Source organism: Melanerpes formicivorus, unplaced genomic scaffold (assembly GCF_026170545.1).
Source record: "Melanerpes formicivorus ecotype bairdi unplaced genomic scaffold, bMelFor1.0.p_v2 SCAF_100, whole genome shotgun sequence".
Taxonomy (NCBI): Eukaryota; Metazoa; Chordata; class Aves; order Piciformes; family Picidae; genus Melanerpes; species Melanerpes formicivorus.
In genome coordinates this window covers 504873-607739 of record NW_027142452.1, presented here as the reverse complement: position 1 = coordinate 607739, position 102867 = coordinate 504873, and the positions used below count along the sequence as shown (strand labels likewise).

The window sequence follows — 102867 nt, the reverse complement described above, 5'->3', positions numbered from 1 at the left end:
AAGGGGAATTAAAAGGAAAAAGGGGGGGAGGAAAAGGGGAATTAAAAAGGAAAAGGGGGGAGGAAAAGGGGAATTAAAAGGAAAAGGGGGGAGGAAAAGGGGAATTAAAAGGAAAAGGGGGGAGGAAAAGGGGAATTGAAAGGAAAAGGGGGAGGAAAAGGGGAATTGAAAGGAAAAGGGGGGAGGAAAAGGGGAATTGAAAGGAAAAGGGGGGAGGAAAAGGGGAATTGAAAGGAAAAGGGGGAGGAAAAGGGGAATTGAAAGGAAAAGGGGGAGGAAAAGGGGAATTAAAAGGAAAAGGGGGAGGAAAAGGGGAATTAAAAGGAAAAGGGGGAGGAAAAGGGGAATTAAAAGGAAAAGGGAGAGAAAGAGGAATTAAAAGGAAAAGGGGGAGAAAGAAGAGAATTAAAAGGAAAAGGGGGGGAGGGAAACCCCACAACAACCAACCAAAAATTCACTCCCCCAGGAAGTTTTCCTTCTCCAACAAACAGAAATGAACTGTGGAGCCTCCAAATCGCTTCTCACCTCGCTTGGGGGTAGTGGGGGGGAAGGATGCAGCCAACACCAAATTACCAACACCTTGGAAAAGTTGAATTGTTGCCCCTTTTTTTCCCCCTCCCTTTAATTTTTTTGTTCCCTTTCCTTTTCAGCCCAAAATGTAATTAAAAGGGGGGGGGGGGAGAGGGGAATAAAGATACAATAAAGAAAGAAATGAAACCAATGCCTTTACCTTTGCTTTTTAGGCACCGAGTGTTCAATCTCTAGCTGCTTGCCATGAAGCTCCACTTTGCCTAAAACCAAAAACGACCAAAAGCAAACCAAACCAAAACAAAAACACAACAAAAAAAACACACAAAAACAACAAAATGTAGCTGGGTTGCTTAATGAGTAAATTAATTCATTCATTAACGCTAAAATAAACAGAAATAGCTGGGCGGGGTGGTCAGAAAACTGTGGACAACATCACGTGAGGAGCAGCCAATTTCAGCCCAATCCCGACCAAACTCCATGCAAATCCATTTCCCCCCCGATCATCCTTTCTTTTTTTGCTCTGCTTTTTTGGGGTTCTTTGGGGGTTTTTGGGTTTGTTGTTTGGGGTTCCCCCACCCCCCGAGTGCGTTTTTAATTCAAAGTCTTCGGGGGCTGCCTTCAACTGGGAAAAAGCTGTTGGGAGGGGGAGTGGTTGAGTTGTGTAGCTTGCCCTGGTGGACAATGTTCCTCGGGAAGATTTCGTGCCCTAGTTCATCCTTGCTCTTGAGAGCAAGAAAATAAGGAATAATATTTGGACACCCCCTTTCTTTCCCCCCCCCTTCCCGCTTTTTTTCCCCCCTTTTACCCTTTCTTTTTCCCCCCCCCCCTTTTTCCCTCCTTTTTTTCTTTCCCCCTTTTTTCCTCCTCCTTTTTTCCCCCTCCGTTTTTCCCCATTTTTCCCCCCTCCATTTTTTTCCCCACTTTCTTTTTTCCCCCCTCCTTTCCTCCCCTTTTCCCCTTTTTTTCTCTCCTTTTTTCCCCCCTTTTCCCTTTTCTCCTCTCCTTTTCCCCCCTTTTCCCCCTTTTTTTTCTCCCTTTTCCCCTTTTTTCCTCTCCTTTTTCCCCTCTTTTCCCCTTTTTTTCCTCTCCTTTTTCCCCTCTTTTCCCCTTTTTTTCTTTCCTTTTTCCCCCCCTTTCCCCTTTTTTTGCTCTTCTTTTTTCCCCCTTTCTTTTTTCCCCTCCTTTTTCTCCCCTCCTTTCCCCCCCGTTTTTTTCTCCTCCTTTTTCCCCCCCTTTCTTTTCTCCTCCTTTTTTTCCCCCCCTTTCTTTTTTTTCCCCTTTCCCCCCTTCCTTCCCCCCCCCCCCCCCCCCTTTCATTTCTTGCCTTAACCTTAATCTAATTCTGCCTCCTTTAAACCCCTACGAAAAGTCCTGGCGATGGTGGGGGGGCGGGGGAGGTGGCGGGGTAGAGATCTTCTTCCTCCTCTCCTCCCCCCCACCCCGCCTTCCCCACCCCCCCAACCCATAAAAAAAAGGCTCAGAAAATTCTAACTCCACGGCAGAAATGGATTTCTCTTGGAAAAGAAAAAAAATGGAGTGGGTTTCCTCGCTTGCTGGGTTAGGAGGATGAGGATGATGATTGATTTTATTTATGGAGGGAGGAGGAAGAAAGGAAGAGCCCAAGCTGGGAGAGGAGGGAAAGGGGTGGGGTGGGGGGAGCCAAAAAAAAACGGGGGAAAAAAAAGCGAAATTCAACTAATTTCCCAATTCTCAGCTTGCCGGGGAGCTGAGCTTTTTTTTCTCCCCCCCTTTCCCCTCCCTCTCCCTGCGAGCAGCATGGCGACCTTCGCGCTACTCCCCACATCACATGCCCCAGGAAACCCAGTTTCAAATCAAAATGGCCAAAGTCCCAACCCACCCACCCAGGTCCCACGCCGGGACCCCCACCTCGAACCCCCCCCCCCCCACACACACACACACCGGGCCAAGCGTTCCGGGGGCTGCGAGAGGCGGTAGGGGATATCCCACTTTTTAGCGCTCCCCCCCACACACACCCTGCGCCCCCCTTTCCCCCCCACCCCCGGGATGTTCTGTGCTTTTTGTGTGCGTGTGTGGGTGCGTGAGGAGGAAGAAGAGGGGGGTCCAAGCCAAGGCGCTTGATGCGAACCCCGACGGGGCGCGACGGGGAGCGCGCTGAGCTTTATTTTTTAGGGGGGTGGGGGGGTAGCTTCATGGCGGGGTCCGGAGCTTTGGGGGGGGGTGGGGGAGAGGAGGATGAAGAAGGGGAGAGGAAGATGAAGGAGAAGAGGGAAAGGAAGAGAGGGCTGAGTTTTTGTGGGGGGTGTGCAGGAGGGTTAAGCCCCGAACGGGGAGTCTGGAGCTTTGTGGGGAGGGGGAGAGGAAGATGAAGGAAGGAAGAGGAAAGGGAGATAGAAATGAGTTTTGTAGGGGGTGTGTGTAAAGAAGGTTAAGATTCATGGGGGGGAGTCCGGAGCTTTGTGGGGAGGGGGAAAGGATGATGAAGGCGAGGAGGATGAAGGAGAGGAAGGAAAAGGAGATAGCATTGAGTTTTTTAGGGGGCGTGTAGGGGGGTAAGCTCTAAAGGGGGGCCGGGGGGGGGGGTCCGGAGCTTTGTAGGGAGGGGGAGAAGAGGATGAAGGAGGGGAGAGGAGGATGAAAGAGGGGAGGGGAAGGGGAGATAACGGCTCTTACCCGAAAAAGTTTCGATGGCTTTCATGGCCCACTGCTCGTCGGGGCAATCCACAAAGGCATAGCCGGACTTGACCAGGAACTGCCCGCTGAAGGAGATCTTGTGATCGTTGAAGACTTTCTCCAAGTCGGCCGGAGTCACGTTCTCGTTTAGGTTCCCGATGTAAAGCTTGTTCATGGTGGCGGTGACGGGGGGCGGCGGCGGCGGCGGCGACGGCAGCAGCGGGCGGGAGGCGGCGGCGGCGGCGGCAGGGACACGCCGGGGCTCGGAGCACGGCGGTGGCTGCGGCTGCTGCTGTTGCTGCTGCTGCTCCTCCCGGGGGGGCTCCACCGTGTAGCCCTCACCCTGCCGCCCCCACAGCCAGGCTTGGGGAGGGGGTTAAGTGTTGGGGGGGCAGGGGGGTTGTCTTCTTTCTTTAAACCCTTTCCTTTCCTTGTTTTTTTTCCCCCTCCCGTTGTTTGTTCGGTTGTTTGTTTTTTTTTCGGGGATTTTCTTCTTTTTGCAGCGTTTTTGCGCTTTGGGGAGGGGGGGCGGCGGCTGCTGGAGGTGGGGGGGGGGGAAAGGGGAAAGGGAAAAGGGGGTGGGGGGGGGAGGGGGGATCCTTAAGGGAAGGGGTGGCTCCGGTGAGGGTGGTGGTGGGTGGTGGCGGGTAGGGCGGTGGTGCTGGTTTGTTGGGGGCGGGGGGGGGGGGGGGGGCGCCCCCAAGTCGTCGGAGTGGCACTGGAGTGTCACCGGACGGCTGTGGGCAGCCGGGCACCGCCTCTAAATAAAACCGACCTGGAAAAATGAGTGAAAATGTTTGCGGGAGGAAGCCACGTGGTGATGCGGGAGGGCCCGGCCCCCCGGGGGGGAGGGGCCGGCGAGAGGAGGGGAGTGGGGGAGGGTGTGTATGGTGGGCGGCGGGGGGAGGGGGGGGCGAGGAGGAGGAGGAGGAGGAGGAGGGGGTGGCTGCCACTTATTTATTTATTTTAATTTAAATACTACGTTATTTACCTCCACGCACCACCCCCCACCCCCCCACCCCCCGCCCGCCCCTCCAGCCGAGCTGCGTCCCACCCCCGCCTCGGCCCGTGTGGGTGTGTGTCGTGTGTGAGTCGTGTCGTGTCCCCCGTCCCCCCCCCGCCCCCCAGTTTTAATCCTTCACACACACCCACCACCATCACACACCCACCCCTCCTCCGCCCATCCCCGTCCCGTCGGAGGCACTTTCCCATCTGCTGCAGCCCCTCCGCCCCCGCCGCGCCCCTCCCCCCACCGCTTCCCTCCCCCCCCACCGCTTCCCCCCACCCCCTTTTTTTCTCCCGGTGCCTCAATGGGAATTTTTCTCCTTTTTTGTTTTTTTTTTTCTTCTCCCCGGGTGTAAAAAACTTCAGCATCAAAGGGGCCGGGAGGTCCCCTGGCGCCAGGGGATTGGGGATGGATGGATGGATGGATGGATGGATAAGGGATTGGGGGACGACGACACCTACCCACCCACCCCCACCCCCCTCGTCGAGTTGACCCAGCGCGACGGGGTGGTTGGGGGAGTTCTGCCCCCCCTCGGAGGGGGTATTGTCCCCGGCATTGTTTTAAGCCCTTGATGTGCAGCCCCGACGAAGCCTTCGGGGAAGGGCGTGGGGAGGTGGTGGAATTGGGAGAGAGGGGGTGGGGGAGGTGTTTCTCCCATCACAGAAGGGCCCCATGGTGGAGGAGGGTCCTTCCCCGATGGGGCTGGGCTGGGAAAGGGACCTGGGGCTTGGCGGGGGGAGGGGAGGTGTGGGGGGGGGATGTGGACGCCCCGTCGGCAAAGCAGCATATGGATAGCCTCCCCCCCTTTCCCCTTCCCCGCCTGCCTTTTCTGGAGACTTTTATTTTTAGGCACAAGATGGGTTGAAAATAGCAGCGAACATCTCCCCCCTGCCCCCCCCGCCACCTAAATATCCGCCCCCATTTACCCACCCCCCTCCGCCATCCCCTTCCTGCCTCCCCGACGGAGCGAGCGGGGGGAAAGCTCCGGTGAACCGGGGGCTCAGGCCGGGATGCTGCCGATCGGGAAGGGGCGGGGGCGACTGCGGTGTCGTGTGCCCCCCCCCCCGGCCCTCATCACCCTCCTCTTCCTCCTCCTCGCTCACCCCCATCCCTCCTGCAAGTAGAGGCACGAACCGACCCCTCCGCGCCTGCGATCGAACGGAACGGGAAAAGCCTCTCCCGCTTGTGTCTGTTCCCCCCCCCCGCCCCCCGGCTACAACCCCGTGGGAAAGGAGAAAAAAAAAACTAGCAAAAATAACAAAAATTCCCAAAGTGAGGAATTTTTTGGGCTCGAAGCTTTCCGGGCGCGGCTTTCCCGGCCAGTTCCGCGCACCCTCAGCGGATGCGCAGCCAGTTCCGCGTCGCCCCCCACCCCCTCCCCCCGCCTTTCCCTTCCCTTTCCCTTCCCTTCCCTCCTGCCCTGCCTTTTCCATCCCCCCTTTTCCCCACCCCGACTTCTTTTGGGCGGGGGGGAGGTGAGGTAGCGGTCGGTGTGACCCCCCCCGCTCCACACACACACAACCCACACCCTCCACCCCCAAAGAAGGGGCTGGCAAAATCGGTTGCGCCCTCCGGTTGCCACTGTGCCGTGGTTCGGGGTGGGGGGGGGAAGGGAGTGGGGGGCGGGAGGGGGAAGGGAAGTCAATTTTTTCTGTTTATTATTATTAATTCACTATTTCGGGATTCCGAATTGATTTATTTGGTTGTTTGTTTATTTATTTATCCCATCCCCCCCCCCCCCCATTTATTTATTTATTTATCTTCTCTCTCTCTCTCTCCCTGCTGAGGAAGAGCCACGTGGAGAATTTGTTAGTAAATAAATTTGCCGTTAGCCCGGAGGTGGGGGCTGGGGGAGTTGTGCGTGAACTTTTAAGGCGGGACATCTGCTCTGGGCTACAGCCTCCTACAAGAGAAAAGGGAGGGAAGGAAGGGGGGGGGAGGGGGGGGGGAAGGGAATAAAAAGGAAAGAAAGTCAAAAAGAAGGGGGGGGAAAAAAAATCATTAAAATTAATTCTAAAAATATCGGGAAATTAGGATTTGAAGGGAAAAAAAAGACGAAATAATACTAATAATGATGATGATAATGATGATAATGATGATAATAATGATGCTAATAATAATAATGATGATCATAACGATGATAATAATAATAGTAATAAATAATAAATGGTAATAAATGGTAATAAATGATAAAGGATAATAAATACTAACAACAAAAGCCTTGAGCCTTCCCTCCTGGATCCAATCCTCTTCGGTTATCCCAGCACCTATTTTTCTTTTGGCTTTCAAACGCTGCCGAGATGCTGCTCACCAGGGGGGAAAAAAAGTTTTGGTTGCCCGTCGTGGACGATTTGGGTTCTCCTGGAGATCCCAAACGCGATTACCCAGAGGAGTTTGGGTTGGGGTTGGTTGGGGCTTGGGTTTTTCTTTCCTCCCCCCAGCCAGGAGCGTTGCTGCATCCACGTGGGAATTCCTTGGCGTGTCCAGGGTGAAATCCAAGCTCCAAATTCACAGGTGAAGAGGCGGGGGGGGAGGGAAGGGTGGAATCAAATCGGGAAACCGACATCCTGCAGCTGGGAAAAAAGAAGGCACTTGGAGGCTTTCCTGGGTGAAACCTTGAGCGGTCACCTTCCTCGCACTGCAAAGTGCTTCCCCCCCCACCCCCCACCCCCCCAAAATAAAACCCCAGCTCAAAGAAACGATCAACTATCTGCTGCAGATCTGTTTCTCATCTTGAGCAGAAGACTTTTGTTGTTGCTTTTATTGGTTTGCCCCCGGTGCCTTCCCCGTGTAACAGAATCCGGGGCAATAATGAAATGAAGGAAACCAACCCAAAACGGGGAGGGGGCCGGGGGGGGGGGGGGGGGGGGGACACGACGACAAGGGGGGTGCGGGTGGGGGTGGTAAAATGCAAACAAAGAGGGAAGTCTTCAATTTAGATCTGAAACAAGAAAGGCGATCAGTCAACCTCCTTCCCCTCCTGCAGCATTCCAGATGCAAGGTATTTAGGGAATGCAAACAGCAGGGACTGAATCATTGATCTGCAGGGGGGTAAAAGCCGCCCTCGCCCCTATTCAGGGCTTAGGGGAGTGAAAACTGCTCCCCCCAAAACCCCGACTGCAGCACCCCCCTCCCCGAGCCAGGGTCAAACCAGCTCTGCCCACCCGCCCTCACCCCCCACCCCCCTTTCCTCCGAAGGAAACGGCTCTCCCCTGATTTAAATGGAACTGCGAAATCCAGTGGGATTTCAGGAGCTAGGGAAGGGGCTGAGCAACAGTTTGCACCCGGGGGGTGGGGAGGGGAGAGGGCTGGCACTTGGAAAAGTTTCTTTGGCCTTTGTGCTCTCTCTTCCCACCCCCCCACCCCCACTCCCCTTCTTCACCTCCCCCCTACACTCTCTCCCATCCCCCCCACCCCCACCCCCCCGGGCAGGATTTTCTTTTAACTGGGGCTCTAGGTTTCCAGAGCCCTCCAAGGAAGCTGATTTTTGTTCCGTGTGAGTTTCCCAACAATTTCACCTTATTCTTTGGGTTCGGTGCTTTTCCTTGGTGGGGTGTCGGTTGGGGTGTTTTTTTTCACGGCCCCACTCCCCCCACCGGCATCAAGCTGCTTCTGATTTAAGCCATAAACCAATCTGATTTGGGCAAAAGTTGTGTGTGTGTGTTGGGAGGGCGGGGGGTTGGTTTCGTTGGAGAGGGTTTTGTTGTGTTTTTTGTTTGTTTGGATGAGGTTTCTCCCCCCAGAAAAAAATCATTTAAATCTCTGTCTCAGGCAGAAATTAGTTTAATTGGGGGGGTGGGGTGTATAATTTCTCTACAGGTTCAGCTCTTCCTTTTTGTCGTGGTGGGGTCGTTGCCATTTTGGCGGCCGGGGAGGAGGTGAATTTTCTTCAGGGAGGAGGTTGAAACTGGATGGGGGGGGATGGGAGGGGAAAGGAAAAAAAATCTTCCTGAAACAGGGGGGAAAAAAAGGGGGAGGGGGGAGAAGAGGACGGCTTGATCCAAAAAGTTGGAAGGAGTGCAGCTTGCTTGGATGGTGACCTGAGGCAGGAAAAAAAAGGATCTAAAATAGAAACTCCTTTTTTTTTTAGCAACAGATTAGCAGGAAAGGGGAACAAAATATTTTCTGCTCTTTTCCTGCCAGTGAGCATTGAAATCTTGCTTTAATTTGGGTGGGTTTTTTTTCGGGGGAGGGGGGGAAGGAGGTCTGGTTGGCTTGGGAGAGGCTTTTGGGGGTTTCTTTGCTTGATTTTGAGAGGCTTTGGGTTATTTATTTCTTAATTTGGTTATTTTTGTTTAGTGGGGTTTGGGTTTTTTTTGGTTGGTTGGTTTGGGGTTTATTTAGTTTGGTTTGGGGGAGGCTTTTTTTTTGTTGTTGTTGTTTTTAGCTTGGTTTGGGGGAGGCTTTTTTGGGGGTGGTTTGGTTGAGGGTTTTTTGGGGGGTGGTTTGGTTTGGGGGTTGGTTTTTTCAACGTGCTTTTCTTTAACCTCTGGTGACACCACTGACAGTTCAGAGGGCAGCACTTAAAAAGCACTTTAAAAACTCGGGGAGATTTCTCCTTTTTAACACAAACCTTCATCTTTTCAAAGTTGAAACACATTTATTCCTTGCTGGCTAATTCAGATGGACTTAGGACCCCCCCCTCCCCCCCCCCCCCCCCCCCCCGAAACTTGGGAGAGAATAAAGATCTCTTCATTGGTTTTTCCAGAGCTTAAAACCATTTTGTTAATGACTGCCTGAGAAAGATGCACTTAGGACCCTCAGAAACTTGGGGGAAGCTTTAAAAATCTTCATTTTTTCCATGCTTAACACCATTTATTAATCATTGCCTAATAAATCTGTGCTTAGAACCCTCCAAAACTTAGGGGGAAATGAAAATATCTTCATTTTGTTCAATGCCTAACACCATTTATTAATCATTTCCTAATAAATTTATGCTTAGAACCCTCCAAGACTTAGGGGGAAATGAAAAGATCTTCATTTTTTCAATGCTCAACACCATTTATTAATCATTTCCTAATAAATTTGTGCTTAGAACCCCCCAAAACTTAGGGGAAAATGAAAATATCTTCATTTTTTCAATGCTTAACACCATTTATTAATCATTTCCTAATAAATTTATGCTTAGAACCCCCCAAAACTTAGGGGAAAAGTGAAAAGCTCTTAATTTTTTTTCAACGTTTAAAAACATTTATTAATTATTGCCTAATAAATCTGTGCTTGGAAACCCCAAAAGCTTAGGGGGGAAATAACCAAAACAAAAACCCTTAGTTTTTATTTCAAAGTTGAAAAACATTTGTTAATGGCTGGCTAAAGAAAAAGATCTGCACTTAAAAACCCCCAGAAACTTGCCCCCCCCCCAAAAAAATGTTAAAATCTTCCTTTTGTTGAAGTTTATTAATTCTTGTCTAACAAATCTGTGCTTAGAACCCACCCAAAACTTAGGGGAGAATAAAAATAGCTTCATTTTTTCAGGGTTTAAAATCATTTCATTAAGTTTTGTCTAACAAATCTCCACTTGGAAACCTCCAAAACTTAGGGGAAAATAAAACATCTTCATTTTTTCAGGGTTTAAAATCATTTTATTGAGTCTTGTCTAACAAGTCTGCACTTGGAAACCCCCAAAACTCAGGGGGAAATAAAAATATCTCCATTTTTTCAGGACTTAAAATCATTTTATTGAGTCTTGTCTAACAAATCTCCACTTGAAAACCTCCAAAACTTAGGGGAAAATAAAATATCTTCATTTTTTCAGGACTTAAAATCATTTTATTGAGCCTTGTCTAACAAATCTCCACTTGGAAACCTCCAAAACTTAGGGAAAAATAAAACATCTTTATTTTTTTCGGGGTTTAAAATCATTTTATCAGTTCTGGTCTAACAAATCTGCACTCAGGACCCCCCAAACTCAGGGGGAAATAAAAATATCTTCATTTTTTTCAGGGCTTAAAATCATTTTATTGAGTCTCAGCTAACAAAGCTGCACTTGGAACCCCCAAAACTCAGGGGGGAAAGAAAAACATCTTCATTTTTTCAGGGCTTAAAATAATTTCATTCATTCTTGTCTAACAAATCTGCACTCAGGACCCCCCAAACTTAGGGGAAAATAAAAATATCTCCATTTTTTCAGGGTTTAAAATAATTTCATTAAGTTTTGTCTAACAAATCTCCACTTGGAAACCTCCAAAACTTAGGGGAAAATACAACATCTTCATTTTTTCAGGGTTTAAAATCATGTCATTAAGTCTTAGCTAACAAATCTCCACTTGGAAACCTCCAAAACTTAGGGAAAAATAAAACATCTTCATTTTTTTCGGGGTTTAAAATCATTTTATCAGTTCTGGTCTAATAAATCTGCACTCAGGACCCCCCAAAATGTGAGAAGAAAGAAAAATATCTTCATTTTTTCAGGGCTTAAAATCATTTTATTGAGTCTTAGCTAACAAAGCTGCACTTGGAACCCCCAAAACTCAGGGGGAAAAGAAAAATAGCTTCATTTTTTCAGGGTTTAAAATCATTTCATTAAGTTTTGTCTAACAAATCTCCACTTGAAAACCTCCAAAACTTAGGGGAAAATAAAACATCTTCACTTTTTCAGGGTTTAAAATCATTTCATTAAGTCTTGTCTAACAAATCTGCACTTGGAAACCCCCAAAACTCAGGGGGAAATAAAACTATCTTCATTTTTTCAGGGCTTAAAATCATTTCATTCAGTATTGTCTAACAAATCTCCACTTGGAAACCTCCAAACTCAGGGGGAAATAAAAATATCTTCATTTTTTCAGGGCTTAAAATCATTTTGTTGAGTCTTAGTTAACAAAGCTGCACTTGGAACCCCCAAAACTCTGGGGGGAAAGAAAAACATCTTCATTCTTTCAGTGCTTAAAATAATTTCATTCATTCTTGTCTAACAAATCTGCACTCAGGACCCCCCAAACTTAGGGGAAAATAAAAACATCTTCGTTTTTTCAGGGTTTAAAATAATTTCATTAAGTTTTGTCTAACAAATCTCCACTTGGAAACCTCCAAAACTTAGGGAAAAATAAAACATCTTTATTTTTTTCGGGGTTTAAAATCATTTTATCAGTTCTGGTCTAATAAATCTGCACTCAGGACCCCCCAAAATGTAGGGAGAAAGAAAAATATCTTCATTTTTTCAGGGTTTAAAATCATTTTATTGAGTCTTAGCTAACAAAGCTGCACTTGGAAACCCCAAAACTCAGGGGGGAAAGAAAAATATCTTCATTTTTTCAGTGCTTAAAATAATTTCATTCATTCTTGTCTAACAAATCTGCACTCAGGACCCCCCAAACTTAGGGGAAAATAAAAATATCTTCATTTTTTCAGGGTTTAAAATCATTTTATCAGTTCTGGTCTAATAAATCTGCACTTGGAACCCCCAAAACTCAGGGAAAAATAAAACATCTTCATTTTTTTGCAGGGTTTAAAATCATTTCATCAAGTCTTGTCTAACAAACCTGCACTTGGAAACCCCCAAAACTCAGGGGGAAATAAAACTATCTTCATTTTTTCAGGGCTTAAAATCATTTCATTAAGTCTTGTCTAACAAATCTGCACTTGGAAACCTCCAAAACTTAGGGAAAAATAAAACATCTTAATTTTTTTCAGGGTTTAAAATCATTTCATTAAGTCTTGTCTAACAAATCTCCACTTGGAAACCCCAAAACTCAGGGGGAAATAAAAATATCTTCATTTTTTCAGGGCTTAAAATCATTTTATTGAGTCTTAGCTAACAAAGCTGCACTTGGAAACCCCAAACTCAAGGGGAAATAAAAATATCTTCATTTTGTCAGGGTTTAAAAATCATTTCATTAATTCCTGTCTAATAAATCTGCACTGGGGGGAAGAAATCAAACCAACCTTCACTTTTGTCAATGGTTACAACCATTTGTTAATGACTAATAAATAGGAGGTTGAAAGCTTTCAGGAAAACAAAGGTCACAAAGGGAAGGGGGGGAGGGAAACAAAAATCAATCAGAATTTTGTTTCCTCTTTCCTCCTTCCTTTCTTTCCTCCTTCCTTTCTTTCCTCCTTCCATTTCTCTCCTCCTTCCATTTCTTTCCTCCTTCCATTTCTTTCCTCCTTCCATTTCTTTCCTCCTTCCATTTCTTTCCTCCTTCCTTTCTTCCCTTCCTCCTTCCCTTCCTTCCGTCCAATCAAATCTCAAGCAGCAGAATTAACCTGAAGATGGAGTGAGCCTCTCCTTCTTAGCCAGGTGAGAACTAAAGCAAACGAGGGTTGGAGTTGGGGAGTATTTCCTTTTACTTAAGTGCAAGCCCAGTTTAAATCCCTCTTCTTTTTTGTTGTTCAGTTTTGATTCTTTCTTTCTTTCTTCCTTATTCTGTGGCAAACATTCACAGCTTGGCAGATTCAGCTCCTACGGAAGAGGATCCAGCTGATTAAAGCTGCCCTTGGTCAATTTGTCCAGAACCAAACTTGCTGGGAGGTGAAGAGTTTGCTTGAAAACCAAAAGCCGAGGTTTGAAGTGGCTCATTAGCTCTGCGTCCCCCATCCTGGCATTTAAACCTTGCTTCGTTGGAGCCCGGGAGCAAAGGAGCATCCCCAAAGCCCCAAGGAGAGGGCTACAGGATGGGCAGTGCCCCCTCCGCTCCCTGGAGGGCGAGAGCTTCACCATCAGCTGAAGATAGAAATGGTTAAAGGCTGCAACTTGTTGGAGCGTTTGCCTCTTCCCTAAACGTTTTTAGGGCTTCACTTCAAAACAAAGCAAACGCTGCAAGAAACTCTGGCTTCAAAAATCAGCTCCCATCCTGAACAATCCTTTAGTTCTGGTCCTCAAAGCAAGCTGCAGCCTCTTGAAAAACAAACCCCAACAGGAGGAGGGAGAAAACAAAATCATCACAACCAAACAACTGTTTGCTTCCCCTCTACATCTGCAGCTCCGCAGTTTCTGGGCTCCCACCGGGTCGTGGTGCTCAGTTCTGCTCGGGGCTTTGGGGCTGGGTTGCACTTCCCAGGTCTCCTCGCAGCAACAACCTGAATTCTTTGGGGGGTGGGGGTGGGTGGGTTGTGAACACACAGAGAAACGTTCAAATTCCCACCAAACAAAGCTGCTTTGCCTTGGGTTGGTTTCTTATCTCCTGCAGTGGGGATGGTTCAGTTTGGGGGGAGGGGGGTGGGGGGTGTCTGTCTTTTCCTTTGGGTAAGTGGCAAACTTTGAGCTGGGAGGAAAGGGAAAGGGTTGTGGAACGACCCCCCCCCCCCCCCCCCGAATGCTGCTGTTCGGATAGTCCCTTTGATTTGCAGTCTCCCACCCCACCCCCCAAATGAATGTGCCACCACTTCTTCCCAGCAGACCTTTCTGACCTGTCAGTTCAGTTTTTCTGCCTCCAAAATCACCCTCAGCAGCTGGACAGATAGCTGGGAGCAGCCATTTCCCCCGGGGACGGCTGGAGCAGCAGGGGGAAGGGGGTGGGGGGGTGGGGAAGTGGGGGAGAAAAAAAGAGTTCTTCTGCTCTTGGTACAATGACAAACTAAACCAACAGAGCTGGGAGAGCATCGTGGGGGATGCATCCTGCCGTTGCTGAACTCCCCCTGACCTTATTTCAAGTAGGAGCTGCTCTGTTGAAACACCCCCACCACCCACCCACCCCCCCCCCTGCAAACGTTTGCAGCCCTTCTAAAGCCCAGATTAAGTGTTTTCCTTTCAGGAACTGGAGGTATTTGTCCCAGATTCCGACCCCCCCAGTCTGAAATAAACACATTTTATATCAGATTTATGCTCCAGGAGGACAAATTTGGGGGGGAGGGGGAAGCAGGGGAGGGGGCCCCTCTTAATTCCAAGGCATCACTTCAATCCCCCCAAAGAACAGCACTCTCTGCTTCCCATCCCTCTGCTTCTTCAACTCCTCCTAGCAGGAGGCAACCAAGGAAATAAAAAAGGCTCAGCCACTCATCCCTAACTCTTTCTGCCCCCCCAACAACTGTATCCTCTTTTTGTGGTTGTTGTTGGGGGGGTCACTTTAACACCAACCAAGAAAAAGGGGTGGGAAATACATCAAGAGGTCATTTCCCAATCAAACCCTTGACCCCCATACCCCACCACCCGTGCTGGGGCAGCCAGCACTGCTGGGCTGCTGGAAAGGTGATGCTAGGAGAGCAAAGAGGGCAGGAGAGAGAAACAATTCCACGTTACTGAGCCAGCCACTTGGGCAGGCTCCTTGCCGTGGTCTGGGCTTGTCTACTTCTCTTGTCCTGCTGGTGCATAACTTGGGATTTAGCAGGGCTGATTATTTCCTCTCCTTTCCTGCAGCTCCACTGCTCTAATCTCCCCAGCTGCTTTAGGCTTTGCTCTGTCTTTTCTTCTTTTGGCTCCAAGAGAGGGATAAAAGATGGGTTTGGGTTTGTTTCTGCATCAGGATAGCTGTGAACAGAATCAGCATCACCCAGGTTGGAAAAGACCTCAGAGATTATCAAGTCCAACCTAGTAGCTAATACCTGACACCTCCTGACAACTAAACCGTGGCTCCAATTGCCACATCCAAGCCTCTCCTGAGCACCTCCAGGGTCGGGGACTCCACCACCTCCCTGGGCAGCACATCCCAAGGGCTAATTACTCCTTCTGTGAAGAACTTTCATAGAATCATAGAATCAATAAGGTTGGAAGAGACCTCAGAGATCAGCAAGTCCAACCTGGCACCCAACACCTCCTGACTACTAAACCATGGCTCCAAGTGCCACATCCAAGCCCCCCTTGAACCCCTCCAGGGATGGGGACTCCACCACCTCCCTGGGCAGCACATCCCAGTAGCCAATTACTCCTACTGTGAAGAACTTTCTCCTCCCCTCCAGCCTAAACCTCCCCTGGCACAGCTTGAGACTGTGTCCTCTTCTTCTGGTGCTGCTTGCCTGGGAGAAGAGACCAACCCCCAGCTGGCTCCAACCTCCCTTCAGGGAGTTGCAGAGAGCAAGAAGGTCTCCCCTGAGCCTCCTCTTCTCCAGGCTAAACACCTCCAGCTCCCTCAGCCTCTCCTCACAGGGCTCCTTCTTACAGGGTCAGGCACAGGTAGTTTTAATGCTAGAGAAAGTCCAGATCACCTCTCCAGCCTCTGGAAGCAGCTACAGTGATCACTACCCAGAGGTAAAAGTGGCACTTCTGAGGGGGGTTTTAATATATATATATATACATATGCAGCTAAGTGCTCCAAATAAATCTTCCCAGCTTGGATGATGCAGGTGCTGTTGTCAGCTTTTTGTCCTGGGGGGACACAACCAGCACTGAAGACCAAAGAAAGGAGCAGAGCATGCAGCAAGAAGTCCACACTCTGCTTGGTTTGAGGTTCCCCTTTTAAGCTGTTGGGGATTTTGGGGGGCTTCCCCCCCCCCCCCCCCCCCATCCCAAAGAAGTCACAATGAGGAAAGCCCTGAGAGAGCCACCCCAGGGAGCTGGGTTCAGCAAGAGCAACTTCTGGAGCCATGAAAGGCCTGAGGGTTTATTTGCAGTTGAAAAGGAAAAAAAGGGGAATATTTGCCTTGTAAAACCATTTAAAACCCAACTGAAAACCCATTTATAAGACCTGCTGTTGTGCCAGTGTGGGAAACCAAACTTGGTCCATTCCTGCAAGCACTGCAGGGGGAGGCAGGTGGAAGCTCAGAAGAGGGGATGAAGCAGTTCTCATCACTCCAAAGATGTCCCCTCCAGCTCCTCCCTCCTGCCCCCAGTGCAGCTGGAGGGGAGCACTGGGCAGGGGTCTGCACAAGGGGTGGGATCAGGAGCCAGGCAAACCCTCACTGCCTTCAGCTGGAGCCAAAGCTGCTCTCACCACGTTTTGGCAGGTCTGAGCCCTCTGGCAGAGCCCTGGCACCCAGTTTGGGGTGGGTGGTTTCCCCTCCTGACAGCAGCAGCCCTTGCTGGTACTGAGGATGCTGGACAGTAGCTGGGGATGTGAGTGGGCAGGGGGATCCCAGGCAGCCTTGGGAAGGGAGAGGAAAGCTAGACACGGGCTGTGAGGCCAAGGTTTGGGGGAAAGAACCTCTTATTTAGGACTTGTGCTGTGCAAAGGTGCAAGAGGATGGATGAGGGTAAAGCACATAGGAGTGAGCTCTTCTGCAAGACCTTGATGGTGGTTTAGGGAGAGAAACGAGCTCCCAAGCAAAGCTTGGAGCCTCTGACAGCAGCAAAGCTGAGTTCAGAACAGAATGGGTCCTGAACCAGGATCAGAGTTTGAATGATGCTTCCAATGCCTGTGATTTCCCTCCTGGCTGTGGCCTGAGGAGCAGAGCAAATGGCAGCACTGATGGATCACGGCTGGATACCATCAGGAAGCTCAGCTCAGACTAAAGCTTGCCCACAGGCTGGAGCAGAAAGTGCTCTTTTTCACCTGGGACCTGCAACACCTGAAATCCTTCTCTGGCAGAGCAGAGCTGCCCTGAGTGGTGCCACACAAAACCAGCAAGCCAAGAGTGCTGCTCCAGAGGGAGAGGGGAAATCTCCCTCCCTGGGAACAGGAGAGAGGCTTCAACTCTGCCACTGAAGGAGAGATGTTAGAGCTGAACGCTAAGAAAAGGAAGTTTGCAGCACTTCCATTCCTGAAAAGCTTAGGGAATGGATCAGCCTCATCCACCCCAGAGGGATCCAAGTGGAGCTGAGGCTGTCTGGGAGCAGGGGAGGGAGGGAGTGACCTCCTAAGGTTTCTTCAAGCCTTACTTTCCATGATTACAGAGACACCTAATACTTGGAATGCTTTGCAGCCAAAGTTGCCCTTGAGACGTTTCAGTGTCTCAAAGCAGAGCAGAAGGACCATTTCAGTAGCACAGCTGTGAGCTTCCCAACACATTCCCAGATTCCTGAAACACCAAATCCTTGAGTCAGGTCTGCTGTGGAGAAGAGCAGAGCTGAGCTGAGCTGAGCACTGTGTAGATGGAGCAGGGCAGTCCCAGCTCTCCAACTTGCAGGGAGACAAATGCAGGGTGGAACCTGAGCTGAAGTTGTTTCTGTCTCAAGCTGGGACCCAGCTGAAGCTTGTGAAGCTGCTTGTGTGAGCAGTGAAGGCAGCAGACCACAGATAACACCACAGGGCTGGTGCTGCTGTGGCTGTGATGGGCTGAAGCTGAAGAAGAGAGAGGTTTGCATCCCTAATGGGACCTTCTGTCACCCTGGAATAAGATCATCACAGAATTGTCAGGGTTGGAAGGGATCCCAAAGATCAGCCAGTTCCAACCCCACCCCTGGCATGGGTAGGGTCACCCTCCACTAGATCAGGTTGCCCAGAACCACATCCAGCCTGACCTCCAGGGATGAGACTTCCACCACCTCCCTGGGCATCCTGTGCCAGTGTCTCCCCACCCTCACGGTGTGGGCACAAGGCCCTTCTCAAGGTCAGCTCTTCACCCACCACCACCTCTGCACTTCCCTGACCTGAACTGGCAGGAAGAGCTTCAACATTTTCAATGAATCATAGAATTACTTCCATTGGAAAAAGCCCTCTAGGACCATCCAGCCCAACAGCCACAGACTTCAGGTGTCAGTCACCCCAACAGGATGAAAGGTGACCATGCCACCTGCCACCCCCCCAGGAACAAGGGACAGGATAAGAGGAAATAGCTTCCAGCTGCACCAGGGGAGGCTGAGATTGGACATCAGAAGGAATTTGTTCACTGCAAGGCTCTCACAGCCTGGCACAGGCTGCCCAGGGAGGTGGCTGAATCCCCATCCCTGGAGGTGTCTCAAAAAGGCAGAGGTGTGGTGCTGGGGGCTGTGGTTTGGCAGACAGTTGCACTCAAGGACCTTGAGGAGCCTTTTCCAACCAAACCCAATTCCATGAGCCTGCAACCTCTGCACTCCCAAAAGCTTCCTTTTGCCTGAGAAACTCTGAGGCATTTCCAAATGCTGCTGCTGCTGCCCTCCAGGCTGCCTCCCCAGCAGCTGCCCTGGAATAACCAAACCTGCTGAGCCCAGGGGTCAGCATTTAATGGTGCTGGGTAGTTATTTTCACTCTATTACCTCCCTATCCCTACCAGAGGCACCGAATGAGAGGCAAACAAATAGGTTGCACTTTGCAGCAACAAGATATCCCAGTTGGCCAGGAGTGAAGGGCCCAGAATACATATCATAAAGGCAGCAGGATAAGCTGCTCCCTTTCTCTTTATTGATCAGCAGCTGTGCTGGGAGTGCCAATTGGTGACTTGTAACTGCTGTTGCCCTTCATTTATGGCAGCAGGCACCCAGCTCCTGCATGGGTGGAAAAAAGCTTCTGGAGCTCCTGGCACGCTCGGGTTCTGCTAGCCAAAGGGCTAAGCCATGTGCTAAGTAGTTCCTGTGAAAGTAATAATTGCTCCCTAATAGCACTCAACTCTTAATCTGCGCTAATAAAGGCCTCCTGAGCCTTTATCTTAATGGGAAATAGGTGCTGGGGAGGTTGGTTGTGCCAGGGAATGGTGGTGGTTTACAGGCTGCCCAGAGAGGTGCTGCTGGAGTCTCCTTCTCTGGAGAGACTCCAAACCCCCCTGGGCACTGTGCTCCTGGGCAAGCTGCTGTGGGTGCCCTGCTGGAGCAGGGGGTTTGGGCTGGGCTGTCTCCAGAGGTCCCTTCTGACCCTTACCGTGCTGGGATTCTGTATAACCATCCTACCAGCTCTGCCAGCACGAGAGAAGGCTGGATGTGGTCCCTTCTCCATGTTCTTCAGAGCTCCTTCCTTCCTTCCACATCCTGCAGAGCTCCTTCCACATCCTCCAGAGCCCCTTCTCCATCTCCATCTTCTCCTTCTTTCCACATCCTCCAGAGCTCCTTCTTCATCTTTTCCAGAGCTCCTTCTCTCCTTCCACGTTCTCCAGGGCTCCTTCTCTCCTTCCACATTCTCCAGATCTCCTTCTCCATGTTATTCAAGGCTCCTTCCTTCCTTCCACGTCCTCCAGAGCTCCTTCTCCATCTTCTCCAGGGCTCCTTCTCTCCTTCCACATCCTCCAGAGCTCCTTCTCCATCTTCTCCAGGGCTCCTTCTCTCCTTCCACATCCTCCAGAGCTCCTTCTCCATCTTCTCCAGGGCTCCTTCCTTCCTTCCACATCCTCCAGAGCTCCTTCCACATCCTCCAGAGCTCCTTCTCCATCTTCTCCAGGGCTCCTTCCTTCCTTCCACATCCTCCAGAGCTCCTTCCACATCCTCCAGAGCTCCTTCTCCATCTTCTCCAGGGCTCCTTCCTTCCTTCCACATCCTCCAGAGCTCCTTCTCCATCTTCTCCAGGGCTCCTTCCTTCCTTCCACATCCTCCAGAGCTCCTTCTCCATCTTCTCCAGGGCTCCTTCCTTCCTTCCACATCCTCCAGAGCTCCTTCTCCATGTTATCCAGGGCTCCTTCCTTCCTTCCACATCCCCCAGAGCTCCTTCTCCATCTTCTCCAGGGCTCCTTCTCTCCTTCCACATTCTCCAGAGCTCCTTCTCCATGTTATCCAAGGCTCCTTCCTTCCTTCCACATTCTCCAGAGCTCCTTCTCCATGTTATCCAAGGCTCCTTCCTTCCTTCCACATTCTCCAGGGCTCCTTTTTTTCCCCCCTTTCATGTTCTCCAGGGCTCCTCTTCATGTTCTCCAGGATTCTGGGGCAGGATTGGTTGGAACCAGCCTGTGTCTGCCTGGGTGTCCCAGCAGCACGTCTCAAACTGAGCAGAAAACCTCCACTTTTCAGAGAGGGATTGCAAAATGGGATGGCTCTGCCTGGAGACACACAGCTCAGCACCACACTGCATGTGTCCAGGGCAGGATGCACCTCATGAGGGCATGGTGGCAGCACAGGGAATCCCCCTCCCATGCCAGAGCCACCAACACTTCACTTCTGGCTGTTACTATTACTACTGTTATCACTATTGCAACCCCACTCCAAGGCTGCTCCTTGCTCAGCCCTGTCAACCAGAAGCCTCACTTCTTGCCCACCCAAATCCCTGATGCAGCTGAGCCAGCACAAACCTGGGAGGGTTCCCTCATCCCTCCTCCACCCAGGTGTGCTGGGTTGCTGTTCCCAGCAGCTCAGCTGAACTCCACACACACACACCTCAAGCCTGCTAGACCTGAGGGGAAGGTTGTAACTTGGATAACCTCCTGTAAAAGCTCAGGCTGCTTGGAGGAACCAGGCTGCAGACAGGACTGTGCTCAACAAGCTGGCACAGCCATGGGTGCTGATTCCCTCTGGGAGTGACATGAGCTGAGCTGAGCTGATCTTGGAGGTTAGGTTGGTACAAGCTTAATCCTGCTCTGCTCTTTCAACAGACCAAAGGAATACTGAAAGCTGGGTGTGAGGGGGAGAGCCCAGAGCAGTGAGCACACAGCTGCTAGCAGCCCTGAAATCACAGAATGGGTTGGGTTGGAAGGGACCTGAAAGATCATCTAGCTCCAACCCACTCACCGTGGGCAGGGGCATCTTCCACTGGACCAGGCCACTCGAGATCTCATCCAACCTGGCCTTGGGCACCTCCAGGGAGGAGGCAGCCTGATCCAGGGTCTCTAGGGGATTTAGATACTCAGTTAATGGTTCCAGCTCTCCTAGAGAGACTCCACAGGGAAGCAGGGCAGGCAGCACAGAGAAGATCTCAGCAGGAACACAGTCACAGCAGAGCCAACAGGAGGTGGATTCACCCCTTGCACTCTGATGGCACAATTAACATCTGCAGAACATCTGCTCCCCTGGATCCAGCTGTGCAAGGGCAGCTTGAGGTGGTGGCCTCACTGACCCATGTCTCCAGCAGCTGTAGAGCCACAGGCAGACACTCCATCACTCACTCAGGACAGAGGGAGTAAAAAAAGCCCAAATGGGTGCTGAGGTCCCAGCTGCTCCTCCTCACCCTTCAGAGACAGCTGCTGGGCCACCACCCTCCACCTCATTAACCAATGCTGCCTCACCAGCTCCTACAAATCTCCTCTCTGCCACTCTTTTAGCCTCAGTTTTTCCCCCCTCTTGGAGTGCATATCTTGGGAGGGAAAGTTGCTGTCTGGTGGTTAGGGTTGGCACAAGGGGTTGCAAACCCCAGCTGGCAAATACCACGCTGGGTTCTGCCCCTCCCCAGGCAAACAAGGAAGGCTCTAAGGAGACCTCATTGTGGCCTCCCAGCATCTGAAGGGGGCTCCAAGAAAGCTGGGGAGGGACTTCTGAGGCTGTCAGGGAGGGATAGGACTGGGGGGGATGGAGCAGAACTAGAAGTGGGGATTCAGATTGGCTGTGAGGAAGAAGTTGTTCCCCAGGAGGGTGGTGAGAGCCTGGCACAGGCTGCCCAGGGAGGTGGTGGAAGCCTCCTGCCTGGAGGTGTTTGCAGCCAGGCTGGATGTGGCTGTGAGCAACCTGCTGTGGTGTGAGGTGTCCCTGCCCGTGGCAGGGGGGTTGTTGGAGCTGGCTGAGCCTTGAGCTCCCTTCCAACCCTGACAGTTCCATGATTCTATGTCTTGGGGTGAAAAATGCTGCCCTCAGTCTTTAGGTTTGGCACAAGGAGTTGCAGACCACAGCTGGCAAACACCACCCTGGGTTCTGCACCTCCCCAGGCAAACAAGGAGGAGCTGCTTGGGATGCTCAGACTTGGTGGGTGACAAAAATACCAACGATGGGAGCTGCTGATTTTAGCCAAGTTGTTCCTCCTGTGAGGAAGGGAAAGAGCAGATTGGATCTCCTTAAGATAGCACTTTGCACTTGGCAAAAGAAAACAAAGAAAAGATGGAAATGAAGGAAATCTTTAACTTTGGGCTGCATTTCTTTTAACTCTGGAAGGAGATGGAACATGGAGCTAAGGTTTAGCCCAACACCATAGGATTGTTAGGGTTGGAAGGGACCCCAAGGCTCAGCCAGTTCCTAACCCCCCTGCCATGGGCAGGGACCCCAAGGCTCAGCCAGTTCCCAACCCCCCTGCCATGGGCAGGGACCCCAAGGCTCAGCCAGTTCCCAACCCCCCTGCCATGGGCAGAGACCCCAAGGCTCAGCCAGTTCCCAACCCCCCTGCCATGGGCAGAGACCCCAAGGCTCAGCCAGTTCCAAGCCCCCTGCCGTGGGCAGGGACCCCAAGGCTCAGCCAGTTCCCAACCCCCCTGCCATGGGCAGGGACCCCAAGGCTTAGCCAGTTCCAAGCCCCCTGCCATGGGCAGGGACCCCAAGGCTCAGCCAGCTCCAACCCCCCTGCCATGGGCAGGGACACCTCACACCACAGCAGGTTGCTCACAGCCACCTCCAGCCTGGCCTCAAAACCTCCAGGGATGAGGATGAGGCTTCCACCACCTCCCTGGGCAACCTGTTCCAACCATGTGTGTGCCCTGCCCACAACCCCCTGCTCCTTCCTGATTTTTGTGGTGGTGTTTAATTGCCATTAATGTAAACAGATCTTAAAAGGTTCTTTCCCTCCTCTGGGGGTCAATGGACCTAATGAAGCAGCTCTAAGTGGCTCTGAATTGCTTTGATTAGGTGCTTGATTTCCTGTTTACCTCAGGGAAGTGGGCTTGGTCCTTCCCAGCTCAGGTGGATAAAAAGCCCTCAAGGGTCTCCTCAGCTCCAGAAAGAGCTGGAATCCTCTGGGCAGCTTCAGGGAAGGAGAAAGGTAAGAAACTCTCTGTTCACCTCTCTTTATACCTGTTTTTATCCTCATTTTCCCCCCCTGAGATCACAGAATCTTAAGGCTTGGAAGGGACCTCTGGGGATCCTCTACCACGTTTGAGGGTCAGGCAGCAGCCAGAGCAGGAACAGCCTGAAACTTTGGCTGAATTTTCCCCCAAAGTGACTTCCCCCCCCCCCCCCCCCCCCCCCCCCAGTAGCTTTGTCAGAAAAGACCTGCAGCAGGGCAAGTGTCAGGTTGGGAAGAGGAAGGCAGAAGCAGAGTGGGGTTTGGTGCATGGCAAATATCAGGTTGGGCTCTGCACCTACGCAGGGAAATGAGGAGGAATTGGTTCTGAGTTGCTTTTTGGGACCTCCCAGCTGTAGATTAAAAGGGGATAATGCTTTTGGCTGTTCCTCTTCTCCAAAGCAGGGCTGCAGAGGGGTTTGGGAAAACCTTCACACTGAAAATGAAACAAAATAAAGCTCCCCCCAGCTGCTCCTGCTGTTGTGAAGAAGTCAAATCCTAGGATCTAAGCGGTGTAGGTGTCACAAACCTCCAGCAAGCTCCTTGCTAGGCAGGGGGCTAGCAGGGTGTGACTGCTCCAGTGCAGTGGCCACGCAGGCAAAGGGATCCTGTGTCACTCACAGGTGGTTTTAAACCACGTTCTGAAAGCGTGGGCTGCTTGTTGCCTCCTCTCTGGGTAAGTCCTGCAGAGGAGGAGCAGTGGCTCTGCTCAGAGAGAGGGCAAGGGGCAATGGGTGCAAGCTTGGAGCAGAGGAGGTTCCACAGGGACAGAAGGAAAGAGTTTCACTGTGAGGGTGCCAGAGCCCTGGAGCAGGCTGCCCAGAGAGGTTGTGGGGTCTCCTTCTCTGGAGACTTTCCAAACCCCTCTGGTTGTGTCCCTGTGTGAGCTGCCCTGGCTGATGCTGCTCTGGCAGAAGGGTTGGACTCAGAGATCTCTGGAGGTGCCTTCCAACCCCTAACACTCTGTGATTCTGTGACTGTCCTCTCTTAAAATTGAGCCATTTCCCCTTCCAGCATCACAAAGAATTACCTTCAGTGGGACTAAATTATGACCCAAAGTGGGACTAAATTATGACTCCCTTCAGCTATTTTCAGAGCCCTCCTCAGAACCCACAATTTTGGAGATGAAATGGGGGGGGGGGGGGGGGGAAACCCCAAACAAATAAGAGGGAAAACTCCTGTAATGTAAACCTGATTTTTTTCCCCCTCCTTCCACATTTAAAATGCTCTTCAGGGGGGGTTGCTCTTCAGGATCCACTTCTGCTCTTCACACACTCTGTAATTCTTTGTCCTGTTATGGAGTGGGTTGGGTTGCAAGGGACCTTCAAGACCATCCAGTTCCAACCCCTCTGCCGTGGGCAGGGACCCTTCCCACCAGCCCAGGTTGCTCTTTTTATTCGGGTCCTTGCTTTAGCTCAAAGCATTTTAAGCAGCATTCAGAACACTGCTTTTCAGGGCTTTCCCCAGCATTTGGTCTGGGTGAGGTGATTTAACACATTCAGTGGGTGCCTGCCTTAATGGGAAGGGCTGAAAAATGCTTGCAAAAGATGCCACGCGTTTCCAGAGTAAAACAAACGACGGGATGCAAACGACAGCCAAAAAGGGGGAGATTGAGTCTTGCTCTCTCCCAAACAACAATTGGGCTGCTTTAAATGCAGGAATAACTGCTTAGGGGATTAAAGATCCGTCCACAGATCAATCAGTTGGTGAAGGATGTGGTCCCTGAGTCCTGCTCTGGACCTTTTCGTTTTGGTCCTGTACTATTCCTGCTGCGAACAGCAGCTCTCCGTTGAAATGGAGTTCCCAGGACCAGCTGAGGGTGAGGAACAACGAAACAGATCTGTGAGGCACGATTAAACCCGGGTTAGGACAGGGTTTGGAGAGCTGGAATAGTAATTAAAAGGGCTCAAATGTCCGAGGGCTGCTGAGCTGAGCTGTGGATGTGAGGACGAGGAACAGCTTGAAGCTCATAAATCTTGGAATTCGATCCTGTCACTGCCCGTGGGATATTTGTCAGAACAGATATTCACCGAGTGTGGCTCCAATCCCTTACAGGAGGGATCCATCCCGACAGCAAACGCCCCCCCTCCCCAGAAAGTAGCTCAGGCTCCGAAATCCTGCAAACCCCAGGGGGTGTGGGATAGCAGGACGCCGAATTCCCTGCTCCGACCCACGTCCGTCCCCCCCGTTCCCCCACCCCCCACCCCGCTCAACGTCCTCCAGATTGAATCGACCCTTAAAGCACAATGAGGTACCCACAGGGTCAGCTTGTAAACAGGGAGGAAGACAAAGCCCGTGCCTCCAGGAATGCACAACCCACAAAGAATTTGATGGCTACAATAAAAGTATAAGGAAACAACATTAAAAGCCACCGCGGCGGGAAGGCAGCGCTGGGCATTGAAAAAGCAATTTAACGGCGGAGGGCAGGAGAGGGCTTTGTGGGATGGAGAAGGCTGCTCGGAGCACAAGGGCTAGAGGGACGTTTACAAGCACGGGCACGTGCCCGGCCACCAGAGACCCCTCTGGGTCCCCTCTCCTCTCACTCGTCTCCCATCTGCCCCAGGGGTTGCCCTCTGCTTCTGAGCAGAGAAACCAGCCACCACGATGATGTCTTTCAAAGTCCTCTCCCTGCTGCTGGCTTCTCTGGGCTTCGTTTTGATGGAAGAGAACGTCTCAGGGTAAGTGTTTTGGAAAGCTCGCTGTGTTTTGAGCCTCTTCCAGCTCCCCACTGGAGGCAAATGGACGCTTTCCATTGGCATCTTGGTGAGGAGGTGAGAACAAGAGTCCTGAGGTAGATTGCAGGTAACAGGCAGCCGAGTTTACAGAGATGAGCAAGTGATAAGAGAGAGATCAAACTAAAGCCCTGAGTCTTTGAGCCAGAGCCAGGAACTCCCAGGTTTCCCTTACAAACTTCATGCCTCTGGGTTAGGAGGAACAAGCTGGAAGTCAACCAGAAGAGAAGGAAGCTGGCTGAAAACTAGAGGTGAGAGGTAATCATCTCACTTGCATAAGGCTAGAAGGTAGCTGGTACTGGGATGCTTCTGAAGACAGGACCAGGCACAGGATACAGAGTTTCCCCTTCTTCCCCTGACTCCTGCTACAGAATTTCCAGCTGCCACCCGAGATGATCCAAAAGAATCCTCAGTAGAGCAGGAGGAGTTGCTTCAATCCCAGAGAGTCATGCCAAAAAAAGAATCAGCCCTGGAATCCCCTCCTAATTTAGGAAGCCACCAACTGTCTGCCCTGTCAGACCTGTACTGATCTCAATGTCTGTCCTTGCCTTCTGCCACCCACCCCTGGGCTTCTCAACGGCTTCCTTGTCCCCAGGGGTGCAGCTCACTGGAGGAGGTAGCCTGAGCACGCTTGGAGCCTTAGCTTGGAGTCAAAGCCCAGGTGAACCAGAGCACACTGACTCCGGACAATCAGCAAACACCCAGAGCTCCTCTCCTCCCGGGTTGTCAGATCTGGGTTTCAGTTGCATTGGACAGCAAAATTCGTCCACGTTAGTCCCTTCTCTGGCCATCTCCTCCCCTTACAGCGCAGGAATGGGGTCACCTGTACCACGAGAGATCAGAAGTGCCCACCAAACCTTGCTGCCCATGCGGTCCACCACGTGCGAGCTGAGCCATACCCTCCGCGATGCCTTCCGCTGGGCTGCGCAGGTCTCACTGTCCCTCTGCTCTTACACCCCAGGGTAAGCGTAAGGACTCCCAGCGCCAGACCAGTGCAGAGACGCTACTCCGAGGCCACCCTGGCGAGCGATTACAGCCGCGCGATGGACAATATGCTGAAGAAGAACTTCGTGGAGTGGTTGCTAACCAGGCGGGAGAAGAAAAGCGAGTAAGTGCCGCGGACTTGCAACGATCCAAGCTCAGAGCTGTCGTCAGCCAGCTGATGGCTGCAGAAGAACGCGGAGCCGAGGATATTTTTCTTGGCTCGCAGCAGCGATCCTCGAGGGAGTTTGGTTTCTTTTTCTCTTTACCTTTTTCTTTCGTTTCCCTAAGTCTCAGAAATGTTTCTGCTCGCACACCGCCAACTCTTCCTCTCCCTGCCCGAAGAGCTCCGCGGCTGCTGCCGGAGGGGCTGGGAGGGAGCTGAGGTTCGGCGGCACAGCGGAGTTTTGGCGCCCTCTTGTGGCGTCTCCGGGTACTACCCTCCCGTTTCGCCCTTCCAGCAACATCATCGAGCCGTACAAGAGGGAAGCTGAGCCCCAAGCATCGGCTGCCAACGGTCAAAGTTTGGACCTGGGCACGCAGGAAGCCAAAGAGTTCTTCGCCTGGCTGTTGAAAGCCAAGAAAAATCAGAGGTGAGTTGGGGGAGTAGGAAGTGTGGTGGCAGGGAGGGGTGAGGTCCCCAAGTGTTGATCACTTGGTGAGGTTGGAGGAGATCTTTGGGATCATCAGGTTCTGAAGGACTGTGTTGGGGCAGGTGTGGATGGGAAGGGCTGTCATGTAGGGAAAAAAAATGAGAGGATTTTGATTTACAAAGGAAATTTCACTTTGTGCTACTCTGTTTCACGAGTGAGGGAAAGAACAAGGATTAAAAAATAGCCCAAAACAAACCCTCCCTGATTCTGGAATTGCTCACAAACCATAAATTAAAACCACCTGGATGATTGCTGAACAAAAAAGATGAGCCCAAATGCCAGCACACAGCCTCATCAACCCCCAACACTTTGGTATGGTTGAAGCTGAAGTTCATCCCCTCCCAACATCCCCTTGGCAGAGCAATCAAAACCAACTCCTTTGACCTAGTAAGAACCAAACCCTCCCAAAAGAAAACTCTCAGTCCAAAAAAAAAGAAGAGAAAATCGATGTAGTTCTGCAAAACATTTTGATTTGATCAAATTAACCCACCCAGGGGAGGAAGAAAATCCCCCCCCTGGCTCACACTCTGAGCTTGGCCACTTCATTTTTAAATCAGAGTCACAGAATGGGTTGAGTTGGAAGGGACCTTTAAAGCTCACCCAATCCACCACCCCCCCCTGCAGTCAGCAGGGACATCCCCCAAACTCAGCAGGGACATCCCCCAACCACAGCAGGTTGCTCACAGCCCCAGAGACCCTGACTTGCAGTGGTTCCAGGGATGGGGCAGCTCCCACCCCTCTGACCAACCTGGGCCAGGCTCTCATCACCCTCAGCACAGCAAATTTCTTCCTTCTCTCTGCTCTCATTCTCCCTCTTTCAGTCTCAAACCATCACCCCTCGACCTGTCACAGCAGGCCTTGCTCCAATGTCTACCTAAGCCTTCTGATTTGACCTCTCTAATTCCTGAAAGGCCACCAGAGCTTCTCCCTGGAGCCTCCTCTTCTCCAGGCTGAACAACCCAAACTCCCTTAGCCTGGCCTCACAAGACAGGATCTGCTCCAGCAGGTCCAGGTCCATGTCCATGTCTTGGGGGGGTCCAGAAGTGGCCACAGTACTCCAGGTGAGGTCTCACCAGAGCAGAGCAGCACAGGAGAATCCCCTCCCTTAAAGAAACAAAACTGATTCTTCCCTCCTAGTGCTGCTGCAAGCTCCTGCTGTGAGAAGCTGGTCAGCTACATGTGCAGCCAGGCAGGGGAGATGCTGCCTGGCCCAGGAGGAATTTCCTGGTTGCTCTCTGGGGTAATGGGCACAAACTTGAGCACAGGAAATTGCATCTAAGCATCAGGAGGAATTTTTGGGGTTGCTGTGAGGGTGGTAGAGCACTGGAGCAGGCTGTCCAGAGAGGTCTCTGTACAACCTGTGCTGGATTCTATGGTCCTGCTCTGGCAGGGGCAGGGGGTTGGACTTGATGATCTTCACAGGTCCCTTCCAACCCCTAACATCCTCTGATCTCCATTTCTGGAGTCATTCAAAACCCACTTGGCCACCATCCTGTGCAACCTGCTCTGGATCAACCTGCTCTAGCAGGAGGCTTGGACTTAGATGATCTCCAGAGGTTCCTTCCAACCCTTTGATTCTGATGTCTCTGAGCATCCCTGGTAAAGGATAGAGATATTTTTTTTGGGGGGGGAGGTTGGTTTTGGTTCTGTGGGCTTCTTTGAAGGTGGAGTCCCCATCCCTGGAGGTGTTCAAGAAGGGCTTGGACGTGGCACTTGGTGCCATGGTTTAGTCATGAGGTCTGTGGTGACAGGTTGGGCTTGATGACCTTGGAGGTCTCTTCCAGCCTTGGTGATTCTGTGATCTTAAAATCATCCTGATCATGGTGATGATGTCAGTAAGAGCTTGCTGGGCCCAGGTACCTCTGGGGCAAGGTAACCAAAGCCCAGCTGGAGCTGCAGCCTCATTTCCAGAGCCATCTGGCCCTGAACACACTGAGTGCATCTCAACCCTGCAAAGGCTTTCTGCTGTGTCAGCACATCCCCAGCCTGTCAATAGCTTGCTTCACCTCCCTCCCCCCCCCTTCCCCCCACTCCCAATCTGAGCTTATGGCACAAAATGTTCAAAGTGCAAATGAAACACAAGGGCAGGGGAAGAAAAGAGAGGAAAATCTGCTTCCAGGCATTTAAAACAACCCAGCAACAAAGGAGGAAGGGAGGGAGGGAGGGAGATGGTTCTTCTACCATCAAACCTAACAGGTTGTTGCTGTTTGGTCTTAAAATGATGGAAAGAAAGGGGGGAAAGATTAAAGAGAGGGAAGGAACTTACCCCCCACACAGCCTCCACCTTTCAGGCACCATCTCAGCATCAAAACCCCAAGAGAAAATGGAATTCCTAACTCCAGGGAGTCCTGGGACACTCAGCCAGAGCAGGGGTCTGGGGGGGGGGCATTTGTTGGCTTTGCCAGCCCTTGGATGAAAATTGCTTTGGAAAGCAAAAGGCTATGGGGGATGACCCTGGCCAGGGGGAAATGAGCTGAGCTGCGGTTCACAGAGGTGTCTTGGGCCAAGCACTCAGAGAATCAGACACCCAGAATTGCCCTTCATGCTGAAAAGACCAAATCAAAGGGAGGGAGGGCTTTGAGGGATCTCCAGGGGTCAGGCAGTCTGACCTCTGCTCCAAAGCAGGATCAGCGTTGCCCTAAACTGTTCCTGACAGATGTTTGTCTAACCTGTTCTGGAGGGGGTGGGGGTGGAGGGGAGATGGGGGGGGAAGGGAAACCTTTGATGCTGGAGATGAAGCAGCTCAATCAGCCTCTGGTTTTTTTAAAGATGTTTTATTATTCCCCCCTCCCCCCCCCTTAATTGCTTAAAAAAAAATAGATGGGGCTTGCAGGGGAAAGTCCTTGGGAACAAAGAGTTCCCTTTGTGAGGCTGGGGGGTGGCTGGATGCTGCTTCAGCCACACTCAGCCTTTGTTTTGATGCCTGCTTGGGTCTAAGAGGATGGTGGGGTGAAAGGGAGGGAGGGGAGGGAGCCTGACAGACATGGTCACTGCTGGGCACTCCAGAGGTGCCCAAGGCCAAGGTACTGTTGTGTCCAAGGTGCTCACCATGCCCAAGAGGTTAAAGGGGTTTGTGGGTTTAGCAGAGTCAAGGGTGTTAGAAATTCTTTCCAGTGGGGGTGGGGAAACGCTGGCACAGGTTGCCCAGGGGAGGTTGTGGCTGCCCCCTCCCTGGAGGTGTTCAAGGGCAGGCTGGATGAGGCCCTGAGGCCACCTGGGTTGGTGGGAGGTGTCCCTGGCCACGGCAGGGGGGGTTGGAATTGATCATTTGTGGATTCATAGAATGGTTTGGGTTGGAAAGGACCTTGAAGGTCATCTGGTTCCAAAGTCTCTTCCAACCCAAAGCATTCTATGAATCTATGAGCAATGTCCCTGTGAACTTTTGAGGGGATGGGGATACCAGGCTGGATCAAAGCTGGGGAGGGGTCTCCCTGTGAGGGGAGGCTGAGGGAGCTGGGGTTGCTTAGCCTGGAGAAGAGGAGGCTCAGGGGAGACCTTCTTGCTCTCTATAACTCCCTGAAGGGAGGTTGGAGCCAGGTGGGGGTTGGTCTCTTCTCCCAGGCACCCAGCACCAGAACAAGAGGACACAGTCTCAAACTGTGCCAGGGGAGGTTTAGGCTGGGGGTGAGGAAGAAATTCTTCCCAGCAAGAGAGATTGGCCCTGGGGATGTGCTGCCCAGGGGGGTGGTGGAGTCCCCATCCCTGGAGATGTTTAGGAAGAGCCTGGATGGGGTGCTTGGTGCCAGGGTTTAGTTGATTAGATGGTGTTGGATGATAGCTTGGACTCAATCTCAAAGGTCTACTCTGCCCTGCCCTGCCCTACCCTACTCTCTCCTCTCCATTTCCTGGCATGTTTCTTGCAGCTTTACTTGTCCAGAGGGTTTGAAGGATGTTTTGAACCAGGAGTTCCTGGCCTGGCTGATGTTGACTGATCTCTGCAGACCAACGTGAGTGGCTCTTCTACCTCTTCCTCTTGTCACAAGCATCCCTTACAGCTCCCTCCCCAGCCCTTGGCCCCAGAGGTACTTTCTGCAGTGCCCAATCCCCAAATGAAGGATTTCCTTAGATGATCCCTGGCTGCTGGCCTGGCACAGCCCAGCTGGGTTTGGTTGGAGGGCTCAGAGCTTGGCTCCAGTTTGGTTCCACCAAAGTACCTTCAGACCATCCATACAACAGGGATGGGCAAAAGACGTTTCAAACACTTAGTGTGCAGAGAAGGGAGGTTGGTGAATCCCTTTCCTCCCCCATGAGCATCAAACCACTTCCACTTTTATTTCCTCTGTGCATTGTATGCTGCTCTGAGAGGCATCCAGAAAGCAAGAGAAGAGACTGGGATGCCAAAGGTGCAGGGGAGGGTCCTGAGGGGACTTGAGGGGGGGGGGGGGTGTGGGGTGTGAAAAGCTCATCCTGTGCTCAGCTGATGAAGATGAAGGCTGAAACAAAGTCACCATCTATTAGACACAAAAACAGGGGGGCAAGCAAAGAGCTGTTTATGCTAATGGCCAAAGTTGGCACCAGAACAAAAAGGGATGGACTGGCCCTGAATAAATCTAGGTTGGAAATAAGAGGCAGCTCTGTGCTGCAGACAATTCCACGCAGCTCAGTCAGACAATGTGAGCCCAGCAGCCAGGCAGCAGAGAGAGAAAACAAACAACTGCTGAGCTCACACCACAGCCTCCTCCTGCAGGGGAAAACATTGATCTGCATCTCCCCCTCCCCAGCAGTTGCTGGTTTAGCTCCAGACTTGTAGGTGCACCCCACCAGATCCCAGCTTTGCTACCTGTCTCATAGTTTCATAGTTTCATTCAGGGTTGGAAGGGACCACAAGGATCATCTAGTTCCAACCCCCCTGCCATGGGCAGGGACACCCCACACTAGATCAGGCTGGACAGAGCCTCATCCAGCCTGGCCTTAAACACCCCCAGGGACGGGGCCTCGACCACCTCCCTGGACAACCCATTCCAGGGTTTCACCACTCTCATGGGGAAGAACTTCCTCCTCACATCTAGCCTGAATCTCCCCACCTCCAGCTTCATTCCATTCCCCCTAGTTCTATCACTGCCTGAGATCCTGAGCAGTCCTTCCCCAGCCTTCCTGTAGCCCCCTTCAGATACTGGAAGGCCACAATGAGGTCACCTGGGAGCCTTCTCTTCTCCAGCCTGAACAGCCCCAACTCCTTCAGTCTGTCCTCCTAAGAGAGGTGCTCCAGCCCTCTGATCATCCTCCTGGCCCTTCTCTGGACACCTTCCAGCTCCTCCACATCCCTCTTGTAATAGGGGCTCCAGAACTGGACACAGTACTCCAGGTGGGGTCTCACCAGGGCTGAGTAGAGGGGGAGGATCACCTCCCTCGACCTGCTGGCCACACTTCTCCTGCTGCAGCCCAGGATCTGATTGGCTTTGCAGGCTGCAAGTGCACACTGAGAGTTCCTGGTGAGCTTTTTGTCCACCAGCACCCCCAAGTCTCTCTCCTCAGGGCTGCTTTCCAGCCAGTCCCTGCCCAGCCTGGATTTGTGCCTGGGATTGCCTCGACCCAGCTGCAGGACCCTGCCCTTGCTCTTATTGAACTTCATGAGGTTGGCCTGTGCCCACCTCTCCAGCCTGTCCAGGTCCCTCTGGATGGCCTCCCTTCCCTCCAGCTGTCTGCTGCACCACACAGCTTGGTGTCATCAGCAAACCTGCTGAGGGTGCACTCAATGCCACTGTCCATGTCACTGACAAAGATGTTGAACAAGACAGGTCCCAGGGCTGATCCCTGAGGGACTCTGCTTGTCCCTGGCCTCCACTGGGACATGGAGCCATTGCCAGCCACTCTTGCTAGCCAGTCTTGCTAGCAAAATGGGTTAGGAGGGTGGGGAGGGCCATCAGCCCTGCCCCTCGTCCTTCCACAGGAGCCAAATGCAAATAGGTTAAGTGCAGCACCAAAGGAATTTTTTCTGGGGGGGTTTCAATCCTTTTTCTGCTTTGTCAGGGCTGCATAACTGCAGGACCTCCCCCAGGAGCTCCATCTCCATCCTACCAGGACAGAAGAAAAGGAGGGAAAGGTCTAACACAGAGTTCTGTGCCTGTTGTCTGTTTCACTTAATGCAAGCAATAAAGAGTTTGTTCTGAAGCTGACATAAGGTTCAGATGAGAATTTATTTGGGGACAAGCTATAAAGTATTGCTCAAGTGCTGAAAACCACCCAAGGAGTCCTCCCAAATGAGGCTTCTAAGGGTCCACAACACAGCTTGTGAGTGCCAGTGAGCTGCAGCTGATGGAGCCATGGGACAGAACCATCCTGACCCCCCAGGTTTCCAGGTGCCTGAGCCCTGCCACGGGGTGATGATTGGAAAATCGGTGCTGGCAGCAGCTGTGGGTGGTGAAGCTCAGCCTGGGCTGAGGGAAATGAAGCCAGCCAGGAGCCAGCTGAGCTACCAAAGGATTACTAAGGACCTGTCCTCCCTCCTGCCCTCCCTAAACCACGGCTCCGCTGCACCCTGTGGAGGGCACCAGATGGGAGCCAGCCCCATAGTGAAGTCCTGACCTCCGTGTGGGGGGGGTGTGTGTGGGGGGGTGTTCACCCCTACCCAAAGCAGGGCTCTTCTCACCCCTGGGGAGACTCAAACCTCCTCCAGTGACAGCTACACTCAGCCCAGGGTAGGTGGGAACTTATCTCCACCTAGAGGCAGCGATCCCCAAGCCAAGTTGGGGCTCCCCTCACCCCTGGGGAAGCTAAAACCCCTTCTGGTAACAGCTACCCCAACCTCGGGGATGTAACGGTGCCGCACAGGGGACCCACCCCCCGCCAGGCAAGGACTCACCCCCATTTAGGGGTGGGCTACCCCTACCCAAACTGGGACTCCCCCTCACCCCCTCGGGGGGGAGCCACCCTAAACAGGACCTCACCTTCCCCTGGGGGGGTCAAGCCACCCCAGAAGGACTGAACACACACACACACACCCCCCAAGTGAGAGGTCTAGCCCTCACCTCGGTGGGGGCGACACCCCCCTGCGGAGAACACCCACCCCCTACGCAGCGCTTCCGCCCCCGCGGGGGTGGTCCCAAGCCCCTGCAGGGTCCCTCCTGCCCCCCATGCACACAGAGAGACCCTCCCGAGGGACCTGAGCCCCTCAGCCTGTCCCCCAGCCCCGGGGGGGGGGGGTATCCTCGCTCCCCGGGAGGGTATCCCCGCGCGCCGGGGGCTATCCCCGCTCGCCGGGGGGGGTGTCCCGCTCCCCGGGGGGGTGTCCCCGCTGCCCGGGGGGTATCCCCGCTGCCCGGGGGCGGTGTCCCCGCTCCCCGGGGGAGTATCCCCGCTCCCCGGGGGGGTATCCCCGCTGCCCGGGGGAGGTGTCCCCGCTCCCCGGGGGGGTATCCCCGCGCGCCGGGGGCGTGTCCCCGCTGCCCGGGGCGGGGGGGAGCAGCCACGTGCCGCCTGCGTCACGCCGCGCGTCGCGGGCTGATGACGTCAGAGGGAGCGCGGCGGGCAGCGGGGCCGGGATGCACCGGCGGGGGGTGGGCGCGGGCGCCATCGCCAAAAAGAAGCTCGCGGAGGTGAGGAGGGGTCCGGGATCCTGCCGGGGGGGGGAGGGCAGGCCCCGGGCAGGGGGAGCGCCAGGGTCGTGAGCCGTGAGGCCGGCCCGGGGCGGGGGTGTCAGGCCCGTGGGAGCGGAACCGGCGCTTACCGGGCTCGTCAGGGAGGTTCCGAGCCCAAGTGCGGGTTGCCAGACCCGGTGTGGTGGGTGTAAGGCCCCGGGGGAGGGGTGCCAGACCCAGCAGGGGAGGTGTCAGGGCTGTGGGAGGGGAACCGGCACCCACTGGGCCCTTGTGGGAAGTGCCGGGCCCGTGGGGGGGGACCAGGACCCACCAAGGCCAGGAGAGTGGTGTCAGACCCTGCCGGTCTCGGGCAAGGAGCTGCCAGGCTCCATCGGTACCGGGTGAGCAGGGCCAGGCCCTCTGGTGGGACATGCCAGGCTCGGTGTGGAGCCATCCCAGCCAGAGCCTGCCCTGGGCTCCCTGGCAGCCTCTCTAGGGCGCCAGGCTGGATGTCCTCTTGGTTCATCCATCTCCCTCCTCCAGCGCTGGCTTCTGGTCCATCTCTCCTTCAGCACTGTCTCCATCATCCTGTTCCCTTCCTGCAGGCAAAGTACAAGGAGCGAGGGACGGTCCTGGCTGAAGACCAGCTGGCCCAGGTGGGAACAACCATGGCTGTGAGCTTGGATTTCTCCTCTGCTCCAGTGTCTGGAGCGTTGGCCATGAGCAGTGTGGATGATGATGGCACCCAACAGGCTGCTTTTGCAGTGGAGAGCTCTGATGTTTGCCACAGGCCTCCTCTTCCTCCCTTCTCAGGATCTCAGCAACATCTCCTTCCTGTTCCTGCCACACATGCACCACAGAGTAACTGCTGGGCCCCCTCTGGGCTCAGGACAGCCCTTTCCCTTGGCTTATCTCCACTGTGGGCTGATAGTGGCTTGAATTCAGTGTCAGAAGCATGGAGAGCTCTGACTTGGTGGCCAAGAAGGCCAACATCATCCTGGCCTGTATGAGGAACGTTGTGGCCAGCAGGCCCAGGGCAGTGATTGTCCCCCCTGTGCTCAACACTGGTGAGGCCACACCCTGAGTTCAGTTTTGGAGTCCTTACTCCAAGGACATTGAGAGGCTGGAGTGGGTCCAGAGAAGGGTGACAAAGCTGGGGAAGGGTCTGGAGAGCAGGGCTGGTGAGGAGCAGCTGAGGGAACTGGGAGTGTTGAGCCTGGAGAAAAGGAGGCTGAGGGGAGACCTCATTGTTCTCTACAACTCTCTGAAGGGAGGCTGGAGTGAAGTGAGGCTTGGTCTCTTTTCACTAGTCACAGTTGATGAGAGAAGAGGAAATGTCCTCACATTGCACCAGGGGAGGTCTGGGCATGAGCAGAGATTTCTTCACTGAAAGGGTTCTCAAACGTTGGAGCAGGCTGCCCGGGGAGGTGGTTGAATCCCCATCCCTGGAGGTGTTTCGAAGAGGCAGAGCTGTGGTGTTGAGGGCCAGGGTTTAGCAGCAGCCTTGGCAGAGCTGGAGGGTGGTTTGCCTGGATGATCCTGAAGCTCTTTTCCATCCAAACCAGTGCTGTGTTTCTGTGATCTCACTGAGTGACCTTTTGTTTCCTTCCTTTAAAGACCCCAAGCAGCACATGGCAGAGCTGAGTGCTTGAGGGCTCTGCTCCCTTAGTGCCTGCTGGGGCCTGTTTATGGGGGGGGGGGGGGGAAAAGGAAGAATTCACTCACTCTTAAGCCTCTGTTAACACTTCTCTGCCATTCTCTTCCAGATGTCCAAGCAGCTGGACATGTTTAAGACCAACTTAGAAGAGTTTGCCAGCAAGCACAAGCAGGAGATCCGTAAAAACCCCAAGTTCCGGGTCCAGTTCCAGGACATGTGTGCCACCATTGGAGTGGATCCCTTGGCATGTGAGGAGCAGGCCCTGGCCTTCACCACTCCTTAGATCCCTCTCACTCTTCACCCTGTGCACAGCTGGGGAGGAAGCTGCTGGAGGTTGTCCTCGAGGGAAAGCTGGCGGTGCTGTGACTCCTGGAGCCTGTGAATCGCTGTGACGGACCTTGGGGTGTTGTGTACTCAGAAGGGAGAGGGGGAGGAAACAGTGATGAAAACGGGGGCTGCGTCCCAGGGGGCTGCATCCCAGGGGGCTGCGTCCCAGGGGGCTGCGTCCCAGGGGGCTGCATCCCAGGGGGCTGCATCTCGGGAGACTCTGTCCCTGGGGGCTGCATCTCTGGAGACTCCGTCTCCTGGGGGCTCCGTCTCCTGGGGGCTGCGTCCCTGGGGGCTGCGTCTCAGGAGACTCTGTCCCTGGGGGCTGCATCCCTGGGGACTCTGTCCCTGGGGGCTGCATCTCTGGGGACTCTGTCCCTGGGGGCTGCATCTCTGGGGACTCTGTCCCTGGGGGCTGCATCTCTGGAGACACTGTCCCTGGGGGCTGCATCTCTGGAGACTCTGTCCCTGGGGGCTGCCTCCCTGGAGACTCTGTCCCTGGGGGCTGCCTCCCTGGAGACTCTGTCCCTGGGGGCTGCCTCCCTGGAGACTCTGTCCCTGGGGGCTGCCTCCCTGGGGACTCTGTCCCTGGGGGCTGCATCCCTGGGGACTCTGTCCCTGGGGGCTGCCTCCCTGGGGACTCTGTCCCTGGGGGCTGCCTCCCTGGGGACTCTGTCCCTGGGGGCTGCATCCCTGGGGACTCTGTCCCTGGGGGCTGCATCCCTGGGGACTCTGTCCCTGGGGGCTGCATCCCTGGGGACTCTGTCCCTGGGGGCTGCATCCCTGGGGACTCTGTCCCTGGGGGCTGCATCCCTGGGGACTCTGTCCCTGGGGGCTGCATCCCTGGGGACTCTGTCCCTGGGGGCTGCATCCCTGGGGACTCTGGCCCTGGGGGCTGCATCCCTGGGGACTCTGGCCCTGGGGGCTGCATCCCTGGGGACTCTGGCCCTGGGGGCTGCATCCCTGGGGACTCTGGCCCTGGGGGCTGCATCCCTGGGGACTCTGGCCCTGGGGGCTGCATCCCTGGGGACTCTGGCCCTGGGGGCTGCATCCCTGGGGGCTGCGTCTCTGGGGACTCTGTCCCTGGGGACTCCGTCTCCTGGGGGCTGCGTCCTGGGGTCTCCATCTCTGGAGGCTTTCAGTGCCCCCCTGGACACCACGTTGCTCTGTGATCCTGCTCTGGCAGGGGGGCTGCACTGGCTGATCTTCAGAGGTCCCTTCCAACCCCTACCGTTCTGTGGCTCCAGCCATCAGCCGTTAAACCACGTCCCCAGGCGCCACGGCCACAGCCCTGCCTGCTCCTCACGCCTGCAGGCAGCAGTGCAGTGGCTTCAGAAGTGCCCTGTGCTCCTGCCTGCGCCCATAGCTCCCAGCTTGGCTGTGTAGGATGCTCTCTGCCTCAGGATGCCCAGGGTGGAGGGCTCAGCATTCCCAGGAAGACCAAACCATGCTGGTCCTGTTGGGTGAAATGGCCCTGGCTGGGGGCAGCTGGCTCAGAGGGGGAGGGCAGGCATGTGAGAGGGTCCTCACAGGGAGGTTTGGGAGCAGCCTTCTTGCCACCAGCAGCTGTTAAGAGTATTTTTTGCCAGTGCTTCAACCTCTTTCCCCTTTGTCCCTTCACAGCTGGGAAAGGATTCTGGTCAGAGATGCTGGGAGTTGGAGACTTCTACTATGAACTGGGTGTGCAGATCATTGAGGTTTGCTTGGCTCTGAAACACAGGAACGGAGGTGAGGATCCCACTGCTGTCTGGGTACTCCTACAACTACCTGAAGGGAGGTTGGAGCCAGGTCAGGGGTTGGTCTCTTCTCCCAGGCAACCAGCACCAGAACAAGAGGACACAGTCTCAAGCTGTGCCAGGGGAGGTTTAGGCTGGAGGGGAGGAGAAAGTTCTTCCCAGAGAGAGTTGTTAGCCATTGGGATGTGCTGCCCAGGGAGGTGGTGGAGTCCCCATCCCTGGAGGTGTTCAAGAGGGGCTTGGATGTGGCACTTGGGGCCATGGTTTAGTTGTCAGGAGGTCTTGGGTGCCAGGTTGGACTTGCTGATCTCTGAGGTCTTTTCCAACCTCATTGATTCCATGATTCCATGATCCAGAGGCCTTTTCCCTGTGGCAGATGAGTCAGGGTGGCTCAGGGGAGGGGGCTTGACTGGACTCCCCGAGTCAGTCAGGTGGCAGTTTTGTCTCCATGGTCCCTCAAAAAGCTTTGGTTTGTTTCTCTGATGTTCCAGCCACACCACTGGTAACTGTGCTGTGAACTGTTAATCAACTCAGTGACTTAGTGATTCCCACAGAAGATCAGCCCTGGGTGAGGCTACAAACCCATGACTTAGGATGGTGGGGAAGGAGCAGGGATCAGAGCCTTGAAGGAACATGAAGCTGCCAAGTGTCTGCTTTGAGGCAGCTGGAGGGTTGCCTCTGAAGGACCACAGCCACGCTCCAAAGAATTGGAATGCCACTCTTAAGTCCCTAATTAAAAGATAGATGTTCCTCACTCCACAAGGGCAACCTGACACCAGGAGTGGGCTCCAGCAGAGCCAGCTGAAACTCGAGGCTGATCCATCTGTGGGAGAAGGCAACAGCTGACTGACCTGGGAAGGGACTGGGAGCTTATCTCACCCAGGGCTGGATGCTGGGAACAATGAACAGGCAGGGCAGAGGCAGTGGCAAGCACACAAAGGACCTTTGACTGCTGGAGTGAGGCTGGAGCTGTGCATTAATGCTTCCCTCCCCCCTTGTGTTGCCTCCTAGGTCTGATAATGCTGGAAGAACTTCACCAGCAAGTGCTGAAGGGAAGGGGGAAGTTTGCACAGGATGTCAGCCAGTGAGTGTCTGAGTGGTGCTGGGAAGGGCAATCACACAGCATGTGGGGAAGAAAAGAGGGTGACTGATCTCAGGGGGTGCTCTTTGCTGGGTTTAACTTGCAGCAGCAGAGCCAGTGAGCCACAAAGAGCAATCCCACCCCTTCTGGAAGGCCTGAGGCATAAAGGGCCTCTTGCCTTGAGCTGGAGGCAATGAAGCTCCTGCAAATTCTCTGCTCTTACTGCCTCAGTCTGCTGAAGCTGCTGTGCTGTCCTGAGCTGTAAGGCAGGGCCTGATGGATGTCATTACAGAAGAGTTTAGGACACAGCTCACAATCACTAATTGGGGCTGAAGCTTCAAGTGTAGCACTTGCAGCTCAGCTGCTACAAGTGCCTCAAGAGGCTGGGGCCAGGCTCTGCTCAGTGGTGCCCAGTAACAGCACAAGGGGCAAAGGGCACAAACTGGAACCCAGGAGGTTCCATCTGAACAGGAGGAGGAACTTGTCTGGTGTGAAGCTGCTGGAGGCCTGGAGCAGGCTGAGCCCAGAGAGGTTGTGGAGCCTCTTTCTGTGGAGAGCTTCCAATTTCCCCCCTGGCTATTGTGCTCCTGGGCAAGCTGCTGTGGGTGCCCTGCTTTAGCAGGGGGGTTGGGCTGGCTGAGCTCCAGAGGTCCCTTCCAACCCCTCCCATGCTGGGATTCTGGGAAGTGTGTCTCTAATGCAAGGCTGCACTGCTGCAAGGCAGGCACAGAGACAAACTCATTCTAAACTGCTTTATAAAACCATCTCTCAGCTCTTGGGTTACCTGAGGCTGCAGCAAGCTCCCAGGAGCTGTCACTGCTCACAGCTGCTGCACAGCAAACCTTCCTCATGTCCAGGATGTAAGGAGCAGCTTGAGAGGCTCTGACTTTAAAGCCTTACATTGACTTCTGCTTCTCAGGGACGACCTCCTTCGTGCAATCAAGAAACTGAAGGTCCTGGGGAGTGGCTTTGGGATTATCCCTGTTGGAGGAACATATCTGATCCAGTCAGTGCCAGCTGAACTGAACATGGACCACACTGTTGTCTTGCAGCTGGCAGAGGTACTGAGCCAGGAGGTTTTAGAAGACAGCCACCTTGAAAGAACTTCATTGCTTCCATGATGAGGAGCTGTGATTAGACCAGGCCTGTGGGCAAAGCTCTCCACACTCTTCTGAACACTCAGGGCTGGTGAGGAGCAGCTGAGGGAGCTGGGGGTGTTCAGCCTAAAGAGAAAAGGAGGCTGAGGGGAGGCCTTCTGGCTCTCTCCAGCTCCCTGAAGGGAGGTTGGAGGCAGGTGGGGGTTGGTCTCATCTCCCAGGGAGCAAGTGATGGGAGAAGAAATGGCCTCAGGTTGCACCAGGGGAGGTTTAGGCTGGACAGCAGAAGAAACTTCTTCACTGGAAGGGTTCTCAAACCATGGAACAGGCTGCCCAGGGAGGTGGTTGAATCCCCATCCCTGGAGGTGTTTAAAAGAGGCAGAGCTGAGGTGCTGAGGGCCATGCTTTGGCAGCAGCCTTGGCAGAGCTAGAGAATGGTTGGACTGGGTGATCTTAAAGGGCTGCTTGTCTTCCCACCCAAATGATGCTATGATTCCAAGCTATGGATTTAAGCCTTGACTCATGCCAGTGTGGTGTTTTTCCTTCTCATTGCAGAAAAAGGGCTATGTAACAGTCAGTGAGATCAGGACCAGCCTGAAGTGGGAGACAGAGCGTGCAAAGCAAGTGCTGGTAGGTACAAAGGTCTCAGGGGCACAGCAGAGTTGAGAGACAGCAGGCACATTGCTGGGGCTGTGTTACCACAGCATGCCATGCCCAGGGGAGCCTACACCAGCTGGTAAACTGAAGGCAGGCAGAGTGCACACTGTGTGGAGATGGAATGAGGCTCCCAGAGGCTGCAGAGATTCCTGTGGCTTCACTGCGCTCCCTCAGAACTTGTAGTGATAGGACAAGAGGGAATGGATTGAAGCTTGAGGAGGGCAGACTGAGAGTGGAGATTAGGAAGAAATTCTTTCCAGTGAGGGGGATGAGACACTGGAACAGTTTGCCCAGGGGAGGTTGTGGCTGCCCCCTCCCTGGAAGTGTTCCAAGGCCAGGCTGGATGAGGCCTTGAGCAGCCTGGGCTGGTGGGAGGTGTCCCTGGCAGGGGGGGTTGGAACTGGATGAACTTTAAGGTCCCTTCCAACTCCAACCAGTCTCTGACTCTAAGAAAACTTGAAGCTTGTTAGCTCAGGCCCTCCCTAAACACAGAGGGTGGGCATGGCTGGATGGCTGAAGTATATTCTTTCCCAATCAAATTGAGTGAAAAATGATTGTAACCCCCTCCCTTAGCCTCAAATCAGTGTGGGGACAGGAGTGGTGGGAATGGCTTCTCAGCCACCTCAGTTTCACTCACAGTTTCCACTCTTGTTTGGACTAGGAACACTTGCTGAAGGAAGGGATGGCCTGGCTGGACACACAGGCAGCAGGAGAACCTCAGTACTGGCTGCCTGCTCTCTTCACAGAGCTGTACTCTCAGGAAATCACTCCAGAGGAAGCCAAAGAGGCAATACCTTGACTGCTACATCATGTTCTGTGCCTCTCTAGAATTCTTTTGGGGAGGTTATTTGCATATCACCTGAAACCCAGGGGCAGGGGGCTTGAAATAAAAGGTTTTGTAAGTAAGAAGTAAGTGAAAGTTTTTGCAAAGGAAGAGGAAAGCTGGGAAGGGACTTTTGCCAAGGGCTTGGTGTGAGAGGATGAGGGGCAAGGGCTTTGAGCTGGAAGAGGGCAGACTGAGACTGGAGATTAGGAAGAAATCCTTTCCAGTGAGGGTGGGGAGACACTGGCACAGGTTGCCCAGGGGAGGTTATGGGTGTCCCCTCCCTGGAGGTGTTCAAGGCCAGGCTGGATGAGGCCTTGAGCAACCTGGGGCTGGTGGGAGGTGTCCCTGCCCATGGCAGGGGGTTGGGACTGGATGATCTTTGAGGTCCCTTCCAACCCAACCCATTCTGTGAGTCTCTGAGCATGTTGCCATCTTCAGTGAAGAGAGAGGCCCAAGGCAATGTGCTGCAAGTCCTCTTCTCCTTAAAATTCCTCCTGTGCTGCTTTTTCAACTAAAGCCCAGCAACCTCTCCAGCCAGGGGTCCTGACAGGCAGTTGTTGAACTTCATCCTCTGCCTGGGGATAATGAACTGGTGGTGGGGTTGTAGCTTACTGGGATTCATTCTTTTGGTTTTCAAGATAGCGGAAGTGGGGGAAATTCTTCCTAGAATTACTTCCTCATGGTCAGTGCTGTTAAGCTAAGCCCTGTGTTTCAGAGCCCCACCTCCTCTGTTGAGGATTTGCTCTTTAGTTGATGTTTTTCACCTTTTTCTACCACCTAAACATCACCCTTGGGTTGTTTGTTATTTGGTGGGAGGTGTCCCTGCCCATGGCAGGGGGTTGGGACTGGATGATCTTGAAGGTCCCTTCCAACCCAAACCCTTCTGTGAATCTCTGAGGTGTCCAGCTTGAGGAGGTCCACAGGACCAACTCCTCATAGAATCAACCAGGTTGGAAAAGACCTCAGAGATCACCAAGTCCAACCTCTCCCCCTCTGCTGTGCCACTGACCACCTAACTGGTTTGTCCCAGCAAAAGGAAAACTCTCTGAAGCTGCTGTTTCCAACTGCAAACTGTGACTCTGCCTAAAGAATCATTTCAACTCCACCATCACCTAGAAAGGTTGGACCAGATGGGTCCTGGTGGGGGATGGGAGGGGAAGGGTGGGGGGGAAATGGGGTCCCTTCCAACCTGGCATCTTGTGACTCCTGAAACCAGCAGCAATGAACACACTAAGTGTTCTTCAAGTTAGTACTGAATAGAGTTAACCAGGTTGGAAAAGACCTCAGGGATCATTGAGTCCAACCTATCACCCAGCACCATCTGATCAACCAAGCTGTGTGGTGCAGCAGACACACTGGAGGGAAGGGATCCATCCAGAGGGACCTTGACAGGCTGGAGGGGTGGGCACAAGCCAACCTCATGAAGTTCAATAAGAGCAAGGGCAGGGTCCTGCAGCTGGGTCGAGGCAATCCCAGGCACAAATCCAGGCTGGGCAGTGACTGGCTGGAAAGCAGCCCTGAGGAGAGAGACTTGGGGGTGCTGGTGGACAAAAAGCTCAACAGGAGCTCTCAGTGTGCACTTGCAGCCTGCAAAGCCAACCAGATCCTGGGCTGCAGCAGCAGAAGTGTGGCCAGCAGGGCAAGGGAGGTGATCCTCCCCCTCTGCTCAGCTCTGGGGAGACCCCACCTGGAGTCCTGCCTCCAGTTCTGGAGCCCCTATTGCAAGAGGGATGTGGAGGTGCTGGAACATGTCCAGAGCAGGGCCACAAGGATGATCAGAGGGCTGGAGCACCTCTCCTATGAGGACAGACTGAAGGAGTTGGGGCTGTTCAGTCTGCAGAAGAGAAGGCTCCCAGGTGACCTCATTGTGGCCTTCCAGTATCTGAAGGGGGCTACAGGAAGGCTGGGGAGGGACTGCTCAGGATCTCAGGGAGTGATAGGACTAGGGGGAATGGAATGAAGCTGGAGGTGGGGAGATTCAGGCTGGATGTGAGGAGGAAGTTCTTCACCATGAGAGTGGTGAAGTCCTGGAATGGGTTGTCCAGGGAGGTGGTCGAGGCCCTGTCCCTGGGGGTGTTTAAGCCCAGGCTGGATGAGGCTCTGTCCAGCCTGATCTAGCGTGGGGTGTCCCTGCCCATGGCGGGGGGGTTGGAACTAGATGATCCTTGTGGTCCCTTCCAACCCTGAATGATACTATGATACTATGAACTAAACCCTGGCACCAAGTGCCTCAGCCAGGCTCCTCTTAAAACACCTCCAGGGCTGGGGACTCCACCACCTCCCTGGGCAGCACATCCCCAGGGCCAATCTCTCTGGCTGGGAAGAATTTCTTCCTCGCATCCAGCCTAAACCTCCCCTGGCACAGCTTGAGACTGTGTCCTCTTGTTCTGGTGCTGGATGCCTGGGAGAAGAGACCAACCCCCTCCTGGCTACAACCTCCCTGCAGGGAGTTGTAGAGAGCAAGAAGGTCTCCCCTGAGCCTCCTCTTCTGCAGGCTAAGCAACCCCAGCTCCCTCAGCCTCTCCTCCCAGGGCTGTGCTCCAGACCCCTCCCCAGCTCTGTCACCCCTGTCTCTCTGTCAAGGGAGTTGGGGGTGGTGGTGGTGTTGTTCCACTAAGGAGTTAACCACAGGCTGGATTCTGCCAAAACAAACTTTATTGCACCAAAAAAAAGAAAAGAAAAGAAGAAGAAAAAAACCAACCAAAAAAAAAAGGAACAAGAAAAGGGGGAGAAAAAAAAAAACCCTCTTCTGTACAATAAGTATTTAAACAAAGTATCTTAGAGTGACTCTTGTGCATATATATATATATATATATATATCTCATTTGCTTGCTTGGTTGGTTCTCTCTCAACTCAGTCAGGTCTAAGAATCTGTTGCTAAAACATCTCTCTCTCTCTCTCTGTGCCTAGAGCAGTCAGCTGAGGATTGTCACTTTGAAAGGGGAGACATTCAGACAGGGGGGGAGGGGAAGGAGGTGATGTCATTTGAGAGCCGGGAAAGGAGGAACAGCTCTGGTGCAGCCACATGCGAAGTGCTGGGAGTAGTGTCCACGATAAGGCATTTTCCTGTCGCGTTGTTCTCGGTGGAGGGAGGGGGGAGAGGAGGGAGGGAGGAGAGGAGGGAGGGAGGGAGGAGAGGAGGGGAGGGAGGGAGGAGAGGAGGGAGGGTGGGAAGAGAGGAGGGAGGGAGGGAGGAGGGAGGGAGGAGAGGAGGGAGGGAGGGAGGAGAGGAGGGAGGAGAGGAGGGAGGGAGGGGAACGCCACATGCATCACAAACAAGACTGCAGAACCACCAGCTCTGCCTTGGGAAGGCAGCAGAGCCACGCAGCTCTACCCCACAGTGCTACTGGAAGGGGAGAGGGAGGGGGAAGGAACCAACCCAAAACAACACAGAAACCAACCAACCAACACCAACGGGATGTTTTCACGATGGGATGGAAAGGGGGGGGGGGGGGCAGGTGAGCACACAGCTCAACGACTTCCCTCCCACACACACACACACACACTGCCTCCCCCAGACCTCCTTCGGAGGTGAACACTGCTTTGTTTGCTCTCATCTGCTGCGGCTGAGTCCTGGGGAAGTTCAGCTTTCCCTGGAGGGCAAGACAGGGTTGAAGTCAAAGCCTAAATCAAAGCCAAGGGCAGAGCCAGGGGAGTTTGCTTGCTGAAGGGGAAAACCAAAGGTCCCCACGCCGTTCAATGGCACCTGAAATTCAGCACCGTTTCCACCTTTCAGCTGCAGAGAGCTGCTGAAGCTGCAGGCTCCTCGAGTTCTGCAAGAGCTGATCGTCCTCGGAGAGGCTGAAAAGAATCGAGGGACGCACGGAGGGCATTGCCTTCCCGTGCAGGGCACAGCAGGGGGCTCCTGCCCCTGCTCTCAGAACAAAGAGAACCACTGGGAGCTCTCTCACCGCCATCAAGGAGCCTGCAACTGGGTTAAGCAGGTGGGAAGATGTCGAAAAGGCAACTGGGAGAGGGGTCCAGGGTGGATGTGCAACTTCGTGCTGAGCTTTCTCATCCAAGCTCCTATCCAACAGAATCATTGCAAAAAAGAAAGGAGGAGAAGCTTTTTATCCACAATAAAACTTCTTCTACTGCTCCAAGCAATCACCACCAGGCTCAGGGACCTGGCCCTGTCACCTCCACCCCAAGTTACACCAAACACATCCTGGAGACAATGGCACTGGCAGCCAGCAGGCCCCTCACCTCTGCTCAACAGTTTCACCAGTCCAAACCAAAGCTCTGAACTGTTCAACTTTCCTCCTGCTCCTGGCTCAGCCAAGTTTGGCAAAGGAATTTTGTTCACTCCCAAGATGTTCACCTCTGGAGAGCTTCACCCAGAAAGAGCCTTACAGCTAGGAGCTGCTCCTTCCTCTCTAGGGGTTCAGTTTGCTGGAGCAAGGTCGAGGTGGGGAGTGAGGAGGGAGGAAGGAGGAAGGAAAAATCACAAACTGTTACACTGAGTGAAAAAAAAACCCACCCAAAAAAGAGGTGGAAAGCAAGAAGTACTTCGGGGACCAAAGCAGCTCTGCTGAGAGCAGCCAGGACAAAGCACTGCCAGGATGCTAAATTCACATCAACCCTGGAAAAACAAAGCTAATACACAAGGCAGAGTGAATTTAGCTGCTTCCCCCATCTCTGACTGATGATTCTCTGGTCCCTCCCTTCCCCACAACACCAAGATGAACAAACCTGCAGTCAACTGAGAGCTTTTCCTGCCCTCTTCACTTCTTTCATCTGCCCCTTTGCACCCCAAAGTCTCAGCAGCCAAAGTCCCCCAGGGCTCGAGGAAAGCTTTCAAGCGAGGAGCCCAGATTCCACCACTGCCCTTTTCTCTTTGGTCTGTCTAGAAGAAAGCCATCAGGGTAGATGGGCTCCACAGAGAGGCTCCATCTCTCCCACCCCACACTGGGGCACACACACACACCATATACACACCCCCTCCACACACACACCAGGTTCTGTCACACCCTGGGACTCATCAAAGCTCTCCCACAGCTCCACGTTCAGCGCAGGCCCCAGGGAAGGGCTCCCACTGACTTGGGAACAGAAAAGCTGTCAAGAGGATTCTCAGGCTGGATCTCATTCTTTAATCAAATGGAGGGGAGGGGAAGGGATGGGAGGGGAGGGAGGGGGGAAGAATAACCAACAAAAAAAGGTAAAACCCAACAAAACAAACCAAACCCAAACCCCCCCAAATCAAAAGGAAACAAACCAAAGGGACAACAACCAGCGTTGGTGTTTCCAGAACATAACCTGATGCCACATGCTCCAGCTTGTCTAGCATAGGAAGTACCTTTTGAAGAGTAGCCTGTCACAAGCTTGGCTTTTTGTCTAGCAGGAAGTCTTCTCATTCAGCATTATCCACCAGAGCAGCACAAGGAGCCAGAAGAGAACCCTGCCAGTTTCCTCCACTCTGGCACTGGGTTGGTTGTTGAGTCTGTCAGGGGTACTCCAGAGCGTGAAGACAGAAGATTCCCCCCACGGCTTGGCCTCTCCCACTTGTGAATGTGGCTTCTAAGCTTTAGAGCAACCTTGAGTGTCTGTCTCTGTCTCAGAGGAGCTGCTCTCAGAGTCTATTTCTGTGTTCTCCTGCTGGTGTTTCTCTTGCACCTTCTGCCGAATGCCTTGCAAGCGCACTAATAGGGACTGGTAGTCGAAGTGGCCTCGCTTCTCACCAAAGGGATCCTGCAAGCAAACCAGGGAGAGGTGCTCAGCTCCCACTGAGAGTCAATCAGGTTGGAAAAGACCTCAGAGATCATCAAGTCCAACCTGTCACCCAGCACCTCACTACTGCTAATCCATGGCACCAAGTCTCACAGTATCACCAAGGCTGGAAGAGACCTCAAAGATCATCGAGTCCAAGCTGGCACCACAGACCCCATGGCCACGGCACCAAGTGCCACAGCCCATCCCTCTTTGAACACCTCTAGGGATGGGGACTCCACCACCTCCCTGGGCAGCACATCCCAATGGCTAACAACTCTCTCTGGGAAGAACTTTCTCCTCACCTCCAGCCTAAACTTTCCCTGGCGCAGCGTCAGACTGTGTCCTCTTGTTCTGGTGCTGCTTGCCTGGCAGAAGAGACCAACCCCCACCTGGCTCCAACCTCCCTGCAGGGAGTTGGAGAGAGCAAGAAGGTCTCCCCTGAGCCTCCTCTTCTGCAGGCTAAGCAACCCCAGCTCCCTCAGCCTCTCCTCCCAGGGCTGTGCTCCAGACCCCTCCCCAGCCTCGTTGCCCTTCTCTGGACACCTTCAAGTCTCTCAATGTCCTTCTTGAATTGAGAGGCCCAGAACTGGACACAGGACTCAAGGTGTGGCCTAACCAGTGCTGAGCACAGGGCAGGATGACTTACCTGCTCCTGCTGGCCACACTGCTCCTGGTGCAGGCCAGGATGCCCTTGGCCTTCTTGGCCACCTGGGCACACTGCTGGCTCCTGTTCAGCTGCTGTCCACCACTACCCCAAGGTCCCTCTCTGCCTGGCTGCTCTCAGCCACTCTGCCCCCAGCCTGTAGCACTGCCTGGGGTTGCTGTGGCCAAAGTGCAGCCCCTGGCACTTGGACTTGTTGAATGCCATCCTGTTGGCCTCTGCCCAGAAGCCTCTCAAGAGCTCCTTCTCCCTCCTGGCAAGAGGCACAAAGGCAAAAGCTGCATAGCAATTGGGCAACAAATGGGCAAAGACTTCAGGGTTAATTCCCACCTCATGGTGGAGAGGGCTCTTAGCTTCCTTCCCCCTGTGGGGGCAGAGGGTGAAGACTGAGGAGAATTTCTCTTTGGAGGCTCTGGCAAACCCAAGCCAACTTCAAAAGCAGATGAAAGGCCAAGCAGACCTGGGGTTGGGTTTCTTCCTGCCAGCCTTGAGGAAGTAAAACTATTGGCCAAGAGCTGATCTCAGGACTACAGCTGGGAAGCAGGAGAAAGATTACAAGTGGAAAGTCTGCAAAACCCAGAGGCCAAAGACTTGAGCACAGAGTTTGTCCCACTGAAACTGTCACTATCATCACTTTAAATCAAGACTTAAATCAAACCTTTTACACCAGCTGAGATGCACCCAAGCCAGAGGCAGAAAGAGTGGAGGTTATTTAGTATTTGCTGCTTTTAGCTCCCATCCCAGGTTGAAGACACATTGCCAGGGCTCTGTGAGGTGGTGGTGGAGTTTACACTGCCCTGGCTGGTTTCAGCACCCAAAAGAGGCTTTCCAGTACCTGAGAGGGGGCTACAAGAAAGCTGGGAAGGGATTTTTTTTCACCAGGGCTTGTAGTGATAGGATGAGAGGGAAGAGATTGAAGCTTGAGGAAGGCAGATTGAGGCTGGAGATTAGGAAGGAATTCTTTCCAGTGAGGGTGGGGAGACACTGGCACAGGTTGCCCAGGGAGGCTGTGGATGTCCCCTCCCTGGAGGTGCTCAAGGCCAGGCTGGATGAGGCCTTGACCAAGCTGGGCTGGTGGGAGATGTCCCTGCCCATGGCAGGGGAGTTGGAACTGGAGGATCTTTAATCTCCCTTCCACCCCCAAAACTCTTCTGTGAGTCTCTGAATCTTTGGCAGAAGCCCCCATGTGGCCCTGGAGTTAACAAGGCAGCACACCTGGCAAGCACTCAACTGACACTGAGCCTGGAGTGACCTCACTGGAAACAGAGGGTGATGAGAACAACCCCAGCAGCTCTCCAGCACGCTGTGCTCATGCCTCCTGCACTAGGTACAAGTGAGCAGAGACCCAAGCAGAGCAAGCCCCTGCCCCTGGGAGCTGAGCACACCCCAGGGACCTTCACAAACCCTGCAGAAAGCAACTGAGCCCTGGCTCCCTGGAGGAGAAAGAGGAGAGTGGGCCACAACTGCCCCTCCTCTAATGCCAGCAAACTTCACTAGAGAGCCCTCAGTCCTGCCCTCCCTGCAGCTGGAAGTCAGGCACAGACCTTCCTTATGGGAATTTCTCTCTCCAGCTGTGGGAATGCCAGCAGTTTATGAATGACACAGGCAGGAGAGAAAGGCCTCAGAGACACAAGGATCATTAAATCAACCACCTCCAGCTTTTCTTAGCAGTGGAATTTCTCAATGAGTCAGACAAGAGGTGGCTGAGGTGGGAGGAAGAAACATCTGTTCCCATGCAAACAGCTTGGCAATCTATTCTTTCAAGTCTGCTCTCCCCCAGAAACAAGCTCCTGGATGTGTCTGCTGTATTGTCACTGCTCCTTCAATCCCTGCCTCCCCCAGGAACCTTTGACTCAGCTCCTTCCAACCTCATGTGACACAGCAAGGAGCCAGGCAGTGACTGTGCCCCTGTGCTGAAGCCACACATGGAATCCTGGGTTCAGGTTTGGACCCTTCGCTCCAAGGACATTCAGCAGGTCCAGAGAAGGGCAATGAAGCTGGTGAGGGGTCTGGAGAACAGGGATGCTGAGGAGCAGTTGAGAGAACTGGGGGTGGTCAGCCTGGAGGAGGCTGAGGGGAGACTTCACTGCTCTCTACAGCTCCCTGGAAGGAGGTAGGAGTGAGGTGGGGGCTGTGCCCTTCTCCCTAGGTGATAGGACAAGAGGAAATGTCTTGAAACTGTGCCAGGGGAGGCTTAGGTTGAGAGATTAGGAACATTTTTTTTCCTGCAAGAGTGGTCAGGGATTGGCACAGGCTGCCCAGGGAGGTGGTGGAGTCCCCACCCCTGGAGGTGGCCATGGCACTTGGTGGCCATGGAGGCATTAAGTTGATGGCTGGATTTAACCTTAGAGGTCTTTGCCAACCCAATCCACTCTCTGAATCCATGAATCCAGGTCCACTTCATGTACCTCTGGGTGCTGCACACTGTCCCTAAGCACATGCCCTCCTCTAGACAAGAAGGTTCTCTGCCACCCACCTGCATGGTCTGTCCTTGTAGATAAAGTCTCTCTTTACACACCCCCTCATAGAAGTCGTAGTATTCCATGAAGGATTTCTCCATCACACCCCTGCACACAAGGAGAGAGCCAACAGTCACCACCAAATGAGTGCCACAAGTCTCACACCACCCAGGGTCACCTCCTCCCACTGAACAGCTTGCCCAGGGAGGCTGTGGATGCTCTCTCCCTGAAGGTGTTCAAGGCCAGGCTGGATGAGGCCTGGAGCAACCTTGGGCTGGTGGGAGGTGTCCCTGCCCATGGCAGGGGGGCTGGAACTGGCTGATCTTCAAGTTGCTTTCCAAACCAAACCATTCAGTGCATCTATGAACTCCAGTTTAAGGACACCCACAGAGGGTGACCTAAACAGCTAACAGGGGACAGCAAGGGAAGACACAGAGCAAAATGAGCTCCAGCATCACTGCAGCTGAAGAACTCCTGCACACTGCTTCCACAACAGCTGGGGCCCCTCCCTCCAAGAACTTGGGGTTCCCCCCCCCCACCCAGAGGACAAGGAGCATTTATTCTGAGGCACCAGCTGGAGGATGCAGCCATTGTGCACATCCACACAGCCTCTGCCAGGGCACAGCTCCTGGGCACCACGCAGATGCACAGCCACCCACGTCAGGGGACACAAAGCGACCCTTGGCTGCTCCAGGAGCTCAGGAGCAGCAGGCAGAGAAGATTCTCCTCCCTCCACACCCCTTCTTTTTTATGCTCCCCACTTCCTGATGCTTCCCCCCCTGCCCCCCCATGCCTGTTTTCCATACCTCAAAGGCTCAGGACAGGGACACTTCCCTTCCAGCATGTCGCACACCGCTACTCGGATGGTCTCGTGCCGAATGCACTCGTTGTAGTTCTTGCTGTCCCCAGGGTGCCTCTCCTGGAAAGAGAATTTGGGCCACTGAGTCCCCATGACTGCAGTGGCTCCTCACCTCTTCCTCCTGGGCCTGATGAATTTCACTGCTGCATGAAGGCACCGTGGCTTTGGCTGGCTCTGGGTACACCGAGCTGCTTTATGCTGCCGCTGAGGAGGTTTCACATCTCCAGAGCTTTGGGCTCACACAGGTCAGCAGCTCCAGGGCAGCTCACAAGCCTGCCTCTCTCTGAGATGCTGAAGGCCATGAAAAGCTGAGCTGAGTTTGGCTCCTGGGTGACAACACAGCCCAGGGAAATTATTTCATTTCTGTCTTGGGTGACTCCTGAAGAGCCATTCCGCCTGCCCTGCCTTGCATGCAGGGGTGACAGGGATGGGGCCTCACAATGCCTTGAGGTCTTTAAGCTTGAGGAGGGGAGAGTTAGGCTGGAAATGAGCAAGAAATCCCTTCCAGTGAGAGTGGGGAGACACAGAAATAGGTTGAACAGGAAGGCTGGGGATGTCCCCTCCCTGGAGGTGTTCAAGGCCAGGCTGGATGAGGCCTTGAGGAACCTGATGTGTAAGGGTGTAAGGGAGGTGTCCCTGCCCATGGCAGGGGGTTGGAACTGGATGATCTTTAAGGTCCTTTCCAACCCAAACCATTCTGTGACCTTACACACACCTGAACTCAGCTCAGAGCTGGCTTCTGACTCCCTCTCAAGCTCTGACTAGAGGCAGAGCAAGCTGGAAGAGAGTCAAGTGACACAACCTACTTTTGTCCCCACTCCCACAATGAGGAGCAGCTGAGGGAACTGGGGCTGTTTAGTCTGGAGAAAAAGAGGTTGAGGGGAGACCTCATTGCTCTCTACAACTCCCTGAAAGGAGGCTGGAGTGAGGTGGGGCTTGGTCTCTTCTCACTGGTAACAAGTGACAGGAGGAAGTGGCCTCGAGGTGCACCAGGGGAGGCTTAGGTTGGACATCAGAATAAATGTCTTCACTGAAATGGTTCCCAAAGACTGGAACAGGCTGCCCAGGGAAGTGGTTGAATCCCCATCCCTGAAGGTGTTTAGAAGAGGCAGAGATGTGGTGCTGAGGGCCATGGTTTAGCAGCAGCCTTGGCAGAGTCCCAGACTGGTTGGCCTGGATGATCCTGGAAAGCCTTTTCCAACCACAACCAATTCCGTGGGCTATGCCAGGAGGAGCAAGAGACAAAGAGCTGCAGAAGCAGAGCTGAGCCATGCCAAGGTCTCACCTGCTCAAAGCCAGGTTCATTGTGATAGGGGTTCTCAGTCATCAGGGACTGGATGGAGATGAGGACTGAAGAGATACTCTGTGCTGGGCTCCATGCAGGCCCGGTCCAGGTGCTGAGGCATCGAAACAGAAAAGCATCAAATAAACACCACAGGACTGCTTGAGTGAGCACCATCCCTCCAACCACCAAAGCTCAGGAAGCCTGGGAAAGCACAACTCCACCTCACAGAAACCAGACAGGAAGAGAAACAGCTGCTGCAGATACAAAAAGCACTGGACACCGAGGAAGTTCTCAAGGTCAAAGTCATCTATTCTCTATTCTCTCCACCGAAGGAGTGCTTGAGTAACACAAAAGAGGCTGGGAAACAACACAGAGCACCACACATCAGCTGAGGGGGAAAATCAGGCTGCTGAGTGTTTGCAGGCAACTTTAAAGCTGTGGTTGTCTCCTCACACTGCAGGCCTGGAGCTACACAAGCTGCCAGGACTACCAGAAGTCAAGCCCCAACAGCTCTCAGGAGCTGAAAGCTGGTTTTCAGATTGCTGCTGCTGCTGCAGCCACTCAGCACAAGGACTGCCCCTGAAAGCACCAAGGGATGCTCTGCCACAGTAGTGAAACACTGGAACAGGCTGCCCAGGGGGGTGGTTGAAGCCCCCATCCCTGGAGGCATTCAAGATCCGACTGGAAGTGGCTCTGGGCAGCCTGATCTAGTTGGGAGGTGTCCCTGCTGAGTGCAAGGGGGGGTTGGACAAGATGCCCTTGGAGGGTCCCTTCCAACCTGATGCAACCTGTGTGAACAAGCTGCCCACTTCATACACACAGAGCAACAAACCCCAAACAACCCTTGCACAGAACCAGCAAGAAGCAAGGGGGAAAAAGAAGCTGTTTGTGCTGCTTGCCCTTAATATCCCAGCTGCAGATACAGCCCTGCCTCCCTGTGAGCTGAGCACGGATGTGCTGACCCACATATGCTCCTGCTAAACCCTTCCCCTGGCAGCTCCCTCTGTCTTCCCCACCTCTGCTAAGGCTGAGGCTCTTTCTTCCCTCTTCAATAATTCAGCTGCCCTGATGGGGCTGCAACTGCAGGAGCAAGAAGGCAGCTGGTGTGGGAGCTGCTGGGCACTCAGACCCCTGAGACACGGAGGTGCCCTGCACACCTCAGCGCTCTGCAGGCATCAGCATCCAGCTCACTGGACCAGGAAGGCTCTGGTGCCAAGGAAGATGCTTCCCAGCACACTGAGTCACTCTGCCAGGCCTAAACCAGCACCTAGCAGCTGATGAGCATCAGCAACTTGGAGCAGCATTGGTGTAAGCAGCACAGGCAGAGTGCTGCTGGGATCAGCTGCTTGGAGCAGCATTGGTGTAAGCAGCACAGGCAGAGTGCTGCTGGGATCAGTGCTTGGAGCAGCATTGGTGTAAGCAGCACAGGCACAGTGCTGCTGGGATCAGCTGCTTGCAGCAGCATTGGTGTAAGCAGCACAGGCAGAGTGCTGCTGGGATCAACTCCTTGCAGCAGCATTGGTGTAAGCAGCACAGGCAGAGTGCTGCTGGGATCAGCTGCTTGGAGCAGCATTGGTGTAAGCAGCACAGGCAGAGTGCTGCTGGGATCAGCTGCTTGCAGCAGCATTGGTGTGAGCAGCACAGGCAGAGTGCTGCTGGGATCAGCTGTTTAGAGCAGCATTGGTGTGAGCAGCACAGGCAGAGTGCTGCTGGGATCAGCTGCTTGCAGCAGCATTGGTGTGAGCAGCACAGGCAGAGTGCTGCTGGGATCAGCTGTTTAGAGCAGCATTGGTGTGAGCAGCACAGGCAGAGTGCTGCTGGGATCAGCTGTTTAGAGCAGCATTGGTGTGAGCAGCACAGGCAGAGTGCTGCTGGGATCAGCTGCTTGCAGCAGCATTGGTGTAAGCAGCACAGGCACAGAGCTGCTGGGATCAGCTGCTTGCAGCAGCATTGGTGTAAGCAGCACAGGCAGAGTGCTGCTGGGATCAGCTGCTTGGAGCAGCATTGGTGTAAGCAGCACAGGCAGAGTGCTGCTGGGATCAGCTGCTTGCAGCAGCATTGGTGTAAGCAGCACAGGCAGAGTGCTGCTGGGATCAGCTGCTTGCAGCAGCATTGGTGTAAGCAGCACAGGCACAGTGCTGCTGGGATCAGCTGCTTGCAGCAGCATTGGTGTAAGCAGCACAGGCACAGTGCTGCTGGGATCAGCTGCTTGCAGCAGCATTGGTGTAAGCAGCACAGGCAGAGTGCTGCTGGGATCAGCTGCTTGCAGCAGCATTGGTGTAAGCAGCACAGGCACAGAGCTGCTGGGATCAGCTGCTTGGAGCAGCATTGGTGTAAGCAGCACAGGCACAGAGCTGCTGGGATCAGCTGCTTGGAGCAGCATTGGTGTAAGCAGCACAGGCAGAGTGCTGCTGGGATCAGCTGCTTGGAGCAGCATTGGTGTAAGCAGCACAGGCACAGTGCTGCTGGGATCAGCTGCTTGGAGCAGCATTGGTGTAAGCAGCACAGGCAGAGTGCTGCTGGGATCAGCTGCTGGAGCAGCATTGGTGTAAGCAGCACAGGCAGAGTGCTGCTGGGATCAGCTGCTGGAGCAGCATTGGTGTAAGCAGCACAGGCACAGTGCTGCTGGGATCAGCTGCTTGGAGCAGCATTGGTGGAAGCAGCACAGGCACAGTGCTGCTGGGATCAACTCCTTGGAGCAGCATTGGTGTAAGCAGCACAGGCACAGTGCTGCTGGGATCAGCTGCTTGGAGCAGCATTGGTGTAAGCAGCACAGGCAGAGTGCTGCTGGGATCAGCTGCTTGGAGCAGCATTGGGGTAAGCAGCACAGGCAGAGTGCTGCTGGGATCAGCTGCTTGGAGCAGCATTGGTGGAAGCAGCACAGGCAGAGTGCTGCTGGGATCAGCTGCTTGGAGCAGCATTGGTGTAAGCAGCACAGGCACAGTGCTGCTGGGATCAGCTGCTTGGAGCAGCACTGGTGTAAGCAGCACAGGCAGAGTGCTGCTGGGATCAGCTGCTTGGAGCAGCATTGGTGTAAGCAGCACAGGCACAGTGCTGCTGCTATCAACTCCTTGGAGCAGCATTGGTGTAAGCAGCACAGGCACAGCACCCCTGAAACCACCCCACCACATCAGTGCTCAGACTCCTGCTTGCTTGAACAACTTCATGGAACAATTCAAGCTGCCCCTGCCCCTTCCTCACCTGCCTGCTGCTGTTCCTACCCCTCTGCAGCAGAAGGAACCACCTAGTAACACCCCCATGGCCCCAGCCTAGAGGCCCAGCCAAAGCCTTTCTTTCCTGGCAGCTGAAACTCTCACAGCTGGGGCTGTCCCACCACGGCCAGGGTACCATGAGAGCTGTTCAGCCAAGCAGGACTTCCCCATGTTGGCCTCAAGCAGGAGGAGAAGCAACATTTGGAGCAGGGGAGCCTGTTTGAACAGGCAGCACAGGAGCAGCACTTGTAAATCATTACACCCACTGCTCAGTCCCACTTCATACACGGAGGTGGAAGCCCAGAGCAGCCAAATGGCTCTCTCAAGGAAGTTCTTAGTGGCTTTTAATTTTGATGTATTTCTTTTGCAAGCTCCACACAGAGAGAGGAAATTAAAACCACAAAAGCCTACATTGAAATAACATTTAAGGATCAGGCTGCAAAGCACAACAGCAGAAGCAGCAAAGTGCTTGGTCACAGGCTTTGGAAGGGGAAGTAGGAGACAAATGGCAGCAGGAGAAGAGTGTGCCAGGGGAGGGTTAGACTGGCTATCAGCAACAATTTCTTCCCTGCAAGAGTGGTCAGGCTTTGGAAGAGGTTGCCCAGGGAGGTGGTGGAGTCCCCATGTGTGAAGGTGTTCAAAAAATGTGTGGCCATGGCAGCTGGGGCCATGGTTTAGTGGCCATGGGGGTGCTGGGCTGCTGGTTGGACTGGATGATCTTGGAGGACTTTTCCAACTGAAACCATTGTGTGATAGTGGCAGCACCTACTGAGCTCTGTGCTTCCTCCTGCTCTGCTCTCAGGGGCTTCCAAAGACAAGTTTGTGCTACACAGAATGTTAAGGGGTTGGAAAGGACCTCCAGAGGTCATCCAGGCTGACCCAAGCAGGATCACCTAGAGCAGGTCACACAGAAACACATCCAGGTGGCTTGTGAATGTCTCCAGAGTGGAAGACTCCAAAACCTCTCTGTGCAGCCTGCTCCAGGGCTCCAGCAGCCTCACCATACAGAAGAGCCTCCTGATGTTGAGGTGGAACCTCCTGGGTTCTACTCCCTGCTCTCTTCTCAGCTGCTCCCAACCTGTGCTCCCCCTGCTCTCTTCTCAGCTGCTCCCAACCTCTGCTCCCCCTGCCCGCTTCTCAGCTGCTTCCAACCTCTGCTCCCCCTGCTCTCTTCTCAGCTGCTCCAAACCTCTGCTCCCCCTGCTCTCTTCTCAGCTGCTCCCAACCTCTGCTCCCCCTGCTCCCAACCTCTGCTCCCCCTGCTCCCAACCTCTGCTCCCCCTGCTCCCAACCTCTGCTCCCCCTGCCCTCTTCTCAGCTGCTCCCAACCTGCGCTCCCCCTGCTCTCTTCTCAGCTGCTTCCAACCTGTGCTCCCCTTGCTCTCTTCTCAGCTGCTCCCAACCTGTGCTCCCCCTGCTCTTAGCTGCTTCCAACCTGTGCTTCCCCTGCTCTCTTCTCAGCTGCTCCCAACCTGTGCTCCCCCTGCTCTCTTCTCAGCTGCCTCTAAAGACAAACCAGACTCAACTTCAGCAGAGGAATTTGTTCTGCTTTATGACCCTGACTCCACACACAACTTCCCAGAAGCATCAAGGTGCATCCCAGCATATCTGAGGGGCTGGGGTGGGGGGGACACGATGAGGGCACTGAGAAGGATGCAGGAGGCAGCACACAGCCTGCAGCCACCTGCTTGATCTTTTGTTGCCTTCCCCCATCAAAAGAGCCAAGGCCTCCTGCTTACCCTAGGATACTCAGGCAGACTTTCCCATTGCGGTAGAAGTTGGGGTTAAACCTCACTGTGTTATTTCCCGTTGTCATCAGTTTGACCCGGGGTGGGTGGATGGGATAATCTGGAGGACAGCGAAACAGGAACAAGAAGAAACCCCCTTCATAAGGCGTGTCAAATGGGCCTGTGATCAATGCATGAATCTGCAAAACAAAAGCCCATCCTGCGCACCACTTCGAGACTCCGCGGCACCCCCTCCCCCCTGCCCCCTGCCCCCAGTCCTCCACAGAGCCAGCCCCGAGGCAAGGAAACCTCCACCCAGGCAGCAGCCAGCGGCAGCGTCCTCCCCAAGCGTGCACACACACACACACACACCATGTGCGGGTCATGCTCAACCCTCCCCATCCTCCTCCTCCTCCTCCCTTCTTCAGGCAGAGCTGCTGCTGCACATTTCTCTCCCCCCTGAACGCTGCTTTTTTTTTTTCGCCCCTCTCAATATTTCTTCTTCCCTTCCCCATTCCTCTCCCTCCCTTCCCCACACCTCCCTCTCCCTGCCTCCCTTCCCCACACCTCCCTCTCCCTGCCTCCCTTCCCCACACCTCCCTCTCCCTGCCTCCCTTCCCCACACCTCCCTCTCCCTGCCTCCCTTCCCCACACCTCCCTCTCCCTGCCTCCCTTCCCCACACCTCCCTCTCCCTGCCTCCCTTCCCCACACCTCCCTCTCCCTGCCTCCCTTCCCCACACCTCCCTCTCCCTGCCTCCCTTCCCCACACCTCCCTCTCCCTGCCTCCCTTCCCCACACCTCCCTCTCCCTGCCTCCCTTCCCCACACCTCCCTCTCCCTGCCTCCCTTCCCCACACCTCCCTCTCCCTGCCTCCCTTCCCCACACCTCCCTCTCCCTGCCTCCCTTCCCCACACCTCCCTCTCCCTGCCTCCCTTCCCCACACCTCCCTCTCCCTGCCTCCCTTCCCCACACCTCCCTCTCCCTGCCTCCCTTCCCCACACCTCCCTCTCCCTGCCTCCCTTCCCCACACCTCCCTCTCCCTGCCTCCCTTCCCCACACCTCCCTCTCCCTGCCTCCCTTCCCCACACCTCCCTCTCCCTGCCTCCCTTCCCCACACCTCCCTCTCCCTGCCTCCCTTCCCCACACCTCCCTCTCCCTGCCTCCCTTCCCCACATCTCCCTCTCCCTGCCTCCCTTCCCCACATCTCCCTCCCTTCCCCATATTTCTCCCCTTTCCCTTCCCCACACCTCCCTCCCCTCCCCATACTTCTCCCTTCCCCACACTTCTCCCTCCTCCCCTCCCCCCTCCCCTCCCCTCACTTCTCCCCTCCCCATACTTCTCCCCCCTCCCCTCCCCATACTTCTCCCCCCTCCCCTCCCCATACTTCTCCCCCCCATACTTCTCCCCCCCATACTTCTCCCCCCCCATACTTCTCCCCCCCATACTTCTCCCCCCAATACTTCTCCCCCCCGATACTTCTCCCCCCCATACTTCTCCCCATTTCTCCCCCCTCCCCTCCCCATACTTCTCCCCCCCCATACTTCTCCCCCCAATACTTCTCCCCCCCGATACTTCTCCCCCCCATACTTCTCCCCATTTCTCCCCCCTCCCCTCCCCATACTTCTCCCCCCCCATACTTCTCCCCCCCATACTTCTCCCCCCCATACTTCTCCCCCCCATACTTCTCCCCCCCCATACTTCTCCCCATTTCTCCCCCCTCCCCTCCCCATACTTCTCCCCCCCGATACTTCTCCCCCCCGATACTTCTCCCCCCCATACTTCTCCCCCCCCATACTTCTCCCCCCCATACTTCTCCCCCCCATACTTCTCCCCCCCATACTTCTCCCCCCCATACTTCTCCCCCCCATACTTCTCCCCCCCCATACTTCTCCCCCCCATACTTCTCCCCCCCATACTTCTCCCCCCCATACTTCTCCCCCCCATACTTCTCCCCCCCATACTTCTCCCCCCCATACTTCTCCCCCCCCATACTTCTCCCCATTTCTCCCCCCTCCCCCCCCCATACTTCTCCCCCCCGATACTTCTCCCCCCCATACTTCTCCCCCCCCATACTTCTCCCCTCTCCCCTCCCCACACTTCTCCCCATATTTCTCCCCCCTTCCCCACCTCTCTCTCTCTCTCCCTTCTCCACATCTCTCTGCCCCCCTCCCCTCTGCCACACTCAATGTGCAGAGCAGGTTTCCAACATCAAGGTTTGGCCAGAGTCCACAACAGCTGCCTCCCATCTAGCTCTACCACAGTCCAAACCAGGCTGAATCACAATTCAGCTGGTGGGCTCTGCTCAAAAACCAAACCAACAAACCCTACCCCTCACCCCCCACCCCCCCACCCCAAACTTCTATGAAGTCAGAGTTCAAATATGCACAAAATTAAAATCAAATCTAATTTTAGCAAGAATAAAAAACTTTAAAAATCAGAATTTCTGCCCCAACTGAAGCATTCCTTTCATTTCATGGCCTCCTGCTGATTTTGCTCTTATTGAAACCCATCATTCCAGCTCCCCTGCCAGGATCTGAGAGGAAGATCCTATTCTCTCCATGCTAATTACCCTCCAAGAGCCCAGTGGTAGAGCAGGGGATCTCTTCCCTTTGGGCTGTTAGGGATGTTGACTCCCCAAGAGATCTGAGCAGCCTCCTGTAAGGATCCCCCCCCCAAGCCTCAGCACTGGTGCTCTATGCACCCTTCCTCCCCTTGAAGGGCATTTGGGCACTTGGGAGGCTCCCAACTGAGCTCCCAACAGAGCTGCAGCGAGGAGTTGCCTGTGGCAGAGATCTTTCCCACTTTGTGCCACCCCCAAAAACCCAGGGCCCCTAAATCAGGCAGGAGCTTACATCTAAGGGAGCCCCTTGGCAGGGGGGCATGGAGAAGTGTGCAGCAGAGGTTAAATACACACAGCAGACACCTCCCACCCACACACACACAGAGCTCCGGGGACACAGCACAGCGCAGGTGACATTGGCTGGAGAAAGGGCAGCAAGGAAATACCAGAGGGAGAGCACAGCTGGAGCAACATCTGCCTCCCAGCTCACTGCATTCTCTCTGCCATAATGGGAAATTCCCAGCCCTGGAGAGCCCTGAGAGGCAGGAGAGGCCACAGCCAAGTCTGCACACCTAGGGAGCAGGTCTGCTGGGGGCATCGTGGCGGCGCAGGCTGCGTGGGCCAGACCTGGCAGCGCCAAGAACCCAAGAGGGCAGCACCCCAGCAGGGCAGGGTTAGGATGCAGGGACACATCTCCACCAGCAGCCAACGATTAACCATCTCCAGTTTCCCACAGGTGGGTTGCAGACACTCCCAGCACTGCTTGTGGTTAACAGGGGAGCCTCTCGGGCAGGCTGGAGCTGAGCTCTCCACGGAGCTCTCTCTGAGCTGCTCCAGGGATGGTTGTGCAGCATCAAGTGGAGTGAAAGGAGCTGGAGAAGCACCCCACCGGCTCAGAGAGCTACTGGAGCAGACTTGGCTTTATCTGTGGCAGCCTCTCAGATCCAGTTTCCTCCAAAGCCTCCTCCCATTTTCCAGGCAGCTCAATGTCACCAAGCAAACTGCAGCCTCATTACGCTCTCGTGCAAGGCTCACTCTGCCTCCTCTCCAAACACGCAGGGAACGCTCTGCTTGGGCAAACCCTCACAGCAGCCATCTGCAGCAGCATCCAGGGAAGCAGGAAAAAGTGGAACCAGCTCCAAATCTCCTCTTACCTTGGTCATGTCGTGGGGATCAGGCACAACAAACATTCCCGGGGGCGGCTCCTTGTAAATGGACATGATATCCCTGAACAAAGGAAACAGGAATTAGCCATCATCTCCCTGGGGCTCACCAGCCCCCCAGCAAGGAAGGTCCTAGAGGACAAATCCCTGCACAGATGAAAAGAGAAGCGCTTTCAAGATGGAAATGTTCAACCCAGACTGGAGGTAAGGAAGGATTGCTCGGCAGGGAGGGTGGGGAGGCACTGGGACAGGCTGCCCAGGCAGGTTGTGGATGCCCCTCCTCTTCCAGGAGGTGTTCAAGGCCAGGCCAAATGGGGCCTTGAGCAACCTGAGCTAGTGGAAGGTGTCCTTGCTCGTGGCAGGGGGGGGTTGGAACTGGATGATCTTGAAGGTCCCTTCCAACCCAAACCATTCAGTGAATTCATGAACTCATCCAGAGCTCAGCCATCTTTCTTGTGCCCCTGACTGTGTTTCCTGGCTGACCTCTTTCAACTCATCCCCCAAAAGATTTGGGGCATTTCAAGGGCACAGACAGCACTCAGTGAATCCACCAGACCAAGCCCACCCTAACCACCTGGCTGCTTCAGATTTTCACTGAATGGTTTGGGTTGGAAGGACCCTTCAAGATCATCTTGCTCTGAGCCCCTGCCACGGGCAGGGACACCTCCCACCAGCCCAGGCTGCTCAAAGCCTCATCCAGATTGGCTCAGACTCCAACCACAAACTTCCCTGGAGGCAGCTGTCTGAAAAGATCCCTCAGGTGGGTTTGGTTGTGTAAAAGATGCCTTCCCCACCCCCCTGTTTTCCTCCTTCACACTCAGAGCATTCACAGGACCTTCATTTGTGCACCCCAGCCAGCTGTTTTCTCCAAACACACCCTGACTCAAACTGCCTTTGAGAACTTAACTGCTCTGACAAATGGAGGTGTAATCAGTGGGTTCAGGAGTAGTTAGGCTGCACCTACACACACAGACCGGCTCACAACGGGGCTGCTTTCCTTTGGAATGTGGACTAAACGAATGGAAAAGCCACAAATCACCTGCAGCTGGTTACAGATAACCTGAACAGCACCTTTCAGCACCTAAAAAACCCTCCCTCCCATAATCAGGGCTACACCAAACTGCCAAGACAAGCTCCCAGACTGCATGGGGTTGGAAGGGAGCTCATCTTGTCCACCCCCCCTGCAGTCAGCAGGGACACCTCCAACTAGATCAAGATGCTCAGGGCCACACTGAGTCTGATCTTGAGTGTCTCCAGGGATAGAGCCTCAACCACACCCCTGGGCAACCTGCTCCAGTACTTTCCCACTCTCACCATGAAGAACTTCCTCCTGCTGTGCAGCCCTGCTCCAGTTTCAAACCGCTGCCTCTTGTCCTGTCACTACATGCCCTCGGGCACAGCCCTTCCCCAGCCTTTCTGCAGGTCCCTTCCAGATACTGAAATGCAGCCCGAAGGTCTCCCTGCAGCCTTCTCTTTTCCAGGCTGAACAACCCCAACTCTATCAGCCTGCCCCGGGAAGCAACCTGAATTCAGAGAGCTTTCAGGGTGGGAAACAAGGGAGTGCAACAGGAGTGCCTTGCTCTCCTGCCTCCTGTTATGAAGTCAAGGCTGTTGGCTTTGGGATGATTGGAAGGTGCCCAAATATCTGGTGCCATCTTTGGAAGACGTTATACAAGCCCTAGAACATGGATGAGCAAGAGCCTGGCAGGCAGTGATACTTGCTCTGAAGGAAGAGGAAGGACTTGTTGAAACAGTGCCAAGCAGGTCGAACAATACAAGCTCATGCTGCTCAAAACATCAAAGGCTAATGACAAGGCAGCTTTAACCCAGACGAGCCTTGAAAGAGTCAGGGCAACCAAACCGGTGGGCACGGGCAGGAAGCAGGATGGCTGCAGGCAGGCAGAACTCGAGCACTGATGGAGATTTGGGAAGCCTGCTCCCCCCTCCAGCCAGCCAGCCATCCCAAGGGCAGGGTGAGAGCCGTGCTGCAAGGAGCTCTGCTGCCGAGCAGCTCTGCATGGGTGGTGCAGGAGTCCCCAGCCCCGCGGCAGGCGAGCCAAGCACCTGGGCAAGGAGAACCCCAGCGCACAGCGGGGGCCGGGGGCTGCCCACAGGACAGCATCGGGACGCTGGGAGGGGACCCAGGGCTGTCCCCCCGGGCCCAAACCCAAGTCCCCGTGGCCGGTGGTGTGGCAATGGTGAGGCCCAGGGGACCGCTGCCGCCTCGGGGGTACCGAGGGCGAACCGAACCTCCCTGCTGCGTTGTGAGCCCGGGCAGTTCCCCCAGCAGACAGCGGGGCAGGGAGGAGGGGGCTTCCCGGTCCCCGGCTGGCTAGGCCCAGGAGAAGCCGCAAGAGGCCAAGCAGAACGGAGTACCGGAGCCACCCCCCCCAGGCGGGTAACGGCAACCGGCAGCGCCCGGGCCGTGCTCTCACCGTTTGATCCGCAGAAGGCAGGCCGGGCTGGGCCGCTCGCTGTCCCAGTCCCCGCTGACCGTGGGGTCCCAGAAGGCGGAGTGCGTAAGGAGCGCGGCCCCCGCCGCCGCCGCCGCCGCCGCGATGGGGGCGCCGCCGCTCCCCGGGGCGCCGCCAGCGCCGGGCGTCGCAGCGCCGAAACCCGCCGCCGCCCACAGCTCGGCGGGGATGAAGACGCCGGGACTCCCCGCGCCGCCTCCCGGGCTGGACGAGGAGGAGCCGCCGCCGCCGCCGCTCCCCGCCGCCGCCGCCGCCAGCACGGCGGCCGGGGCCGCTTCCTCGGCGGCCGGACTCTCCGCCATTCCGCGCCCGGCCTCAGGGTACGCCGCTTCCGGGACTCCGCACCACCGAGCCCGCCGGCCAGAGCGGCCCCCGCCGCGCACCGCCACCACCGAGCGGCGGCCAGAGCGCCACCTCCCCCGCGCCCCCCCTCCCGCCCCCGGCGCAAACTCCCCCCAGACACCATAGAGTCCTTCCCCCCCCCCCCCAACTTGCGCCAGAGCGGCCCCTCCCAGAGACGTCATAGTGTGCCCGAGCGTCCCGCTGGCAGCAGAGCGCCCTCTACTGCCTGGAGGTCTCCTGGGGCTGGAGGCAGCAGAAAGTTTGGGGCTTTTTTTTTTTTGTTCGGAAAAAAGCCCTGCTTGGAAGCGGCTGCTGCAAGAGCAGGGCTGCGTTTCAGCCCGGATCTAGGCCTCAAGCCCTCCCCAGGGTGCACAGCTTCACCCCACCAAGCCCCAGCAAACCAAACAGCCCCCCCAGACTGGTGTGAAGGGGTGGAAACCACTACCCCAGCTCGCAGGAAACCAGCGGCTCTGCTGGTAGCACAGGGATCGTCTCACCCCTGCACCACCTAGCCAGAGGGTTTGCAGCAACCCTGTGTCAGCTGTGAGCAATTCTAGCCCCAAGGTCACTTTTGCTTCACCACCAGCAGAAATTATTTGTGCAGTTTCACATCTGCAAGGCAGAGTAAATGGAACTCACTGAGAGGCAGGAAACTGTTGCTTTCCTGAAGGTATCAAGCATTGAGTGTCTGACACACAGTCACCCACTTCCTACCCTGGGACAAGATTCCCCAAGCACAGCGTGGCTGTTGTAGGGTTTCTTGTCTGTCCCTAGGAGCCACCCTGGCTGCAGGAGTAGGATTTTCCCTCCCTAGCTCCGCCAGTCTCCTTCAAGTTCTTTTTGGTTTCACAGCTGTATTTCTCCAACTCATAGGAACAGAGCTTTTGAGTCAAGCTCTCAGCCCCCTTCCCCTCCTGGGGTGTAGCAAACAGAGCAGTTCATGTACCCCATTCAAACTCCCAAGGAGATCACAACCCTTCAGAGGCTTTAAGGACACACATTAGCTCCATTAATTCAATTACCCAAAGCAGATAACAAGGGAAGCTCCCCACTGCTCCACTTCCTACCTTCCTTAAAGGCACAGCTCTTGCCACAAGGTCCAAACCTCAGGTTAGCTTGGAGCATTTCTCCTCCCTATCTCATTTCTCCTCCACTCTCTACAACAGCTGAAGCAATTAACTGTTGAGGGAGAAAAAGAAACACAACTCAGCTGTGGTCCTGTGTGTACAGGGATGCACTGAGGAGGCAAATGAAGAGTGTGACCTTGAAACCAGTCCTTTGTGAAAGGAAAACTCTGTTCTTACACTCCTAACTCAGTGATGCCAGCATTAATCCACTTGTAAGGCACTCACCTCACGCTCTTCCAGCTGTGAAGAATAAAGGCACAGCATTTTCAGTAAGGGCATGTGGGAAAAAAACACCACTTTGGCAGCTCCTCTAGAAGGATTTGCTTGACTAGGGCCATGCTGGTTGGGATCTCTGCACAGACTGGAGCTGTTCAAGGACACTTCCTTTTATCTAGCCCTACTTCACATCAGTTTTCCTCTGCTCCCAACATCAGTTTGTATTTCACTTCTTTACCAAGGGGTAGCTCTACGCCTGGGAGATTTCCTCTCTTCAACTAATCTCCCCCTATCACTTCAACCAAATAGAAAGGGGAGGGGAAAAAAAAAATGGGGAGGGGGAGGAAAAAAAAAACCCCATAAAATAAAAGCCACCAGTTTATTTAGAGAAATCTTTTCTTTAATTGTCAGTCTGGAAGGCTGTGATGGAAGCAGACTCGAACCGCGGAGGACAGAGCGATGGATGCCGCAGCCAGGACCACAAGTTGTCACATAGCAAAGAGGATAAGGAATGCCACCATCAAACAGAAGAGACCCATGGCCTCAGACAGGGCAAAGCCCAGGATGGCATAGGAGAAGAGCTGCTGCTTGAGAGATGGATTCCTGTGTGTTGTACAAGGAGGGGAACAAACCAGAGAGAGAAGAAGGGGGGGGAAAAGATTAACTGTGAGAAAATGCCCCAGAGCAGAGCTTGGACCACAGAAAACCAGGGTTATGTCACACAGACAATGGATTCTGGAGCACAAACCAGATTTAGGACAGGTAGCCACTGGTTGGAATGAGGAAGCTATGATTTTCAGCCCTGGTTTGAGGGATGAAAACACGTTGAACCCCCAAGGCTAGTTTCACCTGCCTTGGCAGTACCAGACAGCAGCTCCTGCTACCAACCAGTGCTTAAATTTCTTCTGGGGCTAGGCAGAGCTCCACAGAGCAGCTGCACAGTTCAGAAGTACAGAGTGGAGTCAAACAATTCAGGAATCAAGGACTCTAACAACCATTTAATATCCCAAGCACTGCTCCAGTTAACGCTCTGCCTGCTGATCCACACTCCCCAGGTAGAGCTGGGCAGAGAAAGCTCTACTCATCAATTCAGCTCAGTGCTGGGAGAAGGGAATCTACTCAAGCCAGCCTAGCACCTTACTCACCTGGCATAGCCAATGATCAAGCTGCCAAACACCGTCCCAATACCTGCTCCTGACCCAGCCACCCCAACCGTGGCAGCTCCAGCACCGATGAACTTTGCAGCAGTGTCAATGTCCCTGGAAACGGCGCTGGTTTGGAACTCACGGCGGGTCAGCTGTGGGTGGGAAACACCAGCTGGCTGTAGGATGCAAGAGGGGGGGGAAAAAAAAGCACCAAAATAACATTTTTAACCATAAATAGAGCTATTCTCTTAGTAAAACATTAAGAACATTTATCCTCCAAGCAGAGGAAGATGAGGCAAGCTTATTAAGCCAGCCCAAATGTGAGCTAGAAGCGGTGTCCTTGTGTGAGCCACTCTCCTGAGATCCAGACTTACTTCTTCACCTCAGGAGCAGCCATCACCTACCACAGGCAAGCAAGCACAGCAGAACAGAACCAAGATTACCAGGTTTGAGTCTCACCTGTACAGTCTGGATCTCAGGCCTGCTGAAAACAGACACGGAAACTGGTCTGGCCAGAGCCCTGGAACAGCAGCGGAGCTGCAGCAAAACACAGACAATGAACTCCTGGAATTGGCTGTGCCCACACTAATCCTTGGAAAAGCACAACTAGTTTATGAAGAGCAGTCTTTAAGGGTGGTTTTAAAACAACTCAAGAATGAAACAAGCCTAAAAAGCAAAGGCATGTGCCTCAAAAGCATTCCCATTTTAGCCAGCTGGATCGTGTCCGTGAGTGATGACACCACCACGGACCAGGCAGTGCAGCACAAGGAGTGCCACATCTGCTCCAGCTGTTCAGTCATCACCACAGTCCCATGCATTGCATTCCTAATCCATGCCTTGAAAGAAAGGAGGGAGTGAATGTCTCTGTGGGTAGTTATCTTTGGAGAAGCCCTTGGGCCTGCAGTTCAATGTACACCTACTAAGATGGTAGGAATCACCCTCCGGTCACCAGAGGTCACCTTGCTTCCCCTCCTCCTGGAATCCTCAGGAAAGCAAACCCACCCAATCCTACCTCGACTGCACTTTGGGCAACCAAACATCACACAGAGAGGCTCCACGATCGTCTATGCCCACTAAATATCATTGAACTCGTCTGGAGAAAGACGACTTACCAGAGCTGGAGAGCTGAGGAGAGCCAACGGAGCCTGCATTTTGCTTAATCTGTCATAAATCAAAAGGAGTTGGAAATCCCAACTCTGTAACCACCACTCGGCATTCCCCCCACCCCGCGGCTGATACACAATCCCTCTATCTATAGCCGCGTCCCCGAGCTGTGCCCGAAGGCTTTCCTCGCCGCCCCCGCACACAGCTCCGCGCTGCCCCGCCGCCCGCCCTTCCTCCGTTAACCATAATTTGGGTCCTGCCCAGGGCAAACTCACAGCTCTGCATTTTACCCTTCCCTGACTCGCTCGAAGCCCCCACCAAAGCCCAACTCAGCCCGCCCGAGCCGGGGAGGTGCGTGCAGACAGGGGAGGCGCCGATCCCCGTCGCGTCCTCCGTGGCTACCATCTCCCAGAGAAGGGCACGGTACGGCCGGGTGCCAACCCTACCGCCCGCCCGGGCGCAGGGCTGCTCCTCGGCCAGCAGAGCCTACTCCACTACCAGCGGGTGAACCACGGTGGCGGAAGAGGGGCAGCCGGGCCGGGAGCGGGGCCCACCTGCGCAAGGTCCGCTCTGGGCTGCGGCGGTGGCGGCTGTGAGAGAACCACGGCACCCCCGCCCCGCTCACCTTGCCGTGTCCCCCCGCGTCCTCCGCGCTCATTGGCTGCTGCCGCGCTTGGCGCACTGCACCCTGGGACAACGTCCGCGCTCCCTATTGGCTGCGGCTGAGCAAGCCCCTCCTACCAGCATCCGGGACAGTGCAACGCGGCAGGAGGGCCGTGTCCCGATCTGGGTTGCCATTGGCTGATTATTTCCCCTGCCTGCTTGCTGATTGGCTAGAGGGCTTAGCGGTCTCCCAGGGAGCCATGGGGCGCTCTGGGCAGTTCCTTGCACCATAGAGGTGACCGTAGAGGCGGGGCGATGATCACGGCGGGAAGGCCCAACCGCTCTCTCCGGTGCGCTGGCGGCTGCTGCGCCCCTGCCGGCACTCGCCCTCCTCTGGTCTCGCTCCCAAATGCTTTGAACCTTTAGGCCTTTTCCTGTCGTTTATTAAAGAGTCCGTTTCAGCCGTGGCTGGAACCGAGGTTTGATGCCGCCGCCCTCGGGAGAGAAAACTGGCGGCCGGCCGTGGTGCAGGGGCTCCTTGTCACGTTACCGGCAGCCTCGACTGTTGGGGACCGCCGCTGTGTGAGCCGCAGGGAGGCGGGCTCACCCGGGGCCACCGTGTCCCGCCCACGGAGGAGGAGAGCTGTTGGAAGGACCCTCCCGGCACCGTGGCTTGTGACCAGGAGGTTCAGTCCCCGCTTTGCCAAGCAATGCGAGCTTTCGTGCACCCCCTTCCCGAGCCTGGCGGCCCAAGACCATCGACAGCGGCGCTCCCGCTTTCCGCCCTCCCCGCAGAAAGAACGCGGACGCGGAAGGGCGGTCCCGGGGCTGAGGGTCACTCCCGCACCCAATTCCGGGTCCCACCGAGGCGGTCGGGGCCGCCCAGGGGGAGGTTTCCCGGGCGGGGCAACAAGGGGAGGGCTCCGCCTTTTCCTGCTTCTCCGCCTTCTCCTCGCAGTGCCGGAGGTGTCCAGCCGTGCCCTCTCGGTGAGTGAGGCGGGGGGGCGGTGCCGGTGGGGCCCGGTATGCCCCTCTTGGAGTCTGATGTTTCCCACTGGGGGCCGTACGGGAGGCCGGGCCGGGGCGGAGGAACGGGATGCGGGGCTGCCCTCCTGCGGAGCGGTGGCCACACTTTCACTTTCATTTCCCGGTTCGGGGGAGGAGCAGCCGAGTCCACCTGGGATCCTACGCACCCCAGTACTAACGGGGTGCCCCGTGGTGCATCGGGGGGGCGGTGTCCTGGTGTCCGATCGCGGCTGGAAGTTGTCATTTTGGGAGGGGCAGGTCCGCGGTTTTCATAGTTTCATTCAGGGTTGGAAGGGACCACAAGGATCATCTAGTTCCAACCCCCCTGCCATGGGCAGGGACACCCCACACTAGATCAGGCTGCCCAGAGCCTCATCCAGCCTGGGCTTAAACACCCCCAGGGACGGGGCCTCGACCACCTCCCTGGACAACACATTCCAGGGTTTCACCACTCTCATGGTGAAGAACCTCCTCCTCACATCTAGCCTGAATCTCCCCACCTCCAGCTTCATTCCATTCCCCCTAGTCCTGTCACTACCTGAGATCCCATCACTGGGGCGCTGCCGGTTAATGAGAGAAGGAAACAGCAACAGCGAGAGAAAAGATAAAAGCTCACAAGGTCCCCGGGGAGAGGGTGGCCCGTGAACACCGGAGGGAGCGGTGACTGATTCCGTTTGCCTCCGTGTCAGCTGTACCGATCCCTCCTGAGCTCGGCCCCAGCAGCAACACTCCTGAGGAGTGGCTGCCCCTGGCCCCTGGGGCGACAGCAGCCCCACGGGGCCCCTCCTTCCCTCCTCGATGACTTACGAGGTGTTGGGTAACAAAAATAGGAGCGTTGATCAGATGTCCTCCCCGCCTCTACGGCCCGGCGTCGTTTCCTCTGCCATCAGCAGGCTGGGCATGGTTTGTTTGCATTCCAGTTCGTTATTTTCTCCCAAAACATCTCTTTTAATATGTTTTGTTGGGGTTTTTTTGGCAGCAGAATACACTGTGTTGTTGCCTCCAGGCATGGAAGTGTTGAAGAGCAGGCAGGATGAGGCTTTGAGCGACCTGCTCTAGCAGGAGGTGTGCCTGGCCACGGCAGGAGGGTGGAACTTGATTTTAAAGGTCCCTTCCAACCCAAACCATTCTATGATTTTCTTTTCAACTTCCTTGTAACCCTTGTCCCAAAGTGATGCAATAACGTGGTTAAGGTGCTGTCCTTTGTTTCTCTCTGGTGGCTATCAAGAGGTCCATGGGCATGTCAGGATAGGAGAGTTTGATGGCAGGATAGGAGAGTTTGATGGCAGGATAGGAGAGTTTGATGTCAGGCAGATAAAGAGTGAGGCTGAGATGATTCACATGCTGTTTTCTGTGCTTTACTGAAATAACTGGAAGTAAAACTGCAGCTGTGGATGTCCCAAGGAATGGACCATAGCCTCTCTCCTGAGGTCAGCCTTTGCTCATTGCTGCTGTCACCGAGATCAGCTTGGAAGGCTCTGCTTTGGATTCCTGGAAGTAAACTCTCCAGGATTGGCAGCAGGGTTTCCTCAGCAGTGATGTGCCCCTTGACAGACTGCCAGGGCTGGAGCTTGGCTGCCTGCAGGACATAGTGGCAAAGAGGCTGATTTAGTGCTCTGATTCTAGCCCTGCTTCAGCTCCAGGCAGTGTGGGCACTGTTCTGATGGATGCAGCCACAGCAGAACCCAGCAGCAGGCAGCAACATCCTCCTGCTGCTGTGAGGCACCACTGCCAACAACATCCTCCTGCTGCTGTGAGGCACCACTGCCAACAACACCCTCCTGCTGCTGTGAGGCACCACTGCCTCTCCTCAATACAATCCACTGCTTCTTTCCTCTTGTAGACTGCCATGATGGATGAGACCTCGGATGAGCCTCCCACTTCAGCTGTCTTCTTAGACAACTGCAACTTCTCCCAGGTCATCTTTAACAACGTGGAGAAGTTTTATGTTCCTGGAGGAGATGTCACCTGTTACTACACCCTCACCCAGAACATCATTCCTCGTGGGAAGGACTGGGTGGGCATCTTCCGGGTGAGTGAATCCGGGGAAGCCAGATGTGCCAAGTATGAGGAGGCAGCAGCAGGCAGAAGCAAAGAGCTTGGGCTTTGCTGGAGTGAGAAGGAAAGAGCTTGGGCTTAGCTGGAGCGAGAAGGAAAGAGCTTGGGCTTTGCTGGAGTGAGAAGGAAAGAGCTTGGGCTTAGCTGGAGCGAGAAGGAAAGAGCTTGGGCTTTGCTGGAGCGAGAAGGAAACAGCTTGGGCTTTGCTGGAGCGAGAAGGAAACAGCTTGGGCTTTGGAGCGAGAAGGAAACAGCTTGGGCTTTGCTAGAGCGAGAAGGAAAGAGCTTGGGCTTTGCTGGAGCGAGAAGGAAACAGCTTGGGCTTTGCTAGAGCGAGAAGGAAACAGCTTGGGCTTTGCTGGAGCGAGAAGCAAAGAGCTTGGGCTTAGCTAGAGCGAGAAGGAAAGAGCTTGGGCTTTGCTGGAGCGAGAAGGAAACAGCTTGGGCTTAGCTAGAGCGAGAAGCAAACAGCTTGGGCTTTGCTAGAGCGAGAAGGAAAGAGCTTGGGCTTAGCTAGAGCGAGAAGCAAACAGCTTGGGCTTTGCTAGAGCGAGAAGGAAAGAGCTTGGGCTTTGCTGGAGCGAGAAGGAAACAGCTTGGGCTTAGCTAGAGCGAGAAGCAAACAGCTTGGGCTTTGCTAGAGCGAGAAGGAAAGAGCTTGGGCTTTGCTGGAGTGAGAAGGAAACAGCTTGGGCTTAGCTGGAGTGAGAAGCAAACAGCTTGGGCTTTGCTGGAGCGAGAAGGAAAGAGCTTGGGCTTTGCTAGAGCGAGAAGCAAACAGCTTGGGCTTAGCTAGAGCGAGAAGCAAACAGCTTGGGCTTAGCTGGAGCGAGAAGGAAACAGCTTGGGCTTAGCTGGAGCGAGAAGGAAACAGCTTGGGCTTAGCTGGAGCGAGAAGGAAACAGCTTGGGCTTAGCTGGAGCGAGAAGGAAACAGCTTGGGCTTTGCTAGAGCGAGAAGCAAACAGCTTGGGCTTTGCTGGAGCGAGAAGGAAACAGCTTGGGCTTTGCTGGAGTGAGAAGGAAAGAGCTTGGGCTTAGCTAGAGTGAGAAGGAAACAGCTTGGGCTTTGCTGGAGTGAGAAGGAAAGAGCTTGGGCTTAGCTGGAGCGAGAAGGAAAGAGCTTGGGCTTAGCTGGAGCGAGAAGGAAAGAGCTTGGGCTTAGCTGGAGCGAGAAGGAAACAGCTTGGGCTTTGCTGGAGTGAGAAGGAAAGAGCTTGGGCTTAGCTGGAGTGAGAAGCAAACAGCTTGGGCTTAGCTAGAGCGAGAAGGAAAGAGCTTGGGCTTTGCTGGAGCGAGAAGGAAAGAGCTTGGGCTTTGCTGGAGTGAGAAGCAAAGAGCTTGGGCTTAGCTGGAGCGAGAAGGAAAGAGCTTGGGCTTTGCTGGAGTGAGAAGCAAACAGCTTGGGCTTAGCTAGAGCGAGAAGGAAAGAGCTTGGGCTTAGCTGGAGCGAGAAGGAAAGAGCTTGGGCTTTGCTGGAGCGAGAAGGAAAGAGCTTGGGCTTTGCTGGAGCGAGAAGCAAAAAGCTTGGGCTTAGCTGGAGCGAGAAGGAAAGAGCTTGGGCTTTGCTGGAGCGAGAAGGAAAGAGCTTGGGCTTTGCTGGAGTGAGAAGCAAAGAGCTTGGGCTTAGCTGGAGCGAGAAGGAAAGAGCTTGGGCTTTGCTGGAGTGAGAAGCAAACAGCTTGGGCTTAGCTAGAGCGAGAAGGAAAGAGCTTGGGCTTAGCTGGAGCGAGAAGGAAAGAGCTTGGGCTTTGCTGGAGCGAGAAGGAAAGAGCTTGGGCTTAGCTGGAGCGAGAAGGAAAGAGCTTGGGCTTTGCTGGAGTGAGAAGGAAAGAGCTTGGGCTTTGCTGGAGCGAGAAGGAAAGAGCTTGGGCTTTGCTGGAGTGAGAAGGAAACATCTTGGGCTTAGCTGGAGCGAGAAGGAAACAGCTTGGGCTTTGCTGGAGTGAGAAGCAAACAGCTTGGGCTTAGCTAGAGCGAGAAGGAAAGAGCTTGGGCTTAGCTGGAGCGAGAAGCAAACAGCTTGGGCTTAGCTGGAGCGAGAAGGAAAGAGCTTGGGCTTAGCTGGAGCGAGAAGGAAAGAGCTTGGGCTTTGCTGGAGCGAGAAGGAAAGAGCTTGGGCTTAGCTAGAGCGAGAAGGAAAGAGCTTGGGCTTTGCTGGAGCGAGAAGGAAACAGCTTGGGCTTTGGAGCGAGAAGGAAAGAGCTTGGTCTTTGCTGGAGTGAGAAGGAAACAGCTTGGGCTTTGCTGGAGCGAGAAGGAAAGAGCTTGGGCTTTGCTGGAGTGAGAAGCAAAGAGCTTGGGCTTTGCTGGAGCGAGAAGGAAAGAGCTTGGGCTTTGCTGGAGTGAGAAGGAAACATCTTGGGCTTAGCTGGAGCGAGAAGGAAACAGCTTGGGCTTTGCTGGAGTGAGAAGCAAACAGCTTGGGCTTAGCTAGAGCGAGAAGGAAAGAGCTTGGGCTTAGCTGGAGCGAGAAGCAAACAGCTTGGGCTTAGCTGGAGCGAGAAGGAAAGAGCTTGGGCTTTGGAGCGAGAAGGAAAGAGCTTGGGCTTAGCTGGAGCGAGAAGGAAAGAGCTTGGGCTTTGCTGGAGTGAGAAGGAAAGAGCTTGGGCTTTGCTGGAGCGAGAAGGAAAGAGCTTGGGCTTTGCTGGAGCGAGAAGGAAAGAGCTTGGGCTTTGCTGGAGCGAGAAGGAAAGAGCTTGGGCTTTGCTGGAGCGAGAAGGAAAGAGCTTGGGCTTAGCTAGAGCGAGAAGGAAAGAGCTTGGGCTTTGCTGGAGCGAGAAGGAAAGAGCTTGGGCTTTGCTGGAGCGAGAAGGAAAGAGCTTGGGCTTTGCTGGAGTGAGAAGCAAACAGCTTGGGCTTAGCTGGAGCGAGAAGGAAAGAGCTTGGGCTTTGGAGCGAGAAGGAAAGAGCTTGGGCTTAGCTGGAGCGAGAAGGAAACAGCTTGGGCTTAGCTGGAGCGAGAAGGAAACAGCTTGGGCTTTGCTGGAGCGAGAAGGAAACAGCTTGGGCTTTGCTGGAGCGAGAAGGAAAGAGCTTGGGCTTAGCTGGAGCGAGAAGGAAAGAGCTTGGGCTTTGCTGGAGCGAGAAGGAAAGAGCTTGGGCTTAGCTAGAGCGAGAAGGAAAGAGCTTGGGCTTTGCTGGAGCGAGAAGGAAACAGCTTGGGCTTTGGAGCGAGAAGGAAAGAGCTTGGTCTTTGCTGGAGTGAGAAGGAAACAGCTTGGGCTTTGCTGGAGTGAGAAGCAAACAGCTTGGGCTTTGCTGGAGTGAGAAGCAAACAGCTTGGGCTTTGCTGGAGCGAGAAGGAAAGAGCTTGGGCTTAGCTGGAGCGAGAAGGAAACAGCTTGGGCTTAGCTGGAGCGAGAAGGAAACAGCTTGGGCTTTGCTGGAGTGAGAAGGAAAGAGCTTGGGCTTTGCTGGAGCGAGAAGGAAACAGCTTGGGCTTTGCTGGAGCGAGAAGGAAAGAGCTTGGGCTTTGGAGCGAGAAGGAAAGAGCTTGGTCTTTGCTGGAGCGAGAAGGAAAGAGCTTGGGCTTTGCTGGAGCGAGAAGGAAACAGCTTGGGCTTAGCTAAGGCAAGGTTGGGGAATTATTTTAGTAGTGTCCTTGTGTAATGGAACATCTTTAATTATGGTTAGGACCAAGTGCCAGGCCTGTTGTCCCCTCACCAGCTTCAGGACCAGCCAAACACTCTGATTATCCTTTCCTGCACAGACCACAACTCTCAGAAGTCAGGATAGTGATGCAGAAGTCCTGATCCAGGTGGAAATGCAGTCCCAGTACCAGAGGATAAAGGGGGACTGTGTGATGTTGGTCTCAAGCTGCACCAGGGGAAGCTCAGATTGGATAATAGGAAGAATTTCTTTTCCTGCAGTAGTGGTCAGGCACTGGCACAAGCTGCCCAGGGAGTCACCATTCCTGGGGGTGTTCAAAATCTAGTAGATGTGGCACTTTGGGACATGGTCTGGTGACCACAGAGGCATTGGGTAGCAAGTTGGGCTTGCTGATCTTAGAGGTCTTTTCCAGTCTTAATGGCTCTATGTCATGTAACAATTTTGCTGCTGCAGGTGGGATGGAAGACGACCAGGGAATATTACACCTTCATGTGGGCTCCTGTGCCCAGTGACACCCCCAGGGACACCAGTGTGCAGCAGCAGATCCAGTTCAAAGGTGAGTTCCCCTCAGGGAAATGGCCTGGAATTGCACCAGGGGAGGTTTAGGTTGGACATTAGGAAGAATGTTGTTGCTGCAAGGGTGGTCAGGCGTTGGAAGAGGCTGCCTAAGGAGGGGGTGGAGTCACCATCCCTGCAGGTGGTCAGGATATGTGTGCCCATGGCAGCTGGGGACATGGTTTAGTGGCCATGGTGGTCTGAAGTTCATGGTTGGGCTTGATGATCTTAGAGGTCTTTTCCCACCAAAACAGTTGTATGCTCCTTTGATTCTAGGGGTGCCTGTGCAAGTGCACCCCCAGGGGCACACACACAGAGCCCCCTCAGAGCCCCCACCACCACCACCTTTGCTGGCACCACAGTCAGAATTGGAGGACAGAATCATGCTTTGGGGGAGACACATCTCAAATCCCACAGTCACCACACTGTGAATCTGCTCAATTCTACCACCCTGGCTGCTGCTGTCTGTGGCCTGCAGGGACACCACTGAACTGGAATGTCTGTTGTCTCACTTTGATGCTGAGGCCGTGAGCAGCCTGGGCTGGTGGGAGGGGTCCTTGCCCATGGCAGGGGGTTGGAGCTAGCTGATCTTGAAGGCCCCTTCCAACCCAACCCATTCTATGAGTCTGTGAATGATGACTTAGATAATGAGTAGCTGCACATGGTTGTTGTGTCTGCCTGAAGCTTACTACCTACCAAAGGATGATGAGTACTACCAGTTCTGCTACGTGGACCAGGATGGGGTGGTCCGGGGAGCCAGTGTCCCTTTCCAGTTCAGAGCAGAGACTGAGGACGATATCCTGGTGGTCACCACACAGGTCAGTGTCCCCTCTGTCCCTGCTTTCTAGTGCTCTGCTTATACTGGCATGTCCTCACTGCTGATTGGGACCTCTCCTGTGAAGACAGGCTGAAGGAGTTGGGGCTGCTCAGCCTGGAGAAGAGAAGGTTCCATGGAGACCTTAGAACTGCATTTCAGTATCTGAAGGGGACCTACAGGAAGGCTGGGGAGGAGCTGTTCAGAAGGGCCCTGTGGGGACAGGACAAGGGGCAATGGTTTGAAACCAGAGTAGGGTGGGTTTAGGTTGGACATCAGGAAGAAGCTCTTCACAATGAGGGTGGTGAAACACTGGAGTAGGTTGCCCAGGGATGTGGTTGAGGCCCTGTCCCTGGAGACACAGTTTAGCACCAGCCTTGGTAGAGTCAGGGAATGATTGAACTCCATGATCTTTTCCAACCAAAACAGTTGCATGATTCTGTCTCCAGAGATCAGGGGCAGTATGTGCTGAAGGTCCAAGAATTGAGCTGATGGTCAGCTCTGGACAGACTGGGCAGAGTGAAGCAGCAGTCTGGTCTGTGTTAGGAGTGAAAGCACAAGGAGGGATTACATGGTGTTGCCTTTTGCAGAGCTCATCTTTCTTTACTCTTCATGCTGTGCTATTTGAAATGTAACATTTCAGTGCTTCTGTGGTGAGCAGACAATGTCATTGCTTGGCAGGGAGAAGTGGAGGAGCTTAAACAACAAAACAAAACTTTGCTTCAAGAAAATGAGGACCTGAAAGCAAGTTGTACAAGTCTCCAGAAACAAAACCTTGGTCTGCAGGAAGAGCTCCAGAAGACACAGGTCAAAACCCCCCAGAAATTTAACATAATTAGTCAGAAGCTTTAAATCTGAAAGATGAAGAGGGACTCAGTCAGGTCTTGTTCCAGGAAAAAATGAAGATGATCATAGAGCTGGAGAGCCTCCCCTGTGGGGACAGGCTGAGAGAGTTGGGGTTGTTCAGCCTGGAGAAGGGGAATCTCCAGGAAGACCTCAGAGCAGCATTCCAGTACCTGAAGGGGCTCCAGGAGAGCTGGGGAGGGACTTTTTACAAGGGTTTGGAGTGACAGAACAAGAGTGAATGGATTGAAGCTTGAGGAGGGCAGATTTAGACTGGAGATTAGGAAGAAATTCTTTCCAGTGAGGGTGGTGAGACACTGGAGCAGATTGCCCAGGGGAGGTTGTGGATGCTCCCTCCCTGTAGGTGTTTGAGGCCAGGTTGGATGAGGCCTTGAGCAACCTGAGCTGGTGGGAGGTGTCCCTGCCCATGGCAGGGGGTTAGAACTAGATGATCTTGAAGGTTCCTTCCAATCCAAACCATTCTATGAATAAATGAAGTCAGGGTCTGAAAGGAGCCATCATGAGGCAAAGGAGACATTTTCCTCCTTCAGATGGGCTGAGGGTTTCTGTTCCAGCTCAGAGCAGGACTACTGCTTGAACTCTGTTTCCTTCCTGTCAACCTCACTATGATTTTTTTTAGGAGCTGAAGAACAGCTTAATTTCTCTGAGGAGCAAGACAGAGATGCTGGAGCTGGAGCTGGATTCCCTGAGAAAGGAAAATAAACATCTCAAGGAGCTGGATGACTGCAGAGAGGCAGAACTGAGCCAGTAAGTGTGTCTCCAGCATGACCCACAGCAGGATTTCATGTAAGCACCTTGCCTTCATGGATGAGATTTCCATCCATGAAAGCAGGGTGTGTTTTGATTTGTTGTTGTGAGCAGACTCAAAGAGCAAGTTCAGAATGTGACCTCTGAGAAGGACCACCTGGAAGCCAGACTGAAGACAACCATGGGTCGCATGGACCAGCTGCAGGTAGCAAACACAGAGGTCTCCTCCTCCTCTGCTTTCAATCAGCTGCCTCTGATGGAGCCAGCCTCCCTCTGAGAGAGCACTGAGCAATCCTGACAGGAGAATCATCAAACCACAGTCATAGAAGGGACTGGGTTGGAAGGGACCTCTAGAGGTCATCGTGTCCAACCTCCCTGCAGCCACCAGGGACATCCCCAATAAGAATCATAGACTCAATAAGGTTGGAAAAGACCTCAAAGATCATCAAGTCCAACCTGTCACCCAATACCTCATGACTACTAAACCATGGCACCAAGTGCCACATCCAATCCCCTCTTGAACACCTCTAGGGATGGTGACTCCACCACCTCCCTGGGCAGCACATCCTCATGGCCAATCTCTCTTGCTGGAAAGAAATTTCTCCTCACCTCCAGCCTAAACCTCCCCTGGTACAGCTTGAGACTGTGTCCTCTTGTTCTGGTGCTGCTTGCCTGGGAGAAGAGACCAATCCCTACCTGGCTACAACCTCTCTTCAGGTAGCTGCAGAGAGCAACAAGGTCCCCCCTGAGTCTCCCCCTCTCCAGGCTAAACACCCCCAGCTCCCTCAGCCTCTCCTCACAGGGCTGTGCTCAAGACCTCTCACCAGCCTTGTTGCCCAAAGAGCAGGTTGCTCAGAGCCCCATCAAGCCTGGCATTGAACATCTTCAGGGATAGGGCCTCCACCAGCTCCCTGGGAAACCTGTTCCAGTGTTCCACCTCCCTTATAGTAAAGAACTTCTCCCTGATGTCCAGTCTACCCTTTTCTAGTTTGAACCTTTAAGCCTTGGTAAACAGTCCCTCCCTGGCTTTCATGTAGCCCCCTTCAGGTACTGGAAGGCCACTCTAAGGTCTCCCTGGAGCCTTTCCTTCTCCAGGCTGAACAACCCCAACTCTCCTAGACTGTCTTCATAGGAGAGGCGCTCAAAAATTGTCAAACTTTGATCTGATTTGACCTCCAGGGAGCCTCAAGAAAGCTGCAGTCTGGAAGGAAGGGTTAGGAGGGGGCTGAGCTGAGAGAAACTGTAAGGATTTTCTTCCCTATAAACATCTTCTTTGCATGCTCATTGAGTTAACCAGAATCAGATTCTTGTTTACCTCCTGCTAGCTAGGGATCCAGGCAGGAAACAGCTTCTGTTTGGAGAAACATTCTGAAATGATGGCCAGTAGCTGGGTGAAAACAAGGCTTGTAGCTGGGAGCTATGTGGAGGGAGGAGGTAGACTGAAAATAGCTTGGTTGTTAGGTCTGGGACATGGGAAACCCAGAAGGGCAGGCTGCAGAGTCTGTTTTTCTCTTTGTTCTCTGACTTGCCAGACTTCTAACTGTCCTCTTGAAACACAAAAAGCTCTTCAGAGAACACAGGGAAGGATGAATGCTGTGTTCTGACGAGCACAGCAGCTCTGCTTTATCCCCATGGAACTATTCTCAGTTCCTGCAAAGGTTTTCATGGGGAAAATGTTTGCAGAAAATCAGTTCAAGCAGCTGGGGGGTTCCAGAGCTTTGCCTGCTGCCTCTTCTCCTCACCTGTAGCTGTTTGGTTGTCACTTGACTGCACCTTCCTCTTTCTCCCTAGTCTCTAGTGTTGAATTATGAGAAGGAAGTGGAAAACCTATCTCAGATGGTTCGTGACAAGACAGAGCAGCTTGAAGGTTTAAAGGGAGAGAATCACCAGTTATGCATGACTGGAACTCACCAGGTAAAGACTTCCTTGAGTGCTTGGGGGAGCCAGGGTGGAGAAGCTGAAGCATCTTTGGCAGTGAGCAGGTACAAATAACTGCTCAGCATTAGGAGAATTGCCCTAGTGAGGCTGCATCTGGAATATTCTGTCCAGTTCTGGGCCCCTCAGTTCAAGAAGGACCTCAGGGAACAGCTTGAGAGAGTCCAGCACAGAGCCACGAATGGAGTGGAATGGACCAGGTTGGAAAAGACCTTTGAGATCATTGAGTCCAACCTATCATTCACCACCATCTAATCAACTGAGCTATGGCACCAAGCACCCCATCCAGTCTCTTCCTAAACACCTCCAGGGGTGGTGACTCTACCACCTCCCTGGGCAGCCCATTCCAGTGGCCAGTCTCTCTTTCTATCCTGAAACCAGCCATATGAAGCATCTAGCAATCACTGAAAGTCAATGATTCATGTCTGAATATCACTTTGAGATCCATTCTTTCTCAACAGCACTGGTTTCACAGTCTTCCCCCTTTCCCCCCCTCAAATCCCAGAGCACCTGGGCTCTGTTAGAGTCTCCTCCCACCCCAGGTGTGGCCACTTTGCCCTCCCCACCAGCTCCCCTATTTAATCACCACCAGGAAAGGCAGAAGCCCCAAGCTGAGCCCATCTGGGCTGGAGGATCCTCCTCTCCTCAGTGGTGAGTGCCCCTGGAGCACACTGGGTGATGGTGGTGGTGACAACAAAGGCCGGGGGGCCTGGTGGCCCCCCGGTTAGGTAGGAAACAACATTGACGACTGCTCCAACATCCTCCACGGGTGCTGGCTGGGCCTCCTTGCTGGGGCTGAGCTCCTCTGGCTGGTTGAAGGTCTTGCCCCTGGCTCTGGGATGGGAGCAAAAATGGGGGTGGTAGAGCAGGAGCTGTTTAGGCCGGGTGGAGAATGGCGTAGAGGGAGCAGGAGCTGCCTGGGGAGATGAAGGGAGGGGATGGTGGGGATGGCAGGGGGGCTAAACTATGTGATCATTAGAGGCTGCTTCCAGCTCTGGTGCATCTATGATCTAGATGCAAAGATGCTGAAGGCAGTGGAACATCTCCCTTGTGAGGAAAGGCTGAGGGCACTGGGGCTCTTTACCCAGAGGAGACTGGGGGTTGACCTCCCTCATGTTTATGAAGATGTGAAAGGGCTGTGAGTGACCTTCTAAAGATAATTCTCTCTGTGTGTGCTACTCAGGAAGCTTTTGGAGGCTCTGCTCTTAGTTGGGCATTGAAAATTAGCTGCCTGAAATAGATGATGTGATTACCTCTGCTGTGAGACCAAATGTTCAGGGTTCTTAGAGGGATACTTTGAGAATGGCTGCAGAAGCTCTGAGTGCTCCACCTGATCTAATTTACCCTTTAATTCAAGAGGCAGCTCCAAGATTAATTCCTAAGGATGTATTTCTTATCCACCATCAATGCAAGTCTCACAGCACCAGGACACCTGGCAGACTGGGGTAGCTCTCACCTGCCAGGCTGGATTTTTCCACTGCCTGTGGTGTTTTTTCTCTTCAGCCTTGCTCTTTGTTTTTGGCTGCCATATGTCCCTTTCAGAGGTCATGCTGCAGTGAGAATCCAGAGGGTGAGTGAGTGGTGACATGGAGATATCCTAGGTGACAAAGTATGGAATGGTGAGCCTCCCACTGAAAGTGAAAGGTTATTTGCTGGTAGGAAGTGCAGCTTGAGGCAGCTTGGATGTGACAGCTCCAGTGTGCAGAGCTTGTTTTATTTGCATTTCATTTTGATTACAGAATTGGTTTATTTGCCAGTTCCTTGTGATTGGCTGGAACATGTCCAGAGGGGGGCCACAAGGATGGTTAGAGGGCTGGAGCTCCTCTCCTGAGGACAGACTGAGAGAGTTGGGGCTGTTCAGTCTGGAGAAGGGCAGGCTCTGAGAAGACCTAATTGTGGCCTTCCAGTATCTGAAGGGGACTACAAGAAAGCTGGGGAGGGACTTGTGAGGGTGTCAGGGAGGGATAGGACTGGGGGGAATGGAACAAAAATAGAAAGGAGTAGATTCAAATTGGATGTTAGGAAGAAGCTTTTCCCCATGAGGGTGGTGAGCCACTGGCACAGGGAGGTGGTGGAAGCCTCATCCCTGGAGGTTTTTGAAGGCCAGGCTGGAGGTGGCTGTGAGCAGCCTGCTGCAGTGTGAGGTGTCCCTGCCCATGGCAGGTGGCTTGGAACTGGCTGGGCTGAGCCTTGAGGTCCCTTCCAACCCTAACAATTCTTTGATTCTAAACTTACCAAATGACACCTTTCCTTCCTAGCAACAAAAGCAGGACTTAATGAAGGAACTTGAGGAGCAGAAGCATTTGGTTCAGATTCTGCAGGCCAAAAAGAAGGAGGCTGATGAAGAAAATCAGGTGAGAGCTTGGCACAACTCCCTCATGTCCTCCTGTATTGAATATGATGCTAAGCTCTCTGTCCAGTGCTCACTCCCATTAATCCTTCTACCAAAAGATCACCAGCTGTGCCCTCAGGACATGCTGAGGGAGCTGGATCTCTTTAGCCTGGAGGCTCTGTGTTAGTGCAGAGTTTGCCTGCTCTCTGACAATGGTCTCCTGAGCCTCTGGAAATTCCTTCTGCCCCCTTGCAGAAACTCAAGGAAGAGAATGATGAGCTCCTGAGGCATCTCTCCCCAGCTGAAGAGGTTTCTTCCTTCCCTGCTGTTTCTCAAGCTCCAAATCCTGAAGCTGGAGGCCTTCTCTTTGGGAATCCATATCGTGGTGAGCAGATTTGGCCTTCTGTCTGAAACCACAAACACACAGCAGTTCAAGCCTCAGCACATTCTCCTCCCTCTGAAACTGAATGCTGTAGAAAAGCCATCATTCCAGCAGCACCTCTGGGCAGCTTTGTGTCTGGGGCAGATGACTTGGCAGCTGCCAGCTGCTGCCAGGTGTTGAGTTCGCTGAAGTCATCATCTGTCTGCTCATTTTCTGCCAAGAGACGACTGTTAGCTTGGAGACAGCTAAGTCTGTGGCTGATGTCCAGTTTCCATACTACTAAATGTAGGGATTTAGATCCAGAGCCACATCCTGATGTTGCAAGAACTCCTCATTAGCAGCACATTACTCAGTTAGTTGTTTTGCTGCAGCTAAACTGACCTCCTCCTCCTCCTCTTCTTTTTCCAGCTGCAGGAGCAAACCTGAGGGCAGGAGCTGCAGGCATAGTAAGTGAAATGGACACAACTGGAGGGGGAATTAGTGACTTATGGATATGAATTAGTGGTTGGAAGTATAAAAAGCTCCAAGCTGAGCTCTGTAGCCTTACTGGTTGAATCCTGGTAAGGTAGCAGACAACAAAATGAGGCCATTTGTTGAATGAATGGGTTACTGTGTCGCAAGGAAGCTTTGGTGACCTGAAAGGATCAGCTCTTGGCAGCATCTGAAGGTACAATCAGCAGCATGTGGCTGCTGAATACCTTATCATAGAATCAGTCAGGGTTGGAAGGGACCACAAGGCTCATCTAGTTCCAACCCCCCTGCCATGGGCAGGGACACCCCACACTAGATCAGCCTGGCCGGAGCCTCATCCAGCCTGGGCTTAAACACCTCTGGGGACGGGGCCTCAACCCCCTCCCTGGACAACCCATGCCAGGGCTTCACCACTCTCATCGGGAAGAACTTCCTCCTCCCCTCCAGCCTGAATCTCCCCACCTCCAGCTTCATTCCATTCCCCCTAGTCCTATCACTCCCTGAGATCCTGAGCAGTCCCTCCCCAGCCTTCTTGTAGGCCCCCTTCAGATACTGGAAGGCCACAATGAGGTCACCTCAGAGCCTTCTCTTCTCCAGCCTGAACAGCCCCAGCTCTTTCAGTCTGTCCTCATAGGAGACATATTAAAGACATGGAGCAGTGCTTTGTAGGGTGGAAGGTTAAAGTTCCTCCCAGAAGCTCTTGGGTTTTTAAGTGTCAAAACACTTAACTTGGACAAGCCCAAAGATGGTTGAAAACTGAAGTGTCAGAAGTTGTCCAAAGGTGATGATGATAATCTGGCTGCTGAACTTTCCTGCTTTTCCCTCTTTGAATATACTTTGTTACAACTGGTTTTATTTGCCTTTGCTTTGCACTTCAGGCTTCCCTAAGGATATGCCCCATCTGCAATGAGGTGTTTCCTGAGGATGTTGAGACCAGTCAGTACGAGGCCCACGTGCAGAGCCATCTTCTGGAGTGCCCGCTCTGCAAAGAGACCTTTGAGAAATCTGACAAGCAGGTCTTTGATGACCACATTTATTGCCATAGCCTGGAATAGTTCTCCATTTCTCTCTGCTCTGTAGAATTAGACAGCAGAGGCTGCAGGATAGGACAAACCACAATCACTGTGTGAGCTTGCTTCATACTAAGATCACCCAGACAGGACTGACCCTGCCTCTAGAGCTGTAATCCTGAGCTCCTGTTTCATGCAGCATTTGACCCAACACATGGATCATGTTCAGACATCCACACCCTGAAACTGAATCACTGTCATCAAACTGAAATCCTTTGTCTTGAATCAGACTCTTTGCTTGTGACACCAAACCCTGCCACTAGTGATTTAGCTGCAGGTCCTTTAGAGCAGGGTTGGACCTGTCGCTGCTGTGCTTTTTCAGGCAGGGATCCAAGTGATGGGATCAGAAGTTTCCTGCCCTTGGCTGATCTCTATTTAACAGTTTTGTTCTTCAATAAAGCCCTGTGATTGCTAACCAAGGATTGGGAAGGTTGTGTCAGCTTTTAGGGTCACACCTTCAGACCTGCTCTCAGCTTCTGGAATGCAGAGTGAGTTATTACCAAGTTTGAGAAGTCTTCACTAAGAAGGCATCTCTTCTTTCACATCCATGGTAAAGCCAAGTGGAAGAGGCACACTGAGGCTGTCTTTGCAGATGGGTAGGGTCTCAGGCTTGTCCTTCCAGTAAAGCAGGCAGCAAGGCTCATTCCATGGTGAGGCACATGCCCTGTCTTCTCCATCCATCCATCTCCGGAGAAGGAAAGCCTGAAACTTCTGGAAGAGGGAAGGTTGGTGTGGAGCCTGAAGGAAAGCAGGAGCTGAGTGGTCTTGGCAGCACAGAGGAGAAATGGCCTCTTGGGGTGTCCTCACTGAAAGGAAATTCTGATTGTTTCTCTTTGGAGTTTCTGAACCTCCTTGATGCATCAAGAAGAGCCCAAAACATTGTGACTGAAAACTAAGTGCCTTGGGATGTTACAATGCTTTGTCCACCTAACTCTTTTTACTTCTGCTGCAGGATTCTCAATTTATCAACAGCTTCTTTTCCTTCAGATCTCAACTGGGAAAGGTTTCTGAGGCAGCTCAGTGAGACTACTCCCTGCTGAGTATCTGAAGGAGCCTGCATCAAGTTAAAAGAATTACTTCAAGCAATAAAGACTCCAAAGGGTTTTGCTGTTTTGATTCTGCACAAACTTCTTTTTATCAGTCTAGGTTTCACTAGAGTTCTTTTCTGCCTTTGTGATGTATCATAGGGGTCAGCTTTATTAAGAGAGAGGGGAGGGGAAAAAACCAAAGCTGTTAAATTAAACAAAAGCACAGAAAAATAAAAGCTATGTGGAGGAAAGAGGGAGAAGAATGTCTGTGTCTGTCTGTCCTTAAAGGAATAGTGACAAGCGGAGTCCCTCAGGGATCAGTCCTGGGACCTGTCTTGTTCAACATCTTTGTGGGTGCCATGGACAGTGGCACTGAGTGCACCCTCAGCAAGTTTGCTGATGACACCAAGCTGTGTGGTGCAGCAGACAGCTGGAGGGAAGGGATCCATCCAGAGGGACCTTGACAGGCTGGAGAGGTGGGCACAGGCCAACCTCATGAAGTTCAGTAAGAGCAAGTGCAGGGTCCTGCATCTGGGTTGAGGCAATCCCAGGCACAAATCCAGGCTGGGCAGTGACTGGCTGGAAAGTAGCCCTGAGGAGAGAGACTTGGGGGTGCTGGTGGACAAAAAGCTCAACAGGAGCTCTCAGTGTGCACTTGCAGCCTGCAAAGCCAATCAGATCCTGGGCTGCATCAGCAGAAGTGTGGCCAGCAGGTCGAGGGAGGTGATCCTCCCCCTCTGCTCAGCCCTGGTGAGACCCCACCTGGAGTACTGTGTCCAGTTCTGGAGCCCCTATTACAGGAGGGATGTGGAGGTGCTGGGGCATGTCCAGAGAAGGGCCACAAGGATGATCAGAGGGCTGGAGCACCTCTCCTATGAGGACAGACTGAAGGAGTTGGGGTTGTTCAGTCTGGAGAAGAGAAGGCTCCCAGGTGACCTAATTGTGGCCTTCCAGTATCTGAAGTGGGCTACAGGAAGGCTGGGGAGGGACTGCTCAGGATCTCAGGCAGTGATAGGACTAGGGGGAATGGAATGAAGCTGGAGGTGGGGAGATTCAGGCTGGATGTGAGGAGGAAGTTCAATCTCCTGCCCTTGGACTCTGCCCATCTGCCCAGCCTGTCCAGGTCTCTCTGCAGAGCCTCTCTGCCCTCCAGCAGATCAACTCCTGCCCCCAGCTTGGTGTCATCAGCAAATTTACTGCTGATGGACTCAATGCCCTCCTCCAGCTCATCAATGAAGATGTTAAAGAGCACAGGGCCCAGCACTGCTCCCTGGGGCACACCACTGGTGCCTGGCTGCCAGCTGGCTGTGGCACCATTCACCACCACTCTCTGGGCTCGGCCCTCCAGCCAGTTCCTAACCCAGCTCAGAGTGCTGCTGTCCAAGCCATGGGCTGACAGCTTGGCCAGCAGTTTGCTATGGGGGACGGTGTCAAAGGCCTTGCTGAAAATTTTTTGCTTTTTAAATACAGGCAACCAGTAAAATTTATCCCCAAAATAACTCGGTACAAAACGGGTCTGCTCAGAATGAAACAAAACCTTTACAGGAGTTTAAAACCTACCCCAGAACGAAAAGTAAACCAATTCCCATCCACGGTATGAGTGGCCACCGCCGGAGCCCCCCCCCCCCAGGAGCGTGGAGCCTGATTGGAGTCCTTCTCTGCTGCTTACAGCACGGGGATCTATCGCAAAATCCTCACCAGGACAGCGCAGGGAGGTCCCAAGCATTTCCCGCTTGCCTCCTCCTATCGTTTCCACGGATAGCAGCGGCTCCGTTGCGGTGCCAGCCCTGGGACGCAGGCAGCGAGAGGGTGACCGGCAGAGGGGGTCAGACTGCCATAAATCTCCGGAGGCTGGTGGCCTCTGGAAGTGTTCTTTGAGGTTTGTTCATTTCGTTAATAACGCCGCAGGCTCAGACTCCCGGCGCTTCCAGCCACATCCCTGGGCCTGATGCAGGTCAGACCATCCTTACCCCGGCTAACCAGGGACCAATTTACCCCCCGAGCACAAATTGCATCATATATTTTTCTCACCCAAGTTTTTCATTTTGCTTGTAATTTCCAGCATTATTTATGTTGCAGCTGCATTTGGCCTTTGGAATCCAGGAGAGGCTTCAACCCTCCCTCAGTTTTATGGTTTAATACAGAAGTAGCTCAAATGGCTGATAATTAGAGCTAGTTACTCTTTGGATGGGAGCCAATATTGCATTGCTATGGATTGGATAAGGACCTTGAAATCAGCTTGCAGAAGGGGCAGTGAGGGTTTGGCACAATTTATGCCCCAGCTCGTGGAGCATCTGCGTGGGCATTCATATCTCAAAGGAAGAAGTGGCACTTGGGGGGACAAACCTCTTTTTAAACCCTTCCAGAGGTTATTTTAGTCCAGCTTAGGAACCAGCCCAGTTTGCTTCCCTGCAGCAATCACTGCTCTGATGCTGTGTGGCATTTTCTGTTCCCTCAGCCAAGCAAACCTCAGATCTCTCTTCACTTGGTCCTTCTGCTTTCCCCTCATTTTTGTCAGATCCTTTGCCTTCCCTTTCCAAGAAGCTGGATCCTCTCTTGGGCTTTCTCTCTCCTTTACACAGAGTTTATTTTGAGTATATCACAGAATCCCCAAATCCCAGCATGGCTGGAAGGGACCTCTCCAGATCATCCAGTCCAACCCCTCTGCTAAAGCAGGGCCCCCACAGCAGGCTGCCCAGGATCACAATGGCCAGGTGGGGTTGGAATCTCTTCAAAGGAGACTCCACAACCTCTCTGGGCAGCCTGCTCCAGGGCTTCATTCTCCTCACACCAAAGAATTTTCTCCTCCTGTTCAGATGGAACCTCCTGCATTCCAGTTTGTGCCCACTGCCTTATTCTGTTGCTGGGCACCACTGAGAAATGTCTGGCCCCATCCTCTTGCCCCCTACCCTTTAGCTGCTATTGAGCATTGAGAAGATTCCCCTCTCGGGCTGCTCTTCTCCTGCAGAACTATTTGGCCCTTCAGCACTGTCAATCTCCAAACCCACGGTGCTAAGGTTTGGAAGAGGGGGAGGAACTTCTTTAATTTAAGGGTGATAGAGCCCTGGAATAGGTTGCTCAGAGAGGTGGTGAAGTCTCCATCTCTGGAGACACTCAAAACCTGCCTGGACGAGTTCTTCTGTGACCTTCTCTAGGTGAAGCTGCCTTGGCAGGGAGGTTGGATTCGATGATCTCCAGAGGTCCCTTCCAACCCCTACTATTCTGTGAGGCAGAGGCATGGAGCAGAGTCCATCTGGCAGTGCTGCTGCTTCACCTTAATGAGGCTCCCATGGAGAGCAGGGGAAGCTGAAAGGAAATAAAAGCATTCCTGACAAAAGGAATGTAAACAGACAAGGTGCAGGTGAACAAAGGAGGAAAAGGAAAGCTGATGGAGTGGTTATTCTCTGCAATCACTTTGTGGGGTTGGTTTTAAGACACAGCAGAAGAGATCAATAACTCTTCACAGCAGCACAATGCCCCGTCGAGGGCTCAGAGTGGTTTGGCCATCAAAGTCTTTGTCTGAGGGATCAACCTTGTGGTCACTTGGTGAGCGGAGGTGCTTCTGTGTTTGGCATGTCATGGTGGGAAGAGGATGAGAGCAGAGAAGGGAATGGGGAAAAAATGGGCATTACATTTAAGCCACACCAGTCTCCATCTGAGGCAAGTCCAACCATGGAGCTAACACCACCGTGGCCATCAAACCACGTCCCAGAGTGCCACATCCACACATCTCTTGAACGCCTCCGGGGATGGTGACTCCACCACAGATTCTCTTTGGTTGGAAGAGACCTTCAGGATCATCCAGTCCAACTGCAAGGTCACCACTAAACCACGTCCCTAAGGGCCAGACCCACACACCATTCAAACCCCTCCAGGCATGGTGACTCCACCACTGCCCCGGGCAGACCATTCCAATCTTTGATAAACCCTTTCAGTGAAGAAATATTTCCTCATCTCCAGGGCACCAGCAGAAGCAGAGAGGGCAAGTACAAGCAGAGAGGGCTGTGTGGGTACAGAACAGCATGAAACCCAAATGCTGCTGTTTGTCACCCTCTTTGTGCCCAACTAAATCACCACATGAAACGCACGGAAGGCTCCGAGCTTCATTGTTGTGTTGGTTGAAGGGATTGGGTCCCAGAATTACATCAGTTGTTTTTCCTCTAAGCAGCTATTAGCCTCCTCCATTATACTAACAGAACTGGTTTCCATCCTCTGCCTCATTTATTCCAAGGCAGCATTATTGAAGTGAATGGGGGTCTAAGCCCTGGATATTAGAAGAGCTGTTGGGTCTCCTCATAAATAACGAGTTGTCAAGGATTTTAATGGAAACCCTCAGAGTGCTGTAAATCTGTGCAGTTCTGCCTGCATCCCCTCCCTCATTTCCATCACAATATCACTCCGGTGGGACTGCGGCTTGCAGCATGTGCCAGGCAGCCGAGACTGGGAGGACATGAGGTGGGGGAAAGGAAGCAGGGAGGGGGAGGGAGGGAAATAAGAGGCTGGAGATGGGGTAGCGGGGACTCAGAACAGTTGGCACTGCGGAAGCATCTGCTGGGTGGCCAGTTTTGGAGTCACCTGGTCTATTCAGAACGGAGAGGGGAAAGGGTTATGCATCCAGGGGGAGCAGAGAGGGGAACAACAGAAGCAGGGATGCTTGTGGAATAAAGACGGATGTGTTGTGGTTTACAGCGCGCTCCGCTGGGCTGTGAAGCAGTAAATCTCAGCAAGGAGAGGGGTTTGGTAGGGTCTGATCACATTTTAAGTGGGAGAGCAAGTGCAGGGGTACTGCACAGACCATCTGGGGATGCCCCCTCCCTGGAAGTGTTCAAGGCCAGGTTGGACAATGCCTTGAGCAACCCTGTCTAGTGGAAGGTGTCCCTGCTTATGGCAAGGGGGTTGGAACTGGATGATCTTTAAGCTCCCTTCCAACCCAAACCATTTTATGAATCTGTGACCTCTTGCAAAGGTGATTTCCCTTTTCAAGATGAATTTGGCTTAGGTTGGAAGGGACCTTAAAGATCATCTACTCCAACCTCCCCACCATGCACAGCCTGCTCCAGAGTCTCACCACCCTCATAGTATCATAGTATCAGTCAGGGTTGGAAGGGACCACAAGGATCATCTAGTTCCAACCCCCCTGCCATGGGCAGGGACACCCCACGCTAGATCAGGTTGGCCAGAGCCTCATCCAGCCTGGGCTTAAACATCTCCAGGGACATACTGAAGAACTTCTTCCTAAGATTGATTCTAACCCTCAGCTTCAAACCATTCCCCCTTGTCCTGTCTCTAGACACCCTCAGGAAAAGTCCCTCTGCAGCCTTCCTGTAGTTTCCCTTCACGTATTGGAAGGCAGCTCTAAGATCCCCTCAGAGTCTTCTCTCCAGGCTGAACAATCCCAGCTCCTTCAGTCTATCCTCATAGCAGAGCTGCTCCAGCCCTTGGATCATCTTTGTGGCCTCCCCTGGCCTCCCTCCAACAGTTTCATGTCTGGCAGTGGGAGTCTAAAAATCTAGCAAAACCCATCAGCAACTTCAGTCCTAAATTAATGATGTTAAATAGAGCTCCTTTCAGATGGCAAGCTCTGAAGAAGTCAGCCTTAGAGACATGCTCTAATTAAATGTCACCCCTAGGTTACAGCCAGGGAAACATTTGCACACACACGAAGGAATCTGGCCAAAGTAGCTCAGAAAATTTGTGGCATAATCCCCACCCCACCCCACCCCTGCCTTTTCCCTCTCCAGCTTTAACATTCATTTGGAGAAAAGCTGAACAGCCTCACAAGGAGTGAGGCAGGATGGATTAAAAATGGATGGCTGCCAAAAGGGATTGATGCCCTTCAGACTCCAGGGAGTTTTTAACCCTTCCCAATGCTTTTCCCAGCCTGAAGGAGAAAAAAAAAAGCCAACCTGGTGGGGTTCATCAGGCTGTACTTCTCCTCTAGTGATCCATGAGAGATTCGCCGGTGGGAGCAGCTGCTTGGAGAGCGAGCTGATAACTCAAGCCCTGAGGCACTTACATCTGTACCTCTCATCCCCTGCCTGCTTCCCTTTCCCCAGTAACAGGATGAGCCTGGAATATTGCATGTGCTGTTATAATGTGTATTCCTCTGGGGGCCCTGGGCACGATTACAGCCTCCAACTGCAAGGGGGAAGCAAACAGTGACAATGAAAAAGACAAACCCGCGACAGCCAGCCTGAAGACTCTGAACATCTCTTTTTGCACGCTGGATCTGTTTCTGTTTAATGATAAGGTCCTCCTTCGGAATAAGGCTCTATTTAATAACAAGTTTCATGAACCCTAAGTGGAGTTAATGCCTCTTTGGACTAAAAGCTGTAAGGCTCCTTCTGAGAAGCAGCTGCTGCACGTGTTCTGTGGTACAGCTTGAGAGAGCCATATGGATTTTTAATTCCTAAGAGTTATGACTTGGTTGCAGCAGTATAGATGAACCCACGCTTGCCTTAATGGGCTCATTAGACCTGACAATCCTTCCTTAAAGAGGGCTATTGTTAGGAGCCAAAATGTGGGAAAGGTTTGGAAAGGAGGCTCTCCCTTATGTGAACCAGGGGACTTCGGTATTATTCCTGGCAGCTGAGGGTTGGGGGTTTTGACACCTTCAGGAAGTTCCTTTGCTGTTCACCTAAGATCATCTCCATGAGATGTCTTCTGTCCCTTCAGAATTACAGCTAGAGAATGTGTTTTGAGACGTTAGAGTTAGGGTTTGTAATGAAGGGCCCTCTACAACTACCTGAAAGGAGCTTGGAGTGAGGTGGGGGGGGGGTCAGTCTCTTCTCCCTAGCACCAGGTTATAGAACGAGAGGAAATGGCCTCAAGTTGCAGCATGAGAGGTTTAGATTGGAGATTAGGGGGGGGAAAAAAACTCTTTGGTTGGAGACTAGGAACAATTTCTTTCATAGTTTCATTCAGGGTTGGAAGGGACCACAAGGATCATCCAGTTCCAACCCCCCTGCCATGGGCAGGGACACCCCACACTAGATCAGGCTGGACAGAGCCTCATCCAGCCTGGGCTTAAACACCCCCAGGGACGGGGCCTCGACCACCTCCCTGGACAACATATTCCAGGGTCTCACCACTCTCATGGTGAAGAACCTCCTCCTCACATCTAGCCTGAATCTCCCCACCTCCAGCTTCATTCCATTCCCCCTAGTCCTATCACTACCTGAGATCCTGAGAAGTCCTTCCCCAGCCTTCCTGTAGACCCCCTTCAGATACTTTCCTGCAAGAGTGCTCAGGCACTGGAACAGGCTGCCCAGGGAGGTGGTGGAGTCACCATCCTTGGGCAAGAAATGCGTGGCCATGGTACTTGGGGATGTTGTTTGGCGGCCATGGTGGTGTGCTGGGTTGATTGTTGGCCTCAATGATCTCAGAGGTCTTTTCCAAGCCAAGCAATTCTATGATTCTTTGAAAGCAGGAAAACCAGGGACACAAACTCCCTTGCAAGCTACCTTCCTGAACGTCCCTCTGCTCTCCAATGAAGAAATGCTGTCAGAATATTCAGAGTTACAATCCTTAACACCTGCTTTGGAAGGAACAGTAACTTTGAAAGACATATTAACTCATATTTCTCAGCACAGCCCTCTAAGACAAACCCTAAACCTGAGATCCCTGGAAGGGATATTAACTTTGAAAGAGACACTAAATCCAGCACAAGCCCTATGAGAGGAGAGGCTGAGGGAGTTGGGGTTGTTTAGCCTGCAGAAGAGGAGGCTCAGGGGAGACCTTCTTGCTCTCTCCAACTGCCTGAAGGGAGGTTGTAGACAGGTGGGGGTTGGTTTCCCAGGCAACCACCACCAGAACAAGAGGACACAGTCTCAAGCTGTGCCAGGGGAAGTTTAGGCTTGAGGTGAGGAGGAAGTTCTTCCCAGAAAGAGAGATTGGCCATGGGAATGTGCTGCCCAGGGAGGTGGTGGAGTCACCGTCACTGGAGGTGCTTAAAAAGAGCCTGGATGAGGCACTTGGTGCCCTGGTTTAGTTGATTAGATGGTGTTGGGTGAGAGGTTGGACTTGATGATCTCTGAGGTCTTTTCCAACCTGGCTGATTGTGTGATTCTATTCTATGAAATCAAACCCAAGACAAACCCTAAACGTGAGATTCTTGCACTGCACCCTGCATGGCCTAAAGAGAGACCAAAGCTCAACCAGATGCAACACTGCAGGACCCTGAACAAGACAAAAATCCTTTAGTCCCAGTAAATGCTCCAAGCCTCGTGTTTACAAGCAGCAGAAGAGGAGAACCAAGCTGCTTTAATGTAAAAGTTATATGTACCTATACATCACTTGAATGCATCCTATTGAGTATGCCACAGATTGCTCAAATAAATCTGAAGGAGCTCACTGGCTCTTTAATTCTATCAGGAAATGTTGGGGGGGGGCTGGGGGGGGCCAGAAATTCTTCATCTTATGACAGATAATCAGGATTGTAAAACTGAAAATGAATTCTAGTAAATCTGCTGCTGGCTGCCATGGAAATGGGAGCAGGTTGGTTTAAAAGGCATCAGGATCAGCCAAAAAAAAGGGAATCCAAGCTTTCTCTGTGTGTGTGTGTGTGTTGGACAATTAGTTTAGAACAACCTGCTCCATTTTTGGCCACCTCAGTCTGTTTCCATGGCAGCAGGGAACTGAATTGGTACAACTGTGGCAAGCCCTGGATGTAAATGGTGCTGCTCGTTGTGCCAGCAAGCCGCCGCAGACCTCAGGGCTCTCGTTACCAGCTTCTCCAATCTGGTAGCTTTGTATCACTAGTGTTTATTCAGGATGTTTTGGTGCTGATTTAGGATGAGGCTGCTCTGAGGTCTGTGCATTAAAGTCCAGAGTCAGGGCAGCACCAGAGTCAGTGCAGATTAATGCCTGAGAAATTTTGGTTTCAAAACTTCTGGTTTAAAACCAAGCCCTGAAATCCAAGCAGCTGCAGAGGGTTGCACCACCAGGTTTGCTGCCTCCCGGGCAGCAAACTCTTGATGGGTGATGGATGATGCTCACTGCTGTTCAGGGTTCAACACTGGGCTCTGGCAAGGGCTTCATTCCATCACCTGGCATCCCACAGCAGCCCAAGGGCAGGGCCCTCCTCTGCCAGCCCTCCCCACGAGGTTCATGGCTCTGGGGTCCGGATCCCGCCCAGCCATGAGCAGAACATTCAAATCCCTCCAGGAGAATCCTTCCTCTTCCCCTGCCGCCCCAACATAGCCCATCCAGGGGCAGCGCCTCCCAGAACCCCCTGCGCGAATATGCAAATCAACCCCTTGCTCACAGCTGTGATTGGCTGTGGTCTATTCTAACAAAGCCCCTCCTCCCTCGATCAGGCGGGGCCGGTAGCGGCCGTTGGCTTCTGGGCGGGGAAGAGGGGCGCTGAAATGCGCGTGCGCAAGACCAGAGCAACCCGGGGGGGGGACCTTGATGCGAGCGCGTCTTCTTGTTGCCGTGACAACGCCTCTTCTCCCCCTCCCTCATTATTTTTATCCAATCAGAAACCACCTTAGCCCCTTGGACCAATGGAGAGGCGAGATGTCACTGAAGGGGCGGGGCAAAAGTGGGGTTATGCAGAGCGTTTTGCCCAATCAGAAGGTAGGAAAGGGCAGGGGTCGTCTCTGTCCTCCGTAGCCCTAGCCCAGCGGCTCCGTGGGGCTGGATATGCGTGGTTCTACTCATCAGCCCCTCGGAGGCCGTGCCGGTGTCTCGGTGTCTCGGTGTCTGGGTGTCTCGGTGTAGGCTCCCCCGGGCCTGCTGAAGGGGGTCCGGGAAATGGGGGGGGGGCGGCTCTGTGTCTGTGTCAGGATGCTTCTGGCATGTAGTTCCTGCCTGGCAAGGCTCCCGCGGGCGCTGAACTAATGCGGAACCCTGTGTGACGAGCGCAGGGGTGAAACCTGGGGGAAAGTGCCTCGACAGTTGCGCTGTGGCCGCAGCTGGCTCTCACTGGGTCCTGCAGCCTGCTCCTGGCGCCGGGCTGGAGCGCCGCGAGAGCGTCTCTCGCCCTCTCTTTCAACGGGGGGAGGCCAAAATAATTGCGGTGCAGCCGATTCCTGGAGGAGGAGGAGTAAATTTACATTGGCGCAGGGGTCGGGGAATTATTTTCACATATCGCTTGGCTTGTGAGAAATCAAAGGGCTCGATTGTCCCCGCGTCTTGTTTTGCGCAAAGTTTGGCAGCCTGTCCCAGCGTTCCCACACTGATGCAGCTGACTTGAGGCATGTGCTACCAGTCATTAGCCGGAGTATTTATTGGCCCCGGCGTCCCCTGTTGTTCTAACACTTGCTCTTTGCGAGTATGTGCTCTCTCCCTGATGTTTAATCTTGCTAAAGTACTGGCCTGTGATGGTTGTACATATTTCTCTCACAATGACTGAAGTTAGGCAAGAAGTCAAAACTTAATACGTTTGTGAGCCCTTGCCAGGATTTGCTGGACTCGTGCCTCGAGAGGAGAACACGAAGAAGCACTGTAAATGGCTCTGTTCCCAATCCAAATAAAGCATTATTCAGAGTTCTATTCCAGGAACCTCTGGGTTTGTTGTTTTTTTTGTTGTTTGGGGTTTTTTTTTCCTTCACCACTCATCAGAAATATCAATGGAACTGTTTGTTCCAGCAGTTGTTGCAGGGCTAGCAATGAAGCTTCTGAAACAGTCGGAAATTGTTGATTTGTTGGGAGTAATTCATGACTAATTGCCTGGATTATTATCTAAAGCAGGCAGTTTGTAAATAATACATCCAGAGTGAGCCAAAGCAATCCACCTTGATTGATTGCCAGGGTCTAATTGAACAGTGGTTCTACATCTCCCTCCGAGTCCAGACAGAGAGTTTGAAATCACAAACCTTCATGCCCTGTAAACTGCTTCCGCTCTGCGATGGGGCACGGGGGTCTGAAGGCAGGCCTGGCTGTGGGGGAGCAGCAGAGATGGAGGCATCAATGGTGTCCCTCTGTTCCCCATCCCTCCTCATAGCTGTTTAGAATAAACCTTTATTAGAATAAACCAAACCAGGTTGGAAGAGACCTTCAAGATCATCGTGTCCAACCCAGCAACCAATCCAACCCACCCAAACAGCTAACCCATGGCACCAAACACCCCAGCAAGTCTCCTCCTGAACACCTCCAATGACAGCGACTCCACCACCTCCTTGGGCAGCCCATTCCAATGGGCAATCACTCTCTCTGTGTAGAACTTCTTCCTAACATCCAACCTGAACCTCCCCTGGTGCAGCCTGAGACTGTGTCCTCTTGTTCTGGTACTGGCTGCCTGGGAGAAGAGACCAACCTCTGCCTGTCTACAACCTCCCTTCAGGTAGTTGCAGAGAGTGATAAGGTCACCCCTGAGTCTCCTCTTCTCCAGGCTGAGCAACCCCAGCTCCCTCAGTCTCTCCTCACAGGGCTGTGTTCCAAGCCCCTCACCAACTTTGTTGCTCTTCTCTGGACTCGTTCCAGCAAGTCAACCTCCTTCCTAAACTGAGGGGCCCAGAACTGGACACAGTACTCGAGGTGTGGCCTAACCAGTGCAGTGTCCAGGGGCAGAATGAGCTCCCTGCTCCTGCTGGCCACACTGTTCCTGATGCAGGCCAGGATGCCATTGGCCCTCTTGGCTGCCTGGGCACACTGCAGGCTCATGTTCAGCCTGCCATCGACCAGCACCCCCAGGTCCCTCTCTGCCTGGCTGCTCTCAGCCACTCTGTCCCCAGCCTGTAGCACTGCATGGCCAATGTGGCCAATGTGCAGCACCTGGCACTTGGATGTGTTCAATCTCCTGCCCTTGGCCTCTGCCCCTCTGTCCAGCCTGTCAAGGTCCCTCTGCAGAGCCTCTCTACCCTCCAGCAGCTCAACTCCTATGACACTTTGTAGGCTGATAAGCACACCAGCCAAACACAAGACTTATAACTGTAAGCTGGACTCTGGCTGCCAGGGCAGGAGCAACTTCATCACCACATTTCAGGAGGCCATCAAAGCCTGGACAGCATCTGATCTGCCAGCTCTGCATCTCAAGGGTAATCCTTCCATTGCATGTTTCAAGATTGCTGCTTCGACACTGAGCTGCTGGTTTAATGTCTGCTTTAGCCTTGCCTTGATGTGGTCAGCCAGCCATAAATAGCATCCACTGGTCATTCAGATTCGTCACTGTCAGAAGAATTCAGGGCTGTCAAAAGGAAAAATGTCTGCTTTGCATGCTGCTCTGCAAACTCCTCTTTGGAAATGACCTCTAAGATGTTGAGGTAGGATCACCTTGACGAGAATTCAGGGCAGTCGGGAGAGATAAATTGATCAAGGAAAACTTTATCCCTCGTCAAGGGGAAGCAGCAGGAAGCAGGAAGTGATCCTGCACCTCTGCTCTGCTGAGACTCCAGTTGGAGCACTGCATCCAGTTCTGGTGCCCCCAGCACGAGGAGGGCATGGAACTGTTGGAAAGAGTTCAGAGGAGGCCATGAAGGTGATCAGAGGGCTGCAGAACTTCCCCAGTGAGGACAGGCTGGGAGAGCTGGGGCTGCCTAGCCTGGAGGAGAGAAGGCTCCAAGGTGACCTTAGAGCAGCCTTCCAGTACCTGAAGGTACAGGAGAACTGGGGAGGGACTTTTGACAAGGGCTGGGAGTGCCAGAAAGAGAGGCAATGGCTTTGATCTGGAAGAGAGGAGATTGAGATTGGAGATGAGGAAGAAATTCTTCCCAGTGAGGGTAGGGAGCCACTGGAACAGGTTGCCCAGGAAGGTTGTGGATGCCCCTTCCCTAGAGGAGGATTGGAATTAGATGATCTTCAAGGTCCCTTCCAACCCAAACCATTCTGTAAATCAATGAAAAGAAAAACATTAACAAAAGTTATAAGAAAAAGAAATCTTGGAAGGGAAGGGAAGGGGGGGAAAAAAAGAGTCCTAAATACTAAGATATTTTACTTTATTTTATGAAAAGAAGTCATGGCTTAGACTGCTGGTTGGGAAAGGTTCTGGTGTGCAGTTCTGGGTCATTCCAGCACGGAATTAGCTCTGCTAATAAGTGGTTGTAGAATGGGGCCTGACTGAGAAAGAGGGTTATCTTCCATTGAAACTGCTGATTTCTCAGAAGTGATGGAATTGGAATGCTGATGAGATTGCAGTGAAGTGAAATTGAAACTGTTGAGCCTCATTTATTGGGTTCTTTAGAGTAATGGGATCAGTATAGGGCTGATCATATTTAGTGCCATTAAATCTTCTGTGCTTAATTAAGATGCTTTGTACATTATGCAGTGTGACCAGGATCATGTAGAGAAGAAGGGAGGAGGCTAATACCTTTCTAACCCTGCATCTTGTTCATTCATTTATGGGATAATGTATGCATGCATCTGACAAATTATTCCATTAACAAGAACAGAGTTAATTCTGCCAGGGAAAAAGGCACTGGTGGGAAGGGGTAAAAGGGAGAGAACATTTCTGAGCTGCTCCCAGAGGGGGTAGTGTTTACCTTTCCTTCTCATCTTCGTGTGCCTGACAGGAGCAGGTAGATAGAATCATGAAGGTTGGGAAAGATCTTTCAGGTCATCGTCTCCAAACGTTAACCTGACGCAGCCTGGTCACCACTAGACCCTGTCCCTCAGCACCACATCTCCACAGCCTTTAAATCCCTCCAGGGATGGGAGATCCACAGCCTGTTCCAGGGCTTAACAACACTTTTGGGGATTAAATTGTCCAGCCCAAACTTCCCCTGGGGCAACTTGAGGCCATTGCCTCTCGTTCTGTCTCTTGTTACCTCTTGTTCTGCAGGCTAACCATCCCAAGGTCTCTCAGCCTTTCCTCCTCACAGAGATGTTCCAATCTCCTCAGCATCTCTCTTGGACTCTCTCTCCAGTAGTTCCCTGTCACTCTTGAACTGAAGAGCCCATAACTGGACCCAGGACTCCAGATGTGGCCTCACCAGGGCAGAATAGAGGGGGAGGAGAACCTCCTTTGATCTGCAGGACACACTGTTCTTTGTGCACTCCAGGAGACCATTGACCTTCTTGGCCTCGAGGGCACATTGCTAGCTTGTGATTAACTTCTTGTCCACCAGCACTCCCAGGTCCTTTTCCATGGAGCTGCTTGCCAGCAGGTCACCCCTCACCTGCACTGGTGCAGGGGGTTATTCATTCCCAGCTGCAGGACCTTACACTTGCCCTGGTTGAACTTCACAAGGTTCCTCTCCCCAGCTCTTCAGCCCGGCCAGGTCTCACTGAATGGCAGCACATTAGGGCAGGAAAACACCAGCTCTGCTACATTTGTGTTTGCTGTCCAAATTTCCACTGCTTTTACCCTTTTCCAGGAGGCTGCTCACTTTTCCTGACTGCCTGCAGGAGCACGGTGCTGATACCAGCCAGATGTGGCTGCCTGTAGCAGATGTTCATATTAAAATATGGATAACTGCACATGCTGTTATGAAACATAACTATCCCCATCTGCTCCTCCAGTCACACCAGTGCTCACTCTGCAGTACACCATTTGACACTATCTTGGATCATAAATCCAAGCCCCAGTTGCTTGAGGACCCTGAGAAAAGTCTCTCCTTCATCCTGTACCATGCTCGTTTATTAACCACTCCTTTGTTTTCCAGCCTGCCTCCGCTGCATTCAGCCTCTTTCTTACCCCCTCTTTGGGACTGGTTTGGCTCTGTGCAGGCTTCTGAAGCTGGCGGGTGGGTGGGTGGCCGGCAGAGGGGGATCGACTACACCAAATCGGTGAGAAAAGAGGGTTTGTGCTCCTGGAGCCATGCAGGGAGCATTCCCTGCCTGCTGGAATCCTCTTGGCTGTGGCCAGCGCCACTGCAGGTCGTTGCAGACAGAGCTGTCCATTACCTGCAATGGAAAGGGATTCTCAGGGCACAGCAAGTTAATGCCAGTTCTTTCTTTTCTACTCCCAGCAGATATTGAATTGGTATCCCAGTACACACTGGATAGAGCTATAAAGATGCTGAGGGGACTAAAACATCTCTTGTATGAGGAAAAAGTGAGAGAATTGGGGCTTTTTAGTCTGGAAAAAGAGAAGACCAAGGTGGGGATCTCATCCATGATGATCAGTGCTTAAAGGGTGGGTGGCAGGAGGATGGGACTAGGCTTTCTTTCAGTGGTGACCAGTCACAGGACAAGGGGTAATGGGCACAAACTTGATGATAAGAAGATGAGGAGGAAGTTCTTTAATTTAAGGGTGATGGAGCCCTGGAGCAGGCTGCCCAGAGAGGTGCTGGAGTCTCCATCTCTGAAGACATTCAAACCCCACCTGGATGTGTTCCTGTGTGACCTTGGCAGGGGGATTGGACTTGATAATCTCCAGAAGTCTCTTCCAACTCCTACCACACTGTGATACTGTGACCAGCTTGAGGCTGTTCATTTCAACCCAAGTGTGTTACTTACTTGTTTCCCTCTAGGTTTGACTTCACACTTTAGTAGGGAGCTGTGAGTTACTCAGTGGCTGATTTTCCCCCCTCTGACTCGGCATTGTGTCCTCACTCTTTGGAGAAGTTAAGGCAAAGCATCAAGACAGCAAAAACTTCCTGACATGAACGTTAGGATGATTTAGGAGTGAAGGATAGAACACTGCTATGCTTGCTCTGTGTGCAAGATGGTTACTCAGCAGCCTTCAGGATATGAGCACTGTCTCAGAAGTGATGTATTGACTCAACAGAAGGGAAAACCTTGACAAGGAAGATGCTAAGCTTCTGCTGCCTTCACTTTGACCCATCCTGACGTTCCTGGAGACAGCACAGGACAAAGCTCCTGCCAGGCAGAGGATTTTCAGGATCTGTTTGCAAGCAGCTCAGGAATCCCTAGACGAGGTCTGACAGAACTGAGGGGTGCCACGAGCTGTTGAGGAAGGGTCTGCTTTCCTTCACTGTGTGGTTCCAGTCAGCTTCCAAAGCATCTCCCTGTTCTGCAGTGTTTCCACTGGATTGGGGTTTGGAGGCCTTGATCTACTCTGTGGAACACAGCCAGTGAGGGAAACAAGTTCCCTGCGCTGAACTGGAGCTGAACAGTGGAGTGCTTGCAGCACAGCTTGGAAAATTGTCTGTTTAGGAGGCAAGATAACCAAACCTGTGCATTTATTACCCTTCACAAGACTGTAAAGAGTGTAAAAAATGAATACATTAATGTGTACTCCTAGGCTCATGAAGAGTGAAGAGTGGAAGAGGGCAGGGCTGGCTGTTTGCATTGCTCCATCGAGGGTCATTCATTTTGCACTTAACCCTAAGCTCCTCACAGGTATGCCCTTCCTTGGCCTTGTTTTCATCTGATTAGAGGCAAAAAACCACCTGATGCCTCTGACAGACTGTTCCATTGGGTAAGGTTTCCTTTTCAAGCTCAATTTCAGAAAGTACACCTCCTTTTCCTTCCTTTTTACTAGCTCTTTAGCTAAGGAGAGGCACTGTCCACATCCAAAGCACTCACCACATCTGCCTGCACAAGAGAAGGATTTGAGGCTGTCAGTTTAGATTTCCTCTCCCAACAGAATAATATAATCCAGAGTGCCTTGCTCTGCCTGATCTTCACCCTTGTGTCCAGAGCCTGCTGCTGTTAAGTGTTCAGTGTTCACCGCTCAAACTTCGCACTTCACCTGTGGAATTCTGGTGTCCCCATCGTAAGGAGGACAGAGAACTCCTGGAGTGAGTCTAGAGGAATGCCATAAAGATGATCCAAGGGCTGGGGCACCTCTGCTATGAGGATAGGCTGAAGGATCTGGGGGTTGTTCAGGGTGGAGAGAAGAAAAGACTCCAGGGGGACCTTAGAGCTGCTTTCCAATAGCTGAAGGGATCCTACAGAAAGGCTGCAGAGGGACTTTTCCTGAGAGTGTCTAGAGACAGGACAAGAGGGAAAGGTTTGAAGCTGAGGGAAAGCAGGGTTAGACTGAAGCTTAAGAAGAAGTTCTTCAGTAAGGGTGGTGAGAGTCTGCAATAGGCTGCCCAGAGAGGCTGTGGATGGGATGCCTCCTTCCTGGGCATGTTCAAGGCCAAGCTGGATGAGGTCTTGAACAACTTGCTCTAGTTGAGAGGTGTCCCTGCCCATGGCAGGGAGGTTGAAGTAGATGATCTGTGAGGTTCCATCCAACCTGAGCCGTTCTGTCGCTCTATGATTGTGTTAGAAACCTGTTGTTGGTTTGCTGAGATTCTTAACAGAAGCAATTTTGTCAAACCTGCTGCAGAGGGAGGTTCCACTGTCCAGTTGTTCCCTATCGAATCCTTTTAATTCAAAGCACAGAATACAGAGTGCAGAATCAGTCAGGTTGGAAAAGACCTTTGAGATCATCGAGTCCAACCTCTCACCCAACACCATCTCATCAACTAAACCCTGGCACCAAGTGCCTCATCCAGTCTCTTTTTAAACACCTCCAGTGGTG

At 53.3% G+C, this 102867-nt stretch overlaps 6 protein-coding genes across 10 annotated transcripts in view; 3 read left to right on the top strand and 3 right to left on the bottom strand.

Moving 5' to 3' along the window:
- The window catches only part of IGF2BP1 (insulin like growth factor 2 mRNA binding protein 1), a 38141-nt gene extending 34783 nt beyond the window's left edge, over positions 1 to 3358 (bottom strand). For all 3 annotated transcript variants that reach the window (XM_068166353.1, XM_068166352.1, XM_068166354.1), the window contains exons 1-2: positions 3184 to 3358; positions 731 to 791 (exon numbers count right to left, since the gene is read on the bottom strand). In XM_068166353.1, the coding sequence (XP_068022454.1) occupies positions 731 to 791; positions 3184 to 3358 (236 nt within the window). The remainder of the gene's footprint in view (positions 1 to 730; positions 792 to 3183) is intronic.
- A 19297-nt stretch (positions 3359 to 22655) lies between these two features.
- Positions 22656 to 33225, top strand: GIP (gastric inhibitory polypeptide). Its single transcript, XM_068166389.1, has 6 exons — positions 22656 to 22725; positions 25310 to 25424; positions 26440 to 26586; positions 26921 to 27052; positions 30976 to 31059; positions 33083 to 33225. The coding sequence occupies exons 2-6, from the start codon at positions 25351 to 25353 to the stop codon at positions 33090 to 33092; spliced, it is 447 nt and encodes a 148-aa protein (XP_068022490.1). The 5' UTR covers positions 22656 to 22725; positions 25310 to 25350; the 3' UTR covers positions 33093 to 33225.
- Positions 33226 to 34561: 1336 nt separating this feature from the next.
- On the top strand, positions 34562 to 42093 carry SNF8 (SNF8 subunit of ESCRT-II). The gene is made up of 8 exons (XM_068166386.1): positions 34562 to 34647; positions 35235 to 35285; positions 36396 to 36534; positions 38237 to 38341; positions 39361 to 39433; positions 40350 to 40491; positions 41083 to 41157; positions 41846 to 42093. The coding sequence occupies exons 1-8, from the start codon at positions 34594 to 34596 to the stop codon at positions 41981 to 41983; spliced, it is 777 nt and encodes a 258-aa protein (XP_068022487.1). The 5' UTR covers positions 34562 to 34593; the 3' UTR covers positions 41984 to 42093.
- Positions 42094 to 44647: 2554 nt separating this feature from the next.
- UBE2Z (ubiquitin conjugating enzyme E2 Z) lies at positions 44648 to 64532 on the bottom strand. The gene is made up of 7 exons (XM_068166379.1): positions 64082 to 64532; positions 61638 to 61710; positions 57935 to 58122; positions 52984 to 53095; positions 51646 to 51758; positions 50857 to 50947; positions 44648 to 47698 (listed from the first exon to the last, which is right to left on the bottom strand). The coding sequence occupies exons 1-7, from the start codon at positions 64420 to 64422 to the stop codon at positions 47528 to 47530; spliced, it is 1089 nt and encodes a 362-aa protein (XP_068022480.1). The 5' UTR covers positions 64423 to 64532; the 3' UTR covers positions 44648 to 47527.
- Positions 64533 to 66170: 1638 nt separating this feature from the next.
- Positions 66171 to 68727, bottom strand: ATP5MC1 (ATP synthase membrane subunit c locus 1). Its single transcript, XM_068166388.1, has 5 exons — positions 68609 to 68727; positions 68063 to 68111; positions 67410 to 67487; positions 66951 to 67126; positions 66171 to 66408 (listed from the first exon to the last, which is right to left on the bottom strand). The coding sequence occupies exons 1-5, from the start codon at positions 68710 to 68712 to the stop codon at positions 66294 to 66296; spliced, it is 522 nt and encodes a 173-aa protein (XP_068022489.1). The 5' UTR covers positions 68713 to 68727; the 3' UTR covers positions 66171 to 66293.
- A 223-nt stretch (positions 68728 to 68950) lies between these two features.
- Positions 68951 to 85625, top strand: CALCOCO2 (calcium binding and coiled-coil domain 2). Of its 3 annotated transcripts, XM_068166362.1 has the most exons (12): positions 68953 to 69644; positions 71527 to 71715; positions 75806 to 75908; positions 76592 to 76725; positions 77403 to 77528; positions 78205 to 78332; positions 78447 to 78537; positions 80124 to 80246; positions 82526 to 82621; positions 82855 to 82984; positions 83390 to 83427; positions 84331 to 85625. In XM_068166362.1, exons 2-12 carry the CDS (start codon positions 71533 to 71535, stop codon positions 84505 to 84507), a joined length of 1329 nt encoding a protein of 442 aa, XP_068022463.1. In that variant the 5' UTR covers positions 68953 to 69644; positions 71527 to 71532; the 3' UTR covers positions 84508 to 85625. The 3 variants fall into 3 exon arrangements, with proteins under 3 accessions (XP_068022464.1, XP_068022465.1, XP_068022463.1); XM_068166363.1 differs by lacking the exon at positions 80124 to 80246 and having other exon boundaries at positions 68951 to 69644; XM_068166364.1 differs by lacking the exons at positions 82526 to 82621; positions 82855 to 82984; positions 83390 to 83427 and having other exon boundaries at positions 68952 to 69644.
- The last annotated feature ends 17242 nt before the right edge of the window (positions 85626 to 102867 follow it).

What these genes read in the sequence shown, in the direction of transcription:
- GIP (XM_068166389.1), top strand. Translation starts at nt 25,351, where the DNA reads ATGATGTCTTTCAAAGTCCTCTCCCTGCTGCTGGCTTCTCTGGGCTTC. An exon ending in ATGGAAGAGAACGTCTCAGG is followed by an intron (nt 25,425 to 26,439) that starts GTAAGTGTTTTG and finishes CTTACACCCCAG; the next exon opens with GGTAAGCGTAAGGACTCCCA. An exon ending in AAAGCCAAGAAAAATCAGAG is followed by an intron (nt 27,053 to 30,975) that starts GTGAGTTGGGGG and finishes TGTTTCTTGCAG; the next exon opens with CTTTACTTGTCCAGAGGGTT.
- UBE2Z (XM_068166379.1), bottom strand. Translation starts at nt 64,422, where the DNA reads ATGGCGGAGAGTCCGGCCGCCGAGGAAGCGGCCCCGGCCGCCGTGCTG. An exon ending in CCCTGTCCTGAGCCTTTGAG is followed by an intron (nt 50,948 to 51,645) that starts GTATGGAAAACA and finishes CCTTGTGTGCAG; the next exon opens with GGGTGTGATGGAGAAATCCT. An exon ending in TACAAGGACAGACCATGCAG is followed by an intron (nt 47,699 to 50,856) that starts GTGGGTGGCAGA and finishes GTTTGCTTGCAG; the next exon opens with GATCCCTTTGGTGAGAAGCG.
- CALCOCO2 (XM_068166362.1), top strand. Translation starts at nt 71,533, where the DNA reads ATGATGGATGAGACCTCGGATGAGCCTCCCACTTCAGCTGTCTTCTTA. An exon ending in CTTTGGGAATCCATATCGTG is followed by an intron (nt 82,985 to 83,389) that starts GTGAGCAGATTT and finishes TTCTTTTTCCAG; the next exon opens with CTGCAGGAGCAAACCTGAGG. An exon ending in GGGCAGGAGCTGCAGGCATA is followed by an intron (nt 83,428 to 84,330) that starts GTAAGTGAAATG and finishes TTTGCACTTCAG; the next exon opens with GCTTCCCTAAGGATATGCCC.
- ATP5MC1 (XM_068166388.1), bottom strand. Translation starts at nt 68,712, where the DNA reads ATGAGCGCGGAGGACGCGGGGGGACACGGCAAGGTGAGCGGGGCGGGG. An exon ending in TCCTCAGCTCTCCAGCTCTG is followed by an intron (nt 67,488 to 68,062) that starts GTAAGTCGTCTT and finishes GTTTTGCTGCAG; the next exon opens with CTCCGCTGCTGTTCCAGGGC. An exon ending in TTGATCATTGGCTATGCCAG is followed by an intron (nt 66,409 to 66,950) that starts GTGAGTAAGGTG and finishes TACAACACACAG; the next exon opens with GAATCCATCTCTCAAGCAGC.
- SNF8 (XM_068166386.1), top strand. Translation starts at nt 34,594, where the DNA reads ATGCACCGGCGGGGGGTGGGCGCGGGCGCCATCGCCAAAAAGAAGCTC. An exon ending in TCTGAAACACAGGAACGGAG is followed by an intron (nt 38,342 to 39,360) that starts GTGAGGATCCCA and finishes GTTGCCTCCTAG; the next exon opens with GTCTGATAATGCTGGAAGAA. An exon ending in TTTGCACAGGATGTCAGCCA is followed by an intron (nt 39,434 to 40,349) that starts GTGAGTGTCTGA and finishes TCTGCTTCTCAG; the next exon opens with GGACGACCTCCTTCGTGCAA.